At 42.8% G+C, this 139,164-nt stretch overlaps 1 protein-coding gene and 1 pseudogene across 2 annotated transcripts; both read left to right on the top strand.

The window, feature by feature from the left end:
• The first annotated feature begins 39,097 nt into the window (after nt 1-39,097).
• Nucleotides 39,098-39,690, top strand: LOC107969137 (large ribosomal subunit protein uL24-like; annotated as a pseudogene).
• A 6,535-nt stretch (nt 39,691-46,225) lies between these two features.
• Nucleotides 46,226-131,495, top strand: UCK2 (uridine-cytidine kinase 2). 2 transcript variants are annotated; one of them, XM_054655276.2, is made up of 8 exons: nt 104,579-104,641; nt 105,255-105,321; nt 110,118-110,277; nt 111,139-111,235; nt 116,085-116,227; nt 123,057-123,154; nt 125,801-125,849; nt 127,563-131,495. In XM_054655276.2, exons 2-8 carry the CDS (start codon nt 105,286-105,288, stop codon nt 127,700-127,702), a joined length of 723 nt encoding a protein of 240 aa, XP_054511251.1. In that variant the 5' UTR covers nt 104,579-104,641; nt 105,255-105,285; the 3' UTR covers nt 127,703-131,495. The 2 variants fall into 2 exon arrangements, with proteins under 2 accessions (XP_001174667.1, XP_054511251.1); XM_001174667.6 differs by lacking the exons at nt 104,579-104,641; nt 105,255-105,321 and adding an exon at nt 46,226-47,915.
• Nucleotides 131,496-139,164: the final 7,669 nt, after the last annotated feature.

Here is a 139,164-nt window from a genome sequence, read left to right as displayed (position 1 = left end):
TGGGGATGGCATTGAATCTATAAATTACCTTGGGCAGTATGGCCATTTTCATGATATTGATTCTTCCTACCCATGAGCATGGAATGTTCTTCATTTGTTTGTATCCTCTTTTATTTCATCGAGCAGTGATTTGTAGTTCTCCTTGAAGAGGTCCTTCACATCCCTTGTAAGTTGGATTCCTGGGTATTTTATTCTCTTTGAAGCAATTGTGAATGGGAGTTCACTCATGATTTGGCTCTCTGTTTGTCTGTTATTGGTGTATAAGAATGCTTGTGATTTTTGCACATTGATTTTGTATCCTGAGACTTTGCTGAAGTTGCCTATCAGCTTAAGGAGATTTTGGGCTGAGACGATGGGGTTTTCTAAATATACAATCATGTCATCTGCAAACAGGGACAATTTGACTTCCTCTTTTCCTAATTGAATACCCTTTATTTCCTTCTCCTGCCTGATTGCCCTGGCTAGAACTTCCAATACTATGTTGAATAGGAGTGGTGAGAGAGGACATCCCTGTCTTGTGCCAGTTTTCAAAGGGAATGCTTCCAGTTTTTGCCCATTCAGTATGATATTGGCTGTGGGTTTGTCATAGATAGCTCTTATTATTTTGAGATATGTCCCATCAATACCTAATTTATTGAGAGTTTTTAGCATGAAGAGTTGTTGAATTTTGTCAAAGGCCTTTTCTGCATCTATTGAGATAATCGTGTGGTTTTTGTCATTGGTTCTGTTTATATTATGGATTACATTTATTGATTTGCGTACATTGAACCAGTCTTGCATCCCAGGGATGAAGCCCACTTGATCATGGTGGATAAGCTTTTTGATGTGCTGCTGGATTCGGTTTGCCAGTATTTTATCGAGGACTTTTGCATCGATGTTCATCAGGGATATTGGTCTAAAATTCTCTTTTTTCATTGTGTCTCTGCCAGGCTTTGGTATCAGGATGATGCTGGCATCATACAATGAGTTAGGGAGGTTTCCCTCTTTTTCCATTGATTGGAATAGTTTCAGAAGGAATGGTACCAGCTCCTCCTTGTACCGCTGGTAGAATTCGGCTGTGAATCCATCTGGTCCTGGACTTTTTTTGGTTGGTAAGCTATTAATTATTGCCTCAATTTCAGAGCCTGTTATTGGTGTATTCAGAGATTCAACTTCTTCCTGGTTTAGTCTTGGGAGGGTGTATATGTCGAGGAATCTATCCATTTCTTCTAGATTTTCTAGTTGATTTGTGTAGAGGTGTTTATAATATTCTCTGATGGTAGTTTCTATTTCTGTGGGATCGGTGGTGATATCCCCTTTATCATTTTTTATTGCATCTATTTGATTCTTCTCTCTTTTCTTCTTTATTAGTCTTGCTGGTAGTCTATCAATTTTGTTGATCTTTTCAAAAAACCAGCTCCTGGATTGATTGGTTTTTTGAAGGGTTTTTTGTGTCTCTATTTCCTTCAGTTCTGCTCTGATCTTAGTTATTTCTTGCCTTCTGCTAGCTTTTGAATGTGTTTGCTCTTGCTTCTCTAGTTCTTTTAATTGTGATGTTAGGGTGTCAATTTTAGCTCTTTCCTGCTTTCTCTTGTGGGCATTTAGTGCTATAAATTTCCCTCTACACACTGCTTTGAATGTGTCCCAGAGATTCTAGTATGTTGTGTCTTTGTTCTTGTTGGTTTCAAAGAATATCTTTATTTCTGCCTTCATTTCGTTATGTACCCAGTAGTCATTCAGGAGCAGGTTGTTCAGTTTCCATGTAGTTGAGTGGTTTTGAGTGAGTTTCTTAATCCTGAGTTCTAGTTTGATTGCACTGTGGTCTGAGAGACAGTTTGTTATAATTTGTGTTCTTTTACATTTGCTGAGGAGTGCTTTACTTCCAACTATGTGGTCAATTTTGGAATAAGTATGGTGTGATGCTGAAAAGAATGTATATTCTGTTGATTTGGGGTGGAGAGTTCTGTAGATGTCTATTAGGTCTGCTTGGTGCAGAGCTGAGTTCAATTGCTGGATATCCTTGTTAACTTTCTGTCTCGTTGATCTGTCTAATGTTGACAGTGGGATGTTAAAGTCTCCCATTATTATTGTGTGGGAGTCTAAGCCTCTTTGTAGGTCTCTAAGGACTTGCTTTATGAATCTGGGTGATCCTGTATTGGGTGCATATATATTTAGGATAGTTAGCTCTTCTTGTTGAGTTGATCCCTTTACCATTATGTAATGGCCTTCTTTGTCTCTTTTGATCTTTGTTGATTTAAACTCTGTTTTATCAGAGACTAGGATTGCAACCACTGCCTTTTTTTGTTTTCCATTTGCTTGGTAGATCTTCCTCCATCCCTTTATTTTGAGCCTATATGTGTCTCTGCAGATGAGATGGGTCTCCTGAATACAGCACACTGATGGGTCTTGACTCTTTATCCAATTTGCCAGTCTGTGTTTTTTAATTGGAGCATTTAGCCCATTTACATTTAAGGTTAATATTGTTATGTGTGAATTTGATCCTGTCATTATGATGTTAGCTGGTTATTTTGCTCGTTAGTTGATGCAGTTTCTTCCTGGCCTCGATGGTCTTTACAATTTGACATGATTTTGCAGTGGCTGGTACTGGTTGTTCCTTTCCATGTTTAGTGCTTCCTTCAGGAGCCCTTTTAGGGCAGGCCTTGTGGTGACAAAATCTCTCAGCATTTGCTTGTCTGTAAAGGATTTTATTTCTCTTTCACTTATGAAGCTTAGTTTGGCTGGATATGAAATTCTGGGTTGAAAATTCTTTTCTTTAAGAATGTTGAATATTGGCCCCCACTCTCTTCTGGCTTGTAGAGTTTCTGCCAAGAGATCAGTTATTAGTCTGATGGGCTTCCCTTTGTGGGTAACCTGACCTTTCTCTCTGGCTGCCCTTAACATTTTTTCCTTTATTTCAACTTTGGTGAATCTGACAATTATGTGTCTGGGAGTTGCACTTCTCAAGGAGTATCTCTGTGGCGTTCTCTGTATTTCCTGAATCTGAATGTTGGCCTGCCTTGCTAGATTGGGGAAGTTCTCCTGGAGAATATCCTGCAGTGTTTTCCAACTTGGTTCCATTCTCCCTGTCACTTTCAGGTACACCAATCAGATGTAGATTTGGTCTTTTCACATAGTCCCATATTTCTTGGAGGCTTTGTTCATTTCTTTTTATTCTTTTTTCTCTAAACTTCTCTTCTTGCTTCATTTCATTCATTTCATCTTCCATCACTGATACCCTTTCTTCCAGTTGATCGAATCGGCTACTGAGGCTTGTACATTCATCATGTAGTTTTCTTGCCTTGGTTTTCAGCTCCATCAGGTCCTTTAAGGACTTCTCTGCATTGGTTATTCTAGTTAGCCATTCGTCTAATTTTTTTTCAAGGTTTTTAACTTCTTTGCCATGGGTTCGAACTTCCTCCTTTAGCTCAGAGTAGTTCAATTGTCTGAAGCCTTCTTCTCTCAACTCGTCAAAGTCATTCTCTGTCCAGCTTAGTTCCATTGCTGGTGAGGAGCTGCGTTCCTTTGGAGGAGGAGAGGCACTTTGATTTTTAGAGTTTCCAGTTTTTCTGCTGTTTTTTCCCCATCTTTGTGGTTTTATCGAGCTTTGGTCTTTGATGATGGTGACGTACAGATGGGGTTTTGGTGTGGATGCCCTTTCTGTTTGTTAGTTTTCCTTCTAAAAGTCAGGACCCTCAGCTGCAGGTATGTTGGAGTTTGCTGGAGGTCCATTCCAGACCCTGTTTGCCTGGGTATCAGTAGCAGGGGCTGCAGAACAGCAGATATTGGTGAACAGCAAATGTTGCTGCCTGATCGTTCCTCTGGAAGTTTTGTCTCAGAGGAGTACCCGGCCATGTGAGGTGTCAGTCTGCCTCTACTGGGGGATGCCTCCCAGTTAGGCTACTCGGCGGTCAGGGACTCACTTGAGGAGTCAGTCTGTCCATTCTCAGATCTTCAGCTGCATGCTGGGAGAACCACTACTCTCTTCAAAGCTGTCAGACAGGGACATTTAAGTCTGCAGAGGATTCTGCTGCCTTTTGTTTGGCTATGCCCTGCCCCCAGAGGTGGAGTCTACAGATGCAGGCAAGCCTCCTTGAGCTGCAGTGGGCTCCACCCAGTTCGAGCTTCCTGGCCACTTTATTTACCCACTCAAGCCTCGGCAATGGTGGGCACCCCTCCCCCAGCCTCGCTGCTGCCTTGCAGTTTGATCTTAGACTGCTGTGCTAGCAATGAGCAAGGCTCCACGGGCGTAGGACCCTCCGAGCCAGGCACGGGATATAATCTCCTGGTGTGCCGTTTGCTAAGACCATTGGAAAAGTGCAGTATTAGGGTGGGAGTGACCTGATTTTCCAGGTGCCATCTATCATCCCTTTCTTTGACTAGGAAAGGGAATTCCCTGACCCCTTGTGCTTCCTGGGTGAGGCGATGCCTTGCCCTGCTTTGGCTCGCGCTCGGTGCGCTGCACCCACTGTCCTGCACCCACTGTCCGACACTCCCCAGTGAGATGAACCCGGCACCTCAGTTGGAAATGCAGAAATCACCCATCTTCTGCGTTGCTCACGCTGGGAGCTGTAGACTGGAGCTGTTCCTATTTGGCCATCTTGGCTCCTCCTCATTTTAAAATGTTCTGATCAGCAGTTGGTTGAAAGAGTTATCAATGAGTGTCTGGGTTACAGTAAGAAGTTGTAGAGACCACGGTTTTATCATGCAGATGAAGCCTCCAGGTGGCAGGCTTCACAGAGTATAGACTGTAAATATTTCTTATCAGACTTTAAGAGTCTGTTCTGTCAGTAATTCCAAAAGAGAGGAGGGTATAATTAGGCATATCCAGCTCCCTGCTTCCATAATGACCTGAGCTAGTTTTTCAAGTTCACTTTGGAATGCCCTTGGCTGAGAGAAGGCTTCCATTCTGATAGTGCGGGTCGGGGGGAAGAGGGGATGGTGCTTATAATTTTATTTTTGGTTTAAACAGGTATCTAGAGTAGTCATATCCATCAGGACAAAAAATAGAATGATGGTTTCCTAGGCTGGAGGAGGGGAGAATTGAGAGATATTTTTAGATACAGATTTATTTTATTTTATTTTATTTTTTTGAGATGGTATCTCACTCTGTTGCCCAGGCTGGAGTGCAGTGGTGTAATCTCAGCTCACTGCAACCTCCACTTCCTAGGTTCAAACTATTGTCCCACCTCAGCTTCCCGAGTAGCTGGGATTACAGGCATGCACCACCACATCCAGCTAGTTTTTGTATTTTTAGTGGAGATGGGGTTTCACCATGTTGGCCAGGCTGGTCATGAACTGCCAACCTCTGATGATCTGCCCACCTCGGCCTCCCAAAATGTTGGGATTACAGGTGTGAGCCACTGCGCCCAGCCTAGATACAGAATTTCAGTTGAAGAAGATAAGTTCTGGAGATGGATGGTGGTAATGGTTGTACAGCAGTGTGCATGTACTGAATGTCTCTGAACTATATACTTAAAAATGTTTAAAATAGTAAACCTGATATATATATATGTTAAAGAAATGTTTAAAGTTGGCCCATATCTGGAGGATACAGATCATCAGAATATCTTAATCATTGCTGGTGGGAGTGTAAATTGGTATAGCCCTTTTGGAACAATTTGGCGTTATCCTGTAAAGATAAACATTTCCATGCCCTTTGACCTGCCATTTTGCTCCTAGGCATATACATAAAAGAAACTTTGTTTTTTTTTTTTTTTTGAGACAGAGTTTGCTCTGTTGTCCAGGCTCAAGTAAAGTGGCGCAATCACAGCTCACTGCATCCTTGATCTTCTGGCCTCCAGCTATCCTCCCACTTCACCCTGCTAGTAGCTGGGACTACAGGTGCATGCCACCACGCCCAGCGAATTTTTTTTTGTTTTTTTTGGTAGAGGCAGGGTTTCACTATTGTATTAGTTCATTTTTACGCTGCTGATAAAGACATAACTGAAACTAAAACCAAAAAGAGGTTTAATTGGACTTACAGTTCCACGTGGCTGGGGAGGCCTCAGAATCTTGGTGGGAGGCAAAAAGCACTTCTTTTTTTTTTTTTGAGACGGAGTCTCACTCTGTCACCAGGCTGGAGTGCAGTGGCGTGATCTCGGCTCACTGCAACCTCTGCCTCCTGGGTTCAAGCGATTCTTCTGCCTCAACCTTCCAAGTAGCTGGGACAACAGGCACATGCCATCATGCCCAGCTAATTTTTGTATTTTTAGTAGAGACGGGGTTTCACCATGATGGCCAGGCTGGTCTCCATCTCCTGACCTTGTGATCTGCCCACCTTGGCCTCCCAAAGTGCTGGGATTACAGGCCTGAGCCACCAGGCCTGGTCAAAGGCACTTCTTAATGGCAGTGGCAAGAGATAAATGAGGAAGAAGTAAAAGCGGAAACACCTGATAAAACCATCAGATCTCGTGAGATTTACTATCACGAGAATAGCACAGAAAAGACCAGCCCCCATGATTCAGTTACCTCCCCTTGGGTCCCTCCCACGACATGGGGGAATTCTGGGAGATACAATTCAAGTTGAGATTTGGGTGGGGACACAGCCAAACCATATCAACTATCTTGTCCAAGCTGGTCTTGAACTCCTGGGCTCAAGCGATCCTCCTGCCTCAGCCTCCCAAAGTGCTGGGATTACAGGAATGAGCCACTGCCCCCAGTTCAAAAAAACTTTTTAACGAGTATGAGGTCATGCACACAAGAGTGTTCATGTGAGCACTCTTTTTAATACCAAAACCTGAAAACAACCCAAATGCCCATTAACAGGCAAGGGAATAGACAAATTAATTAGAAGCTCCTGGAGGACAGGGACCACCTCTACAAAAAATAAAAAATCAGTACCTTCCCCATCTCACACAGTGTCCCAGGACCCTGCAGGGCAGTGGAGGTGCACCCATAAATAAATAAGGATATATTTATATCCACTCCAAGTGAATGTACCATAATTATATGCCATAATGTGGATTAATCCTAGCAATATAGTATTAAGTGAAAAGCATATGTCCTTAAAGATTACATATAAAGTTAATAACATCTAAACACTCCCTCCCCCCAAAAAAACCCCACTCTTTTTGAATATATTTACATGTGACATTAAAAGGGAAAACAATGATTTCAGTAGTGTTACCTTGGAATGGGGAAGAGGCTGGGTGATACAACTGAAGATCAAACAGGTGAATATGAATGGAAATTCATTTCCTAGTTTTCATGTTGGTGATAATGTCAAGTGTATTTGTTGTATTATTTTAAATGAATGAATGAATGAATGAAGGATTGAGGGTCTTGAATGCACCAACAATGAGAATGTGTCATGAGCCGAGAATAATGATGTATCTAATTCTATGCATCTGTGCATCTGAAGGGGCCTTAGAAAATGCATTCTGTATCTGTTTGATATAAATAAGGGGAAGATGGTGGGGGGGGGAGTGATGTTTTAAATTACTCAGCATCAAATAAAATGGATACTCTGGAAAAATGTGTCACATTTCTCCTGTAGTTTCTAGTACCCTCTGACCAATTGCCACTTTTGCCTGGGCATTTAAGCATCCCAATTTTAGGAGACTGGTGATAGTGGAAAGTCAGTGAAACATCTTAAGCTTGCATAAGAATTTTGCAAAACAAGCAGTGTTTCTTTTAAAAAAAAATTAGTCTGGAAGCCTTATATCAGATAGATTCATTTGGGAGAGAGATCACATTCAGGGAAACCAACTATTAGGCTGTCACTATAACACAATTTTTAGTGAGGAATCCCTTGACCAAGTAAGTAGTATCAGCAGAAATTAAGAAGAAAGAGCAAATCCAAGAGCATTGGTGGTTCATAGAATTAAAGATATTGTGGTTCTTAGAATTAAACAAGATGTGCCAGTTACAAACAAAATAATTAAAAGATGAGGTGAATAAGAGAATACATCAATAATTCTAAGGTTTCTATTGGGGCATTTCAAGATCTTATATGGCCTTATACAATTCTCTTTAGAAAAAGAATACATAATTATGACTCAAAATTAGGTACAAAAGTGAATATTTATTTAGAAGGGGCCAATGCAAATGAGCAGCCCACTCATTTGTTTAATTTTAACAAATGTCTGAAGTTTAATGTTATTAACTTCATGGTAAATTTGTCTCTGGATTTTAACCTGATATTGTGACAAGCCTGCCATAGAGTGGTTGGGAAGACCTCCTTCATTGGGAAAGGAAAATATAAAAACTTCAGTTTGACTAAACTTTTATGATCTTAGAGTCAGAAGGGGGCCTTAGAAAATGCATAAATACCTAAACAAATCCACATTCCTTTTCTCATGCATGAGTTGAGGCAGTCTTAATAGAAGCCTAAAATCTGAGGTGACCTTGCGCATTACAAATACACACTGTCATGCTTACTCAATATTCCCATGATACATTGTTGGCCAATAATCCATTTTTGCTCACTGTTTAAACTCTTACCCTTCACCTTAGTGATTTACTCTGCTGCCAAAAAAGACACTGATTTTATTCACACAGAAACATAAATACCATAAGCAATACTGTTGAATGTTCAGAGCTTCAGGTCCCTGACTCTAGGCCTTTTCAGGAGCTCCATCTCAAATTGACTTACACTTCTATCACAGGGCCTGTTCTATAATGGATACTCAAAAATAACTGTGAAAGAGATGAAATGTGTACTCTGTATACGAAAGCACAGGAGATCAGGAGCGGTGGCTCACGCCTGTGATCCCAACACTTCGGGAGGCTGAGGCAGGTGGATTACTTGAGGCCAGGAGTTTGAAACCAGCTTGAACAACAAGGTGAAACCTCACCTCTACTAAAAATACAAAAATTAGTGGGCATGGTGGTGGGCAACTGTAATCCCAGCTGCTTGGGAGGCTGAGAAACAAGAATCACTTGAACCCGGGAGGCAGAGGCTGCAGCGAACAAAGATCACGCCACTGCACTCCAGCCTGGGCAACAGAGCAAGACTGTCTTGTAAAAAAGAAGAAGAAAAAAAAAGCAAAAGGAATTTTTCACTTTCTCTTAGTGTGGTACAGATAACATGCTTTCCCAGTTAGAGGGAAATGACTCTAAAAGGCTAGCCAGACTTCTTTCATTCACTTCAACATGATTCTCTCATTTTTGTGTGGTCTGTTCTCAGTGTTCTCTCTTGAACCCCATGGGAATCATTTCTTTCATGTGTTCTGAACATGGGAAAGGTCAATTGGCTAATTCAGATAAAAACTCCTGAAGTGACTATACCATGATGATCTTACCTCTATGTGAGGCCTGATCTTCAACTTTGAAAGTTTAGAAAATTGATTATATGGGTTCATACGATAGTGATCAGCCTCCAAGGAATTTAATTGAAAGAAAGTGACTTTATCAATGACATTTAGACTAATGCTTACCACATAGTAGGTGCTCAGTAACTGTTGGTTAAGTTAATGACTGAAAGAAGAGACAATTAAATGAAAATTGGTTGGAGATAACAGATACTTTAGTACACATAGAGGACTTTTGAAAAGCTGGAAAAATAGGTCAAACTTTGAATTGCAGATAAACACAAATCCAAACTTGATTCAGAAGACAGTAGGAATGGGGCCTTTGAAGATTTTAGAGCCAAAAGAAGTGACACGATCAAAGTGGTGCCTTAGGAAAATTAATTTGGCAGTACAATTCAGGATGGATGGCAGGTTAGCAGACTATTATTGAAGTATAGGCATACAGAAAACAAGAGCCAGAACTGGGGTGTTATTGAAAAAAAAAAAGACGAATACAAGGAACTAGAAAAGTAATTCACAAGACTAATTTGACATGGTTTGGAGGATAGGAAAAGAAGAGAAATGATGAAAATTATTCGGTATTTCTAGAGTAGCAGATGGAAGAATGGATCTGTAACAACAACAAAAATATAAGCTCAGCTTGGTCTTGTATGCTCTTTGTCAATCTTTTTATTTGTCCCCTTCGTTAAATCCCTGTCCAATTCCCTTTTTGGAATCTTTCCTACCTCTCTCACATCATTTACCACATTGGAGGTCATCTCATTTTTATTCAATAACCACACTTCTTTCTTCTCAGAAATGTAATTTGTGGTAAATTCTCTCTTGCGCCTATGTTTCATTTTGGACATTTTCTGGTGTTTTCACTAATATATTGTTACTTTTATCCAGTGTATTTTTCACCTAAGAAATTGTAGTTTTCATTTCTAGGAGTTCAGTTTGGGCCTTTTTAATATCTTTCCTGTCTTTACTTAACCATATTTAGTCTTTCCTCTAGCTTTTTCACAATATGGAATGCAGTTATAATACTGTTTTATACTGTTTTTAACTACCTTCCTTTATCCAAAAATCTCAACTAACTCCAAGTAGGATATATATAATAAGAAAGCCATGTAAAGGCACATTATAATCAGATTGCTGACCACTACTAATGAAGAGAAAACTGAACAACAGTTAGAAGTAAAGATTAGCCAATCATGGTGGCTCATACTGTAATCCCAGCACTTTGGGAGGCTGAGGCAGGAGAATGGCTTGACCCCAGGAGTTCAAAACCAGCCTGGCAACATAGTGAGACCCTGTCTCTACAAAAAATTTAAAATTTTAATAATTAGCCAGGTGTGGTAGTCTCGGCTATTCAGGAGGCTGTGGCAGGAGGCTTGCTTGAGCCCAAGATTTTGAGGCCGCAGTGAGCTATGATCACACCACTGCACTCCAGCCTAGGTGACAGCAAGATACAGACTCTAAAAAAATTAAAATTATAAATAAACAAAAACATGTATATGCATTTGATTCAGAGCTTCAAAATATATTAAGGAAAAACTGACAGATCTGAAGGAAAAAATAGATAAATCCATATTTATACCTAGATTACAAGTAGACAGAAAATCAGTAAGGATATAAAAGACTTGAAAAATGTTATTAGCAAAATAGATTTTAGATCTAAATGTAAAAAAATGAAACCATATAAGCCCTAGGAAAAAACAGGATGAATTCCTTTAGAACTGGGAGAAGGGAAAATCTTTTCTTAATTATTACTCAAAATCAGAAGAAATCATAATAAAGGCTGACAATTTTAAAAACATAAGGATTAAAGTAAAAAACATTTGCATGGGTATAGAAAGACCATAAGCATAGCAAAAGACAAATGAAAAACAGAAGATAATTGCAGCTTGTACCACAGACAAAAGGCTGATTTGCCTTAAAAACTGAGAAGATTACTCTAAAAGTATGATAGGACAATGGATAAAATTCACAAATAGTTCACAAAAAAAGATAGCAAATGCTCCTTAAATATATGAAAAGATAATTGAGCTCACTCGTAGTAAGAGAAAGTTCATTGAAAGCAACACTAATACATTATTCCTTAGCTATCATTTTATCTCGACTATCAAATTGTCAGAAATCCAGAAATGTGACAGCACATTCTGTTAGCATGGCTGTGAATTATCAGACACTCTCATACATTACCAATGGCAATGCAAAATTATACAACCCCATAAAAGAGAATTAGCATTATCTAATTATATATGCCAATCAACTTTCAGGAAACTACCTTGAAGAGACATTTCCATATATAAAAATATATTTCAAAGATGTTTCATTGTAACGTAATTTGTAATAGCAATGGATTAGAAACAACCTAAATGTCCATCAGTATGGGATTATTGAATAAGCTCTAGTATTCACTATTTAACTCAGAGCTTGAATTTAGCATCACTAAACCTGACATTATGTGCCTTCTGGTAAGATGTATTATGAAATATATAGCATTACCTATAAATAATTCTTGTCAAGCTCATTTTCATCTGAATTTAATCAAGATTTTAGGCTTAACTCCTAGTTTTCAGGAAATACAGAGGGTACAGGGATTAGATAGTAACACCATGAAGAAATAATTAGACAAATCCAGAATGTGGTGCATGCCACAAGAAAATAGGTCTACTCTCTTCAAAAAAAAAAAAAAAAAACCAATGTTATGGAGAAAAAAATGTGAGGATATGCTCTAGATTTTACAAGTCTGAGAAGACAAAAAAGTGCTATGAGAGAAACTTCATTAGTTCTTGTTCATATTAAGCAGGTATAAGAGATATTTTGGGGACAGTTGGGGAAACTGGAATACAGATTGAAAGATTATTTTAGGGAATTCATATTGTGGTTATATAGGGGTATGTCCTTATCCTTACAACAGGCATATTATAGCATTTAGGGTGAAGTTTGATGTCTGCTGTTTATTTTAAAATGATTCCAAAAAAGTAAGAAAAAGCAGATATTGCAAAAAATGCTAGTAATTGTTGGATCTACATGATAGACACTTGTTCATTGTATTGCTCTCTCAACATTTCTGTTTGAATGTTTTTATTAAAATATTGAAATTTTTCACTATAATTAGTCTAAGTGGAGGTTTTTTCTTCTCTATATTGCAGGCACTTTGTGAAGCCTTTCAATCTGAGGACTTTCACCTTTCTTTAGTTCTAGGATATTCTTGTCATTTCTCCAGATATTCCCTCCCCTCCATTTTTTTCTGTCTTGGATTCATGTTGCATATATTGGTTTCAACATTACCATTTCCTGACTCCATATGGTTTTTCTTTCATATTTTACCTTAAAAAAATTTTTTTAAAAGATTCTTCTTAGCGTTTCCGACCTTATTTCCTAGCTCACAAGTTTGTTCTTTGGATTTACTCATTTTTCACATTACTCCTTTCATTGAGTGCTTTTCTTTCAGTCATTATATGTTTGAGTCCCAGCATAATTTTCTTGTTCTTTTTTCCTTTTCCCAATATCCTCTCTTAACTCTTTAAGGATATTTAATATGTTTGTTTTAAATTCTTGTTCTGTTTGGTCTATTAATTCTCTGTTAGAATGTTTCATTTTGTTTTTCCTGTACAATGCCTGTTCTCCTCAGATATTTGGACTGGACAATCTCCTATCATCTGCCCATCACCCCCACTTAACTTCTGTCGGGGAACTCTGCCCCTCATGGAGCTTGCTTCTCTGCTCTGCTCTCTCCTAAGAGCTGCCTTCTTGCATTCACTTGAGGTGAGGGGAGGTGGGGAAGGATCCAGAGGAAAAAAATGGAGCCAACTAGTCTGCCTGCACCTATAATTACCTCCTCCGGTTTCTTCTTCTTCTTTTTTTTTTTTGAGATGGAGTTTTGCTCTTGTTGCCCAGGGTGGAGTGCAATGGCACAATCTTGGCTGACTGCAACCTTTGCCTCCCGGGTTCAAGTGATTCTCCTGCCTCAGCCTCCTGAGTAGCTGGGATTACAGGCATGCATCACCATGCCTGGCTAATTTTGTATTTTTAGTAGAGACGATGTTTCTCCATGTTGGTCAGCCTGGTCTTGAACGCCTGACCTCAGGTGATCTGCCCATTTCGGCCTCCCAAAGTGCTGGGATTACAGGCGTGAGCCACCGTGCCCAGCCCTCCTCCTCCAGGTTCTAACACTGCTCCAATATTGCCTTGACACTAGCCTGATGGTGGTATTAGTGATATTTTTCTTCCACACAGTAGAGAAAGAGTAAGCAATGATGTGCCCAGTTCAATGTAGGGGAGAAAGAAAAAGACAAACCTAAGTAAATTCTCATCTGGAATATCTATTTTCATGACACTGGTGCTCTTAGTTGTTCAGACTGCCATTTCCTTCCATTCAGAAACTGACAGACTCTTTTTACTCCCAAAGGTTTCTTACAGTAAGCATCCTCACAGTTGGGTTGAAGGAGGAAGACATGGTAATTTTCCGTCTTGTTCCCAAAGGGTCATTTTTGAAAGATATTTTACTTTTTTTTTTTCCTCTCAGAGACAGAGCCTCACTCTGTTGCCCAGGCTGAAGTGTAGTGGTGCAATCATGGCTCACTGTAGCCTTGAATTCCTGAGCTCAAGCTATCCTCCCACCTCAGCCTCCTCAGTAGCTGGGAATACAGGCACACACCACCACCCCTGGCTAATTTTTAAATTTTTTTGTAGACACGAGGTCTCGCTATGTTGCCCTGGCTGGTCTCAAACTCCTGGGCTCGAGCAATCCTTCTGCCTTTGCCTCCCAAAGTGCTGGGATTACAGGCATGAGCCAGAGTGCCCAGCCTGGGAATCATGACAAACTGTACAGCCACTGCACTTGGCCTGATATTTTACTTTTGAATCCTTTTCCTTTCAAATCATTTTCTTGTGAAGTGTCAGTTTATGCCACCACTGTTGTTGATTTTCTCTTCTACAATTATTGTCTAGTTCCACAACATCCTTATTTTTGTCAGCAGCTTTGCTTATGATTTGAGCAGCTCTCAATTACTGTTTTCTCTGACTTTCCGAAAAATCCTACATCTTTTGCAAGAGATTTTCAATTTGACTTTTCAAAGAGTTTGGAATAAATTTGCAAATAGATGAATGGGGACAGAAAGATATATTATATAAGGAGGGATGCTTAAGAACTAATTTTACAAATGATTGGGTCGTTGGCAAATATATATTAGTTAACTTTTGCTTCTTAGTGCAATCTCTTAACTGTGGGGACTTTTCTAATGAGACCTTGACTATAAAGTACCCCCTACAGGCATTTAATAGGGCGATGGTGAGTCTTATATGAGCTAATGTCCATGAATCGCTTAGCATTTGTTCCTGGCACAAGTAGAGTTGGTTACTTAATGCTTTGCGTTGCTGCTGTGTACTGTAATACCACATCACACAGTATTATAATTGCTTAATTATTTATACACCTATATTTCCTAAGAATCTGTAATTCCTAAAAGGTAAAAATGATTTCTAATCAATCTTTGTACTCCTAATACCCAATAAAGTGCACTTCATATATGGTAGACATTCAAAACATATTGAGTCAGTAAATGAAGGAAGGAATGAATAGATATTTCCCTCATCTACTTACCCTCCCCCACTCAAAAGCTATTTCTTCTAGGCCCTGAAACAATTTTATTTTTTGCTTTTAATTTAAAAGGTTTTTGTTTGTTTGCTTGTTTGATTTGAGGCAGATTTGATTTTTTTGAGACAGGGTCTCACTCTGTCACCCAGGCTGGAGTGCAGTGGCCCAAGCATGGCTTACTACAGTCTTAACCTTCCAGGCTCAAGTGATCCTCTCATCTCAGCCTCCTGAGTAGCTGGGACCACAGGCGTGTGCCATCACTCCTAGCTAATTTTTATTTATTATTTGTAGAGACGCAATCTCCCTGTGTTGCTCAGGCTGATCTCGAACTCCTGGACTCAAATGGTCCTCTCGCCTCAACCTCCCAAAATGCTGAGAGAGTATAGGCAGGAGCCGCCATGCCCAGCTTTTTTTTTTTTTAATGAGGCAAATATCTGTATACTAATATGAAATATCCTCCAAGATATAGTAATTGTTTTTATTATTTATTTATTTATTTATTTATTTTTGAGACTGAGTGTCGCTCTATCACCCAGGCTGGAGTGCAGTGGCAGGATCTGCATTCACTGCAACCTCTGCCTCCCTGGGTCAAGTGATTCTCATGCCTCAGCTGCCCGAGAAACTGGGATTACAGGCACCCGCCACCATGCCCAGATAATTTTGGTATTTTTAGTAGAGACAGGGTTTCGCCATGTTGGCCAGGCTGGTCTTGAACTCCTGACTCAAGTGACCCACCCGCCTTGGCCTCCCAAAGTGCTGTGATTACAGGCATGAGCCACTGCGCCTAGCAGTAATTGTTTTTAAATGCAGAATAGTCTGTGGCATATGCTACTATTGTGTGTGTGTATGTGATATGCATAGACTATCTTAAGAAAACATGAGAAACCAGTAAGAGTGACTGCCTTTGGGGAGGAACAATGGAAGCCACATGGGAAAGATTTACTTTTTTCCTGTATACTCTTTAGTACTTTTTTTTTTTTTACCTTGTGCACATATTACCTATTCTGTCTATATGTATTTTTTAATTTTACTTTACAATTTTTCTTTGCCATTTCTGAGACCTAAAATAACTGGTAAATGGGAGGAGTGGGAAGATGTTGGAAGATGATAAATTTAGGTTAGAGAAGTATTTAAATATGGGTTACTTGCATATATAGAAACATATAAGAGTTTAAAAATGTTTGTTCTTGTCTTCATTTACCTAAAGGCTTACATGTTGCATATTTAAAATTGGCCTAACGATTACAGAGAACTAAAAATTAGATTGGACCTAACAGTTACGCTTTTGGTGTTTCTAAATGATTTCATACTTTTCATCACATAATGTGCCTTTTCTATGAACTTTGCACCTCTGGCCTCACCAGGTTTTGTTTCTGTGACTTTTCATTCCAACCAAGGTGTTGCTGTTACTCTTGCATATATAACCTATAAACATGCTGAAATATCCCAAATTTTAAAAACTATATATAATTTAAGATTTCTTCCTGAAACATGGTAGACCTTGTCAGTCCCCTGCCCGCCTTTGGGTCTATTGTATTTATGCTAGCAACTTCCAGGTGCTGAAGATCTTCTGACAACAGAAGCCTCTGCCCCTTTAGGGAGGCCAATCAGCAAATGAAGAGAATTAAGGTCTCTTGGGAACAGCCCTGAACCAATGACTGGCAGAGTTGGTTTATAAACACCCCAGCACCCTTCCCAGGTGGGATAACTCAGAAATACTTATCTTCACTGACTCCCAGAGTTCCATTTAACCACAGTGACAACTGGCTTCATAACTTGGTGGCCTTCCCTTCCCTTTTCAGTTTCCCACATTCTTCTACTGGTATTTTCTGGAATCTCCTCCAAAATAAACTATTTACATTCAAATCCTTATCTCAAGGTCTGTTTGTGGGGAATCTGAATTAACACATAAGGGCTGAAATCAGGTGAGATATACTATCCTAGATGCTTTTAGAGCTATCAAATACCAGAAGTGAAGGAGGCCTCAAGGATTATTTATTCTTTTTTTTCTTTTTGTTTGTAAATGATTTCATTACTTTCAACCCTGAGAAGCTAAGGAAGAGATTGTCTATTCTAATCAAACCACATTGCTCAATATGGGATGTCTGTAGGCCTGGCATGGAGGCTCATGCCAGTAATCCCAACACTTTGGGAAGCTGAAGCTTGAGGATCCCTTGAGGCTAAGAATTTTGAGACCAGCCTGGGCAACATAGGGAGCCCTCTCTTTACAAAAATTAATTAATTAATTAATTAAAATAAATTAAATGGAGGTTTGTAAAGTGATTTTCTATAAACAGATGCTTATTTTTAGTGCATTTGCATTGTAGTAGGAGAACTAACGTTTTGCCTATTAATTCAACAAATATGTATGGGTATGGGACTACTATACGTAGGGTGTCCTGTTAGGCTCTAGAATAGATACAAAGATTAAGAAAGTGACCTTGCCAGGCACGGTGGCTCACGCTTGTAATTCCAACACTGGGAGGCCAAGATGGGCAGATCGCTTGAGCACAGGAGTTCAAGACCAGCCTAGGCAACATGGCAAAACCCTGTCTCTATGAAATATACAAAAAGTAGTTGGGCATCATGGCGTGTGCTTGTGGTCCCAACTACTTGGGAGGCTGAGGCAGGAGGATGATTTGAGCCCCAGAGTCAGATGTTGTAGTGAGCCAAGATCATGCCACTACACTTTAGCCTGGGCAACAGAACCAGACCCTGTTCCCCCCATCCCCCTCACCCAAAAAAATGACCTCTTATCCTAAAGGCATTCATAGGCTAGTACTAGGGAAAAAATTCTGCAAGGCAGAATATTCAGAGCATGCAAAATGCTATAGGTGTTTTAAGGAAGAAAAAAATTCTATGCAGCTAGAGAGAATCACGAAGAAGGTGGCATATACATTTTAATTTCAATAGGTGTGATGAGAAGAAGGCCCTTTTGATGAGGGAAGACATTGGGTGTATTTAGGAAATGGTAAGCGTAGCCTCATTACTGGAGTGTTGGTATGTATAAGGAAAAAGCGAAAAATAAAACTGGAAAGGCTTGAATACCAGACTAAGGAATTTGGTCTTAATTTGCTAGGTTTTGAAGACCATCAGAGTTTACTTTTAAAGCAGGCATTAGAGGCCAGGCGTGGCAGCTCACACCTATAATCTCAGCACTTTGGGAGGCCAAAGCCGGTGGATCAGTTGAGGCCAGAAGCTTGAGACCAGCCTGGCCAACATGGTGAAAACCCATCTCTACTAAAAATACAAAAATTAGCCAGGTGTGGTGGTGCATACCTGTAATCCCAGCTACTCAGGAGGCTGAGGCACAAGAATCGCTTGAAACCGGGAGGTGGAGGTTGTAGTGAGCCAAGATTGCGCCACTGCATTCCAGCCTGGTGACAGAGCAAGACTCTGTTTCAAAAAAAAAAAAAAAAAAGAAGAAGAAGAAGGAGAAGGAGAAGAGAAGCATTACAGGGCCTGGCAGAATAGAAGAGAAAAGAAACTTGTAGAAACCAGTTAGAAGTTTCAAAAATAATAGAAGAAAAAGTGGGTATCAATGGAAGGCTTGAAATTCTCTATTCTTTCCTAATTGAAAGAACTCAGTCAACCCTCCTTAATTTGAATAGATATCTTCTGATATATTCTTCAGTGTCAATATGGATTTTGGGATCTGTAACGAAGTTTGCTTAAAGTAGAGCACTGAACAATAATCAAGGCAATGATTTAAGAAATAAACTGGGCACAGTGTGTATGCCTATAGTCCTAGCTACTCAGGAAGCTGCCGCAGGAGGATCACTTAAGCCCAGGAACTCGAGTCCTGCCTGGGCAACATAACAAGACCCTGTCTCTAAAAATAAATAGTAATACATTTTAAAAATAAATAAATAAGTAAGATTTAAAAAACAGTAACACTACAAGGAAAGAAAAAGGACCTTAAACACTTACACACTTCTGGTGAGAGCTGAAATTGGATTAAACATTTAAAAGCAATTTAGCAGGATGCAGCAGAGGCTTTAAAAACATGTATACCCTTTGGGATGGGTGCAGTGGCTCACACCTGTAATCTCAGCACTTTGGGTGGCTGACGTGGGAGGAGCACTTCAGTGCAGAACTTAGAGACCAGCTTGAGTAACAGGGAGACCCTGTCTCCACAAATAATCAAAAATTAGCCAGGCGTGTTGGTGCACACCTGTAGTCCCAGCTACTTGGGAGGCTGAGGCAGGAGAACTGCTTGAGCCCAGGAAGTTGAGGTTTCAGTGTGCTGTGATCATTCCACAGCACTCAGCTTGAGCAACAGAGACCCTGTCTGAAATAAACATGCACACCCTTTGATTCAATAAAAGAAAACAATCACGCAGATGGTCCAAGAAGCATGTTTAAGGGTGTTTTCACATTCTTACCTAATTAAAAAGGAAGAATATCTAAATTGTTTTTTAAAAAGCACTGGCCAGCCGGGCGCGGTGGCTCATGCCTGTAATCCCAGCACTTTGGGAGGCCAAGGCGGGCGGATCATGAGGTCAGGAATTCAAGACCAGCCTGACCAACATGGTGAACTCTCATCTCTACTAAAAATACAAAAATTAGCTGGGCATGATTGCACACGCCTGTAATCCCAGTTACTCAGGAGGCTGAGGCAGGAGACTTGCTTGAACCCGGGAGGTGGAGGTTGCAGTGAGCCGAGATCACGCTGCTGCACTTCAGCCTGGGTGACAGAGTAAGACTCCGTCTCAGAAAAAAAAAAGCACTGGCTAAATATAGTAAATTTACACAAGGGAATACTTTTCAGTATTAGTAATGATATAAATGCATATTAATTGCATTGAAAGTTCACCATACATTGTATAATCTTTGTTCATTGGTAAATATCTGTTAGGACAGCTTTTGCTTCTTAGTGCAATCTTGTAATTGTGGGGACTAAATTAATGAAACTTTGGCTTGAAAAGACCTTTTAACTCAAAATGATCTACATATGAAACAATCCCTATCAAAATTCCAATGGCATTTATTTTGCAGAAATAAAATAATTCATACAAAATCTCAAGGAATCTCAAATAGCCAAAACAATTTAAAAAAAAAAGAAGAGCAAGTTCAAAAGATTCAAACTTCAAAATCTTCAAAAGATTTCAAGGCATGTTTCAAAGCTACAGTAATTAAAACAGTGTGGTACTGACATAAGGATGTCAAGTAGACCAATGGAATAAGACAACCAAGAAATAAACCCTCCCATAGGTGGCCAAATAATCTTAAACAAGGGTGCTAAGAACACTCAATGGGGCAAAGACTCTCTTCAAATAGTGTTGGGAAAACTGAATCTTCACATGTCAAGGAATTATGTTGGGGTCAGGTGCTGTGTTTCATGCCTGTAATCCTAGCTCTTCGTATGGCCAAGGTAGGAGGATTGCTTGAAGCCAGGAATTCAAGACCAGCTTGAGCAACATAGGGAAACCCCATCTCTCCCAAAATAAAAAAAAATTAGCTGGGCATGGTGGCACACACCTGTAGTCTCAGCTACTCGAAAGGCTGAAGTGGGAGGACTGCTTGAGACTGGGAGGTCAAAGTGTCAGTAAGTGGTGATTATGCTACTGCATTCCAGCCTATTGGATAGAGTGAGACCCTGAAAAAAAAGACAGACAGAGGGAAGAGAAGAGAAGAGAAGAGAAGAGAAGAGAAGAGAAGAGAGGAGAAAAAGGACCTTATATTTAGGTCCTTACATTTAAGGACCTTACATTTAAGGATCTAAATATAAGACCTAAAATCAATAAACTCCTAGAAGAAAATGTGGGGGGAAAGCTTCATAACATTGGACTTGGCAATGATTTCTAGGATATAACACCAAAAGCACAGACAACAAAAGCAAAAATAGACAAATGGGACTACATCAAACTTAAAAACTTTTCTGTATCAAAGGACACGATTAACAGAGTGAAAAACGCAACCTACAGAATGGGAGAAAAAAATTTGCAAAACATATATTTGATAAGGTGTGTTAAAGCAAACTAAATATGGCCTGAGAAGGACTCCGTACTTCTATATTTGGGTCCTGGTAACCTAACTTAATAGGTGGACAAGATTGAAAACCTAACTTAGGAGTATGCACCTGTAACAATAGCTGAGTCTTGGCCAATCCCAGCAGCCATACTTCAACCACTCATACACTGCTGAATGTTCAAACTGTATTCAAATAAGGCAAATGCTGAGCTGTAACCAATCCAGTTGTTTCTGTACCTCACTTCTGATTCCTGTATGTCACTTCCCTTTCTTTGTCTATAAATTTGTTCTGACCACGAGGTATCCCTGAAGTCTCTCTGAATCTGCTGTGATTCTGGGGACTGCCCAATTTGCAAATTGTTAATTGCTCAATTAAACTCCTTTAAATTTAATTTGGCTGAAGTTTTTATTTTAATAGGTGTTAATTTCTAAAATATATAAAGTACTACTATAATTCAACAACAAAAAGTAATATTACCCCATTAGAGAATGGGCAAAGCAGTTTGGAGATTTCCCAAAGAACTGAGAACTACCATCTGACTCAGCAATCTCATTACTGGGTATATATCCAAAGGAATATAAATCATTCTACCATAAAGACACATGCACTTGTATGTTCATCATAGCACTATTCACAATAGCAAAGACATGGAATCAACCTAAGTGTCCATCAGTGGTGGACTGGATAAAGAAATGTGGTACACATATACCGTGGAATACTATGGAGCCATAAAAAAGAATGAGATTGGTGTGGCTGGCAAGATGGTCGAATAAGAACAGCTCTGGTCTGCAGCTCCCAGTGAGATCAACGCAGAAGGCGGGTGATTTCTGCATTTCCAACTGAGGTACCCGGCTCATCTCATAGGGATTGGTTAGACGTGGGCACAGCCCATGGACGGCGAGCCAAAGCAGGGTGGGGAATCACCTTACCCAGGAAGCGCAAGGGGTCAGGGAACTCCCTCCCTTAGCCAAGGGAAGTTGTGAGGGACTGCGCCTTAAGGAATGGTGCATTCTGGCCCAGATACTACACTTCCCCATGGTCTTCACACCCCGCAGACCAGGAGATTCCCTCGGGTGCCTAAACCACAAGAGCCCTGGTCTCAAGCAAAAAACTGGGCGGCCATTTGGGCAGACACCGAGCTAGCTACAGGAGTTTTTTTTTTTTTTTCATACCCCAGTGGCGCCTGCAAAGCCAGTGAGACAGAACCATTCGCTCCCCTGGAAAGGGGGCTGAAGCCTAGCAAGCTAAGATCTGCTGGCTTCAAATTCTGGCTGCCAGCGTAGCAATCTGAAGTTGACCTGGGATGCTTAAGCTTGGTAGGGGAAGGGGCGTCCGCCATTACTGAGGCTTGAGTAGGCCGTTTTCCCTTCACAGTGTAAACAAAGCCACTGGCAAGTTTGAAATGTTCATCGCAGCTAGCCCGACTAATAAAGAACTAATAAAGACTAATAAAGAAGAAAAGAGAGAAGAATCAAATAGACACAATGAAAAATGATAAAGAGGACATCATCACTGATCCCACAGAAATACAAACTACCATCAGAGAACACTATAAACACCTCTATGCAAATAAAGTAGAAAATCTAGAAGAAATGGCTAAATTCCTGGACACATACACCCTCCCAAGGTTAAACCAGGAAGAAGTTGAATCCCTGAAGAGACCAATAACAAGTTCTGAAATTGAGGCAGTAATTAATAGCCTATCAACCAAAAAAAGCCCAGGACCAGCTGGATTCATAGCCAAATTCTACCAGAGGTACAAAGAGGAGCTGGTACCATTCCTTCTGAAAGTATTCCAAACAATAGAAAAAGAGGGACTCCTTCCTAACTCATTTTATGAGGCCAGCATCATCCTCATACCAAAACCTGGGAGAGACACAACAAATAAAGAAAATTTCAGGCCAATATCCCTGATGAACATCGACGCGAAAATCCTCAATAAAATACAGGCAAACCGAATCCAGCAGCACATCAAAAAGCTTATCCACCATGATCAAGTTGGCTTCATCACTGAGATGCAAGGCTGGTTCAACATATGCAAATCAATAAACATAATCCATCACCTAAACAAAACCAAAGATAAAAACCATACAATTATCTCAATAGATGCAGAAAAGGCCTTCAATAAAATTCAACACCCCTTCATACTAAAAACTCTCAATAAACAAGGTATTGATGGAACATATCTCAAAATAATAAGAGCTATTTATGACAAACCCACAGCCAATATCATACTGAATGGGCAAAAGCTGGAAGCATTTCCTTTGAAAATTGGCACAAGATAAGGATGCTGTCTCTCAACACTGCCATTCAACATAGTATTGGAAGTTCTGGCCAGGGTAATCAGGCAAGAGAAAGAAATAAAGGGTATTCAAATAGGAAAAGAGGAAGTCAAATTGTCTCTGTTTGCAGATGACATGATTGTATATTTAGAAAACCCCGTCTCAGTCCCAAATCTCCTTAAGCTGATAAGCAACTTCAGCAAAGTCTTGGGATACAAAATCAATGTGCAAGCATTCCTATACACCAATAATAGACAAACAGAGAGCCAAATCATGAGTGAACTCTCATTCACAATTGCTACAAAGAGAATAAGATACCTAGGAATCCAACTTACAAGGGATATGAAGGACCTCTTCAAGGAGAACTACAAACCACTGCTTAAGGAAATAAGAGAGGACACAAACAAATGGAAAAACATTCCATGCCCATGGATAGGAAGAATCAATATCGTGAACATGGCCACACTGCCCAAAGTAATTTATAGATTCAATGCTATCCCCATCAAGCTACCATTGACTTTCTTCACAGAATTAGAAAAAACTACTTTAAACTTCATATGGAACCAAAAAAGAGCCCACATTGCCAAGACAATCCTCAGCCAAAAGAACAAAGCTGGAGGCATCCCACTACCTGACTTCAAACTACACTACAAGGCTACAGTAACCAAAACAGCATGGTACTGGTACCAAAACAGAGAGATAGACCAATGGAACAGAACAGAAGCCTCAGAAATAACACCACACATCTACAACCAACTGATCTTGGACAAACCTGACAAAAATAAGCAATGGGGAAAGTATTCCCTGTTTAATAAATGGTGTTGGGAAAACTGGCTAGCCATATGCAGAAAACTGAAATTGGACCCCTTCCTTACACCTTATACAAAAATTAATTCAAGATGGATTAAAGACTTAAACAAAAGACCTAAAACCATAAAAGCCCTAGAAGAAAACCTAGGCAATACCATTCAGGACATAAGCATTGGCAAAGACTTCATGACTAAAACACCAAAAGCAATGACAACAAAAGCCAAAATTGACAAGTGGGATCTAATTAAACTAAAGAGCTTCTGCACAGCAAAAGAAACTATCATCAGACTGAACAGACAACCTACAGAATGGGAGAAAATTTTTGTAATCTATCCATCTGACAAAGGGCTAATATCCAAAATCTACAAGGAACTTAAAAAAATTTACAAGAAAAAACAAACAAACAAAAAAACCCCATCAAAAAGTGGGTGAAGCATACAGACACTTCTCAAAAGAAGACATTTATGTGGCCAACAAACATATGAAAAAAAGCTCATTGTCATTGGTCATTAGAGAAATGCAAATCAAAACCACAATGAAATACCATCTCACAGCAGTTAGAATGGTGATCATTAAAAAGTCAGGAAACAGGCCGGGCACGGTGGCTCATGCCTGTAATCCCAGCACTTTGGGAGGCTGAGGCGGGCGGATTACGTGGTGAAGAGTTTGAGACCAGCCTGATCAACATGGTGAAACCCCGTCTCTACTAAAAATACAAAAATTAGCCAGGCGTGGTGATGCACACCTGTAATTCCAGCTACTCAGGAGGCTGAGGCAGGAGAATTGCTTGAACCAGGGAGGTGGAGGTTGCAGTGAGCCGAGATCGCGCCACTGCACTCCAGTCTGGGCGACAGAGCGAGACTCTGTCTCAAAAAAAAAAAAAAAGAAAAAAAAAAGTCAGGAAACAACAGGTGCTGGAAAGGATGTGGAGAAATAGGAATGCTTTTACACTGTTGGTGGGAGTGTAAATTAGTTCAACAATTGTGGAAGACAGTGTGGTGATTCCTTGAGGATCTAGAACTAGAAATACCATTTGACCCAGCAATCCCATTACTGGGTATATACCCAAAGGATTATAAATCATTCTACTACAAAGACACATGCACATGTTTGTTTACTGCAGCATTATTCACAATAGCAAAGACTTAGAACCAACCCAAATGCCCATCAGTGATAGACTGGATAAAGAAAATGTGGCACATATAAAACCGTGGAATACTATGCAGCCATAAAAAAGAATGAGTTCATGTCCTTTGCAGGGACATGGTTGAAGCTGGAAACCGTCATTCTCAGCAGACTAACACTGGAACAGAAAACCAAACACTGCATGTTCTCACTCTTAAGTGGGAGTTGAACAATGAGAACACATGGATATAGGGAGGGGAACATCACACACTGGGGCCTGTCTGGCGGTGGGGGACTGGGCAGGGGGATAGAATTAGGAGAAATACCTAATGTAGATGATGGGTTGATGGGTGCAGCAAACCACCATGGCATGTGTATATCTATGTAACAAACCTGCACATTCTGCAAGTGTATCCCAGAACTTAAAGTATAATAATAATAATAAAAAAAGAATGAGATCATTTCTTTTGCTAGAACATGGATGGAGCTGAAGGCCATTATCCTAGTCAAACTAACATAGAAAACCAAATACCACATGTTCTCACTTATAAGTGGGAGCTAAACATTGAGTACACATGGACACAAAGAAAGGAACAATAAATACAAGGGCCTACTTGAGGGTGAAAGGTGGCAAGAGGGTGAGGGTCTAAAAAACTACCTACTGAGTACTATGCTTATTACCTGGGTGAGGAAATAATCTATACACCAAACCCCCGCAACATGCAATTTATCCATGTAACAAACCTGCACATGTACGCCCGAACCTAAAATAAAAGTTGGAAAGAAAAAATAATAAATAAATAAAATCAGTGATAGGGAAACAGAAAAAAAAAGAATAGGCAGAAGACTTGAATAAACATTTCTCTGACGATGCTATACAAATGGCCAATAAGTATATGAAAAAATGCACAACATCACTAAATCAACAGAGAAATGCAAAACAACAACAAAACAAAACAAAACAAAACAAACCACAATGAAGGCTGGGCACAGTGGCTCACGCCTGTAATCCCAGCACTTTGGGGGGCTGAGGTGGGCGGATCACAAGGTAAGGAGATCAAGACCATCCTGGCTAACACGGTGAAACCCCATCTCTACTAAAAATACAAAAAATTAGTCGGGCGTGGTGGCGGGCACCTGTAGTCCCAGCTACTCGGGAGGCTGAGGCAGGAGAATGGCGTGAACCCGGGAGGCAGAGCTTGCAGTGAGTGGAGATCATGCCACTGCACTCCAGCCTGGGTGACAGAGTGAGACTCTGTCTCAAAACAAAACAAAAACCCACAATGAGATATCACCTTACATCCATTAGTATGGCTATCAAAAAACAAAAAATAACAAGTGTTAGTGAGGATGTGGAGAAATTTGAACCCTCCTTCACTGTTAGTGGTTTTGTAAAATGGTGCATCTGCTATGGGAAACAGATGGAAGTTCCTTAAAAAATTAAAAATAGAATGATCCAGCAATTGCACTACTGGGTATATATTCAAAAAGATTGAGGGAGAGGTCTTGAAGAGATATTTACACACCCATGTTTATAGCAGCACTCTACACTATTCCAGGAAGTGGAAGCAACCCAAATGTTCATTGATGTTGAGTAGAGGAACAAAATGTGGTACACACACACACACACAGAAATATTATTCAGCTTTAAAAAGGAAGACAATCTTACCACATGCTACAACATGGATGAATCTTGAGAACATCATACTAAGTGAAATAAGCCAGTAACAAAAACACAAATACTGTATGATTCCACTCATATATCTAAAGTAGTCAAATTTATAGAAACAGTAGAATGGTGGCTACCAGGGGCTGGGAAAAGGGTGAAAAAGTGAGTTGTTGTTTAATGGGTACGGAGTTTCAGAATTGCAAGATGAAAAAGTTTTACAGATCTGTTTTTCTGTTTTACAACAATGTAAAAAAAAACAACAGAACAGTACTGAATTGTAAAGTTAAAAAATGGTTACACTGGTAGATTTAATGTTTTATATATATAATATATAATATATAATAATATATACAAACATGGTGAAACCCTATCTCTACTAAAAAAATACAAATATATATATATATATAATATATAAATTTTACCACAATAAAAAAGAAAAAAATCAATTGACCATATATGTGAGGGTCTAATTCTCATCTCTCAAAAAGAAGACTTTGTTAAAAACAGTGTATACATGGCCGGGAGTGGTGGCTCACGCCTGTAATCCCAGCACTTTGGGAGGCTGAGGCAGGCGGATCACCTGAAGTCAGGAGTTGGAGACCAGCCAGGCCAACATGGTGAAACCCCGTCTCTACTAAAAAAATAGAAAAATTAGCTGGGCATGGTGGCGGGCGCCTGTAGTCCCAGCTACTCGGGAGGCTGACGCAGGAGAATTGCTTGAAGCCGGGAGGTGGAGGTTGCAGTGAACGGAGAGGAGACAGCGCCATTGCACTCCAGCCTGGGGGACAAGAGCGAGACTCTGTCTCAAAACAAAAACAAAAACAAAACAGTGTATACATTATACATAGAAAGACATCTAGAATACTGACAGTAACTTGTAATTTATTGCCAATATTCTGGATCTTACATAGGATGGCAGATGTTTATTAATTAAATAAATAAGAGGGTCAATGATGACAATGATTTACAAAATAAGGGTTACGTTTAGTTCAAAATCTGTGTGATTGAAGTCCATTAAAAGACTTTTAAAAAGAGGACTGGGCACAGTGGCTCACACCTGTAATTCCAGCACTTTGGGAGGGTGAGGTGGGAGAATCACTTGAGGTCAGGAGTTCAAGACCAGCCTGGGCAACATAGAAAGACCCTGTCAAGAAAAGAATAGAAAAGAAGCATAGAAAGAAAAGAAAAGAAAAGAAGGAAATGGAAAAACATATAGGTGGTTATACACTGAAGTGTTAGCTGTAGTTATCTCTAACTGGAGCCTTAAGATGATTGTATCTCTTTATTATATTTTAAATCAGATTTTCTAATTTGTCTTCAATTGTATATTATATAATGAGGAAATAATGAAAGTCAATATCATAAAATTTAAGATTAAAAAATACTCAACAATAATAACAGGAAAGCCTTACTCTCTTAAATAAACAAAAGACTTGCTGGCCAATTATGGTCCTTTGTAGTGCATTACACTGAGTCCATGTAGAATACAGCCAAAACATTTCTATGAACAATGGATAAATTATATTAGGTTTGACTCATTTCACCTATGCCAGGCCACTTTTGCACAATACTTAGAGAAAATGCCAAGTTGTTTCTCAAATATTTTCAAAAGGAAGGAAGCAGTTCCCCCAACTACTAGGAAATAAGTATTAAGCCATTTGGCAAATCTTTTTCTTGGTTGTAAGGTGTTATTTACATATAGAGGTATTTGAATGTACCTACTTTTTTAGGGAAAGAAGAATTTCTAGCTGTTATTACCTTATTTTAAATAAAGGAGAGCTGTGGACATAACCATAATAATTTAAAATTTCCAAATTTTGAATAACCAAGCTGAAAGCTTATTTAAAACACTGAAATTGCTCGGACACTTGTCTGTATTATCTCGTATTCCCTAGTATTTTCCCGAGCATTATATTTCCATGTCATTGCTTGCATCAATGGTTGTCCTTCTTTCCAGATTGTAAGCTCAGTAAGAGTACAGATGATATTCTTCTTACTGGCAAATAATAGGAAATTAATATTTAATGTCATAATGTATAAATAGAGCATAGCGAGACTCTGTCTCTACAAACAAATAAAAAAAAATAGATGGAGGCTAGACGTGGTGGCTCATGCCTGTAATCCCAGCACTTTGGGAGGCCAAGGCAGGTGGATCACTTGAGTCCAGGAGTTTGAGATCAGCCTGGGCAACATGGCAAAACACCATCTCAACAAAAAATACAAAAATTAACCAACCATGGTGGCACAGGCCTGTAGTCCCAGCTACTTCCAGAGCTGAGGTGGGAGGATCACTTGAGCCCAGGAGGCAGAGGTTGCAGTGAACCAAGATCACACCACTGCATTCCAGTCTGGGCAATAGAGCGAGAGCACATCTCTTAAAAAAAAAAAAAAGTGTATAAATGAATTAATGGATAGAGATCTCATTAAAGCTAGGAAATAAAGGGTAGGAGTCTTACATTTAAGACTGGAGGTTTAGAGTGAAATGTTTAAGTTTGCATTTGACACTAATCAGTTCCAGTAAATGAAATGCCAATCTAAGGATATACTACTAAAAGTTCCTATCAGATGCAAGAATGTCAAGAAAAGTGGCAGATAAGCTACAATGCTATAATCATAAAAATTCAGAGCTGGGAAGGATCTTAAAACATTGAAAAGTCAAATCCTTCATTTTGTAGATGAATAAATTGAAGGCAATATAATTTAAATAACTTATGAGATCACACAGTTGTTGGCAGAACTAGACCCTGAGCCAGGTCTCCCAACTTGCTGGTCAAGTTCTCTTTCCTCTAGACTCAAAAAAAAAGATTGGCTATTACTTACATCCATACAAAGAGGATCAGCATATTCTCTGAACATGTTGGTCCAGATTGCTTCCTCAGCCACAAAGACCAACAAAAATTTAGGATTATGAAGGGCATTTTAACACAAAAGGAAATAAGAGCCACATCTGGAACACTGTATATAGTTCTGTGTCCTTACCTGAGAAAGGATACACTGTAGCTAGAGGAGGGCTACAGGAGGAAAAGAAACTGATCTGAGAGTTGGAAGGATCCAGAATAGAATGAAAGCATTCTGCTGTTTCAGTCAGAGATGTTCAAAGAAAATGCAGTTGTTGGGTCTGCACCCAAACCTTTTGAAGTTGTCACCTAGAAGAACATCAGACCCTTCCACAAAATAGCCCTGGATGCCATTGTCAGATGTCCTACCATGAACCCATGACTCTTATAACTCACATGGCCTTATTTACAAATATCTTTGTCTCAACATTACAAAATACTGTGTCCCCAGAAGTACCACTAAAAGAGAGGGGGAAATGAAGTTGTTTTCACTGGTGACCATTAATGGTGCTGCAGGTGTCAACAGGATGACAATCGTCTGGAGACACTCCGTGTTGATCATTTCATTCCAAATCTTGGATTGGTAAGATGAGACACATCTCCCCCTCAATCACAACTATCAACTAATGATGCCGTTTATTCATTTTCTCCTTTTGGCATACATGGCAGTTTTATGCCTATGAATATTTTCCTGTTTAAGTATATCTTGATTTATAATAGCAATAGGGAAACTTTTTCTTATAATAGTGTTAGAGTATTCAAAGGATGTTTTGCGCATGCCAAAATAAAAAAATGAATTATGCCCTTGTTTCACATCTTTATTACATCCTAGCTCTTATTTGAAGTTATCAGATTTCAATCTTCAGCTTTCTTTTCCCTAGGTTTATTTCTTCTTTAATCTTCTCTTTTGTGTTTAGCTTTTTATATTCTTTTTCCAAAAATTTTTACATGCTAATATTTATTTTCACATTTATCTGCAAGCTTAAATGTTTTTACATGCTAATATTTATTTTCACATTTATCTGCAAGCTTAAATGTTTTTACATGATTAATATGTACACTTTTTGTTAGATAGTGAAAACTGACTCAACTCTTCTAGTAGTGAGCAGTTATTCTAAAACAACTCTGCAAATATGAAATGTTAAAAGCTAAGCTAACACTAACCTGCTCATAATGATGATCTCTAAGGGAGGGTATTAAAGGGAACTTTCTCATTCAATACAAAATGTTCTGGCCAGGCAGTGGCTCATGCTGTAATCCCAGCACTTTGGGAGGCCCAGGTGGGAGGATAGCTTGAAGCCAGGAGTTCGAGACCAGGCTGTTCAACATAGTGAGACCCCCATCCCCCACAAAAAAAGTTTAGCTGGGCATGACAGTGGGTACCTGTAGTCCCAACTACTTGGGAGGCTGAGGCAGGAGAATTGCCTGAGCCCAGGAGTTTGAAGTTGCAGTGAGGTATGATTATGCCGCTGCACTCCAGCCTGGATAATAAAGTGAGACCCTGTCTCAAAACAAGTTATGCATTATTTAGTTTTTTTTTAATACAGAACATCTATAACTTTTTATGCTAAAAAAATTATGATAAATTATTAGGGGTCTGCGTTTAACTTGGACTAGTGTAACTCCATGCAATAAACCGAAAAAAAATTATTAACTTAATATTAAACATGAGATGTTTATCAATAGAAAGCTAACATCAATAAATATGCTTCTCAATGTAAACAGGTCTCTTAGGATCTCTCCCAAGACAGCAGAATACCGTTTGTTTCCTTGTAAGAGATAATTTGCTAGACGAACACTAAGTTACTATAGGGAAGCATTTCTTAGGGTGAGATCCACAGAACATTAATTTTGCTGCTTGGTACTGGACATACCAGAAAAAAAGATTTTGTGGCTTGGTAAATTTGGTAAAACATGGTCTAAACAAAGATAAATATGCTTATTATTACTAACATTTGTAGTCTATTTAATGCACTAATACACATTGTGACTCTGAGAAGTTAAAGTGGGAATGGAGTGCAGTATGTAGGTTCTTCCAAACTCATTTGTTCCTAGTATCCTAGTATTCCTTTTCCTCCCAGGACCACTGTTCCAAGGAGCACATTTTGGGAAGCATTGCTTTAGGGAGTTCAGGAGAGAGTTCTTTGCATATTGAGGGGTATGCTTACTTATTACAGGATACTTATTACAGGATACTGCATACTGAGGGGTATTCTTTATTTAAGACTTTTTTTTTTTTTTTTTTTCGGAGACAGGGTCTCACTCTGTCGCCCAGGCTGGAGTACAGTGGGCAATCTCGAAATCTCGGCCCACTGCAACCTCCACTTCCTGGGCTCAAGTGATTCTCCTGCCTCAGCCTCCTGAGTAGCTGGGATTACAGGCACACGTTACCAAGCCCGGCTAATTTTTGTATTTTTAGTAGACATGGGGTTTCACCATGTTGGCCAGGCTGGTCTGGAACTTCTGACCTCAGGTGATCCACCCGCCTCGGCCTCCCAAAGTGCTGGGATTACAGGTGTGAGCCACCGTGCCTGGCTGGGTATTCTTACTTATTACAGGATTTATCCATATCTGGTCATTGCACATAGTTTTTGAGCCAGATCTAAATTAATTAAAGTATGGATTTTTCAAATATTAAACCTTACATTTTTTGAATATACAAAATTTGATAGTGATGATTTATCCTTTTTATGTATTGTGAGATTTGGTTTGTTAAAATTGTGTTCAGAATTTTTACATTTTGGCTGGGTGCAGTGGCTCACACCGGTAACCTTAGCACTTTGGGAGGCTGAGGTGGGAGGAATGCTTGAGTCCAGGAGTTTGAGATGAGCCTGGGCAACCTAATGAGACCCTTGTCTCTGAAAACTAAAATGAAATAAAACAAAAAGGGACCGGGCCATGGTGGCTCATGCCTGTAATCCCACCACTTTGGAAGGCCAAGGCAGGCGGATCACCTGAAGTCAGGAGTTCGAGACCAGCATGGCCAACATGGTGAAACCCCGTCTCTACTGAAAATACAAAAATTAGCTGGGCATGGTGGCAGGTGCCTGCAATCTCAGCTACTCAGGAGGCTGAGGCAGAAGAACTGTTTGAACCCAGGAGGTGGAGGTTGCAGTGAGCCGAGATGGCGTCACTGCACTCCAGCCTGGGTGACAGAGCAAGACTCCGTCTCAAAAAAATAAAAATAAAAATAAATAAAACAAGAATTTTTACATTTTATACTCATAGGAGAGATTGGCCTTTAATTTTCTATTCTTGTAATATGTTGTCAGGTTTTGGCATTAAAGTTATACTGGTCTCATAACTTGAGTTGTGAAATGTTTCATCTTCTCTCTGGTAGAGTCTGTATAATCTTGGCATTAACTCTCCTTTGAATGTTTGGTCGAATTCACTGGCAAAAGTATTAGGGCCTGGAATTTTATTTTGTTGTATTTTATTTCATTGGAAACTTTTCCATTTTGGAGTTCATTTCTGTGAAGGGAGTAAGACTCCATTCAGTATGAGGGGCAAAACCCCATAGTCTTGCCAGCAATAAATGGTGAACTTAGTTGGGTACAAATAGGAAAAATGCATAGCTCTGCCAGCTTGAGAATGAGGTTTTGTTCAAAGCAAGTGGTGGAGCATACCACTGTAGGGACACCAGCGGGTGCACACCAGAGATACAGATTCTGCCATTTAAATCTGGATACGTTATTAGCGAGGGAAAAACCCAACAACCATTAAAAATAGAAAACAGAATTCAGAGTTGCTGCAATATATCACCTAAAATGTTGTTTTTTTTACCAGAAATTACTAGACACGCAAAAAGCAGGAAAGTATCATCCATATACAGGGGGGAAAAGCACTTAGTAAAACTGACTCTGAGTGGGCCCAGATTTTAGTTTTTACAGGCAAACACTTCAAAGCAGCTATTATAAATATGTTCAAAAAAAATTTTTTTTTGAGACAGAGTCTCGCTCTGTCACCCAGGCTGGAGTTCAGTGGCATGATCTCGGCTCACTGCAACATCTGCCTCCTGGGTTCTGGCAATTCTCTTGCCTCAGCCTCCCAAGTAGCTGGATTACAGGCACGTGCCACCATGCCTGGCTAATTTTTCTATTTTTAGCAGAGATGGGGTTTCGCCATGTTAGCCAGGCTGGTCTCAAACTCCTGACCTCAAGTGATTCACCCGCCTCGGCCTCCCAAAGAGCTGGGATTATAGGCATGAGCCACGGTACCTGGCTGTTCAAATAATTTTAAAAATGCTAACAATAAATCAACAAAAAGGAAATCCAAATAGTGACATAGTATTAAAAAAAAAAACACCAAAAAACGGAGGCCAGGCGTGGTGGCTCACGCCTGTAATCCCAGCACTTTGGGAGGCCGAGGCAGGCAGATCACAAGGTCAGGAGTTCAAGACCAGCCTGACCAACATGGTGAAACCCCATCTCTACCAAAAATACAAAAATTAGCTGGGCATGCTGGTGAGCAACTGTAATCCCAGCTACTCAGGAAACTGAGGCAGGAGAATCACTTGAGCCCGGGAGGTGGAGGTTGCAGTGAGCCAAGATCATGCCACTGCACTCCAGCCTGGGTGACAGAGCGACTCTGTCTCAAAAAACAAAAAAAACAAAAAAAACAAAAAAAAAAAACCACACAAACCAAATGGAAATTCTATAGTTGAAAAGTACAATAACTCACATGACAAATTCATACAATGAGGTTAACAGCAAATTTGAGTTGACAGAAGAAATAATTACTGAATTTGAAGATAGACTAATAGAAATTATCCAATCCAAGGAGAGACCAAAAAAAATTGAAGGAAAAATACAGCCTGGAAGACCATGGAGTCAAGCATTTCAGCTTATGTATAATAATAATCTCAGAAGAAGAGACAGAAAGGAGTAGAAAAAATATTTGAAGAAACAATGGCTGAAAACTTCTCAATTTAATGAAAAACCTTAATTTACATATACAAAAAGCTTGATGAAACTTGAGTAGAATAAACAAAAAAGAACCACACCTAGACATATCATAGTCAAATTTCTGAAAGCCAGAGACAAAGAGAAAAATCTCTCTCTCTCTCTCTCTCTTTTTTTTTTCCTCAAGACAGAGTCTTGCTCTGTTGCCCAGGCTGGAATGCATTGGTGTAGTCTTGGCTCACTGCAACCTCCACCTCCCAGGTTCAAGTGATTTTCCTGCCTCAGCCTCCTGAGTAGCTGGGACTACAGGTGCATGCCACCATGCTGGGCTAATTTTTGTATTTTTAGTAGAAACAGGGTTTTGGCATGTTGGCCAGACTGGTCTTAAACTCCTGGCCTCAGGTGATCCACCTGCCTCAGCCTCCCAAAGTGCTGGGATTACAGGTGTGAGCCACCGCACCCAGCCAAAGAGAAAAATCTCTTAAAAGCAGCAAGAGAAAAATGACTCATCACATTTAGGGAAATGATACAGTTAACAGCCAACTTCTCATTAGAAGCAATGGAGGCCCGAAAGACATAGTCAAAGTGCTGGAAAAACAAAACAAAACAAAACAATCTTTCAACCAAGAATTATATATCCAACAAAACCATTATTTTAAAAAAAGGAAGTTAAAATAAAGACATTACCAGATAAGCAAAAACTGAGAGAATATGTTGCTAGCAGACCAATATACTGCTAACCGATCAATCACAGATTGTGAAACTATATCAAAAAGCAAGATGGCTGGGCACTGTTCTAAACCATAGCATCAGTAAGATTTTAAGAACCTTCTTTTCAGGCTGGGAAAGGTGGCTCGCGCCTGTAATCCCAGCACTTTGGGAGGCCAAGGCGGGTGGATCACCTGAGGTCAGGAGTTCGAGACCAGCCTGGCCAACATGGTGAAACCCTGTCTTTACTAAAAATACAAAATTAGCCGGGTGTGGTGGCACATTCCTATATCCCAGCTACTTGGGAGGCTAAGGCGGGAGAATCAATTGAATTTGGGAGGCGGAGGTTACAGTGAGCTGAGATCACGCCACTGCACTCCAGCCTGGGCAACAAGAGTGAAACTCTGTCTTAAAAAAAAAAAGCAAGATTCAATTATATACTGTCCACCAAAAGACATACTTTAGAGTTGTAGGCATAAATAGGTTAAAATTAAAAGACAGAAAATAATATACTATGCACACAGTAATCATAAGAGACCTGCAGTGGCTATTTTAATATCAGACAAAACAGGCTTTAGGACATATTAGAGACAAATAAGGACATTTCATTGTTAGAGACAAATAGAGACATTTCGTAATGAAAAAGGATCAACATATAAAAATAACAATTATAAATATATATGTACCTAACAAGCCCCAAAATACATGAAGCAAAAAACCTGACATAATTCAAAAGAAAAACAGACAATCCACTTCACCCTCAGTATCTGGTGGCCAGGAGACGTGCCTCAAAGACCTTCACTTACAAGGAACAACATAACTGACCAAGACCCCAACTTGTGTACTCTGAGATCAACTGCTTCATTTGCTTCTGGCCATGCTTCCCCTAGGTCACTATCAGCCAATGACTGCATGTAGCTGGAATGCTAAGGCAGCCTCATTCCCAGGAGATATGGGGCTCTTCGGATTATCAAGAACTTTGACTCGAGGACAACAGCTTTGCTGAAACTTTCTTATTCTGCATAGTAGTCTAGGGTGCTTCTACCCAACCTTGCTTCTCTCTCTCCTTCATTCAGATTTAGGCTTGTATTGTAGTCTCATGACTTCTCCAGTTCCTTCTCCAATTTTTCTCATGGTCACCTCCCCTAATAAAATCTTTGTATACTTAATGCCGTCTTGGTGTCTGCTTCTTAAAAGGTCCAGACTAACACAAATGGTTCCAGGAGTGATCTAAGAAAATAGGCAGTAAGATGGGGACTTGGCTCACTTAGGACTAGCTCACCTACTGCCCAGCAAATGAAAAGGATGCTGTTGTGGTTGTGAAGTGGGGCATGGCACAAGGTGGAGGCTCGGAGGCTGAAGATGTCACTAGTGGTAATGTGGGAAAATGCATCCCTAGAGGGGAATGCTGATGGAAGAGAATGCTGTAGCAGGTGCAATATCTCAAGCCTTTCAAAAATATGAAGAAACAATGCTTTCAAGGGCAGTAGAGCTGGAGTTGGCTGGTTGCTGCTAAGTCATAGTGATACAACTACATAAGGATAATGAGAGACTGAGGACACTTAACAATCAGCCAACATAGTGGCTCACCCCTGTAATCCCAGCACTTTGGGAGGCTGAAGCAGGCAGATCACTTGAGATCAGGAGTTTGAGACCAGCCTGGCCAACATGGTGAAACCCTGTCTCTACTGAAAACACACACACACAAAATTAGCCAGGCATCATGGCACGTGCCTATAATCCCAGCTACTCAGAAGGCTGAGGCAGGAGAATCTCTTGAACCCAGGAGGTGGAGAATGCAGTAAGCTGAGATCATGCTATTGCACTCCAGCCTGGGAGACACAGGGAGACTCCATCTCAAACAAACAAACAAACAAACAACCAAACAACCAATCAGTTAATGGTTAAGTGTGAGATTCAGAACCCGTGTGGTAGCTTACAAAGAGGCCCTTATCTCTTCTAGTAGAAGAACAGGCACATTTGAGCAGCAGGCTGAAGACTTAATATGTAGAGTCTTACAGCTCCATAGTTTTTGCATTGCTCAGTCAAAGCAGTAGTGAAGATCAGGGCTTGGTGATAAAAACCTGAGATCCTAAGAAGTGGGTGAGAAGGCTTTGAAGAGTCTGGCCTCTGCAACCACTGTGCCCCTGGACCCTCTGGGTTTACAGAGGTACCTTATCTTTCTTAATAAGAGCTAGCACTTTGGCTGTGCTGGAAATAGGTGCCCTCCTCTGATGCTGCCCTTACCCCCACCTCCTCTCCTGGCTACTAGGCTGATAACTGGGGCTGTGCTGGGCCTGATAAAGGAGAAAAGAGACTATGTACTTAAAAAAATGGCAAGGGCTGGGTGTGGTGGCTCAAGCCTGTAATCCCAGCACTTTAGGAGATCGAGGCAGGCGGATAACAAGGTCAGGAGATCGAGACGATCCTGGCTAACACAGTGAAACCCCGTCTGTACTAAAAATACAAAAAATTAGCCAGGCGTGGTGGCATGTGCCTGTAGTCCCAGCTACTCAGGAGGCTGAGGCAGGAGAATAGCTTGAACCCAGGAGGTGGAGGTTGCAGTGAGCCAAGATTGCACCACTGCACTCCAGCCTGGGAGACAGAGGGTGACTCCATCTAAAAAAAAAAAAAAAAAAAAAAAAAAAAAAAAGGCAAGACTTAGCAGGAGTCAGGGGATTATTCCTGGGATTAACATTTGAGGATGTTTAATCAAGGACGTCAGAATGGCAGACTGGATAAGCAAGAATTCACTGATGTGGGGGTACTTTCTCAGGACAAAAGATTTAATATTCTACTAGGAACTCCAGGAGATGGGACAAAGTTGCTGCAAGGATTTAAGAAGCCTGGAAAAAATAATGGCCAAATCTCAGAGAAGTGGAAATACCTGCCTTGCCCTGACAAACCGCAGAGGAAGGTGGGCATGCCGAAACTGATATGTAAGGCAAGAAGACCAGCTAGATAATTGTGTTCCATTGGAAGGCCTAGAGGACACACTGCTAAAGCCATCAGGAATGAGCTGAAAGAGGTACCACTGATCCTAAGAAATTTGGTGGTGGCTCTCCTCTGCAGGCCAGGGCTAATCTAAGAGAAGAGGTCACAGTGTTGGGTTTATTAACACCCATTGAAATGATGGTGCCCCAAAGTAGTAGAAGTATGTGTCTTAAGGAATGGAATGGCAAAATAAGGCTTTTTGTTGTTGTTGATTATGATAATTTCATTAAGTCAGGTAATTTGTTACATATTCCAAAAGTTGAATTAAAAATGAAATCTGGAGAGAAAAATAGGAATAATCTCTATAGGAGGTGTTTAACTTTTGACTAGAGCTGATTAACTTTTTTATTATTTATTTAAAAATAAGGGGTTCTTTTATCCTATTGTATTCTTATTATAATTTAATGTCATATTGAATTTATATTTTCTTGTATTCGACTTCATAAACTTCCAGCCTGGGACTAGGAAAAATGCTGCTGAATGATGTCCTAGAGCTTTTATTTAGAAGTTAATCAAGATGATTATGTTCTCTTGGCTAACATTGGTTAATAGCTTAACATTTAAAATGCTATATCCCTTTAAAAATTTTTTATCCCTTTAACCTCTTTTCTATCTTAAGATACAAAATATATATGTGTATATTTACAGATATAGATACACACCTATATACACATTTACATGTATACAAAATATGTATGTATGCATGTGTGTGTGTATATATATAGCACATTTGGGAGGATACACACACACACACACACACACACACATACACACACAGTACATAGGCCAGGCATGGTGGCTCACACCTGTGATCCCAGAGCTTTGGGAGGATCACTTGAGGCCAGGAGTTCAAAACCAGCCTGGGCAACATAGTGAAACCCTGTCTGTACAAAAAAAAAAAAAATTACCAAGCATGGTGGTGCATGCCTGTAGTCCTAGCTACTCAGGAGTCTGAGGCAGGAGGATTGCTTGGGGCCAGGAGTTTGAGGTTACCGTGAGCTATGATCACACCACTACACTTCAGTCTGGGTGACACAGCGGCCAAAATGAAGTTCAATCCCTTTGTGACTTCCAACCAAATCAAAAATCGCAAAAGGCATTTCAATGCACCTTCCCACATTCACAGGAAGATTATGTCTTCCCCTGTTTCCAAAGAGCTGAGACAGAAGTACAACGTGCAATCCATGCCCATCTGAAAGGATGATGAAGTTCAGGTTGTACGAGGACACTATAAAGGTCAGCAAATTGGTAAAGTAGTCCAGGTTTACAGGAAGAAATATGTCATCTACATTGAATGGGTGCAGCAGGAAAAGACTAATGGCACAACTGTCCACGCAGGCATTCACCCCAGAAAGGTGGCTATCACTAGGCTAAAACTGGGCAAAGATGGCAAAAAGATCCTTGAACGGAAAGCCAAATCTCGCCAAGTAGGAAAGGAAAAGGGCAAATACTAGGAAGAAACAATTGAGAAGATGCAGGAATAAAGTAATCTTATGTACAAGCTTTGATTAAAACTTGAAACAAACAACAAAAAAGAAAAGATACAGGCTGGGTACAGTGGCTAACATCTGTAATCTCTGCACTCTGGGAGGCTGAGGTGGACAGATTGCTAGAGTCTAGGGGTTCGAAGTCAGCTGGGCAACATGGCAAAACCCTGTCTCTATAAAAAATACAAAAATCAGCCCCGTGTGACGGCACTCAAATGTAGTCCCAACCACTTGCGACACTGAGACGGGAGGATCGCTTGAGCCCAGGAGGCAGAGGTTGCAGTGAGCTGACATTGCACTACTGCACTACTGCACCCCTGCCTGGGTGACATAGCAAGACCCTGTCTCAAAAAAAAAAGTATATATATATAAAAAATATATATAATACATATATAATATATATGCTATATATTATATAGTATATATAGTGTATATATCTCTACATTATATACATATCTACATTATATATAATATACATAGTATATATAGTATATATAGTACTATATATAGTATATATAGTACTATATAGTATACATATAGTATATATAGTATACTATATATACTATAGTATAGTATATACTATACATACTACACATACTATATATACTATACATACTATACATACTATATACTATATATACTATAGTATATATAGTATGTATACATATATAGTCTGAGGCAGGAGGATTGCTTGGGGCCAGGAGTTTGAGGTTACCGTGAGCTATGATCACACCACTACACTTCAGTCTGGGCGACAGAGTGGCCAAAAAAAGTATATATTATATATACTATATATATATACACTCTCTATATAGTATGTATATTATATATATACTATATATAGTATGTATATTATATATATACTGTATATAGTATGTATATTATATATACTGTATATAGTATGTATATTATGTATACTGTATATAGTATGTATATTATATATATACTGTATATAGTATGTATATTATATATATACTATATATAGTATGTATATTATATATATACACTATATATAGTATGTATATTATATACATACTATATATAGTATATATATTATATACATACTATATATAGTATGTATATTATATATAATGTGTATATATATATAATGTAGATATGTACATAGATGTAGATACAGATACACACATAATTTTTAAATCTTATTTTTCTAGTTCTGATGACCTAACCAGCTGAAGATCTTGCAAACTCTCTCAGGAGAGGTACCCAAGGATCAAACCAGTCTCCTCCACCACCCTGAAAGGAGAACTTGCTTAACTGACTTTCTCTCTTCAGTTCAAGGCCTTTCCAGTTACACCAGGGTTTCTTAATCAAGGATCTTTGGAGTTCTTCATGAATGGGTTTCTTGAGCTGTCTGAACCCTTTTGAGTTATCCTCAACATTCTATTTGTGTGTGTGCATACACAGTGTTTTCCTGGGGAGTCTGTTGCTTTTGTTTGTTTCTCAGCGTCTCTGACTAAAAATATTTCTGAAACACTAGCATTCATCACTTGAAGCCTTAGGCCTCCTTGCCACCAAGAACAGCTATAATTTCATTCTGAAGGAAAACCAAACTAATCTTCTCTCCTGATGACCTGGGGAGAGTTCACTTCAAGACACCAAAGTAGCTTTTAGTAACATACCATGAACACTGAGCAAAAACTAATCGATCTAACCTCATTTGGCTTCCAACATCACTTGGCACCTCAGCCCATCATCTTGAGGAAAGTCAAACCTGCCATCCTTGGCCACCAGTTCAAATACAAGCCACTAGACTAAATGTAACTACTTCTCTGACATTGATGCCATCAGCAGTACCATCCTCTGCTTCTCCTCTTGACAATCACCAGAGCTCTGAGACGAGGGTGAGGCAAAGTGGGTGCCTAGGGTATGAAGGAGCTGCTCCTTTCCCACCCTGCACTTGCGTTTGCTCAACCCAAGAGTCAGTGCCTCCTCACTTTTTGCACTCAAGGCACATCCCTTGTCTCACCCTAATCCCAGCTCTATATCACCAACTATAATGCATCCATTATGACCTGATGGAAAGAGCATCAGCCACAGGAGGAGGGAAGGGGTAGTAGTAGATTATCTGCAGAGACAGTAACCTAAGAACTAATTAGGGAAAATGAAAGAAGTCATTGCATAAAAGTGGGATAGCAATGATTAAGACTGGTGACAGGAAAAGAAGTAAAGGATCAGATATGGGTCTAGGTGAACAGGATGAAGCCAAACAGCTTAGAACATGGTGAATAAAACACGGATTCTGGGGCCTGCTCTTAACAGGTGCTGGTAGCTGGCTGGGCAAGACAATAGAACTCTTGACTTTATCTCAGCCTATTTTCAAAGAATCACATTAGAAAGTGTCCTGGTATGGGGAAGGGAGAGAAAAATCAGAAAATCTCTATAACATACAGAAATCTGTATATTAACTTTTTCAATTCTGTGAAGGCTTCTTCTTACGAGATTTCTGAAGTTGGGCCAACTAAAATTTAAGGACCCTTGAATGACTATTATCTTTGCTGAGAGAGGGTGTATGTTAAATTCAACAAAATTAATAACCTACATTTGTATAATGTCTTACAGGTTATGACATTCTCTGATGCTGTCTTTTTAAATCTCAGTCATTTCTCTTTGCTTTTGCCCATTTCTGTTCCCATTTCCTAAAACTCTTTCTTCTAGCCTTCTGGTTGACACCAATTTTTTTAAAACAGCTTTATTAAGATATAATTCACATACCATGCAATTCACCAATTTAAATTGTACAATTCAATGGCTTTTAGTATATTCAAAGTTGTGCAACCATCACGACAATTTTAAAACATTTCCTTCACCCCGAAAGAAATCCTAGACCCATTAGCAGTCTCTCTCCATTTCCCACACTAACCTCCCTAGCCATAGGCAACCACAAATCTACATAGGACGGGGCCCATTCTGGACATTAATTTTTAATTTTTATTTGAAAGTGCCCCTGTAATCCCAGCACTCTGGGAGGCCAAGGCGGGAAGATCACTTGAGCCCAGGAGTTAGGGACAAGCCTGGGCAACATGGCAAAACCCTGTCTCTACAAAAAATACAAAAATTAGCCGGGCGTGGTGGTGTGCACCTGTAGTCCCAGCTCCTTGGGAGGCTGAGGTGGGAGGATCACTTGGGCCTGGGGAGGTCAAGGTTGCAAGTGAGCTATGATCATGCCACTGCATTCCAGTCTGGGTAACAGAGTGAGACCCTATTTCAAAAAAAAAAAAAAAAAATACAGAAAGAAAGAAAGTGCCCTTGGGGATTAGGAATTCTTACTTTTGGAACTCCTGATCCCTAAATGGTGGACATCTGTGATAAATCAGAGAGCTGTGACAGAAATAGGGGGGGAAGGGGAAACAGTATTTATTTAACAACTACTATGTACTAATGTGTATCATTACTTTCATAACCATCCTGTGAGTGAGTTATCATTTAGCAGTTGAAGAAACTGAGGTTTATAGAAATTATGTAACCTGGCTTGGTGTGGTGGCTCATGCCTATAATCCCAGCACTTTGGGAAGCTGAGGTGGGCACATAGCTTGAGCTCAGGAGTTTGAGCCCAGCCTGGGCAACATGGTGAAACCCCACCTCTACCAAAAGTACAAAAATTAGCCGGGCGTGGTGGCTGGCGCCTGTAGTCCCAGCTACTTTGGGAGCTGAGGCAGGAGGACTGCTTGAGCCCAGGAGGCAGAGGTTGCAGTGAGCCAAAATAGCACCACTGCACTACAGCCTGGGCAACAGAGTAAGACTCTGTCTCAAAAAAAAAAAGAAAAAAAAAAGAAAAGAAAAATTATGTAACCTGTCAAAGGTTATAAAGTTAGTAACAAAGTAAGATGATAAATCTTTGTTTTCTGACTACAGCTTATTCATCTTCTTTGCACCAGAACAGTGGTTCTCGAACTTTGGTGGGCATGAGAATCACCTGGAAGGCTTATAAAACACAGACTATGGAGCTCCACACACGGAGTTTCTGATTTACTAGTTCTGGGGTGGTGCTTAAGCATTTGCATTCCCAGATGCTGCTGCTGCCAGTCTGAGACTGCACTATGTTGTGCTGCCTAACAGTACCTGAGAATGTAATTGATTAAGGTCACAGAGCTGGATGTGACTGATTAAGGTCAGAGAGCTTTAACGTCATCCAGCCATCTTTTCAGAACAGTACTTATGATCTGACAAAGCAACTGCTGATTGATAAAAGGTAGAAAGTAATTAGCAAGGTAATACAGAGAATGATAATACTTCGGATACATGATGAAGTGTGATAACATCTATTTTTTCTGGCTGGGGAATGAGATAAACAAATAGAGAATTGATCATGGTGCATGAAGCACCTAGAGTAAGAACATTTCAGTTGGGTGCAAAATGTAACGTTCCTTGTCTAGTTCAGAACTATGGCTACTCAAGGGGAGAAGGCAGGCAGACAAAGGACTGTCAACAGCAATGTCTCTTATTGTTCTTTGGCTACAGCTGCACTTGCATACTCATGCTGACTTCATGCCCAAATGTTAACTAGGCCAGAACTTGATCAGACTGAAATCTGTAAAAGAAAAAAAAAAATCATCACAGATACCAAGAAAATGTATTTCCTTGAATCTGTTCTAACTCTGAATTTTGTTAAAAAATTAGATTTTTTTTTTTTTTTAGTGGGAGGAAAAGGAGGACAGCTCAAAATCACTTAATTCAGAATCTGCAGTGTAATTGTTATGGTAGACTCAAATGTGATTTGAACATCCCTAGCTATGGGATTTGGTGACCAAGCTCCCAAGAGAGGATGACACAGCACAGGGAATAGCACAGGCAGCTTGCCTTGCTTTGTAGGGGGCAGAGATGTGAAAGTCCTTGTTGAGGTCAGTGGAGCTGAGAGTACTCTTCATAATTTAAATGGACACGGGTAATTTCCTTATATGTAGGCAAGCCAGCCCTAGGGATAGGAAGGAGAAAGAAAAACAGGGAGTACAGAGTGCAGATGGCTGCCCTCTGCTAATTAGGCCTTACCTTTATATAGAATGCTTTTGATTTTTTCAGACACTTTCAGGTATATTAACTCATGCACAGAGGTCAAATATTATTATTATTAAACAAAGTGCAGAGAAGTATTGAGAATTAGCTCAGTTAATGAATTAGCTCAACTAGGTAATAGATGCATTAAGATTAGATGGGGACAGTCACTCTGGAATGCCAGAAAACAAAACATTCAGAAATAAGTATAGTAATCACATTAATACAATCAAGGGAACAAGCCTTTCCTTCCAAAGTGACGGAAATTAAGTTTACTTGTTGGTGTCCTTACTTCCATATTCATTCATTTGTTCATTCATTTATCATGTATTAAATGCTTCCTACTTGCTCATCATTCTGCTCAGTGGGCCTGGGGGATGTAGAAATGAGACATTATCTCTTTTCATTTGTTGAGGCCCTACAAGGTGCCAGAACCGTTCCAGGCGTTGGGGATATAGTAATTAAAAACAAAACAAAACAAAACAAAACAAACAAGAAATGTATAAGCCAGTGTGCAGTAAGTCAATTAAAATTAACAAAGCAAAAGGAAGTAAGTCCCATAATAAAAATGCCTTGATGGATAGAGGGATGGGTAGATGACCGGTCATGTTTTAAAGCAAGTATATATATAGTACGATGTTAGTGATAGAGTCTAGGTGGTGGGTATACTGGTGTTTGCTGTAAAATCTTTCAACTGTGCTTGAAAATTTTTATGATAAAATATTATGGAATAAACACTATAGGAATGACAAGGAAGATGCAGATTTGAGAAAAGTTTATGAAAGACATGGCATTCTTTTTTTTTTTTTTTTTTAAGAGACAAGTCGATAGAGGAGTGCAATGGCATGATCACAGCTGCAACCTCGAACTCCTGGGCTCAAGTGATCCTCCTGCCTCAGCCTCTGGTGTAGCTGGGACTACAGGTGTGCACTACCATGCCCAGTTAATTTTTGTACTTTTTGTGGAGATGGGGGTCTCATTATGTTGCCCAGGCTGGTCTCAAACTCCTAGCCTCAAGTGATCCTCACTCTTCTGCCTCCCAAAATGTTGGGATTACAGGCATGAGCCACCCCACTGGCCTTTGGCATTCCGTTATCCTCCTCCTCTTCTCCTTAACTACCTAATATCCCCATGCTAACCCTTAGCTGTAGGTTCAACTTCCAAATTCCAATGGGCTATAAAGAGTTCTACAAAAGTCCATGACGACTAATAAATCTATCTAGTAGAGAAAAGACCTTTTGGAGAAGAGGCTAACTCTAGGACCACCTAAAACTCACCCACTCCATAGCTATTTGGTAAGGCACCCCTTTAGGAAACTTCACCCAAATGCCTGCTTCTGGGTACCACGTAGTGGCCACTCTCCCCATCTCTGTTTCCTGTCTGAGCTGCTACCGAGTTTGATGTTAGATGGTGACATAAAATACAGTAATTCCTAGATATATGCGGAGGGACTGGTCCCAGGACAGCCTACATGTAACCAAATCCACACATGAAGTCCCACAGTCAGTCCTGAGGAACCTGCACAAATATTGTATTTTCCATCTGCCCTTGGTTTAAAAAAAAAGCTGCATAAAAGTGAACCTCACAGTTTGAACCAGTGTTGTTCAAGTGTCAACTTTAATTTAAAAGTGAAAAATTTTGTTTTCTCTGGTATCCTTTTTTTTGTTTTGTTTTTTGTTTTTGTTTTTGTTTTTTGATACAGGCTCTGGCTCTGCTGACCACGCTGGAGTGCAGTGGGGAGATCATGGCTCACTGCAGCCTCGATTTCCCTGGCTTGAGAGAAAATTATTTTTTTCAAAATAATCTTCAATTTAAGGTAATTTACTAAGTTTCAAAAGATAATGCTATTGACGTAAATTCTGTTTTAGATTGTAGGCCCCGTCAGCTCATTGATACTAGTCCCAAGTTCACAGGAGAAGAGACTGGAAGTTACTAGGCTAGTCCTGCCTCTGTCAGGTGTGTCCCAGCAAAACTTTTCTTTCCAGTTTCAGCGCTTTAGAAACCTTTTCTCTTCAAACACCAATACAGGGCCTAGACTGTACCAGCACTGTTCTGAGAACTTTACATATATTAATTCATTTAATTCTCGCAAAAATCCTGGGATGTAATTGCCATTATTATTCCCATTTAACAGATAAGAACACTGAAGCACAGAGAGATTAAGTAACTTGCTCAGGGACCTGGATGTGAATGCAGAAATCTGGCTCCAGAGGTGGAGTCTGAAACTGCCTTTCTAAGTGACTGATTGCCAATCTCTGGAAAACCGGTTCAATTGAAGATATTAACGGATCAAAATGTCAGTATGTTTTCAGATACCCTAACTCCATAGGAAGCTCAGTGTATGGGATGAGATACTGTGGTTTAGAAGGGAATTGCTTTTCCAATGGAGGGCACCCTTCAGATAAGCCCCTCAAATTGCCCTTCTCTAGAGAGTCGCACGAGGACAGGCCTGCTAAAAAGGATGGCGCTGGGGGGTTTCCAAGACAGGAAATATCTAAAGCCAGCGGCTGACATATTATCTTGGCGAACGGGAGAAGGGAAAAAGAACCCTCATTTTTTGGAAACACAAGTTTTTAGCCTGGATAATGGGTAAATGACATTAACTCTTTGTTCCACACTAATCTTTCAAGCTTGTTCAGATTTTGCTTCTCAAACCTGGGCCATTCCTTCTTATCTAATCTGCCTATTATTTCCTTCAAGCTTTTTATCCCTTCTGAAAATAGGTGGTAGCATACCAAATTAAAATACAGAACAGCCTGTTTCTTTCCCCCAGGGTCCACTAGGGCGCGTCGGAGAAAGGGTTAACCGGGCGGGTGGGAGGGAAGGTCGGGCTCACACCTTTCGCAGAGACCTCGGGCGGCGGCGGGGCCCGGGAGGGGCGGAGGCTGGGGCCAGACGCCTCGCCGCCTCCGCCTCGGCGAATAGCAGCGTGCTGCCCGCCCGGATTGGAGCAGCAGCATCACGCTGACCTCTGCCTGGGATGTAAACCGGACCAGCCGCTGCGGGCAAAGGAAGGCTCTTGGCTCCTCCGGGAAACCCAGCCCCATCACCGGGCTCCGAGCGGCTCGCAGGCGAGCGACAGCGGCCTCAGCCCCAGCAGCGCCCAGCGGCGGCTGCGGAAAGCGGAGGGAGTCCGACGCGGGCGCGGGCGGGGAGCGTGCGTCCGTTCGCACAGGCAGCGGGAGGAGGGGCGGCGCGAACCATGGCCGGGGACAGCGAGCAGACCCTGCAGAACCACCAGCAGCCCAACGGCGGCGAGCCCTTCCTTATAGGCGTCAGCGGGGGAACAGCTAGCGGCAAGGTACGGCGGGGCCCGGAGCCGCGCTCCCTTCCCGGCTTCTGTCCCTGGGCGGCGCATGTGGCCGGCGGCCGCGGGCCGTGTCAGTTGCTGCAGCCACCGCGTGGCCCGCGCGCCTCCGCTCCCGGCCGCGCTCCAGCGCCGAGTGCGCCCCGTGCGGCCTGGGGGCGCTGCGGCGGGGGCGGGCGAAGACTCGGGCCTTGGGGGTTCCGGGGGTACGCGGCCAAGATCGCAGGGCGGGAGTGCTCCTCCGGCTTTTCTCCCCCCGCGTTAATAACTCGTGGCCGGGGTCCTATGGGGGAAGGGCAGGGAAGCGGATGCTTATTGTTTTGCAACTCCAGTGTCGGGGGAGAGGGCTTTCCGCAGGATCCCCCACTAACCCCCGATGGACCCCCTCAAGCCCCGGTCTGGCACAGACGTGCTCGCCCCGCGGCGCAGCCTGGTGCCGAGGGCGGAGCGAGCCGGGAAGCGCGGCCGAGAGGGCGAGGGTGGCGGGAACGCGCGAGGCGGCATCCCGGGGAAGGGGAGCCCAGTGTGGGGCTGCACGCAAGGGCTGGGGATTACAGGGGTTTCCGGGTAAAAGTCTGAGAGCCAAATAGGTGCCGTGACATCAATGAAACGATAATAGTAGGGGCTTCTGTTTTTTAAGGTTATAAGAGGAAACGTGGTCGGCTTCAATGAGAAAGTTGTACTGGCTCCATGCTCTTCGGTGTCCAGGACGTACGCGTCTTGGATCCACGGAAGGGGGTCATCGTATGGGGTGTCTGACCCTCTTAGGAGCCTGTTTCCTTTGTTTTATCAGCAAGGCAAGGAGAGACAAGGGAAATGACTTCCTAGCTTTACCCGGGGTTTTTTCTGCAGGTGGAGAAGGGTGGAGTCCTCCCAGATGGTTCTTTCTTTGCTCCCCTAACAGCCTTTAAGATGTGGCTACTTGTTTTTCCCACTGTTTAACACCCTCCAACTTCATTTGGAGCACGGGTTCCTCAAGGGATCCTGAGAGCTGGGTGCTGGGTGCTGGTTTGGAGAGGCAGGATGATGCTTCTCCCGGCTGGGGAGAGCAGAGCAGGAAGGCTGGTTGGCGCCATGAGGAAAGAGCCACGAGGTTTTAGCTCCCGAACCGACTCGTCAGTAGCCCCTCCTCCATGTTGGTTTTACATTTTTCCCTCCTGGTCTGGACTACTTTAGCGCAAGGAGCCCAGCCAGACACGGCGGCTGGCGCTGCTGGACTTCTTTATTGATGAAGTTGATCTAGTCCCTAGCTCCCGGGGTTAGGAATCGGCCTGCTTTAGGTCCTGAAGTTTTTTGTTCTGTGTGCTCCCTGGTTGAAGGCTTTTAAAAAAAATTTGTAATTTTTGAGTATGTTCTTTACTATGACTTATACTAGTAATTCAAAGCAAAACCAGAATGCTAGCCCTTCAGGAAGCTTTACCTGTTCTTTTAGAATTATTCTTGCTCTTCTGGCATATTCCTGTTGGATTGGGAGCATTTTTTGTTGTTGTTGTTCATGGCTGTTTTCCCAGCCCTCCTAGCACAATGCCTGCCTGGCATGTAGTGGGGTCCAAATTTTAAGCTGAAGTCCAGTCCTCCTAAAGTGGGGAGGAGGCTTAAACTTGCATATGAGCTTTTAGAAACAAAATGATCTTGGTAATCATCTGAATAATTTAGTTACCACGAGGGTGAAAACTGCGACCCTAAAAGGTGAATAACTTCTTCTTCTTCTTGTGTGTTTCTCAATCGTCACCTGTTCTAACTTGATAATCAAGCTTTTGGTGTTACTTAGGTAAAGTGAGGGATGGGATAGTGGTGAGCCAATGTGGGAGTAGCTAATTCTCTGCTATTTTTCATCCAGGAGGAAGAGTGTAGAAACTCCCAAGAAAGGAAGGGTCCGTTTTTCTGCAGTTTTCAAAGCATGTTGTACATTTTTATTTATTAATTTAATTTTTGAGACAAGGTCTCGCATTTCCACCTAGCCCAGAGTAAGTGGCGCTGTCGCAGCTCACTGCAGCCTCAGCCTCAACCTGGAGTAACTGGGACTACAGGCTGGCACTATCACGACTGGCTAATTTTTTTGTTTGTTTGATTTGTTTTGTTTTTGAGACAGGGTCTCACTCTTTTGCCCAGGCTGGAGTGCCGTGGTGAGATCTTGGCTTACTGTACCCTCCGACTGTTGGGCTCAAGTGATCCTCCCACTTCAGCCTCCAGAGTAGCTGAGACTACAGGCTTGTACCACACCATCATGCCCGACTAATTTTTTTTTTTTTTTTGTAGAGAAGGGGTTTTGCCATGTTGCCAGGCTGATCTCAAATGCCTAGACTTAAGTGATCCGCCCGCCTCTGCCTCCCAAAGTGCTGGGATTACAGGTGTGAGCCACTACCTGGGCTGGCTTTTTAATCTTTATTTTTATTATTATTTTTTTTTTTGAGACAGAGTCTTGCTGTGTTGCCCTGGCTGGAGTGTAGTGGCATGATCTCGGCTCACTGCAAGCTCTGCCTCCCGGGTTCATGCCATTCTTCTGCCTCAGCCTCCCAAGTAGCTGGGACTACAGGTGCCCGCCACCACACCTGTTCAATGTTTTTGTATTTTCAGTGAACACGGGGTTTCACTGTGTTAGCCAGGATGGTCTCAATCTCCTGACCTTGTGATCCGCCCGCCTCAGCCTCCCAAAGTGCTGGGATTACAGGTGTGCGCCACCGCGCCCGGCAATCTTTATTTTTTGTAGAGACTAGGTCACCATGTTGCCTAAGCTTGTTTGTACATTTTTGACATACGAATGATTGATAGTTTGTCATCCTTTAAGATTATTGATATTTTTGTTATTAAAAAAGTCCAAGACTGGGCCTGGTGGCTCACGCCTGTAATCCTAGCATTTTGGGAGGCAGAGACAGGAGGATTGCTTGAGCCCAGGAGTTTGAGGCCAGCCTGGGCAACATAGTGAGACCCCGTCTGTATAAAATGAAAATTGTGGTGGGTCGAGAAAGTTGTTTTGACCTATGTTTAAAACCAGATTCTCAGCTTGGGCAACATGGTGAGACTTGTTCTCTACAAATAATAAAATTATCCAGGTGTGGTGCTGCAGGTCTAGAGGCTGAGGTGGGAGGAATGCTTGAGTATGGGAGGTCGAGGCTGCAGTGAGCTGTGATTGTGCCACTACACTCCAGCCTGGGTGACAGAGCAAGACCTGTCTCGAACAAAAACCAAAAAAGGTTATGGCTGAGTACGGTGACTCACACGTCTAGTCCCAGCACTTTGGGAGGCCAAGGAAGGAGGATGGCTTCAAAACCAGCCTGGGCAACAGAGAGAGACCCCGTCTCTACGAAAAATTAAAAATTAGCCATGTATGGTGGTTTGTGCCACCAGCTTCTCAGGAGGCTGAGGCAGGAGGATGGCTTGAGCCTAGGACTTGGAGGCTGCAGTGAGCTTTGATGGTGCCACTGTACTCCAGACTGGGCAACGTAGCGAGACCCCATCTCAAAAGCAAACCAAACCAGATTTTCATATTTCCCCCTAAAGGACAGGTGTAATAACACTAAAAGGTGGAAAAAAACCCAGGGTAAACTTCTTTGCCTGCATACATATCTGTGACTTCTAGGTGTCATTCTGTTTCCTTTTCATCTTTGCCTGTTCCTTGTTCTGTGACCTCTTCATTGGACAACTAAAATAGCCTCTGAAACGAGAAAAATCTGCTCCATTACACTGCCATCAGAGTGGTCTTAGGAATAGCTCTGGATGTGCCATTTTCCTTTTTGGAAACCTTGGGTAACTCCCCACTGCTCAGTACAGGTCAAACACTTCAGTACAGTACAAATCCCCTTGGCCCCTGAATATGGTCCCAGGCTATTATTTTTATTTTTTATTTTATTTTTTATTGAGATGGAATCTCACTCTGTCACTCAGGCTGGAATGCAGTGGTGCCATCTTGGTTTACTGCAACCTCCACCTCCTGGGTTCAAGCAATTCTCCTGCCTCAGCCTCCTGAGTAGCTGGGATTATAGGCATGTGCCACCAGGCCTGGCTAGTTTTTTTGTATTTTTAATAGAGGTGGGGGTTTCACCATGTTGGCCGGGCTGGTCTCGAACTCCTGACCTCAGGTGATCTGCCTGCCTTGGCCTCCCGAAGCGTTGGGATTACATGCATGAGCCACCGTGCCCGGCCTTATTTTTCTACACAGCCAAATGCACACAGACCATCTTACTGAACTGCCTTCACTTACATTTTTGCTCAGTGGTCTTCTTTTTGTAATGGCCTTCAGTCTTTTTAAGGCTCAGCTCTGTTAATACTTTCTTGAGGGAGCTTTGTTACCCATTTCCTTAATGAGAATTATTTTTTCTCTCTTCTGCTTTCATAGACTTACCATATCTTTCTTGTCTTATGCTTATTTGTTGACTGCTTCCTCCTGTAGAGTATGTGTTCTGTGAGAGAATACTTTTTCTTACTTAACCTGTTTAAGTGCTTGGGATTGAGGGGAAATAAGGATTTAAGGAACCATGAGAGAAGGTCTCTGTCCTTAGCAGTTTACTGTTTATAAATTTCTTCCACTGTTTTTATCACCAAGTCACTTTATCATTAAAGCATTTGATTATCTATTCCCTTTGAAGTCAGGCATGTGTCTTCCCTACTGGTAGATGACAATGGAAGATGAGGTTAGGGGAACTTTTGACTTAGTGGTAGGACTGGGATTAGGATCTAGGGTTTTATTTTTTATTTTTTATTTATTTTTGGGACAGAGCTTTGCTCTGTCACCCAGGCTGGAGTGCAGGGGTGCGAACTCGGCTCACTACAACCCCTGCGATTCTCCTGCCTCGGCCTCCCGAGTAGCTGGGATTACAGGTGCCCACCACAATGTCTGGCTAATTTTTGTATTTTTAGTGGAGACGGGGTTTCACCGTGTTGGCCAGGCTGGTCTCATCTTCTGACCTCATGATCCGCCTCAGCCTCCCAAAGTGCTGAGATTACAGGCATGAGCCTCTGTGCCCGGCCGGTTTTTTTTCTTAAAATCTGTACCTGTTTTGAACTTTCTCCACAAGCAGTGGCCTCTTCGTGTAAATATTTTTAGGGAGGTTGGCCTGTGTGTGACCATTATAGGATAAGAGAGGAGATGCCGTCCCCTCTGAGGTGTGGACTGCCACCTCAGTGCAGCTTGGCCGTGAGTCAGCATCTGCTTTTGGAATGCTTCACAATGTGCTCTGGACCCGTGTCGGCGCCCACTGCCCTGTTCTGGAACCTTGGTCGCCATCCCCATCCAGCCAGATCACGTATTCCACACCTTCCTGTCAGGTGTTCCCAGGACTGTGGGGCTGGTTTGGTCCTTTTGCTGTTTTTCTCAGAGATGGCATTGTGTGTTTTCCGTCACCTCAAACTGCTGCCATGGCTGGGAAGGCCTGGTGTGATCTGGCCCTTTGGACCTTCTTCCCTTTCCCCCTTACTCTAGCTAGTCCAGCCAGACCCACTCTTGGCATGGCAGGCTTTGCCCCAGCCAAGGATGTCCGCATTTGCTGTCTGCTGTGCCTGAAACTCTCCTGCTTGTTCACTGAGCCATGCCTAGCACGATGTCTGGTAGAATGAAGAAGAAACCCTGGGTCCGGCTGCCTCCAGTAGTTCCTATCCTGCTGCCTTTCCTCAGGCTGTATTTCTTCTTTGTTCCTTGAGTGTCTTTGAAGTATGGTTTCTGATGCTCACTCTGTCTGTGGTCACCTACCAGTTCACTACATAGCATTTGCTTTCATGTCATTTCTTTGTCAAATCTTGCTTTTATGACATTCTGTGATGGAGACAGATTGTCTTTGGGAATTTCACTGCTGAAGACCTGACCTTTTTTGCTAGTGGGCTCTGTGATGGTGCTGTTGGAACTACTTACGGTCTGTAAATCTTAGACTTGTATTTCAGTATTTTAAAATCAATAAAAAAGGGTTGAGAGTATACTTTTATATGTGAGTGTGTATGCATATGTCTGTATGCTTTCATGTCCATTAAACCATTTCAGTCATTAAGCTGATTTGTCATGAAAGCATTTGATCTTTTCATCATATATATAAAATATATAAGCATAACCCATATATAATTATGACATACAAAGTAGGAATAAAAAATGAGAAAAAGGAAACATTTAGAAACATAATTTCTTTAATGGTATAAAATCTTTTGATACTAAAATATTTTTTATTTGTGACTGAAGATTGAAAGACGTTTTATTTTTAAAAATCTTGTTTAATACTTGGTGAGTCTTGGATGACCTTGGTGGTGTTAGTTTTGGTGGTCATTCAAGACTGAAGGTTTTGTTCTAAGTTTAGTTTTCTGAATTTTTATTTAATGATTAACATATTTGAAAAAGTTACCTCTAAAAAGATCCAAGTAGAGGAAAGTCATCATTTTGTAGTACTTACTAAATCATGATATTCCCATCCTGCAGTTATGCTATGGCTTTTCCTTAAAACGAGCTAGAAAATTTTCATCCTGTAGTCCCAGCTACTTGGGAGGCTCAAGTGGGAGGATTGCCAGAGCCCTGGGAGGTTGAGGCTGGAGTGAGCCTTAGTCCCACCATTGCAATCCAACCTGGGCAACAGAGCAAGACCCTATCTCAAAAAAACAAAAAAAGTACAATTAGTAGACAATTTAATAGAATAACCTGAAAAATATAAAGAACCATATAAAGCCCTCCAGCATCAGGTTTTCAGGTCTCATAAGCGGTAATTTGATTGGATGAGGGGGCAATGGTTCTAAATGTATGCCTGAGAATTATGAACAATGAGAGAAGGTGACAACTCTGAAAAATTCAGTTTGCTTTGCCAACTCGCTATTGGCAATACTCTTTCCATAACATGGGTTTTTTTCTTTCTTTTTTTGTTTTTTTTAAAGCGGTTGTTTTTACTTGGTTTCTCCCAGTGAAACTACAGGAAAAGTGTCAGTATTTCTGTGAATGCCCACACTTAACCTCAGTACCCTATGGGACAGGTGACCAGCAGGCAGTACTTTTTCTTCCTGTCCCATGTAGTGTTTGGTAAGAATTTTGCCTGGTACATACATGGCAGAAACAAAAATTTTGGTGGGTTGTAGAGTTGTGCTTCTTTATTTCTTTATTCAGCCCATAAGTATGCTATTTGGTCTGACATTTTTACCTTTTTTTTGGCTGACTAGCAGGGAGCAAGGGCTGTTTTGTCATCTCAGCTAGCATGCTCTGCTTTCCCTCGCCTGTCCTCTAGAAGTCCAAAGTTCTATGTTTCTGGGATTGCTTTTCCCTGGGAGTGGAGATGAGCACTGTCTTTGCCCTTCGCAGGCTTCTAGTCTCCTAGGCTGTCTAGAGAAAGCTTGTGATAGAATGGGCTGATAACAGTGCTGATTTTGGACTATGGTCTAAAAGACATTTTTGTATTCATAACCGCTAAGAGAATTTTGGAGAATTCTTCATCCCATTTTGCACATATAATATATACATTTTTATATGTTATAAAATATTATACATTTTATATGTTATAAAATATATATTTTTATATGTTGTAAAAATATGTATTTTTAAAATTAGTTATTATTATTATTATTATTTCAGAGACTGTGTCTCACTATGTTGCCCAGGCTGGCATGAACTCCTGGCCTCAAGCGGTCGTCCTGTCTTGGGCTCCCAAGGTGCTGGGACTACAGGCAAGAGCCACTGTACTGGGTCCCATCACATATTTTTGACATCAGTTTTTTTCATTATAAATAAAGAGTTGAAAAGGAAGTGATTTCTGATATATTGTAAATATACACTTAAAAACAACAATTGTTTCATTATTATTTTAAATGTATCTGATGGGCTCTAAATCTATAATAATTTGACCTACTGTCATACATTTTAAAACATGTAGATGAACAAGCTCTTATTTGAGTCAGAAATGTTTATTTTTCTTTTTTCCTCAATCATATTTCAGTTCCACTTCCCCTGCAAAATATTAATTTAATTTCATTTATTTTTATGCTTGAAAATATTTTATTGGTCATTCTATCACACGTGACAGAAGTATACATTAAAATTTTATTTCCTGTTCTCATGAATCTAAGTATTTATTTCTTTTCGATTGCATTACTACTGTACTTATTAGTATAAAATTCATCAAAACAAATGGATACTGCCGGGCGCAGTGGCTCATGCCTGTAATCCTAGCACTTTGAGAGGCCTAGGCAGGCAGATTACCTAAGGTCAGGAGTTCAAGACCAGCCTGGCCAACATGGGGAAACCCCGTCTCTACTAAAATACAAAAATTAGCTGGGCATGGTGGCTGGTGCCTGTAATCCCAGCTACTCCGGAGGCTGAGGCAGGAGAATCGCTTGAACCCAGGAAGCAGAGGTTGCAGTGAGCTGAGATTGCACCACTACACTCCAGCCTGGGCGACAAGAGCAAGACTCCGTCTCAAAAAAAAAACAAAAAACAAAAAACAAAAACAACCAAACGGATATGTTATACATTTTTTTTGAAGAAAACATCTTGATGACATAGAGCCTTCCACCCCCAATTATTTGATGATTCTGTGGATAATTACTATTTAATACTAGAATAAGATTTTTCATTTGTATAGATCTAAGCTTTAAGGAACCCTGTTGACATAAATAAGTAGATGGAAATGGACAGAATATTGTTATATGAAGGTCACTTAGACTCAGTTTTTACCTTTAAAATTATATGTCAAAATACAGTGGATTTTTTGAATCAACTAGCTTGCCATTCATCTCCTCTAATTTTGTAGAAAGCAGGAAAACTGGAAACCTCCAGACTTGTAAAAGGAATTGTTATTCAGTCATTAAGTCATTCATCTTCCAGTATCAGCTCGAGTATTTTAGATCACCTTTTTGCATGGATTCAGAATGGAGGGGTGATGGGCCTTTATTTTGTAAAGTGGGAGATGCCTGATTGTGAAAAAGTATGCTTGCTTTCATGTGGCTCAGGAAGTTTTCATGTACCCTAGTTTGAAGACAACTGATTTAGGTAGCTTGGTGTCTTAGTCTGTTTTGTACTGCTATAGCAGAATACCTGATAATGAACAGAAATTTATTTCTCACAGTTCTGGAGGCTAAGAAGTCCAAGATTGAGTGTCTGACACCTGGCCTTTTTGCTGTGTCATGGTCATCCCGTCCTGGAAGGCAGAAGGGCAGGAGGAGAGGAGGGGGAGGGAAGTGCGTGTCCTCGTGCACAAAAGTTTCAAACAAGAGGTTCCTTTTATAAGGAACCCACCCCTGTCATAACGAATCTGCTCCCACGATAATGGCATTAATCCAGTTCATGAGGGTGGTGCCTCCAAGATCCAAACACCTCCCATCAGGCCCCACTTCCCAACACTGCCACATTGGGCATCAAGTTTTCAACACGTGAACTTTGGAGGACACTTTCAAACCACAGCCCTTGTGTTCCAGCCCACTGTTGCCACTTACTTATTAAGTATCTGTATATTCATCTACAGAAGAGGGTCCTTACAAGCCCTTACATTTTCACAGTTCTGTAACTAGCCTTGAGTATCCTGTAATTGTTACCACTGGTCACACAAAGTACTTCTTGAATATGAACCTGTGTAAGTGGTAGTCATTTGTAAGCTTTCTTTGGTGGGGTTCTGAAAGACTGACATCCCCTGCCGTTTGCTAACATTCATCTCAACCGGATACCAGTTAGATTTCCTGAAGGTCCTGGGACCCTTCAGTATGCTTACTGTCACTTTCAAGCCTTTGCAGGTGTTGCTCTTTTGCTCTTTTTGGGGCCTCCTCTTCTATGTTGCTAAAGCATCCTAAACAGACCTCAGTTACAGAATTTTTTCCCCTTGCCCTGTGTGGTCCTTGCTTGTTTAGTCTATCTTCTCTAGACTGAGCTCTCAGGATCAGGGACTTCGTTTTACCTCACTATTGCCTGAAGCTAACAAGTGTCCAAAAACGGGAAGGATGAGGAGGTTCTCAAATGTTTGTAGAATAACCAAATATTAAGTATTTTTTTTTAAACTCCGTGTATCATAGGAATCTCAACATTTCCAATATTGAACTCCTCATCTCACCCCTTGAACATGCTCAGTCTTTAACCTCACCATCTTAGTTGATGACAGCTTCATCTTTCTAGTTGCTCAGGCCTAGAACCTCGGGGTTATCCTTGACTACTCTTTATTTCTTCTGTAGCCTCTCAGGCTGTCTAGAGAGAGCTTATGAAGAATGGGCTGGTAAGAGTGTTGACGTTGGACTGTAGTCTTCAAACATGTTTGCATTCATAATCGCTAAGTCACTTGGATCCATTCCCTTAGGAAATCCTGTTGGCCCTGCCTTCACAGCATATCTGCAGCCTGAGCACTTTTCCACTCCTTTGCTTCTACCCTGGTCCAGGTCGTCATCATCTGTCGGTTGCATCATTGCAGTTGTCTCCTGACCCATCTCCCTCTTCTTTGTTTGTGTACACATTCTGTTCTCATAACAGCCAGAGTGATCCCGTGAAAATGAAAGTTGGATAATTCCCTGCTCTGATACAACCCTGCAGTGGCTTCCCATTTTACTCCTAGTAAATTAAGTCTACAACAAGATCGGGAGGGCCCTAGAAATGCGTCCTTTGCACTGGCTGTTTATTCTGCCAGGGCATCTCTTGATATCAGTATCGTTAACCACCTTCCCTCCTTCAAGTGTTGCTCACGTGTCTCCTTCTCATGATCACTCTATTTAAAATTGTAAACATTAGACACTCAAATGTCTGTTGAATGGTTGAAGAATGAGTTACTTTGCTCAGTTACTGCTTCTAATACTAGTTTTAACATTAAACCTGTTCCTGGGGGATGTGGATAGCTGTCCCTTTGCTGTTCACATTTGTATTTCCTCTTGGGGTGCCATCACCTGGATAAGATGGCTGGCACATTGTCAGTCACTGAGCTTGGTCTTGTAAGTGTGCATGCTAGATGGCTTAGGTGCCTGTTTAGTGGTGCATTAAAAAAAAATCAGCCTGGGTGCAGTGGCTCGTGCATGTCATCGCAGCACTTTGGGAGGCCGGGATGGGCAGATCATCTGAGGTCAGGAGGTCGAGACCAGCCTGACCAATATGGTGAAATCCCATCTCTACTAAAAATACAAAAATTAGCTGGGCATGGTGGCGGGTGCCTGTAATCTCAGCTACGCGGGAGGCTGAGGCAGGAGAATCACTTGAACCAGGGAGGCGGAGATTTCAGTGAGCCAAGATCGTGCCAGTGCACTCCAGCCTGGGTGACAGAGCAAGACTTCGTCTCAAAAAAAAAAGAAAGAAAAAATCAGAGAGTGACTTTAACTTAAACTTTTAACTTTAAATTCGTATTGTCAAGCTCTTAAAGAACTGTCACCTATTTTGTTTAACTCAATGCTTTTTTTTTAAATTGAGGTAAGATATGCTTTTTTTATTAGTCAGTGGCTACATTTTTCTCTACCTCCTTTTGTAGAGAAAGTAAACATTTGAGAGCAGAAGGAATAGAATATTGAGTGATACATAGTGTTTGAACAAGAGAGGTAGTGAATACTCTTCAGGAAGGAAATGCAAGCTGAGCAAGCCCTCCTTGTCTGACTACAGAGGGATGACACAAGCTGAAGTGGGCATCAGATTGGCCATTTGATTTCTGGAGGAAGGGGTCAGGAGACATCCATTGTTAAGGTGGAAAAGCTTGTGTTTTGGACCTGCCTTCTGGGAAGAACTCAGTCCTAGCCTGCCATGAGGCTCTGCTTGCTGGGTCTTGGTGGAGTTTAAGGTGTTTTTTTGGTGTGATAGAATTGAAGCTTTATAATGTGTCCACTTCAAGTTAGGATTGAGAATCCCTGGTTTGTTCAGAAAATGCTTCCTTGTTGAGGTAAGCCCAGGAAGCTTGATGGAGTGGAGAACGTGCGTGGGTGTTGGAGTCAGCCAGGCTTGTGTTAACATCCCTATTTGGCCACTTTTAATCTGTTTCTTCTGAACCTATTCCCACATCTGTGAAAAGGAGATGATGTCTGGTTTGGAGAGGTGTTAGGGTTAAACGATAAAATGTATGCAGAGGTATATACATAGCAATGCTTCTGCAGTGGGCCGGTCACTTGCCGGTACCGTGATTCATGTTCTGTGCAGATGTGCTGTCAGAACAGGCTGGTTGGCCAGCCTTCCCCCACCCTGGCCCCCGCCCCAGACAGAGTCCTGCTGTGCTGCCCAGGCTGGAGTGTGGCGCGATCTCGGCCCACTGCAGCCTCTGCCGGGTTCAAGCAATTCTCCTGCCTCAGCCTCCCAAGTAGCTGGGACTACAGGCGTGTGCCACCATGCCCGGCTACTTGTTGTATTTTTAGTAGAGGCGGGGTTTCACCATGTTGGCCAGGCTGGTCTCGAATTCCCGACCTCAAGTTATCCCCCGGCGTTGGCCTCCCAAAGTGCTGGGAGTACAGGCGTGAGCCACCGTGCCCAGCCTGGTCAGCCTTTGAAAATGTTTTTAAATAGTTATTCATTGATTTTAATTGACAAATGAAAATATATTTATGGTGTGCACATTAATGTTTTAATGTATGTATACATTGTGGAATGGTTAAATCAGGCTAATTAGCGTATCTGTTACCTCAATTAGTCATTTTTTTGTGGTGAGAACAATTGAAGTCTACTCTCTTGTCAATTTTCAAGTATACAATACATTGCCATTGACCATAGTCAGCATGTGGTGCAATCGATCCCTTGAACTTGTCCCTCCAGTGTATCTTTGGTCAGTCTTGCTGTCCAGTTCTAGCCAGCACTGCTCCCTGGCATCTGTGCCTGACATCTGTGCCTGACAGGGTCCAGGAATGGAGGCATTGATAGTGATAAGGAGCCTTTATAGTTTGAGTCCCACTGACTAATGTGAGTTATTACTTCTTTGCTGATAAGACCCATAGCTAGTCAGATATTGGGCACCCTCTTCCTGGGTCGACCTTTCAAGTTTCTTATTCTTGTGTTACCAGCTTTCTGTAGGCCTTAGCGATCCTTTCCTGTAGTTAAGTTGTGCCTTTTTCCTAAAGGAGTTAAGGTCTCTTGTTTTGTAGTAGGTAGTTAGGGGGAGAAAAACAGTTTATTAGCATCTTTTTAAAAAAACCTTTTAATTACTAATAGAACACCTAGCAAAATGTATAAATTCTAAGTGCACGGTTCAATGAATTATCATATGGTGAACATAGATTATTCCCAGCACCACAGAAAGCCCTCCCATTGCTACCTCTCCTATCAACTGTTTCTTGATAACCTGCTAGAGGCAAGGTAGTGTTCGACCAATATCTGTGTGACTCTAGTAACTTAGCCTTGTACAGGAGATATATATTTGTGTGTGCACATGTATGTGTGTGTATATATATATATAAAATGAATATAAAAATCTCCATGAGCCTAGCAAAATCCTACTGCTGCTGCTGCTGCTTTTTTTTTTTTGAGATGGAGTTTTGCTCTTGTCACCCAGGCTGGAGTGCAATGGCACGATCTCGGCTCACTGTATCCTCCGCCTCCTAGGTTCAAGCAGTTCTCGTGCCTAAGCCTCCTGAGTAGCTGGGATTACAGGTGCCCGCCACCACACCCAGCTAATTTTTGTATTTTTAGTAAAGACGGGGTTTCACTATGTTGGCTAGGCTGTTCTCAAACTCCTGACCTCAGGTGATCCACCCCCAATCAGCCTCCCAAAGTGCTGGGATTACAGGCGTGAGCCACCGCGCCTGGCCCTTACTACTTCTTTAATCCAGGTCACAAATTGCAGTTTTTGAAGCTTCCACCCCTTCCTGCTCCTGAAAGAAAAGGTCCATGTCTTCGTTCATTCAGCCATTCATTCAGTAAATATGTGTTGATTACTTATAGTGTGTCAGACACTTGTGAGGTGCTGGGAACACAGCAGTGCATTAGAGAAAGGCCCTGACCTCAGGGAGCTTGTATGTTTAGGTCTGACTCATCTGTGCTAACCCAGTGCCCAGTGTCATGGTTGGTGTTTTAAGCATCTGCCAAACTGAATTAAGTAGTACTCTCTTTACTGGTTTCCTGTAGCAGTCATTCTCTTGTGTCGTGGTTAGCTGTTTACATCTCTAGATTCCAGAATCCTGGAGTGTCAGTTATCCCTCTTGTGTCCCCAGTCTTGTGCACAGGGAGGGCTTCAGTCTGATTGTTGAAAGTATGCTAAATACCAAGTAAATGCTACAGTCATAAAGTGCTGTCGCAGGTGGAGAGGAGTCAGAAAGTGTTAATGACTATGCTAAAGCTTTTCTTGCCAAAGTCACCAGTAATCACCTAGTCTCTAAATCCCGTTCGAGCTGTAGATTCTTTACCTTGACTTTTCTGTAACTCTTGACAGTGCCCTTGTCCTCTGGGAAACTTTTCTTGGTTTCACTGCTCTTGGCTGGTTGGCTTTCTTCACTCTCACCATTCTTCTCAGTCATCTCTGGGCCCTTTTCTGCCTATGGCTGTGTCATGCCTCAGAATCCCCTTCTTGATTCACTGTTTTTTCCCCCTCCATGTTCTGTATTCTCCATTTGTCAGTGATTTGCAGATTGGGTATTTCCTGCCTTGAGTCCTTTCCTGGGCTTCTTTCTCATTTATTCAGCTGTCACTGGGCATTTCCACATCATGTTCTTCACCAATGATTATCCAGAATGAGACCCCTAACAATACCCTGCCTCCTGTTCCTAGCCACAGACCTGCTGCTCTACCTGTATTTTCTCTCCACACAGATGTACAAGACAGAAACCTTACAGTCATCTCTGTCACTCCACTCCTGCACTTCCACATTCTCCCACATCCATCCTGTCTCCTGGTGCAGTCAATCTTGCTTTCTGAATTTCTCTTGAAATAATTTCTGCTCCCAATCCATATCCATATTTCTTGCCTGGGTAACTCTCCACTGACTGATTTCCCAGCTGCCAATCTGGACCACCTCCAAAACATTTTCCACATTGCTGCTGGAGTGATCTTTTAAAAATGCAACTCCGATGTTGCCTGTCCGTCGGGTACATTCTTCAATAGCTCTTCTTTGCCTTCAGTCTTGCTGTCATCCTGTTCTCCCAGCTAAGCCACAGGAGGCTTAGTCCCTCCAGCCTTGCTTCCTGTCACTCCCTCTTTGCCTTATCGGTCCTCCCCCACCCTGAGTTGTCAGCACTTCCAGTTCCCAGCTCTTGATAGCTCACCTCCACACTAGTGCACGTGTTGATGCTGCTGCTTCTGATGTGCCTCTTTTGTGTGGTCACTTTTACTCATCCTTCAAAGACCTCTTCAGCTGTCACTTCCCCTAGGAAGTGTTCTGTCAGTTGACTGCAATCTGAATTGAGGTTTGCATCCTGTGTTTTTCTTTCTCTGACACCACCCCATACTGTTGTCTTCTCAGTAGGCTGAGTTTAAGGTCACTGTCTTTATCTCTGTCCATTGTGCCTAGAATATTGTAGCTGCTCAAACGTACTTGAGTGAATGTACTCAAGTCCTTTTTTTTTAAAACCATGATTGTGAGATTGGATTACCTGGGAGTTCATCTGGGTCTTTTTTGTTTCTCATTCTCATGTCAGAATTTAAGATTTGAAAACTTAATTTCACATGTATAGTTTTGAGGAAAGTCATCTTTAAATGAACCCTACATTTATGGCAAAAATTAGGGACATGACTGAGTTTCAAGAAGTCGTTAGGCCACAGGTTTTTTGAGGGATGGCACAGGCTTTTAACTTACTAAAAAGGACAACTTTGGCTGGGTTTGATGACTCAATGCCTGTGATCCCAGCACTTTGGGAGGTCAAGGCAGGAGGATCACTTGAGGCCAGGAGTTTGATACCAGCCTGTCAACATAGTAGAACCCCCCATCTCTACAAAAAATAAGTAATGAGCCAGGTGCAGTGGCATGCACCTGTAGTACGAGCTACTCAAGAGGCTGAGGTAGGAGGATCTGTGGAGGCCAGGAGTTTGAGGGTGACAGATGGAGAGACCCTATCTCTAAAAAAGAGGAGAGCAACCTTTATCATGTTTTGCCACTTTTTATTCTTAATCAGAAGTAACACATGTTCTTGTAAAATGTTGATTTAATACTAATGGAGTGCCTACTGCAACTCTTGATTCCACTGCCTTATTTTTTTCTTATATCACTAATACCATTTGAAATAATTTTGCATGTGTTTATTGTTTATCTCTTTTCAATGTATTTCTTTTGGTAATAGCTAATACTTCCCGAGCACTAACTATATACTGAGTGCTATTCTAAGTGTTTTATTTGTATTAATGCCTTTATTTCCTCTCACAGCCCCTTCAGGTAAGGTACTATAATTATCCCCAATTTCAACATGGGAAGACTGTAGCACCAAGGAGTTAAGTACCCACTGTGTATAGAGTGCCAGGTGGGGCTGGCATTTAAACTCTTGGCTTCAGAGTCCAAAAAACCTACTCTGCTCTATTGAGTCTCAGTGCAAGCCTGAAAGGGCACGTATGCCTTCTCCTGCAGTGCCTGCACCTAGAACGGCTCCCTCCTCGTAGTTGACATTCAGTGTGGATGAACACGAGGTATTCCAAGTAAGAAGTAAAAATAAAATCCTTCAGCACCTGTGGTACTGTGATATAATAAGAAATATGTGTTTGGTCTCTGCCCCCTCATTCCTGGCACAGAGCTCCTAAAACCCTGTGGATAGGGGCACTAGGAGAACCTCTTGTTCTAATATGTTCCTGACACAGAGCCCCCCCAAACCTTTGTAATTTCCTGGGTGATAACAGAGCTCCTAAATCCCTTAGAATTTCCCAGGTGATAGGAGCATCTTTTGTTCTAACAAGATAACTGTGGTGGGCTCCTGGATAGCCAGGATGGTGGCTGGTTGCCAGGGGAACTAACCACGTGATTACGGTGTTAGAACTTTCAGCCCCATGCCCCTGACCTCTGGGGAGGTGAGAGGGAGAGGGGGGCTGAAGGTCGAGCTGATTACTAATGACAGCATTGTGATCAATGATGCGTATGTAATGAAGTTTTCATAAAAACCCAAAAGGACAGTGTTGGAATGAGCATCCAGATAGCAGAACAGGTGGGGGTTCCTGGAGGGTGACTGCCTCGAGAGGGTGTGGAAGCTTTGCACCCTTCCCACATGCCTCACCCTTTGCGTCTTTTTAATCTGGCTGTTCCTCTGTTTCCTTTATAATCTTTATAATAAATTGTTCCCTTTATAATAAATGGGTAAACATAAGTAAGTGTTTCTTTGAGCTCAGTGAGCCAAGCTAGCAAATTAATCGAACCTGAGGAGGGGTCATGAGAACCCTGATTTAAAAGCCTCTGTCAGAAGCACAGGTCACAACCTGGGACCTGCCATTGGCATCTGAAGTATGGGGCAGTCTTGGGGACTGAGCCCTCAGCCTGTGGGATCTGGCGCTCTCTCCAGGTAGATCGTGTCAGAATTGAATTACAGGACATCCAGCTGGTGTCTGCTGATGAATTGATTGGTTGCTGGTGGGGAGAAATCGCCATACGTTTTGGTGACCAGAGGTGAAATATTCTGTGCACAGTAGAGGGTAGGAAAGGCACTTTGGTTTTTTTCCTACGTCTTCTTGGCCCACTCTTCCTCAGAGGTTAGTTGCTGTAATTTGTTTTCCTCATAAAGCTTTTCCTTTTCAATTACAAATATATATTTATGCACAGATGTAGTACTTATAAAATGAATGTTACCTCTCTTGGGAAACAGACTTTTTTTCTTCGCAACTCTTTGGAGAACATGTCCCTTGATGTGTGACATTATTTTAGCTGTGTAACAATTAACTGGATCTGAGTTGTTTTACATCAGCTAAATATCAGTCTCCTTGAGATTTGGGAAATATTTAAGTCTCATCAGCAGTATTTTGGGGAAGGGGGTGCTCCTGCAGACAGCAGCTGCTGTTTTCTATTTGTTTGTTCATTGATTGATTGATTGAGACACAGTCTTGCTCTGTTGCCCAGACTGGAGTGCAGTGGCATGATCACTGCTCACTGCAGCCTCAACTTGCTGGACCCAAACAATCCTCCTGCCTCAGCCTCCTGAGTAGCTGGTACTATAGGAGTGTGCCACCATGCCCAGCTAATTTTAAAATTCTTTTTAGAGATGGAGTCTCACTTTTTTGCCCAGGCTGATCTCTAACTCTGCACTCCAGTGATCCTCCCGCCTCGGCCTCCGAAAGTGTTGGGGTTACAGGTATGAGCCACTGTGCCCAGCATTCTGTGCGTTCTCACTGGATGTCATGCCCTGCAAAGAAAGTTGACCAGGTGCAGTGGCTCATGCTTGTAATTCCAGTGCTTTGGGAGGCCGAGGTGGGATGATCACTTGAGCCCAGGAGTTCCAGACTAGCCTGAGCAACACAGTGAGACCTTGTCTCTACAGAAAATTAAAAAAGAAAGTAAAAAAAATTAGCTGAGTGTGGCACCTGTGGCCTAGCTAGCTACTCTAGAGACTGAGGTGGGAGGATCACTTGAGCCCAGTAGTTTGAGGTTACAGTCAGCTATGATTGTGCCACTGTGCTCCAACATTGGCAGTAGAGTGAGACTTTGTCTCTAAAAAACCACAACATTTTAAAACTTATTTAATGTCCCTGGATTCCTACAGGTATTGAATTCCTATGGGTATGGGATTTTGACTGTGGTCTTTTCCTAGTTTCCGTAACTGTGCTGATAAGAAAAAAGAGACTGCCCTTTTTTTAAAACAAAACAAAACATCTGGAAGTTGGTCAAGTCTTATCTTTCCTTCTGTTTCCCTCTGGTGGTAGCAGACAGTTTACCTGTAGGTCAAGAGTTTTTAGATTAGCCTGGGATCCATGGATAGGCGTCAGAAGGGCTATCTATCTTCTGAAACCACATGTAGAATTTTGTTAAGTGTGCATTTCACATTTCACTGGGGAGAGTGTTTCATGTCAGATCCCAGGATGAGGATAAGCACGAACCCTTTTTGATATAGGTGTATTCTCTGTCAAGTTGGCAACAAGGATCCTGGAAGCTGACTTGATTTAGGGATTAGAACATGTTTTTCCTTTTTATTCCTAGTCCCAGAAAATGATATCAGTGGGAATAAAATGAGAGAGGGCAGTTTGGACTGTTCCTCAGTGAAGAACAGGGGTTCGCACTCATCAGGTGGATGTATGCGCTTAGCCTGTATGCAGGGGCACCTGTTCATATTAAATCTCATGTTGTGGTGTGACAGCAATGTCATGACTGCCTTTGTCCCCTTGTGAGCCTTGTATCATGTAGAGTGGAGATAGCTCACACCCTCATTTAACTGGCCAGTTAATGAGGCTGCTGCTGCTGTGAAGTGTGTGTGTGCTTGTATATTGTTAAAAATTTAACATATAGGTTATTACTTTGGTAAAAGTAAAAAAAAAAAAGTATATGGTATAAAAAGACAAATCACACTGTCTCAGTGGTACCACTTCCTAGTGAAATGATCTTGGGCAAAGTTACTCGCTGTGTGTCAATTTTCCTCATCAATAAAATGGGTACCAAAGTAGTGCCTGCCTGTATTGTGAGGATTGTAAAGATTACATAAAATAATAAATAATTCAGAAAAGGCAATTGAAATGTTTTCTCGTATATGGAAAACTGACAATAATTATCTCTTATGATGGTGGTGGTATTGATAACAATAATGACACCTAGAAAGGCCTGTAACCAGAAGTTAGTAGTCCTTCTTTCTTTACCCCATCCCATTTTAAAGAAACAACCACTTTTAAATCCTCTGGGTATTTCTTTTATCTCCATATTTCAAAAAATTACATTTTCTTAATTTGCATCACTCCCTCAGCCTCGACTATGTTAAGCTTCTTTATTGACTTTCTCTTTTAGAAGATCAGATCAGGTTTTTATTTTTTTCTAGAGATAGGCTCTCACTATGTTGCCCAGGCTGGAGTGCAGTGGCTATTCACAGATACCATCATAGCACATTGCATCCTTGAACTCCTGACCTCAAGCGATCCTCCTGCCTCATCCTTCAGAGTAGCTAGGGCTACAGGGATATGCCACCATTCCCAGCTTGAAGATTAGGTTTTTTCTTTGTTTGTTTTTTGAGACCGAGTCTTGCTCTGTCACCCAGGCTGGAGTGCAGTGGCGTACTCTTGGCTGACTACCTCTGCCTTCTGGGTTTGGGGTTTCACTATGTTGGCCAGGCTGGTCTCGAACTCCTAACCTCAAGTGATCCGCCCACCTTGGCCTCCCAAAGTGCTGGGATTTACAGCCGTGAGCCACTGCACCCAGCCGAAGATTAGGTTTTAAGTGACACCTCCTGTTTCCCTACACTTTTCTTCATCTTCTGATGCAATTATATGAAGTTTTGGTTAAATTGGCATTTAGTGTTAACATAATGATCATATGAACGTTTTAACTGCTAACCTGAGTTGAAAAAGTTGGGTGAAATATTTTTTATTGACTTTAGTTATGAGTGAAGTTAAAGGTTGTTGTGTGGTTGTAGTTTATTTAGGTTTATTTTATGACTTGCTCATTTTTCTCCTCAGATGCTCAGTTTTACCTTACTGGTTTGTACAAGCAGTCTGGACTCTTAGAAAATATTGGTGGAGGTTGAACTTCTTGAAGAAACGTTGAGCTTTTGTCAGGTGTGGTGGCTTACGCCTGTAATCCCAGCACTTTGGGAGGCCAGTGCAGGAGGACTGCTTGAGGCCAGGAGTTCGACACCAGCCTGGCCAACGTGGTGAAAACCCATCTCTACAAAAAATACAAAAATTAGCCGGGTATGTTGGCGTGTGTCTGTAATCCCAGCTACTTGGGAGGCTGAGGCAGGAGAATCGCTTGAACCCGCCGAGGCGGAGGTTGTAGTGAGCTGAGATCGTGCTGCTGCACTCCAGCCTGGATGACAGAGCAAGACTTTTGTCTCCAAACAAAACACACACACACACACACACACACACACACCCCAAAAAACCCCCTGAGCTTTACATCCATAGATGAGGAGTTTGGAATACAAATAGATGACCTGTTATCTGTGTCAGCTTTTGATACTATCTGCCCTTCACGTCTTTATTCTTAGATTGTCATCTGTGGGTGGAAAACCTTAACTTTCTACCCATAGAAATAAGCCCACCATATTTCAGAAAACATGGTGGGTCATAGGAAAGCACTCAGATGGGACAACCTAGTTGGATTTGGTACAAAATGAGCCAGATGTGGGAAAAGGCAAATTAATATGATTATGAAAAGTAAGAATGATGGAGCTGGGTGCGGTGGCTCAGGCCTGTAATCCCAGTTTGGGAGGCTGAGGTGGGAGGGTTGCTTGAGGCCTGGAGTTTGAGATCAGCTTGGCCAACAAAGTGAAACGCCATTTCTTAAAAAATATGCTAGGGAAGAGCAGAGGTTTCTTAAGAGTGCACTCAACAAAAGGATTAGGCTGATCTAATAATTGGAATGTCAGTATTGATTTAGTTTTCCTTGGTACAGTCTACCCAGAGTGGGGGAAGGGGCAGAGCATAAGGATAAAGGGGGAGTTGTGGTTTTGTGGATCTCAGGTGTTTACCAATGAACTAGATGGAGGTGGTCAGGTGGTGGAGAGCTTCTGTTCTGAGAACCTGACCGAGAGGCAAAACATTGTCTCTATGTAGTGCTTGGCACAACCATGGGCTCCGATCTGGGAAAGAGTGGACTCGGGACCACAGCAGATTTCTCTATGGGGCTGCAGTCAATGAAATTGTCCTGAAGCAAGCCTAGGGCGTTCTGGCCTCTTAAGATTGAGAGGAATGGTGGGCAGGGCAGTGGGCCAGAAATGAAGTGAGATGAGGAAGGCCAAGCCTTTTTCTCCTGAGGAAGCCAGTGCTAGGGCACTAATTATAGTTTTACACAATGCCAGCTTCCAGCCTGCATAGAGAAACATGAAATTTCTGCTTAAAACAGAGTTCCTTTTTCCATTTTTGGCTCTAAACTTTTTGTGTTGGAAGTTAGGAACCAATTTTGGAGAGTGATTGTAGTGAGGGAATCTGGAAAACCTGCGAAAATGGAGAAGCTCATTTTAGACAGGAAAAATCTGTCTCTTGGAATGAGTAGCAGAGGGTTTTCTTGCTCAAGGTAGTTTTCTTTTCTGTCCTTGGTGTGGTGCCTGACTCCACATTTTTCACCCAGCTCTTAAACAGGTTTTGCTGAGTAGCTACAGGCAAGTCATCTTCTCTGTAAATTAGGTGTAGTTAATAACACCTGTTACTCAGAGAGTGACTGGATTAACAGGTAAGAGTTTGGACTGGAGTGACCCAGAAATGGTATGAAATAGCGAGAAGAACTTGAGATCGCTATGTGTCCCAGAGAAGACACCTTCCTTAGATCTAAGTTGAGGAGACTGAATTAAACAGCCTTTGTTCATTTAAAAAACTGTTTTTATTTTTATTTATTTATTTTGAGACAGAGTTTTGCTCTTGTTACCCAGGCTGGAGTGCATGTTGTGATCTTGGCTCACCACAGCCTCCACCTCCTGGGTTCAAGCGATTCTCCTGCCTTAGCCTCCCGAGAAGCTGGGATTACAGGCATGCCCAACCACGCCTGGCTAATTTTGTATTTTTAGTAGAGAGGGGGTTTCTCCATGTTGGTCAGGCTGGTCTCGGACTCTCGACCTCAAGTGTTCCATCTACCTCGGCCTCCCAAAGTGCTGGGATTTTAGGCGTGAGCCACCGTGCCCGGCCTTATTTTTTAATTTTTAGGTTTTTCTTAGAGACAAGGTCTTGCTCTGTTGCCCAGGCTGGAGTGCAGTGGCGTGATCACAGCTGTCTGCAGCCTTGAACTCCTGGGCTGAAACCATCTTCCTGCTTCAACCTCCCAAGTAGCTGGGACTACAGGTGCACATGCCACCACATGCGACTAATTTTTAAATTTTTTTTTTTTTTTTTTTGAGGTGGAGTCTGGTTCTGTTGCCCAGGCTAGAGTGCAGTTGCGAGATCTTGGCCCACTGCAAGCTCCGCCTCCCGTGTTCACGCCATTCTCCTGCCTCAGCCTCCCAAGTAGCTGGGACTACAGGCGCCCACCACCACACCCAGCTAATTTTTTTTTTTGTATTTTTAGTAGAGACGGGGTTTCACCATGTTAGCCAGGATGGTCTTGATCTCCTGACCTCGTGATCCGCCCACCTCGGCCTCCCAAAGTACTGGGATTACAGGCGTGAGCCACCAAGCCTGGCCTTTAAATTTTTTTTTTTTTTTTTTAATAGAGAATGGGTCTCGCTATGTTGCTTAGACTCCTGGGCTCAAGCAGTCCTCCCCCTTTGCCCTCCCAGAGTGCTGGGATTACAGGTGTGAGCCAGTGCACCCAGCTTAATCAGCCTGTGAAGTCCCCTCCAGGTCACACAGGGTGAATCTTGGGAAGGCAGAGTGGAGATTCTGCTCCCCCTGTTATCTCTGTCTTGTCTTTAGAGTTGGTCCAGTGCACCTGGGTGTGTCTGAGATCATGTGCCCCCAGGGGCAGCAGTAGTGAGAAAGACGGTTGTGAAAGGCACATTGTCATGATGGTTTTTCTTTCTGTGGTTTATCCTTATTTCCTGGCTTCGCCCACAAGCACAGATTCTCAGCTTCTTGCCTTTGTCTTACTTTCTTTTGAACATTTATTTGGAAGCCCTCATTTTGTGCCCATGTTTTTTTTTCCTGGATCTGGATGTGGTTAATAGGAGTGACCTCAGCCCAACCTGAGTACCTTGTATAGATAGTCTGGCTAATTTAACATTCTGAAAGACCTCCTTATAGCCTGATGAGAATCAAAGTCAAGCTGGTAAAGCTACTGTTGCTACTCTGTGCATGCCACTCCCCGACCCCTGCAATATTTATTAAAATGTAACCCTTTCAGGGCTCAAGGCTTGAAGCGGCTGATGGATTTTTTTTTTCTTCTAACACAAAGGAAAAAAATGGGATACATGTACAGAACGTGCGGGTTTGTTATATAGGTATACGTGTGCCATGGTGGTTTGCTGCACCTATTGACTCGTCCTCTAAGTTCCCTCCCCTCATCCCTACCCCCAGCAGGCCCTGGTGTGTGTTCCCCTCTCTGTGTCCATGGGTTCTCGTTGTTCAACTTGCACTTACGAGTGAGAATATGAAGCATTTGGTTTTCTGTTCCTGTGTTAGTTTGCTGAGGATGATGGCTTCCAGCTTCACCCATGTCCCTGCAAAGGACATGATCTTTATGGCTGCATAGTGTTGCATGGTGTATATGTACCACATTTTCTTTATCCATTCTATCATTGATGGGCATCTGGGTTGGTTCTAAGTCTTTGCTATTGTAAATAGTGCTGCAGTAAACATATGTGTACATGTGTCTTTATAGTAGAATGATTTATATTCCTTTGGGTACATACACAGTAATGGGATTGCTGGGTCAAATGGCATTTCTGGTTCAGCATCCTTTGAGGAATCACCATGCTGTCTTCCACAATGGTTGAACTAATTACAACAAAAGCCAAAATAGATAAATTGATAAAATTGATCTAATTAAACTAAAGAGCTTCTGCACAGCAAAAGAAACTATCATCAGAATGAACAGGCAACCTATAGAACGGGAGAAAATTTTTGCAATCTACCCATCTGACAAAGGTCTAATATCCAGAATTTACAAGGAACTTAAACAAATTTACAAGAAGAAAGCAACCCCATCAAAAAGTGGAGAAAGGATATGAACAGACACTTCTCGAAAGAAGACATTTATATGGCCAACAAACATGAGAAAAAGCTCAACATCACTGATCATCAGAGAAACACAAATCAAAACCACAATGAGATACCACCACACGCCAGTCAGAATGGCGATTATTAAAAAGTCAGGAGACAGTGGATGCTGACGAGACTGTGGAGAAATGGGAATGCTTGTACACTGTTGGTAGGAATGTAAATTAGTGCTTATGGTTTTTAAAAGGCTTCCAGAGCAGGGGACCCATATATTTAGTCCCATAGAACACATCCCTTAACCTGCCTCTTAGCATTTCATCTATCCTTCCTTATATAAGTTCTTTCTTCTGGAGTTGGGACAGGAGGTGTCTTGTTATTTGGGTAGAAAGGAGAAAGAATGGGTGGGTATGTGGACAAACGGTGCAGGGAAATAGATAGCATGGGAAGTGTTGCCACAGCTCTATGGAAACTACTTGGATATTATGATTAATGGATAGTCAAACATCTCTCAAATAAATATCAAAGAGTGATCTTCCCTTAAAGGTTATTGTTCCCAAGTTTATCCCTCTCTTGGTGCCCTGGCTCTGGTTTCTTTTCTTCTAAGTTGCCCCTTTGATTACTTGTCATGTGAATATCAAGGCCTGATCCTTCCTCTGTGTGAGTTCCAAGGGGCTGCCTTCCAGTGGAGCTTTGTGTCATAGAGAACAGGTTTTAATGCTGGGCTGCTGTTAGGCTTTAGCGCTAGTGCTGAGAGGCCCCCACAAAGAGCTGAACCTACTGATGAGGCCTCTCCCAAATCTAATCAGAGATGGGGGAAAATTTGGGTGCTGGGAAGAGCAGATCATCTCAGTGATTTTAAGGCCCACCTTTATTTGCAAAGTGAAAGGAGAAATATATTTCCCTATTGCATTTCCTACCCTTCACTTGTCAGGCATATTTGATATTTTTTTTTTGTTTTCATTTAAAAAAAATTCCAAAAAAACCATGTCAAATATGTCAAATATTTATTTTTTAAAAAGTAGGCCAAGTATTAATGTCTTTCTGCTAAATCTAGTGGGTTCTCTCTCACCCACCCCCGCTCCAACCAGGTGTTTGCAGAAAGGATCTTTTTTTTTTTTTTCCGGAAAGGATCTTTATCCAGAAAGGAATTTTAAACCTCAGAGTTAAGTTCTTCTTCACCTCAGTGCTTCCCTCACTAAACATCATCCTTACCCAGAATGTATTTCATAGAGTGTTCCTCCTTCCATCCTTTGATGCTTTATGACCCATGAAAATAATGAAAAGTATTTGTTTCGGGCCCCTAGTATTACCAGGTTTAGGTACTATTGCTATCCTGCATCTTTTTCATTCTTATCTCTGCGCTGTAATTCTATCTCCCTTCTTGAGTATTTCACAACTGGAGACAAGTGAGTTATCTTCCCTAGAACTCTTAACTTACCCTAAGTGTAAGGCTCTGGATAGACACTTAAGGGCTTTTGGAATGTCCACTCAAGGGAGCAGCTGTATTTTGTTGCTAGAATATAAAGACCTCATCTTTCAAAATTTCTTTCTTAACAGTTAACAGTTTTAGATTCTTGGATGCTGAATGTTCACCAGTTCTTTCAACTAGATCTGTGTAGTCAGAAGTCCATGCTCTTTGGGAAGTCTGAGAAACTTTAGGTGCCATTCCTATCTCCTCTCATTTTGGGGTTCAGATTTTGAGGCAGAATGCCTGTTGAGACTTTCTGAGCGCATAGGAAGCATTGGAGCAGTGGGATCTGGAGTGGCTTCACCAGGCACCTCAGAGCACAGTGGCAGGCTGAGAACGTCTGTGTGATCCCACACAAAAAGACTGTCTGGGAGTTGGAAACCACTCCTGCCTGTGTGTTACTTCCTGCTGCTGGACGTATGTGTGGTATTTGGTGTTGCCATACTAGGTGGGGGATGGAGAACAAATTATGTCTGCTCCTTGGATATTAGTTAACCTCATTCAGATGATTCTTGGGTGTCCCATGGGGAAGTAAACCGATTTCCCTGGTTTTGCTGTAGGACCTGATTAGTCACATACTGCAGAGAACCAACATGTAGCATAAGGCGCCATTGCCAGCCTGACCAGTGTAGTAGGGAACTGGGTCCCACTTCCGCAGCCCCCAGCCCTGTCTTCTAGAGTTAGACTGTACATTGCTAACTAGGCTTCCTTTTTTAAAAATAAATAAATAAATAAATAAATAAATAAGTGAGTGTGTCTTTTGGATCTCTTCAGATTAGAAAAAAATCTGTATTTGACTTTTCCTATGTTTGTTCTGATTTTGTTCAGTCCTTTACGCTGAAGCAGCTCCCCCACTCTTCCCACTTAACTCCTATCTTACTTCACCATATCTTTTCTAGTCCATAAATACTACCTTCCATACTTTATTCTGGTCCTCGAAATCTTTCCTTTATACTTCTGTTTTTCCTACCAATCCCCAACTCGTACAGAACCCTACTGTAGGAGAACATAACTGAGAAAAATTTAACTGGGTTTGAATAATTAAATAAATTCCCATACGAAGGTATAATAATTTTCTAGATACTTTGTACACATGACACTGAAAAGAGAGGGACATATTCTGTAAAGTAGCTCACTGGGGGAAAATTACCATTGCTACATTTTCAGCCTTAAATTGTAAGGAGTGCAGATGGTTAGCCAGCCTATGTTTCTCCCACCCACCTTCGTTTTAAACTATCCTACCCTGGAAAGATGGATGCTTATAAAATAAATGAAAAAGACTTTACCTTTAGAATGACATAGATTGTGATTGACAGGTCCAGGTAGCTCTTGTGTATGTGAAGGGGAGTTATATAATGTATTAGGCTTTCTTAATTCATTCCACAAACACCTATTCCTAGTTCTTGTCTGAATCTCCATTTATTTTGCAGCAAAGATGTCCCCAAATAAGGTGCTTATATATAGCAACAGATTCTACTTCCTTACATTTTGTTTCAGGACAGCTCACACAGTTTTTTTTAATACATTTCAATGGGCCCAGAATCCATTGTGGTAGGAAGTAAAACTGTTTTTACATATATATTCGGTCACTTCCCAGTTTTTTCTTTTCTTTTTTTTTTTTTTTTTTTCCTTGCAAGCTCCTTCTGTCTGGGCTGACTGAGACCCACATAACATCTCAGCCAGCTGAGTTGGACATTCCCGGGTTTCTGTTGGTGTCTGAATATGTGCAGAGCAGTAGAATATGTGCTACTTGAATCTTGCTGTGCATGAGCTGCTGGAAGTCGCTGTGTCTCACTAGTGTGTAGAAGCTGGGGCTACCTGTGATGGGGAACATGAATATTCGAGGAGTGCAGGTGGATGTGGGGTGGGGACATGGGGTGTGCATCGTCACAGAGCCAGCCTGGCCCTCTGGAGACTTGGAACCCTGTTTCCTTGTCCTGGCCAATGTGAAACCTTGGGAATAGTTGCAGAGTAGAGAAATCAAAATACACAATCTGTTCTCTGCTTGGCCTTTTTACGCCCTGGTGCAAATTGACTAACCTGTGGTTTTTGATCATCTCTGTCCAGTGGTTGGGAATCTGTGCTGTCTATAGCATCTGAGTGTTGTGAGAATAAAATGTGAAAATAGGTATGAAAATATATATAAACCATAAAGAATTTCCCCATGATAAAATGATGTGTGTCTTCCAGTGTAGAAGGTTTTATCTTTTCTATATCTGTATATATAAAAAACATTTATTACATATTATAAGATACATATGTCTGCATTCAGATGATAAAACTAAGGCCCGGAAATGAAAGTATCTTCCCAAGCTCACACAGCTAATCAATGGCCTAGCCAGTGCTTGAATCTTCTCTTTGAATTCTGATATCTAGTAAGCTGATTGGGGCCCATTGAAGCAGTAGCCAAATTATGGTACTAAGTACCGTCTGATACATTAATTTATTCAGCAAACATTAAGTGCCTGTTGTATCCCCAGCTCCTGGTATTTTGGGTATTAGGTGATTTTTTTTTTGTCATTAAAATTTCCTCCCCCCACCCCCACCCCACAAGTAACTTGTAATGAGCTTCAGAGGCATTTAGCTTTAAAAAAAAAAAATCTTCCTCCCTCTTTTTAACCACACTACCCTTGGTTCTTAGTTTAAAAATTTAGTTGACATTCCTGTGTGTTTTTATCTTGCAATTGGCCGGAGGGTTATTTATTAGGAAAAGAGATTTTGAATGATTTCAGTAAGTGAACTAGGAGTTGTGATACATGATTATATTAAATTGCTTATGGTTAGTTTTCCAGGAGGTGATTTAATTGTTCACCTTCCTAAGTCTTCAGTCTTAGGCTTATCCAGTGGGAGCTGGAAAGCTTTAATAGGTAAGTTTATTGGAACACACTTCCAGAGTCAAATGTCACTCTTGGCAGCTGCAGATGTCAACTGGGACAAGTATTCAGAGCCTGAGAATTAAGGATATGTGTTAAATATGGCCCTCATAGGCGGCCCCAGGGTTTTTTTTTTTTTTTTTTTTTTACTTTTGCGAACATGTTGACAGAGATGAGGCTCAGAAGGCAGGTATACATGTGCCTTGTCTTCATTCTCTGCAGAGAGAATGTTTTTAGGGGCTTGGGAAAGTATTTCAACTCGAAGAAAGGACTTATAGTTACTAGAATCTTCACATCGGCTTTCTCGAGTGACCTTGAGTCAACCACAGTCTTGTGGGGTAGATGGTATTATTCACCCCTCTTTTGTTACATATTAACATGACAAAACTAAGACTCGGAGAGGAAGTGCCTTCCCCAAGCACATGCAGCTAGCCAGTGGCACATCCAGTACTTGAACCCTTTTCTCTCTGAATCATGCTTTGTACTAAGCTGATCACGGTCCACTGTAGCAGTAGGTGACTTATGGTACTAAGTAACATCTGACACATTAATTTATTCAGCAAACATTGAGTGTCTGTTGTATCTCTAGTACCTGGCATTGCAAAGATGAGTAAGGCAGTAGACAGATAACTGACATAACCCATGACAGTGCAGTTGCGTAAGTGGCATGATCTGGAGTGCAGAGTACTGTGGGGACACCCATGAGGGAGCCACAATTGCCTGGGGTAGGGAGTTGGAGGAGGCAGATGACAGGAGGTAATGACTGAGCTGGAGCTGGAGGGATGAGCAGGAGTTAGGCAGATTGGAAAGGGGGTGCGGGCATGTGCTGGGTGGCATTTCCAGACAAAATCGGAGGGCTTGGAACAGCAGTGTGTGCTCACACCTGGTACGTAGCAGGAGTGAGAGGCAGGAACAGCAGTTTGAGGCTTGACAGCCCTGTGTGCGAAGCGAAGCATTTGAATGATGTCCCATTACCACTGTATACCACATGTCCTTCCCCTGCAGCTTTGTGTGACATCTGTCATTCTACCCTACTCCTGTTGGCCTTACTTTCTCCCTTTTACCCCTCTCAATGTTTGCTTTAGGCTGTCAGTGTTTACTGCACCCCATAAAAGGTTAGATCCTCCCACCAGGCCTGATCTGACTACTAGGAGAGACTGTCTGTATCTGCTGGAGGGATTGAGAGAATTGGTACAGAAGGAGTTTTGTGGATCATGACATCTAGAATTAGCACTCTGAGAAAGAGGGAGTAAGCATGGTATTAGGATTGGAAAAAGGTTTTTTTCCTTTCAGACCATTACAAAAACTCATGAGTTCAGGATGTATCAGATGTGTGAATAAGGTGGATGTTTGAAGACCCCACTAGCATGTGTTGAGTTTACAGCCACTGTGCAAGATGCATCTTAAAGATTGATAGTCTGTGCACTTTTATCCCGAGGTGTGAGGTACTGGACCTCTGTCATAGGGGAGAGAGTAGAGGCTCAGAGAGGTTAAATAACCTGCCTGAAGTTGCTCCACCAGTAAGATATGGAACCAAGGATTCACATGTGGGCTGGCCAACCTCTTCATGCCCTGTGCCTCCTATGTGTGTAGGTGGGTCTGTCACTACTGCCCTGGGTGTCCTGCAGAATGGCTGTGGTTCCCAGTCCACCCCCTTGGGAGCCTTGCCTACATTAGCTCGATTTGCTGACAGGTGAACAAACAAGCAACCAGCTGCTCTGATAGGCCTGGGAACTTGTCCCCAGAGAGAATGCCCAAGTCCAGGAAGGTTATGCCAGGTCATGAAGCAGAAGTGTCTGGACATGTCACACAGTCTGCTGAGCCAGCAATGCCCACTTCATAGCCCTTTCTGTAGGGCCCCTGTGTTGACTCCCTGTATGGTGCTCATCCCTTAGCCCAGGAGAGGCCCCATGGGAGGAGGGAGAGTTGCAGCAACTTCTGGACCCTGAGCCATAGGAACTTCACAGTGACCTGGCCAGGGTCATTGCAAGAAAGAAAATGGAATGCTGATGGGGCAAGGGTGACAGGGAAGCCAGGCATTCCAGCTGTCTTCAAAGCAGTGAGAATGACTGTGGGAGCGGGTCCTGTTTTATATATTCATCATTCTGAGGCCTTCAGGGACTATTTTGTTAGCTACATGAGTGTTGAAAGGGCTGCGTAAACCAGAAATCAAATTCTGTAGATTGGCATCTGCTGGATAAATCTTCTGCTGGGATTGCTACAACATGTTGAATAACCTTGTGCTTTGAAGAATGAAAAAGATAAGACAGTTCACTGAGTTGCAACGTTTATGACACAGGGAATGGAGGACTGTAATTAAATCTACATAAAAAGGCCATGTTTTCCAAGTGTACTTTGAACTTGGGGCAGGTGTTCTGAGTGGGTGCATCATCTCATTTCCCCCTGCGGAGGAGGCTGCTGGCAACCTGGGAATGGAGGTTAACACCATTTGTTACCCCTGAAGTTTCTGGATGTCTAGAGGAGGACCCCCTTCCCGCGCCCTGCCCCTCCATGCACCAGTCCAGAGCTGTGGTCTCCTTCCTGTGTTGGAGACTCATTGCTGGTCCTCCGCTGGTGTCTGAGTTGGTTAACCTTAACTGAACCCCTTAACTGAACTTTTCTTGTTATATGTATTCCAGCTCTCAGTGAAGTGACATTCTGCCCTCTGGGCCCAGATCCCTGAACCCTTCCCTGCATTTCAGACCTAAATAGCACCCTGTCAGAAAGATCAGTGGGGCTGGGAGCCGTGGCTCACGTCTGTAATCCTAGCACTTTGGGAGGCCAAGGTGGGTGGATCACTTTGAGCCCAGGGGTTTGAGAACATCCTAGGCAACATGGTAAAATTCTTGTCTCTACAAAAAAACCCACAAAAAATTAGCAGGGTGTGGTGGTGCATGCCTGTGGTCCTAGCTACTGGGTGGGGAGGAGTAGGGGGAAGCTGAGGTAGGAGAGAATCACTTGAGCCCAGGAGTTCAAGGCTGAACTAAGTCATGAGTGAGACCCTGTCTCAATAAGATCAATGGGTTGGAAGTGAAAGTCCCTTCCCAAACTCAACTCTGGGGAAGAAGCTCTTGCCTTCTCTGGCCCTCCCCTGCCCACCTTGTCCACCCTGCTTTGCCCATCACAGCAGGCCTCCCGTTCCACTGCAATAACCCTCCCCACTAGTCTCCTTGTGCGGGACCAGTCTTTACTCTTCTTTGGGTTGCTGTTTGCGTCAGGGCTCACAGCTTTGAAGGAGGTTCAAGCCACCATCATATTTTGCTATAGTCCAGACCGCTGGACATTGATCAGTCCTCTATCCCCACCTTAACCCTGTGCACGCAGTTGCACTGCGGGGCAGATTCAAGATGCTCACCCTGTGTCCCACTGCTTGTTTTCAGGCTGTGTTGATCACACCTGCCTGCTGCCTTTCAGGATCACCTTCTTAGTTCTTTGTATCCACCTTTGTCCCCACCCTCCACAGCCTTGTCTTGAAGGCCACATACCACACCTTTGAAGCTGCCCTCTTCCTGTTGAAGCCTTCCTTGCTTTTCCAATTGCTTTTCTACTGTTGACAAAAGTAGAGGGGACTGTGACCTAGGGTTATAATTCATCTCCCTGCAGTTGTGCATGATGTTTGTGCAGAGTGAATTCTTTTTTTTTTGAGACAGGGTCTCACTTTTTGAGACGGGCCTCACTCCAGTTGCCCAGGCGGGAGTGCAGTGGTGCAATTGCAGCTCACTGCAGCTTCGACCTCCCAGGCTCAGGTGATTCTCCCACCTCAGCCTCCCAAGTAGCTGGGACTACAGGTGCACACCACCACACCTGGCTAATTTTTTGTATTTTTAGTAGAGACAGGGTTTCAACATGTTGGTCAGGCTGGTCTGGAACTCCTGAGCTCAAGTAATTCATACGCCTCAGCCTCCCAAAATTCTGGGATTACAGGTGTGAGCCACAGCGCCCCGCCCCAGAGTGAATTCTTAACCTTATCTCATATCTATTCGCTATTCTTGACTCCCTTGTTTCTATTATAATCCTTAGAGCCGTGGTGGTCAACTCCAAGAGAGTAGGAACCAAGTCTGCATGATTTGCCTAAAATACTTGATACTTTACTGGGAGTAAGTATAATACTTGAAACTGCTTTGTTGAGAAACAGAAAAGAAAGCATCTGTCCAGTCTACTATAATAAAATAGCTTAGACTGGGTAATTTATAAACAACAGGAATTTATAGCTCACAATTCTGGAGTCTATGAGGCCCAAGTTCAAGGCACCAGTAGATTCAGTGTCTGGTGGGGGGCCCATTCTCTGCTTCATAGTTAGTGCCTTTTATGGTCTTCACTTGATGGAAAGGGCAAAAGGGCTCCCCCAAGTCTCTCTTAAAAGGGCGCTAATTCCATTCATGAGGGCTGAGCCTTCATGACCTAATCACCTCCCAGAGGTCCCACCTCTTAACGCTATTGATATGTGGATTAAGTTTCAACACAGGCATTTTAGGGGGACACAGGCATGCCAACCTTAGCAGCAACTTGTCATATAATTTGTATCCTAAAAACAGTAAAACTCAATAGCTCTAGTTTATTGACTGTTTATTACATGCCTGCTAAGATAGGCATTCCCTACCTGGCCATTTTACAGATGAAGGAACTCAGGTTAAAGGAGGTTAACAACCTTGTCCAAGGTCAGACAGCACATCTGGATTCAGACATCAGCTTGTGTGGCTTAAGCTTATTTTTCTCTTCACCATGCCAGTCCTGCCTCTAGCAAAATACACGCAGATTTCATGATACCACTTTTAATTTCAGCAAATTATGTTATCATTTTCAATTAACTGATAATTAGCTGGCAGTCCTTGGAAGGTAGAAGGAGTTCTGATGGAAGCCCTCATCATTTTTTATTCTTTCATGACTTCCACTTGAAGGTCCTTGCTTACTGAAATGGAAGCCATAAGTCCTCTCGTCACCCTTGGTAGAAGGGTGCTAAATCATCCTTGCTAAATACTTGACGGAAACCATTAGTCATCTGGTTTGGCTCTCATCAATCTCTTTGTTCATATGCACAGGCTCTTAATCTCTGTTTTCCCTTTCTTTAGAGTACCGTAGTCTCAGATGATAAACTTCTCTGAAGCTAATTTCTTCACTGCTGCCCTGGAGTGTCTCTTCATGCTGCATTCTAAACAAGTGAAGAGCAAAGTTGCTCTTGGTAAGGCAGCCAGGTTCAGGACAGTGCTGCTTCCAGATCAGAAAACATCCACAGGGTGTAGTCTGGCCCACGCTTGATGTAGGCACAAGGCAGAGGCGAATGGAGATCATGGGAGGTCCTTTGGTGTAAAAACTCCATCTGCCTGGAGCTTCAGGATTAGCAGTGTTTCACAGCCCGTCTGAAGTGCCAGCACTTGGGAAAACTTACAAGAGAGATGTTTGGGAAGTATTTCAAGCACTGCTTTGTGTCCTTAAGGAACAGTGAGTGAATGGCCCGCTGCAGGCTGAGTCTGATGTCAGTTTTTGACTTCCGTATAGTAGTACATCAGGTGGCAGCTGGCTGCAACCCAGCCTCCACTGACTTTAGAGCCAGCCAAGTGAGTTCTAGTTTCAGCCCACAGGTCTTATGTTGTTGCCGAGGGACCTTTACAAGACACTTAAACCCTTAGTTTCCTCTTGTAAATGAGAATTTTAAAAAGTTCCTGACACAGAGAGAGAGGCCATCAATAAATGTTGGATACCTTCCCTTTCACTTCCCTTTTTATGGTTTTTGAAATTTGGAAAAGAAGCTTGTCAGATCTGTGTGTAGAAATAATAAATAATAGGACTTCCCTGTGTAGAAAAGAAAAACTTTATTTTTTAGGGATTTTGTTAGGCATTTGCCTACTTAGAGATCGTTCTGATGGTCTCGTTCTCAACTGTCCCCAGCCAGATGGGGAACATAGGAAACATATTATGTGCGAGCCAATGGGTCCAGAGAATAGAGATAGACAGCTATTGTGATGTCTATCAGAGGACACTGTCTTCTCCGATGCCAGGTGCCAGGTGTGCTAAAGATCTACTTTGCAGATTGACCCCGTAAGGATTTATGCACTTGAGGGCTCATCTCTGGAGACACATGGAAAATTAGCAAGGCAGAAGTTTGGAGTAAAGATGTCTGCACAGAGTGGGCAGCTTGTGTGTTGGAGAACAAGCCATGTTGGCCATTTGTTGTGAATGGCGTGAGGAAAAATGCTTCAGAAACATAGACTTTTCTGGATCTGCAAGCACCAGCATTTTTGGTGTTCTTTTTTACTTCAGTTTTAGATTTGCAGCAGTATTATTGTTTCCTGATTTTGTTAAGCAGATCTTCAGTATTTCATCAGCAGTATGGGTTAAGTTGGCATTAGAAGCTATGCTGGGAACCTAATCCTCACCCGTTTGTCTGGGAAAATGTGTTTCCGTGTTGCACAGTGAGTGAACTTTTTGATGGCAGTGTGTTTGTAAGTTGGGGACTGCCTGTAGGGCATTTTGTAAAGAAGAGAACATTCTTTTCAAACCAAGGGCTTCTGAGAGATAAAGGGAGTTGTCATTGGAACCACATGCTAAAAAAGCATGCTTGAAATTAGTTTTGATTTTACCTTAGTACAGTTGAGCTGAAATAACCTCTAGCAGGGTGCTCTAGCAATACAGAATATTAGTAGTAGACTCATGGAGGTCATCTAGTGGTTTCTGATTGAGAGTTTACAGACTGATTTGGTTTGTGATGAAAATTACATTCTCTGAAATTTATATAGAAAGCATGTATTATATATCACTTATATAACGTATTTGTTAAATATGGCAGTCACCTTATGTGTTTTATAAAAAGTCATGTAGTTTTTTAGTAGTTCCTGCCTTATTTTTTTTCCTTCTTTTCTTTTAAGACAGAGTTTTGCTCTGCAATCTTGGCTCACTGTAACCTCCACCTCCCGTGTTCAAGTGATTCTTCTGCCTCAGCTTTCCAAGTAGCTGGGATTGCAGGCACCTGCCACCATGCCCGGCTAATTTTTGTATTTTTAGTAGAGACAGGCTTTCACCATGTTGGTCAGGCTGGTCTCGAACTGTTGACCTCAGGTGATCCACCCGCCTTGGCCTCCCAAATTGCTGGGATTACAGGCATGAGCCACCGCGCCCAGCCGGGTCCTGCCTTATTTTTCAATATCCAGGTACATGACTCCACCAGGTCCTAGGTCTGCCACCTCTTTGTGCCTTCTTTGGCTTTTGTGATGGTCACACCCAGGGTGCCAAGTGAGAACAGTTTTTTTAAAAATGATATTTCAGAAACAAATGTTTTATTAATTATTTTTATAGGTATCAGTATATTGTGTATGGGGTTTAGGATTTCACCTCATTATGCTTCAGCCTGATTATTGGGTATACAAAAAGTAATTAGAATAGAATAGTATAAAGAAGAAAAAACTTTCATGACCCAAACCTAACCATTAACTAATAGTTAACACTGTTACATTTCTTTCTAAACTTCTTAAAATATATGTATGGAACTTACATATATAAGTAAGGTTTTAGACAAAAAGGTTTTGGATAAAATTGAGATTTTAGTTTTATTTATTTTAATTTTTATTTTTTAGAGACACAGTCTTACTCTTTCACTCAGGCTGGAGTTCATTGGCATGATCATAGCTCACTGCAGCCCCGACCTCCTGGACTTAAGTGATCCTCCCACCTTAGCCTCCTGAGTGTCCAGGACTACAGGGGTGAGCCACCATGCCTGGCTAATTTTTATTTTTTCTACTTTTTATAGAGATGAGGGTCTCACTGTGTTGCCCAGGTTGGTCTTGAACTCCTGGCCTCAATTGAGCCTCCCATCCCAGCTCCCAAAGTATTGGGATTACAGGTGTTAGCCACTGTGTCTGGCCAAAATTGAGATTTTACACACACACACATACACACACACACTTTTGGTAACTTAATGTATACTGAACATCTCCCATATTACCAAATATTCTTTTCAAATGTCCTTTGGTAGCTGTACACATCACATCATATGTGTAGTGTACTAAAACTTAACAACCCCCATTATTGGTGACCATGTAGTTTGTTAATCCACTTTTGTGCAATGACGGGCATCTTCCTAAGTTAATTTTTTGTTGTTCTTTAATTATTTCCTTAGGATAAATTCCTAGAAGTGGAATTCATTGGTTAAAAGGCTAGACATTTGTTATACTCCTGCCAAACTGATGTGCAGAATTCTTGGTCCTTGCTGTTGGTAGCACTGTGAGTAGTTTCCCAGACGTAGTGTGTTGCAGGGGTGACAGTACTGAAAGGCCCTCCACCCCCTGCAAAGCATGGCAAGTGCAGCAGCAAGATCTGCGGTGGCAACCAGGAAGACAGTCATTCCCATCATCTTTTGACATTGCTTTTTTCCCCATTTTTTAGGGGGGACAATTGATGTTCTTTGTCAATTCAATCATATTCCTTTCTTTTTTTAATGTACGAAGATAGACTTCCTATATTATATTGCCTTTTTAAACGTCTTTCCCACACAAAAAAGAGAGCTACCGACAGACTGTCCATTCCGTTGCACTAGGACGCTCTTCAAACAAAGCCGGTACCATGAGGAGACAGTAAAGGAGGTCTGAAATGAACATGCCCCGATCACCAGCCAAGCACTCTGATGACAGAGCTTGGAAGCCAGGGTCTGGGGTAAGCTAACTAGGATAACCACAGTCGTAACGACCAATTACAGAAGAACACTCGCACAATGAGACTTTGCTTTCATCAACAGTGACAGAACTCAGGCCAGTTCTTTTGATTCTAAAAAGGTAGGAGATCAAACCCAATGCTTACCACCTGCTAAGCAGAAAGATCTGATCTGCTTTCCCAAACCAGTTATTTGGTGTGTGGCTGGAAACAGAAGAAGGGCTGCCTAAAACTGAGTGGTGGGCTAGGTAGTACGGGGAATAGGGAGAGGAAGAAAGGGAGGAGCAGGGAGCAAAGGTACTTTCAGGGAGCAGTATTTTAAGTCTTCCTGGAAGAGGAAGTTAACTGGGAGATTGGAGTATAGGCTGTGCTCTTAGCATATATACCGGGAAGTAAACACCTCTTAGGAGGCTGGCTTGAAGTTGACAGTTAGTAATGCAAGCTATTGATTTTTTTTTGAAAGTATTTGTTAAGAGTGAGTTGGTTGCTATAACTGTGAAAATGGCTGTAGGACAAGGTTTCCCCTGCCCAATTGTGGTTTCAGATGCTACTTTTCACCACTTTGAACCTGGAGGACATCTTGGTTTTAGAGACTCTACCTGAAAAATGTAACTTAGGTTCATTGTACTTTTATTGAGGGCTTGGCACAGGAATAAGTGTTCACAGATTGATAACATAAGATCCCTGCCCTTGATATATTCAGTTTAGTGGCAGTGAGAGGAATAATAATATAAATAGATAATTTTATTATTCTGGCAAAATATACATAACGTAAAATTTATTTTCAAGTTTACGGTTCTGTGACATGCTCATGTTGTTATACAACCATCACCACCATTTATTTCCAAAGCTGTTTCATCTTCTCTAACTTAAACTCTGTATCTGTTAAATAATAATTCTTCCTCATCCCCAGGCCCTGGCAACCACCATTCTACTTTCTGACTCAGAATTGGACTATTCTAGGTACTTTAGTTAAGTGGAATCACACAGCATTTGCCTTTTTGTGATTGGCTGATTTTACTTAATTCCTCAAGACTCATTGTACTGTATTGTATGTCAGAATTGTCTTTTTAAGGCTACGTATCATTGTATGTATATATCAATTTATTCATCAATAGGCACTGGGTTACTTTCACCTTTTGACTGTTGTGAATAATGCTGTTATGAACATGAGTGTACAAATATACACATACCTCGGAGATATTGTGGTTTCAGTTGCAGACCACGGCAATAAAGTGAATATCAAAGTGTCACACAATTTTTTTGTTTCTTTTCCAGTACACGTAAAAGTTATGTTTACACTATACTATAGTCAATTGAATATGCAGTAGCATTATGTCTAAAAAAATTGCAGAGACTTTAATTTTAAAATGCTTTATTACTAAAAATCATAGATACCTTAAGTTTAAAATGCTTTATTGCTAATGGTCATCTGAGCCTTCAGCAAGTTGTAATCTTTTTGCTGGTGGCGTGTCTTGCCTTGATAGTGATGCCTGAAGGCTAGGGTGGCTATTGCAATTTCTTAAAGTCAACAATGAAGTTTGCCATGTTGATTGACTCTTTCCTTCATGAAAGATTTCTCTGTTTTATGTGATGCTGTTTGATGGCATTTTGCCCATAGTCAAACTTCTTTCAAAGTGGGAGTCAATTTTACCTTTCGACCCAGCAATCAAAAAATAAAAAATTAAAAAAAAATTAAAGTCAGTCCTCTTAAACCTTGCCACTGCTTTATCAACTAAGCTTATGGAATATTCTAAATCCTTTGTTAGCATTTCAACAATGCCCACAGCATTTTCAGCATTAGATTCCATCTCAAGAAACTACTTTCGTAAGAAGAAACTTGTTCATCATAAGAAACTCCTTATTTGTTCACATTTTATTATGAGATTGCAACAATTCAGTCACATCTTCAGGTTCCACTTCTAATTCTAGTTCTCTTGCTGTTTCCACTACATCTGCAGTGACTTACTCCACTGAAGTCTTGAACCCCTCAACATCATGCATGAGGCTTGGAATCTACTTCTTCCAAACTCTTGTTAATGTTGATATTTTCACCTCCTCCAATGAATCACAAATGTTGTTAATGGCATCTAGAATGGTGAATCGTTTCTAGAAGGTTTTCAGTTTACTTTGCCCGGATCCACCAGAAGCATCACTATGGCAGCTGTAGCCTTACGAAATGTATTTCTTAAATAATAACTTGAAAGTCAAAATCACTCTGATCCATGGGCTGCAGAAGGGATGTTGTGTAGGCAGGCATGAGAATAACATTAATCTCCTTGTACATCTCCATCAGAGCTCTTGGGTGACTAGGTGCATTGCTGATGAGCAGTAATATTTTGAAAGGAATCTTTTTTTATGAGCAATAGGTCTCAACAGTGGGATTCAAATATTCAGTAAATCATGCTGTAATGAGATATGCTGCCATACTGGCTTTGTTGTTCCATTTACAGAGCACAGGCAGAGTAGATGGAGCATACAAGGGCCTTAGGATTTTTGGAATGGTAAATGAGCATTGACTTCAATTTAAAGTCACCAGTTGCATTAGCCTCTAACAAGAGAGTCATCCTGTCCTTTGAAGCTTTGAAGTCAGGCATTGACTTCTCTAGCTGCGAAAGTCTTAGATGGCATACTATTTTAATAGAAGGCTGTTTTTTCTGCATTGAAAAAATCTTTAGTGTAGCTACCTTCATCAGTTATTTTAGCTAGATCTTCTGGATAACTTGCTACAGCTTCTACATCAGCACTTGCCGCTTCATCTAGCACAATATGTTAGGGATATGGTTTCTTAACTTAAGCCCCATGATCCAGCCTCTGTTAGCTTCAAACTTTTCTTGTGTGGCTTCCTCATCTCTCTCAGCCTTCATAGGATTGAAGAGAGTTAGGGCCTTGCTCTGGATTAGGCTTTGGTTCAAGGGAATGTTATGGCTGGTTTGATATTCTATCCAGACCAAACTTTGTTCGTATCAGTAATAAGGCTGTTTTGCTTTCTTATCATTCATGTGTTCACTGGAGTGGTACTTTTAATTGCCGTCATGAACTTTTTCTTTGCATTCACATCTTGGCTGACTCCTTGGCATAAGAGGCCTAGCTTTTGACCTATCTTGGCTTTCGACATGCCTTCCTCACTAAGCTTAATTATTTCTATCCATTGATTTACAGTTAGAGATATGTGACTCTTTTACTTGAACACTTAGAGGCCATTGTAGGGTATTAATTAGCCTAACTTCAATATTGTTCTGTCGCAGGAAATCATAGGGAGGCCCAAGAAGAGGGAGAGAGACAGTGGAATGCCCCAGTCAGTGGAACAGTCAGAACATGTACATTAATGGATTCAATTTGCCATTTTATATGGGCGTGGTTGGTGGCACCCCGAAATAATTACAATAGTAATGTCAAAGATCACTGATCACAGATCACCATAACATATAATAAAATAATGAAAATGTTTGAGATATTGTGAGAATTACCAACATGTGACACAGAGATACAAAGTGAACACATGCTATTGGAAAAATGGTATTAACAAGACTTGCTTCACACAGTGTTGCCACAAACCTTCAATTTGTAAAAAAAAAACGTAGTATCTGTGAAGCACAATAAAATGAAGTATGCCTGTATCTACTTGAGTTTCAACTTTAAGTTCTTTTGGGTACATCCCCACAAATGGTATTGCTGGGTCATACGGTAATTCTATATTTAGTTTTTTGAGGAGTTCCTATACTGTTTTCTACAGTGGCTATACAAGTTCACATTCCTGCCAGCAGTGCACAAGAATTCCTTTTCCTCGCATGCTTGCTAACATTTGTTCTTTCTAGTTTCTTTCTTAAAAAAAAAATTGCCATCCTAATGGGTATGAAAGAGAATCTCATCATGGGCCTTTTTTTTTTTTTTTTTAAAGAGATGGGATCTTGCTCTGTCACTCACGCTGGAGTGCAGTGTGTCATGATCATAGCTCACTGCAGGCTCAAGCGATCCTCTGCTTCAGCCTTCCAAAGTGCTGGGATTATAGGCGTGAGCCACCACCAGCTAATTTTTAAAAACTTTTTTGTGGACGTCTTGCAGTGTTGCCCAGGCTATTCTTGAGCTCTCAGCCTCAAGCAATCTTCCCAAAGCACAGGAATTATGTTAATTATATTAATAGGTTGAGCCACTGTGCCTGGCAAAAGTTTTAAATTTTGATGAAGTCCATCTTACCTATTTTTTTCTTTTGTTGCCTGTGCTTTCAGTATTACATGTAAGAAATCATTGCCAAATCCAATGTCAAAGTGCTTTATTTTTATATTTTCTCCTAAGACTTACAGTTTTAGCCCTTAAGTTTAGGTATTTGATCTGTTTTGAGGTGGTGGTTTCTTTTGTTGTTGTTGTTTGTTTCTTTTTTTGTATGGTGTAAAGTAAGGAAAGGTCTAACTTCATTTTTTTTTTTTTTTGCATATGAATGTCCAGTTTTCCCAATACCATTAGCTGGACGATAATTTTAATATGTGAATGAAGATACTTTTGCTCACAGGAGTTTTTGAGCCTCAGTGTCTGGCTACAGGGTTCTCATTTGAATGTCCAGTTTTCCCAGTACCATTTGCTGGATGACAATTTTAATATGTGAATGAAGATACTTCTGCTCACAGGAGTTTTTGAGCCTCAGTGTCTGGCTACAGGGTTCTGCTTTAATATGTAGGAGGAAGAGATTCAAGCCTCTTGCTCCATTATGGGTAGACAGCACACTACAGGGAGCTTCCCTGAGGGAACTTTCTGTGTACTGTTTCCTAGAAATCTGTAGGAACCATTTCAAATGACATGGAAGGAGGTTATCAAGGTAGGATTAGAAACATGTATTTATTATGCTGCTTACTATCCAGTCTTCAGTTATATATGTGTTATTATTTTACAGAAGGCTTCATTGGACAAAAATTCCTTGTTAGTCTTTTTTTTCGAGAAGGAGTTTTGCTCTGTTGCCCCGGCTGGGGTGCAGTGGCACGATCTTGGCTCACTGCAACCTCCGCCGTCCAGGTTCAAGTTCAAGCCATTCTCCTGCCTCAGCCTCCCAAGTAGCTGGGATTACAGGCATGTGCCACCATGCTTGGCTAATTTTTGTATTTTTAGTAGAGGAGTTTCACCATGTTGGCCAGGCTGGTCTTGACCTCCTGACCTCAAGTGATCTGCCAGCGTTGCCCCTCCGAAAGTGCTGGGATTACAGGGGTGAGCCACCTCCCTGGCCCCTGTTAGTGTTTAGTATGGTTTCTTTTTGTGTAGGGGGAGTGAATTTTTTGTGTCTGCGTGTGCGTTTGCTTATTGTACCCATTTCTCATGGTATGGAAAAAAACAGGATTTCATACTCTTAACAGGAGACCCTGCACAAGGTGGGAAAATATACCTCGTGTTTTAAAGAAAAATAGTTTAACAAATGGCTTTCATCTGGGTTGTACTCCAGACTTGCTGCTGCTTCATGCTTTTCCAATTGTGCCACAGGCCTGATCCCTTAGCATGTGTGCAGCTGTGGGCTAGAGGGTTGAAAGCAGATCCTGTGTCTCTTTCCTGGTGAACTCCACAGGGACACAGCTGCAGGTCTTTTGTAACGCTCTGTATATGCACAGGAAGTCCCTTACAACCCACTCTGTTAGATCTCATTTCCTCTTCGGTTATTTGCCCTCTGTGGTCTCTGGGTGTCAGCCTGGCCTGCCTTTTCAGGGTTCAAGGAGCTGCTGGATTGGTGCCCTCTTGTGGTCTGCCTTTGATGTGGTTGGGATCTTGGGAGCTGAAGGCAAAGAAAGGACAAGTGAGCTATCGAGGAGTAAGGAAGACATGAAGTTGAGAAGATAACATAGGGAAGTTAAAAAAAAAAAATCTTTGGTTGAGGAAATTGTTTCTGAATATAACATGATAAAATCAGTTAAGGTTAATCAGTTTAACTGCATCAATAAAGAATTTCTTTGCAAAACACTACTTAAAAAGACAGTTAACTAGAAAGAATTTGTGATGCAAATGAGAAATGGCCAGTTTCCTTAATATATAAAGAGCTTTTATAAATCAATAAGAAATAAAAGACCAATAAATCAACAGAGAAGTGAGGACAGGATATCAACAAACCAGTTCCAGAAGAACAGAAGCCTTTTAGGCATATACATAGTCTTTTTTTTTTTCTCTTTTTGCCGGCTGCTCTAGCCAGTTTACTTATTTTTTATTTTTATTTCTTTGAGACAGGGTCTTGCTCTTGTCACACAGGCTGGATTACAGTGGTGCAATCTCAGCTCACTGCAAACACCACCTTCCAGGTTCAAGCGATTCTCCTGCCTCAGCCTCCGAAGTAGCTGGGATCATAGGTGTGTGCCACTATGCCCAGCTAATTTTTGTATTTTTAGTAGAGACGGGGTTTTGCCATGTTGGCCAGGCTGGTCTTGAACTCCTGATGTCAAGTGATCTGCCCGCCTTGGCCTCTCAAAGTGCTGGGATTACAGGTGTGAGCCACCATGCCTGGCCGTCTTTTAGGCATATAAAAGATGTTTACCCTCACTTAAAATAGGACAGCAAATTAAACAGACCAAAGGTTAGATATCATTAAGAGTGAGGGGGAAATAGTACATTATATATAAATTGTTGATGGTGGGGGCTAGCTGGGCATATATATGGAAATTTTTAAAAATGCAGATTCTTTGCCCTAGCAAATCCACTACTGGAAATCTATTCTACAAATATATATGTATATCCATACATTAAGTTCATTTTAGAAAAAGTTGAGACATAATTTATGTCTGTCAATGGAGGACTAGCTGCAGTTCCTTCATATAGTGGAATACCTTGAAGCCCTTAAAAAGGAGGCAGTCTTAAAAGTATTGACAGTATAATCTTTGAGATATATAAATGAACGAAGGTGCAGACAGCGTGTATTAGTGTCTGTGTTTGAAAAAAATCATTCACACATGGTTTTATATGTAGGGACTGCCTCTGAAGGGATGTACACGAAACTGAAAACAGTAGCTGCCAGAGAAGTGATCAGCAATCCGGCTGGGAGATAGAGTAGGAAGGAGACAGGCTTTGTGCCTTATACTATTTTGTACCCTGTGAATTTTGCATCACGTTGGAGATGCAAAAAGCAACTACCTTGAAAAGGGCAGTCGAGATCAAGTAGAGTAAGATGTTTATTGAGCGCAATGTTAATTATAAAAAGTAAAGTAAGTAGAAAGACCAGGGTAGGAACTACCAAAAAACAAACCAACGAACAGAAAAGAAAACCAAAAAAACCCCCAGAATTTCATGTCTGGTTTTAGGTTGCCACAATTTAATAATGAAGAAGGGACAGATTATAGAATTCTGAGATAGAGAATAGCGAGATACAATAAAATGTAGTTATCTTAAAAGAAGTCAGTATGCAATTGATTGAATAGACTTCACCCCTCACTGGAGGAATATCTTGCCCACATAGGGAGGGAAGAAACTGATGGCCACCGTCTTGGACACAAGCTACCATGCATGCATATAAACATGGAAAAATGCTTGCCAAAATGGTAGCTACATTTATTTCTAGCAGTAGGACTTAGCCAATCATTTCTGTCTTTGTTTTACCTACTTGTACTTTTTAGAAAAAGATTATTACGTTCATTTTTTAATAATGAGAAAAAGTGAAGCTTCCCATTTCTGTGTGATTCTTTATATCTTCCTGACCTTCTCTTTTTTCACTTCTTGCAGTGTGAAAACCCTTTCTCCCGTTGGGCTGTCGTAGTTCATCATCAGTAAAACCTCCATATTCTCAACCCTTTCTTTTGAGTGTCCTTTACCTTTTCTGTCAAAAACTTGCTCTTTCCTGATTTCCCTGTTTTTCCTGCCAGGCCTCAGGAGAAGCTTTTCCCACATGCTGCTTATCTTTGGGCCTTAGTGCCGAGACGTGGGGGGTGGTGCTTCCTTCTTACTTCCTATTTCTTTCAAACCATTCTCCCTCCCTCCCTCCTGCCTAAAACACCAGCTTTGGATCTCATATCACCAGAGCCACCCACTACTCCTGAGCTATTTCTCTGTGATTTTATCTCCTACCTTATTATCTCTTTCTTTCCAGTATCACTGCTTCCTTTAGTTCTTGGCAATTTCAGTGTAAACATAGGTAATGACTTTAGCCATTGTCTCCCTCTACCTTAGACCTTATCATTACCAGTAATTGCAGTCCTCCATAACCTTAATTTCATGCATCCCATCCTCTGAGGACAACCTTCTATTTTATGAATTTACTTCTCTACTACTTTTATTTTAAAAACAAAAGAGACGGGTAGGTGGGAACTTGATTCTGCCCTCATAAGCACTGATTCTCTGGGCTCCACAATCACCTGGGCCATTTCCTGGGCCACCCAGCCTGCTTCTTGAGGGAATGCTTTGTGATTTGATTGTTTATAGATGTTATGCTAGACCCCTGTTGACTCCAATAGGGATGACACCATGTTTGAGAGACTGAAGAAAAGACCCGGAGATATCAAATGAGACATAGGGTTTATTTGGGGGACTCACGTACAGAGCCGTCCAGTGGCAGCGGGCTTGGCAGGAAGCATGCTGCTACCTTTTGTAAAAGACATGTAGCTCATATAGCATTTTCATTTAGCATCCTCCCCCTGGCAGCCTCCCAAAACAAAGGTCTCCATCCCCTGCGTTAAAAGGGATAGGGCAGGGATTTGGATGTCTTTAACAGATAAAGACTGAATCTCCAGGTTGGCCACTCTCAGATTTCTTAGCCTGGAACTCCAAACCAACACTCTTCTCATTCTTAGGATATGCTTCAGTTATGGCTATCAGGTGCCTCTGCCATAAAACAGGAAGATTTTTTTTTTTTACGTAAGAACTCCTTTTCTTCCATCTATAGGTTGTTAAAATGGAAGATTTGTTTTACCGAGGACATGAAAGGCATTGCAGTTGCTTGGGCATTCTAGAAGAGGGTGCTGTCCTTTGCCCTGGTGTTTTCTTAGGTGGCTGTGGCAGGAACACTAACTCTAAGGAAATGGATGCTTTTTCTTTCTTGGTACATAATGTATGAACACTAGTGTGTTTTAATTGTGTAGTGTGGTTTAATAGTATGATAATGTAGTTTTGTGCCATTTTATAGACGTGAAGAAAATAAAACTAATGGGCATGAATTGACGAAGTTTTCAACTGAGTTACCAAAAAAAAAAAAAAAAGCTTCCTAATGGACTTTCTTGGAAAGATTTGTCTAAATGAAAATTTGGTGGATCTTAAAGAAGAGAATAATTTTTATTGAACATATAGTTTGTGCTAGCCACTATCTTAGGCATGTAGCTTATTAACACTTATGGCCCATTTGTGGAACAGATATGGTTACCTGCAGTTTAAAACAAGGATGCCAGTGTTCTAAGAGGTTGAGTTGCCCGAGATATCACTGGTATGTTAGAGTCAGGAATCAAGCCAGGTCCTGTGTGCCCTGCCCAGCCTGACTTTAAAGGACTATGTAGGGAAACTCTCTGAAACCACATTTTTCCTTTACTCTCACACCACAACAGTTAACACGGAAGACTTCTGTGACCGATTGTGGTGAGAGAGGGGGGATTTCCTCACACAGCAAGGCACAGACACCAGTTGAGTGTCCTCCAATTTACTTGCTACACTATTTACCTGGAGATAGTGTCAAATCCCACAGGTTGGAAACTCAAGTCTCTAAAACTGCCGCTGCCCCCTGCAGACATGCAAACCTGAGCCTCTGGAACTTCTGATTGATTGACTTCAAGTCGAGGTTCCCATAACCCCCTCTTTGGGTTTGATTAATTTGCTGGAGTGGCTCACAGAACTCAGGGAAACACTTATGTTTACTGGTTTATTATAAAGGATATTTTGCAAAGGACACAGATGAAGAGACGCACAGGGCAAGGCATGGGGAAAGAGGTGCGGAGTTTCCAACCCCTCCCTTGTGTGCCACCCTCCAGGAACCTCCAGGTGTTCAGCTATCCGGAAACTCCCTGTACCCAGCTTTCTTGGGTTTTTTGGAAGCGTTCCTTCCTACAGTGCTTAGCCCTCTCAGGGGAGGGTTTGAGACCCACAATCTGAAAGGTGGGGAAAGATTAGATTCCTGCCTGGGGCCAGGTGAAAGGAAGGCAGGAAAGAGATTCTGTTTCCTGACCCAACATTATCACAAAAGACTGTAACAAGGGCTGTGGGAGTTATGGACCAGGAACCTGGTTGAAAACCATTATAAATCATAACACCACAAGGACCTATATTTTGCTTTTTAGGACATTGTAGTAGGTGGGTAGTTTTCATCCTCTTGCTTTTTAAAATCTATCTTGCCCAGAAGTTTATTGGGCATTTCTATGGAAACACAACACCTCTCTTAAATGGCAGTTTCACACATCTGCAGCCTAGTAATTGCTACTCATTTTGAAGACCCTGAAGCACACCACTGGATCTGGAAGTGACGTCTTAGTCACCAAGGAAACAGTAGATTAAGTCCTGTGCTCAGTATAGTTTTACTTCTGAGTATTTAGTAAGTATGATAAATTATTAACCAGGATATTTGATTAGGTAGACATGCCTATATTCCAGATAGCAACAGTTTACCATTAGAGCAAACAGAAAACACCAGGAAAAATTCTGCAGGACAAGTTTGTAAAATGCAATGATACATCTTTATGACATATATCCTCTGTAAGGAGATAAAAACGATGTATGTACAGGAGTGTACATAAATAAAAGTTGAAGAAAGTACATCCTCTGTGATTTAAAAAAAGAAATTGAATATACCCATTAAAAAAGTGACAGGTGTATTAGTTTTCTATGGCTATAGTAACAAATTACTACAATCTTGATGACTTAAAATGACAGATTCATTCTCTTCTAGTGCTGGAGGCTGTAAGACTGAAATTTAGGTGTGGGCAGTGTTGGCCTCTTCTGGAAGATCTGAAGGAGACCCATGCCTCCATCCTGTCTCCCAGCTTCTGCTGCCATTTCTTGTATCACCCCAGTCTCTACTTTCACTTTTATATGGCTTTCCCTCATGTCTCCGTGTCTTCACCTTTTCTGTTTCTTAGAAGGACACATGTCATGGGGTTTAGGGCCCACCCTAATTCAGGATGATCTCATCTCAAGATATTTAACTTAATTACATGTGCAAAGACCTTTTTTCCAAATAAGGTCATATTTTGAGGTTGGGGGAGTTAGAATATGATCATAGATTTTGGGGGGCAACAATGTAACTCACTTATAAATGGTCCACTGACCCCCCCAAAATTTGTCCTGTGTGCAGAATGCATTCATCTCATCCCAATTAATTATTAACACTGCTTTGTGAGGAAAAATTAAGAATTTTGAAAAGTGAGAAGCTATACTTCTGGGATAAATAAAAAGACAAATGGCAGAAGATGGATAGTCGCTAATCTTTTTTTTAGATAAACATTTTGTTTTGAGATAGTTGTAGGTTCACAAACACATAAGAAATAATACAGAGAGATCCCATATTACAAAAGACAACGGGATGTTGACGTTGATACAGTGAAGATACAGAACACTTCCATCACTACTGCTGTTTTGCTGTTTATTACCTGCCCCGGATTTCCCGCCCCTCCACTGCTCCCTGTCCCTAACCGTGGTCCACCACTAATCGTTCCACAATTTTATACAAATATAACCATACTGTATGTAACCTTTTGGAATTGCCCTTTTTTACTCAGCACAATTCTCTGGAGATTCGTGCAGGTTGTTGTATCAGCAGTCATTCGTTTTTATTGCTGAGTAATAGTCCATTGTATGGATATACCGTAGTTTAACCATCGGCGTAATGAAGGCCATCTGGGTGGCTTCTAATTTTTGGCTCTAACAAAGCTTCTATGAACATTTGTGTATGTATTTTTGTGTGACTATGTTTTCATTTCTGTGGGATCAGTACAATTGCCTGATCATATGGTAGTTTAGTTGCATGTTTATTATCTTCTTTAATATGCTTTTTTTAAAGAGCAGTTTTAGGTTCCTAGCAAAATTGAGGAAAAGATAGAGATTTCTCTGATTCCCCTTGGCCCAACACATGCACAACCTCCCCTATTATCAACACCCCCCATCAGAGAGGTACATTGGTCACAGTCATGAACCTACATTGTCACATCCTTATCAACAAGTTAATAGTTGACATTAGGGTTCACTTTTGCTGTTGTACATTGAGTGGGTTTGGACAAATGTATGATAACATGTTATCCACCATTATAGCATCATACAGAATAGTTTCACTTCCCTAAAAAATCCCCTGTGCTCTGCCCATTCATCCCTGCCTTTCCCCTAACCCCTGGCAACCACTGATCTTTTTGTTGTCCTCATAGTTTTGCCTTTTTAAGAATGTCATATACTGTAGTTGAAATCATACATTATGTGACCTTTTCAGATTAGCTTCTTTCACTTAGCAATATGCATTTAAGGTTTCTCAGTGTCTTTTCATGGCTTGCCAGCTCATTTCTTTCTTTCTTTTTTTTTTTTGAGACAGAGTCTTGCTCTGTCACCTGGGCTGGAGTGCAATGGCGCAATCTCGGCTCAGTGTAGTCTCCACCTTCTGGGTTCAAGCGATTCTCCTGCCTCAGCCTCCTGAGTAACTGGGACTACAGCTGCGTGCCACCATGCCCAGCTAATTTTTGTATTTTTAGTGGAGACGGGTTTTGGTGAAACCCCCTCTGGCCATGTTGGCCAGAGTGGTCTTGATCTCCTAAACTCGTGATCTGCCCACCTTGGCCTCCCAAAGTGCTGGGATTACAGGCGTAAGCCACCGTGCCCGGCTGCCAGCTCATTTCTTTTTAGCACTGAATCACATTCCATTGTCTAGCTGTACCACAGTTTATTCATTCACCTACTTTAGTACATCTTGGTTGCTTGCTTCCAAGTTTTGGCAATTATGAATAAAGCTTCTATAAATACCATGCGCAAGTTTTTGTGTGAACATACATTTTAAACTCCTTTGGGTAAATACCAAGGAACATGGGTGCTGGATTGTATGGTAAGACTGTTTAGTTTCACAGGAAACTGCCAAATTGTCTTCCAAAGTGGCTATACCATTTTGCAGCCCTACCAGCAATGAGTGAGAGTTCCCGTTGCTCCACATCCTTCTTAGCACTTGGTGTTGTCAGTGTTCTACATTTTGGCCATTTTAATAGGTATGTAGTGGTACCTTGTTTTAATTTGCATTTCCCTGATGACAATAGATGTGGAACATCTTTCCATATGCTTATATGTCATCTATATGTCTTCTTTGGTGAAGTGTCTGTTAAGGTCTTTAGACCATTTTTTGTTAGGTTTGTTTCTTATTGTCGAATTTTAAGAGTTTTGTGTTTTTATTTTTTGTTATATTTTGGATAACAACCTCTTATCAGGCATGCCTTTTGCAAATGTATTCTCCCAGCCTGTATCTTGTTGTCATTCTCTTTTCAGGATCTTTTGCAGAGCAGACCACCATGCTTGGCTTGAGGTTCATTTTTTTGGTCGACGGATATCCATTCAGTTGCTTCAGCACCACTTCTTGAAAAGGCTGTCCTTCCTCCACTGAATTGCATTTGCATCTTTGTCATATCAGTTATTCATATTTGTGTGGGTCTGAAATAAGAGTTTGGCCCATATCTACTGATAGTTGTGCCAGTTTCACAAATTAATAAAAGAAAATCATTATATTCAAAGGATGTTTGCTTTTGTTATTATTATTATTATTATTATTATTTTGTCAGTAGTAGATTAGCCCTGAAAATTTATGATGACTTCCAGTGTGATGAACTTACTCCTCCTTATACAGTAACATGGTCTATGTGGCTTTGGGAGTTCTTTTCTCTTTTCTCTTTTTTGATTCTTGGAGTTTTGGGGCCCTGGAGATGGTAGTGATGAATGATGAATTCAGCAAAACTTAGAAGGGAACAGTCGAGGGAATTGAGACAGCCAATAGAGGACTTGAACCCCTTTCTTCAAATGCTATGAAGAATAAATAATAAGATTAGTTTTCAAAGATGTGAAAGAGACTCTGAAAAAGGAATGGAAGTGGCTGCTTGGCATTGCTTTCTCTTTCCTTCCCCTGTTGCTCTGTATTTGGGCATTAGATGTGGGTGCTGGAGGAGAAATTAAGAAGAAAATTTTAAAAATCTTGATAACTAGACAGTCTGATTTCTGATTTTCCAGTTTAGATAAGGATTACTGGATGGAGGAGTTAACTAAAATATACTTTGTACAACAAAGCACTGTTGTGCTGTTGCATCCACATTAAATGTTTACTCATGTGCGGCCTGCAATTTGGAAAGATTCGGCAGAGGATCCAACTGGCACATTGTGCTCTCTTGATCTATTCAGTTTTTTAAGAACGGAGGAAAGTCAGCTTTCGTTTTGTGTCTCATACCCAGAAGGACTTCAGTTCTTTCTTTCAGTCCATAATTTCTGTAATAAGCATATTATCTTTGCTCAGTAAACAGGTCCCTAGCAAGTGGGTGGGTTTTGGTGTGTCACCCAGGACAAGGGGCCCAGTTTGTTGTTTTTCACTATCCCAACTTGCCTCTTAACGCTCAAGTAAAAGGGGAAAGAAATAGACCCAGCCTCACTTGCACCCACAAGTCAGTAATAATTAATCTTCCAGCAGGTCTCCTCTTTGTTTCTGCTTCTTGGAGAGGGCATCATAAGCAGCAGTTCACCAAAGTTAGCAACAAGCCTAGATCCATTCAGTTTTTTTTGGGTGTGTGTGTGTGTGTGTGTGTGTGTGTGTGTGTGTGATGTCTTTTGTGTTTGTCCTGTGGGGACAAATACAAAGTAGGATCCATAGACTCCATATTCAGGCTTAGAATAAAGACTGAAATTAATCACTATTCTATATGGAATAATCTTAATTCAGTTGCGAGGGATACATTGCCCCTTGAATCTCAAGCATAGCCCTGTTTTGTCTTTGCTTGGTGGTAGCTGTTAACCAGGCTCTGGGTGAGCCTAGAACTTGGTCTCACATGAGCAGTGTAGATACCTCTCTGCCTTTTTGTTTAAGATGATGTAGCAGGCTGGGCGTGGTGGCTCATGCCTGTAATCCCAGCACTATGGGAGGCCGAGGCGTGTGGATCACTTTGGGTCAGGAGTTCGAGATCAGCCTGGCCAACATGTTGAAACCCCATCTCTACTAAAAATACAAAAAATTCGCTGGGTGTGGTGGTGCACACCTATAGTCCCAGCTACTCCTTAAGCTGAGGCAGACGAATTGTTTGAACCTGGGAGGCAGAGGTTGCAGTGAGCTGAGATCACGCCACTGTACTCCAGCCTGGGCGACAGAGTAAGACTCTGTCTCAATAAAACTTTAAAAAAAAAAAAAAAAAAAGATGATGTAGAAGAACCATAGTTCTCATTTTTGGCCAGTTTGCCTTCCAGATTTTCTCTGTCATGTTTACCTATATCTTTTACATGGTTATAGTCAGAGTATTTGTACTATATTCTCCCCTGTCCTCATATGTACTTACTCAGGGTTTTGTTTGTTTGTTTGTTTGTTTTCTATCTTGATCAATTTCACTGTAAGTTTGTTACTTGGCATGAGGGTAGAAATGTTGATTCTTACCCTACTGCTTTAAAATGGGTTTACCAGTTCACAGCACAACAGCCGGCATGAGTGTACCAGTTTTGATATGGTGAGGTTTTAAACAGTTGGTTTGCTCATTTCTGCTCCCAAAAGCACCTACGTAGGCTCATCTGTTTCCCAGAGGATTAATCCCAGCCCCCTTAAGCATGGACTTAGATACCATTTTCAACCAAAGAATGAGTTGTAGGGAATCAGAAGTGACTTACCTTTCTCTTTTCCTGATAAAATATTTATCAGAAAAATTAACTTCTAAGGAAGCCCAACAAACGTGCTTTGCAGAGCCCCCCAGGGAGTAAATTACGGAGCCTTGCTGAGAATGTTTTGCTCCTGGTGGTTCCAGTATATTCAGTATACACATGTTGGCACTACACTCCTGCTTGTAGGGTTATTGTGGCTCTTTTCTCACCAGAAGATTTCCATCCCCTTCTGATGGTGGCAAGACAAGTCAAAGCAGTTGTGTGGTGGCGAAGAGCATGCATCTTGAAGCCAGCCCATCTGACTTTGAAGACAGGCTCAACTGTTTTTCAGATGTTTGACTTTGGTCCGAGTCACTTAATCTGCTTCTCTGACTCAGTTTCTTCTTATGTAAAGTAAAATAGGGGTAATAAGAATACCCACTTCATAAAGTTGATTTGAGGATTAAATATAACCAAGTATATGCAAAGCCTTTAGAATAGTTCCTGACATATAGCATGTTCTATGTGTTAGCTATTATTATCATCACTCAGTTAATTTTGAACCACTTAATTTCCAAGTGCTGGTGAGTCTAAAGAGCAGAGCCAAACATGTAATTACATAAACCCAGAAGTGAATTTTTCAAATGTCTTTTCTAGTAATAGAGCTTAATGAGATTGGCACTTCAGGGAAAAGTCCTAGGAACTTGTTTATGTTGGTGACTGTTGATCAGCCAGAAGATCTCTCAGACGCAGTCTAACATCTGCATCTTTCTAGGCTGGACTACCTTTGTGGCACAAACAGATGGATCAGGAATTAAAACTGGGAGCTTCTGTTGTGGGGAATCTTTCATCTTCTACTGTTAATAGCCTTTTGGGTTTACCTCTCCTGGGTACTACTTTCTCTACGGAGAGCTTGGTCTGTGGCACAAACAGGTGCCGAAAGGGGGAAGAAACACCTCTGGGTAAATATCTGGAGGTCGGCAGGTGACAGAGCAGTGGTCTGGGGACACTGGTTCAGGTGTATGTTCATCACCCTACCCTTTAAAACTCACATGGAAATGACTCGGCTGATAAGTTACTTGTGGTTCCTGTGATAATTAAGGCAGCCTGTTGGACCAGGACAAAGGATTTCCTCAGCTTTCAAGAGAACGTTTCTACCAAGAGCCATATACTAAGGTGTGCTGGTTATGTGAGTGTTGACCTCAGTATTAGTATCACTTCTGTTGAAAGTGACAGAAAACCTCTAAAACAGGGTTTAAAGATAGTGTACCTCATTATTTCAGAATGTTTGTGCTGCTGTAACAAAATACCTGACACTGTGTAGATTCATGAAGAACAGAAATTTATTTCTCACAATTCCAGAGGCTGGGAAGTTCAACATCAAGGTACTGGCAGGGTTGGTGTCTGGTGAGGGCCGCTGTCTGCTTCCAAGGATGCACCTGGTTGCTGAATCCTCTAGAGGGGACTAATGCAGTGTCCTCACATGGCAGAAGAGCAGAAGAGAATGAATCCACTCCCTCAAGCCCTTTCATAAGGGCCCTCATCACCTCCTATAGGCCTACCTTCTAGTACAATCACATCAGCAGTTAAGTTTCAGCATTTCAGCGTGTGAATTTTGGGGGGACACATTCAGACCTTAACACTCACTCTTTTGTTTTTTTTTGAGACACAGTCTCGCTCTGTCACGAGGCTGGAGTGCAGTGGCATGATCTCAGCTCACTGTAACCTCTGCCTCCCGGGTTCAAGCGATCCTCCTGCCTCGGCCTCCCAAGTAGCTGGGACTACAGGCGCGTGCCACCACGCCCAGCTAATTTTTTGTATTTTTAGTAGAGACGGGGTTTCACCATGTTGGCCAGGATGGTCTTGATCTCTTGACCTCGTGATCTGCCTGACTCGGCCTCTCAAAGTGCTGGGATTACGGGTGTGAAGCACTCACTCTTAATGGCTCTTAGCTCTAATTATTTGAATCTTGGGCTTTTATTTAGCTGCTCTCCCATCCTTAGAATGATAGCAGTGCTGCAAGGTGGCTGCTTGAGCTTCAGCTATCAGGTCTTCATTTGAGTCAACAGGAAGGAATGTCAAAAGAGGGAACAGTTGCATAGTCATGAGGAACTGCAAAGGTGGCTGAAAAATGCAGTCTGTGTGCCCAGCTAAAATTCAAGGACTGATGGCTTGAGTCCAGGAGTTCGAGGCTGCAGTGAGCTAAGATGTTACGACTTCAAAAAAGACTTCTGATAAATTTTGACATTTCTATTTAACAGACATTTGGGAGACACACCCCCACCCCCCAGTCCAGGTGCCTGAGAATAAAAACTTAGTCACACTATTGGTCCTTGTGCTCCAAAAGCTCTTCAGTTATTTGATTGACCCATGGCTGCTTTTTGGTACTGGAGAGCCTTATTAGTAATTTAGTGAGTTTCTAATTTAGATCCTGTATGTGGTGGCATGGGTGGGTGGTGGTGATTGTATTGTAGCTAGGAGCTCCTAGTCAGCAATGCATGGACTCTGGGGCCATCCATGACTTCAAGAATAGATGGCCTAGGGCAACCCACTTGGGTCCCCTTCCATGCTGTGGAAGCTTTGTTCTTTCGTTCTTCACAATAAATCTTGCTGCTGAAAAAAAAAAAAAGAATAGATGGCTTTGCAGATATTCCAGGGAAGCATTTGAGTGACACCTCTCTATTGTGCCACTTAATCAGTTGGATTGGAAGTTGAGCCAGCAGGTTTGAACCTTGTTCTTAGTTTTAAACCAGGGCAAATTACTGGTGCTTTGGTTTTCTAATGCCTGTAAATTAGAGCTTCTGAGCCATGTGGGGAGCAACCCCTACCCGCAAAGGAGTGATGTAATGTCTGGGGGCTGCAATGGTTTTTTCCTTTGAGATGGATACCATATAAGCTAGTGGTGATACTTACTTTATGATAGTGACAGGGAAAGCTACTGCCAAGAGTAATTGATGTGACCCACACATAGTCCCAGAGCCAAGGAGCTAGATGGGATATTCCTGCCTGAGGAGGCCAAGCGTCTGGCCTTCAAGCATTCTTCTCTGCTGTGATGTTGTTTCCCGTCCTGAAAAGCAGGGAGGAAATGATCAATCAGTGTGCCTCAACCTGGAGCCGATTGGCTGTGGTTGCTAAGTTTTCTTCCCTCTGAGCAGCCCTCCCTGTGATTCTGAAGCAGCTCATCTGGAGTGTTACAACAGACATCTTGATGGGATTCAAAAATGTTGGGCAGCATGGTTATCTGGTCTTCTTCTGTAAGGATGACTGTGAGATGTGCCAGCCCATTCCCGTAGGGACACACCTAACCCGATGCCCTCCCAAGGGCTGAATTATTCTGAGCTGTCCAGGCTTGGGCTATGTCAGGTTCTGAGCACGGAAGTGTAGTGGAGGGTATATGACAAAGAGGCGACAGAGCTGATTGCCCTGCTTGTTTTCTTTTATTTATTCAGTGGTCTTGGAACTGGGCAAGAGGATTTTATGGATTAGATCCTGGAAGACACACACTAGAACTAACATGGTAAGATTGTGTTTAGGCTGTCAGAGCCACCTCCAGGGTGAGAATGATTTTAGAGAAATATCCTTTGTGTAGCAATACAGGAACCTATGCTGGCTCAACAGCTGCCCTTTTGGAAACTGCCAGCCGAAGGGGCCTGTTGATGAGCTGTTTACTGCCACTGGGGCTTCCCAAATGGGAAGTCTCTGCTAAAGGAGTTCATTGTTCAGCATGTCTAGTGGACCCTGGCTCCTAACAGCTGGATTCTTTTGAACATAATAAACATTTCTAGAACAGGTTTTCTTGGTGAGCTTTTAGCTTCCTTTTAATAGGCACATCACTTGCCTGCCTTTAGTTCTATGAAGTTCAACATAAATGTTGACTTTAGTGATGCAGTGGGACAAAACAGTATTATATTTCTCATCAGTTCCCTCCCTGTCTCCCTTCCCCTGTCATTGTTTTCCAGAGGTAAAGTACATTTATGGAGAACATCGGGGTGAATGCCAAAGCGGCTTATGTTCTAAAATAGTGAAAAGAATTGTGCAGTTGGAGTTAGACCTATGGTTTGAGACTCAGCTTTGGGACTGAGCAAATCATTTCACGTGATCAATTTTCTAAGCTTCAGTTTCCTCATTAGGAAAAAAGAAGACAAAGTAATACTTGTTGTAATGGAATTAAATGAGATAATGTCTTCAGAATGCCATGTAAGTAAAGAAATTGCGAATCACCTTCACTGATTTGTTCCATAGATTTTGTTTTTTCCTTTCTTAAAATACCTTGTATTGACCTTCACCTAACTTTGTATTTGGACAACACCCAACAGTCCTAGCAGACCTTTAACCCCCCCGACTCCAATTTCAGTAATGTGTTAGAAGTGGCAGGGACAGAATATATTCTGGATTCATTCACTAAATATAGAGATATTATACAAAATGAAGCTGAACTCACGCTCCAGTGGGCAGTGTCAGTTTGCCTGTGAGACAGCGCTATGCAGCTGCAGCCACTAAGTGTCTAGGCACTGGAGATGGACTGCTGGAGTGGGAATCCTGGCTCCATTCAACCTCTCTTTGCCTCTATGTTTGCCATCAGTGGTGTGGATATGATAATAATTCCCATCACATAAGCTTGTGGTATGCAAATGAGATCATTTTAAAGTGCTGAGCCCAGTACCTAGCATATAGAAAGAAATGGGGCTTTTATTATAGTGATAATAATTTTTAATTGTGGTAAAATACATATAACATAAAATTTACCATCGTAACCGTCTTTAAGTGTACATCTCAGTGGTGTTGAGTATATTCACATTATTGGATGACCAAATTCCAGAACCCTTTCATTATATAAAATCCATTCAACAACTCTTCATTTTCCCCTCCCCTCAGCCCCTGGCAACCACCATTTAACTTTCCGTTTCTATGAATTTGACTACTTTGCATAGTGAAATCCTATGGTATTTGTCTTTTTGTGACTATTAATATAATTGTTAAGTCTTAGCCCACTGTAACAGTTGTACCCTTTCCCATTTTAGATTTCTATAGGCTCAGGATTGCCTGCCTTCTCAAACCCTGGTTATTGGTGAATTATTTCTCTTTCTTTTCTTTTTTTCTCTCTTATTTTTTAGAGATAGAGTCTTGCTCTGTTGCCCAGGCTGGAGTGCAGTGGCATGATCATGGCTCACTGCAGCCTTGATCTCCTGGGCTCAAGCAGTCCTCCTGCCTTAGCCTGCCACACGTAGCTGGGACTACAGGCACAAACACCATGCCTAGATAATTTCTGAATTTGTGTAGAGGTGGGGTCTCACAGTGTTGCCCACCCTGGGCTTGAACTCCTGGGCTCAAGTGATCCTCCTGCCCTAGCTTCTCAAGTCACTGGGATTATAGGTGCACGCCACTGTGCCCAGCTGAATTATTCTTAAGGAACAAGATGACACCTCAGAGCTCCATTTCATCCTTTTGAAGAGAGGGGCAGGATTAGGCAAAAGGAGAACACAGAGATGATAGTGAAAGAGATACAGAGGTGAGCGTTAAGTAAGCGAAAGAGCATTTATTCAGGGCGGAGTAGAGTCTCTTTGTGGGACTCCTCCTTCCCTCCCTGCCTTCTTCCCTACCAGGTAAAAATTCAAACCTACACAACAATAGAGAGGATGATATAACCAAACCCTATGTACATGTCAGCCAGATTCAACAGTTATCTGGATTTTTTAGGGCCCATTTGTAACATGGCCCAGGAGGAAGAAAATGCCTGAACAATCTAGATTAACCTAGAGGCAGGTGTTTCTTTGCTTATTTGTGCAATTTTATTTATCTCCTTCCTGATAAAGGGCTTCTTCTGCCTTGGGACTTCTTACTATCTAAGGTTGAGGTAAAGAGCCAGGACTCTATGAAACCACATTACTTAACTTGGTTTCCTCATCCATGTAGGAGAGCACATGTGGCTTCTAAAGGTGGTCATAATGGAGTGTTTGGCACAGGGACTGCTGCCTAATAAGTAATCATTTACACTGTTAGCAGTGGTAGTGTGTTTGTGGAAGGGAAGGGTCACCAGCCAGGTCCTTGAAAACACAAGACTGAAACATGCAGCGGGGGATCAACACAATTAGTCATACTGTATCATTGATCAAGGGTTGGGATGAGCGCTGATTTTCTAGAATTGCACCTACTGTATGTTCATTATCCCATTTTACTGGCCATTGTACAGGTTCTGTCCTAGATTGTGCTGGGTTAAGGGAAACAGTAGTTTATCTGCAAAATTAGGTAGTATAACTTTTTAATATGCTTTTTTGATGGTGATGGGATTGCTATTTACATTAAAAACATTTTATGGGTTTTAAATATAAATAAAAATATCACAATTTGAATAACTAGATAATATACATTTGGCTTCGTGAATCACTTTTTTGTTTTTGTTCTTTGGAATTCTAGGAGGAATTCTATCTACTAATAAAGGCTGCAGACTTTATCTTCCTACAACCTTAGGACGTAAGAAACGTCCTAAGATAGATGCCTGGGAGGAAAAGGAAATTGAGGGCCTACAGGTGTTTAAAAACCTATAGTTTATAATTGCTTAGAGCCTTTGATTTCCCCCCCCCCCACCCATCCATCTGTAGCACCCACAGAGCCTTGGTTTTGTTGTAACATTTTCACTTTTGAATCTAGTTTATCATATGAAAGTTTTACTGTTCTGTGATATTTTGGGGCATGGGAGGATCTGTGGTCCTAAAGTCCAGAGTAGTTTTAAATGTTTTTCTGTGTTAATATGCAAAAGTATCATGAAGGCGAAATAAATTGTTTGCAAATAATTGAGTCAAAATATTATTGTTCCTCCAAAGATCCTTACTTAGTCGTGTGTCACAGCTTGTATAACAGGACGTATTTTGCAGAGCTGTTTAGTTTGCACTGACTTGTGCAACAGGAATGGCCAGTTTTCCTTACGCTCAGGGCAATCAAACACAACTTTATAAGAATTGTAACTTTAAAAGATTTCATGTTTTTGTTGTTGTTGTTGTTGTTAAAATCAGTTGATGAAATAAATTCAATAGTAAAACTTCTAAGATTTGAGTCATCAAACCTCTAAATATGCTGTTTTTCTGTTCTGTTCTTTTCTCTTTTTTCTTTTTTTTTGATGCAGTCTCACTCTGTTGCCCAGGTTGGAGTACATGGCACGATCTCAGCTGACTGCAACCTCTGTGTCTTGGGTTCAGGCGATTTTCCTGGCTCAGCCTCCCGAGTAGCTGGGACTACAGGCATGTGCCACCATGCCTGGCTAATTTTTGTATTTTTAGTAGAGGCAGGGTTTCACCATGTTGGCCAGGCTAGTCTCAAACTGACTTCAGGTGATCCACCCACCTTGGCCTCTTAAACTGTGGGATTATAGGTGTGAGCTACCCTGCCTGGCCTAAATATGCTGTTTTTCCTTTCTATTTATTCGGTTGACCAGTTTCTTTCCTCTCTTTTTTTTTTTTTTTTTTTTTGAGATGGGGTCTCACTGTGTTGCCCAGGCTGGTCTCAAATTCCTGACCTCAAGCAATCCACCCCCCTCAGCCTCCCAAAGTTATGGGATTACAGGCATGGGCCACCGTGCCCGGCAGGTCAATCAGTTTCATTAGAAGACTTGGGTTATGTCTCCTACAGCTTATGTAATACAGACATTTTTATTTTTACATTAGTCTTTGTATGAAATGAAAAAAGAAATCAGTTATTTGATAAATACAATCCTTCACTATCTCATTCTATTGAATGCACTTGTTTCATAATGTTCCTTTTACGAAGAGTATATTGAAGGGAAAAAGGGGCAGACACATGTATTACTGTTTTTCTTTTTTTTAAATTTTAGGATACATGTATTACTAACAACAACACACAAAGCATGTAGGTTTGAGTTCATCTGGAGTTGGCTTCTCCACTCTTGTTTGGGATACCCCTAAGTTGTTTTAGATGTTGGTGGTGTTTGTGTTCCTTGTCACCCTGTCTGTAGTGACACACATTTGTGAAAAGGCCACCTGGTTTACTGCAGATGTGAAGTCATGGCTGTGGACTGGAGCAAAAGTAACCAACAGAAGTAGGATTAACGCTGTGAGCATAGCCTTCTTGCTAACTAGCTGAGCTTTCTGGCCATGGTTTTTGGTTCTGTTGATATAAAGAGATGTGCAGGGGCTGAGTGGCATTCCATGGATGTGCAGTCACCTTGTGATTCCAAGGCCCTGTAGCCCCTCAGCACATCATCACCATGCCCTCATTCTACTTTCTGCTGCCTTTTTTGTCTGTCTATACCAGGGCACAAGCAGACAGGATCAGGTAGACCTACCTTTATCAGTGGCTCTGGGAAAGGCTCTTCTGGAGGAGGAGGTGGTGTGTGCTGCCCTCCTTCCCCCACCATCACTGCAAGTACCTGACAGTAGTAAGCTGTGTTAAGGGAAGGGAGGAAGGAACTTTGGGGATCCTAAGACTTCTCTGTCACAGTCGTGTAAGGTGGACTCTTCTCCGTTAGCCTTTTTTTTTTTTTTTAAATTTAACTTTTAAGTTCAGGGGTTTGTTACATAGGTAAACTTGTGTCACAGGGGTTTGTTATACAGATTATTTCATCACCCAGGTATTAAGCCTAGTACCCATTAGTTATTTTTCCTTATCCTCTGCTTCCTCCCACCCGCCACCTCCAGCAGGCCCCAGTGTGTGTTGTTCCCCTCCCTGTGTCCATGCATTCTCATCATTTAGCTCCCACTTACAAGTGGGAACATGCAGTATTTGGTTTTCTGTTCCTGTGTTAGTTTGCTAAGGATAGTGTCCTCTAGCTCCATCCATGTTCCCACATGAGACGTGATCTTATTCTTTTTATGGCTGCATCCCTTAGCCCTTTAACTCATCATGCACTATAGCTGCCTTTGGATTCTTCCTTCCAGAGCCCCTTCTTGGAAGGTGTGCATCAGCTTGGTTACTCCCGGGACTTCCTCTGTACCACACGTGCCCTTTCTCTTATTCCTGGGTGCTCTCTTCTCTCCTCACAGTCTTCCGTGTGTGCTAAGATCGTGCAGCTCCTGGGGCAGAATGAGGTGGACTATCGCCAGAAGCAGGTGGTCATCCTGAGCCAGGATAGCTTCTACCGTGTCCTCACCTCGGAGCAGAAGGCCAAAGCCCTGAAGGGCCAGTTCAACTTTGACCACCCGGGTGAGTCGGGCATTGAAGGGGGTATGTATGTGTATTGGTGTGAGGGGGGGAATATTTTTATTTTGCTCATGAGGAAGTTGCTTAACCTCTCGGAATCTTGTTTCTATCTAGAACGTAGGGACTTGATAACTACCTTGCAGTGTTATTGTGGGGCTTATGTGAAAGAAGGAATTTTCAAATGCTTCAAGTAGTGCTTGGCTCATTAAATACTGATTGAATCTGTATCTGAACAAAGGTGATTTTGTATGAGCCTGGGACTCAAGATGGGCCAGACATGAGGTCGAACGTACAGAGCTAGTCCTGCTGCCTCTGATCTGAGGCAGCCCTCGTCAGACCCTCCTCCTCAGGTGTACATGTGTGTTCAACCCACTGTCTGGCAGAGAGGGAGAGGGAGGGGCAGGGTGGCTGCAGAGTGGTTTTTGCCCTACAGTCCTAGATCAGCACACTGCTCCTTTAGCTGGCTTGGGTTTCTTATAATTGTTAGAAGCAAACCTGGGCATGGTGCCTATTGTGTGTACTCCCCCAGTCATGGGTTTGCTTTCCAGGTTAGTTTAGCATGTGCCAATCCTAGGATGATAACAGCTAAACTTGGAGAGGGGAAAGACCTGTCTGAAGTCAGGGATGGAATGTCAAAGGAGAAAAAAAAGAAATCTATTTGTCAGAACTCATTTATACACCCTATTTTGAGATACAGGGAGCTTCCATTCTGCTTTGGGTAAAAATCCAGCTTTTTAGGGAGCAGTATGATTACCTTTAAAGTGTGATGTGCCCATATACATGTTTATGAGGATGCCTTGTGTATGATTATAGGAGATCCTATTTTAAAATTAAGAAACATTTTAACAATTTGGTATTTTTCAGATGCCTTTGACAATGAACTCATTCTCAAAACACTCAAAGAAATCACTGAAGGGAAAACAGTCCAGATCCCCGTGTATGACTTTGTCTCCCATTCCCGGTAAGTGAGCTGTTCTGGGCCAGGGATGGCACCCACTGCTCCGCAGAGCATCCCTGGTCTGCACTGAGACCTCTTTCCTTACCTCTCGCACTTCAGACCTCTGTCCTACCCCTGCCTAATGCCATTCCAGCCGGTCAGTGGAGTGGGTGGTGGCAGCAGTGTGTGCTGTGGGATTGCAGAGGTTGGGGAGTTCATCTGAGCACTTCCTGGAACAGTCCTGTTGTCACGATTCCTTAACTCTGAAGGATGGGATCGTGATTTCAGCTTGAGCGACTGCATGTGCGTTCTGATCCACATTCCAGTGCTGTTGTTCCTGGAACAAGATGTAAGGGGAGGGGTAGAGGAAGGGCAGGAAGAAGAGCAAAGAAAACTGTTTTTTCTGCTGTCCAGGTTTACTTGGGATTGGACAATGTGGAGAGGCATGAGGTCACCAGATCGTGATCTCAGAATTAACCAAGCCCTCCAGAAAGCTTCTCAGTGGAATCAAAGCAGTCCTTTCCAGTGAAGCCTCAATTTTAGTGCTCCTGATTAGGAATAGAGGAGTGGCCACACTTCCACCTCATCCTCCTTCCCTTGGAATGGGCTCCTAGAAGATTGCACTCCTGCTGGCCAGACCCCAAGCTCCTTCAGAGCGTCTCAGACCTGAATGTAGAACACACACATCTTCCCATGAGTCTGAACTAGAGAGCATGGTGACGATTTGGTTGCAGGAGGAAGATGAGAGAGAGAGAGAGAGAGAATGAGCATGCATGTGTGTGCGTTGAGGTGTAGAGGGGGCTGTTTTGGTGCTTACCTCCATGCCTCACCAGAATCTTCTGAAACACTTCCTTCTATGGGCCAGGTTCTTCTGTGTAGGAGAGAGGAGAGTGAAAGATCAGGATACCATCCTCACGCCTCCCGTGTCACTCTGTGTTCCTAACCCAACCACTGCAGATCATGGAGGAATGAATGAAGGCATTTAGTATAGGATTTGGAGCTTACACGAACATCAAGGCTGGGAGAGTGAAGTCCTGGAAGTTTATAGCCAGAGAATCAGACAAAATAGTCCCCACTGACTCTAGCCTGAGGCACTGGAGCAGAAGCTGGGGTTCATGGAAAAGTCCAAGAAACCACCATGTCTGGGTTTGCAGCCTCAATCTGGGAGCTTGTGGACTGTTTGCAAAGTTTCCCTGTCTCAGTATTATGATCTCCTGAATATTGTGGATTTTGCTTCACTCTCAACTTCTAAGTCTCTTGTTGGCGCAGTAACCTGGAAGCGTGTGGGGCAAGGGATTCTGAGAATTGTAGTTCTCCCTTAGGGGGAAGTGGTGGTGGTGTCACGTTGACAAGAGACATTCCAGCCCACCACTTCCCAAGTAAAGAATTAAAATGCAGCATGATGGCTAAGGCAAGGGCCTGCAGAAGAATGTAAAGGAGGGAGGAAGAGCAGGGGATTCAGAGCAGGTTGTATGGAGGAGGTGATATTTAAGCTTTAGATAGGAAAGGATAAGAAGTTGTTTGGGAAAGGGATTTCCAAGGTGCTGGGTGGGGAAGCATTTCAGAGCTAGGCATGGATCAGCTTGGTTGGGGCATGGCAGTGGAGAGGTGTGGAGGAATGGGAGTGGATGTGTGGGAAGGCAGGCAGACCTCAGGTCATGAAGGGCCATAGGCGGCAGGGCCAGGAGCACAGACATTTTGGCAATAGGGAGCTACAGACGGCTCTACTGTTGTAGTGGAAAGGTCATTGTGGTGGCAGGAGGAGAGAGGATCTGCAATGCCATTTGTGAAGAAGCCTTTGGAACAGCCCCAGTGAGAGTCTGATAAGGGCCTGAAAGAAAGCAGTGGAACTGAGTGTGGTTGACAGGAGCCAGGGCCTGACCAGTGCAGTCTAGGAGTGGAGGAGGGAAGTTGAAGACCTCGTGCATCATGAGTTCCATCAAGTTGATATGCCAGCAAAAGAAAATCCTGGTAGAATTCCCAGTGCAGACATGTTTCACGTTTCCTCCTGATTTATCTCATACCTTATGTTTTAAAACCTTATCCTTTAGTAGCTCAAAGCTCATGTCTTAGAAACTTTCACTGATCACCCTAGACCCATATCCACCCCTTTCCTACCTCCTTGTAAATCTTAAGGGCCACTTAATTGGACATCGAGCCATTCCGGGTTAACTGATTCCATCCCACCCATGGGCATTTGGTACAAACAAAAATTTGTTGGGCTAAAATGAAGAAGACATTTACTTGTTGCAATTACATTTCTCTGAGCATCCTTTTCCCCATAAGCCAAATGAGATGGTTAGACTGGGTTATCTCAGATGATCTAATTGGCTAGTTTCTTTCTGGGGCTTCCCAGCCAGACTCTAAATTCCTAAGTGGTATATTATGCCAGGTATGACTCCTTGCACATTCTGGGCTAGTAGTTGCTCAATAAATTTGTCGTTGTTTTTTAAAAACTCTGAGCTGTTATGACAGTTTTTAGACCTGCATTTGGACTTGGGAAATGATTAATTCTAACTTCTTAAGGCACCAACAACAAATTAGGCAGTTAATTTTCTCCTTCCGAAGGAAAACCACTTTTCCTTTTTAGTATTTATCAGTTAGGCATCCTAAAATGCTCTTAATATCTAGTGTCAGTACAGATTGAACATCCCTAATCTAAAAACCCAAAATGTGAAATGCTCCAAAATCTGAAACTTTTTGAGTGCCAATGTGATGTTCAAAGGAAATGCTCATTGGAGCATTTCAGATTTTGGATTTTCATGTTAGGGAGGCTCATTGTAGATCCTCTTTCCCCCTGCCATATTAGGGATGCCCTAAATATAATGCAGATATTCCAAAATCTGAAAAAAATCCAAAATTCAAAAATCCTAAACACCTAAGCATTTCATATAAGGGATACTTAACCTGGATATGTAAACTTAGTGCAGCCATTGTGTTCTCTGTTAGTGTGTTCAAGTGGACTCTCGCACATACATTCACTTTATTTTTGGACAGAGCCTTCCCACACTCTCCTTGGTGTAGGGGAGTTGCCTAGAGAGTGGCTCACTATTTCACTTACCCATTGGTTCTGTTTTCTGAACTTCTCTAGGTTGCCTTCTTATGCACAATGGGCACACCATTTTCTGGCAGCTGACATTCCTCTAGACTGGTGCTTCTCTACCCTGGCTGCATGTTAGAAATATCTTGGGAGCTTCTAAATAGTGTTGAAGTTCTAGCTCCACTTCAGACTCATTAAATCAGAGCTCCTTGGGGGTAGGATCCAGGTAGGGATATTTTTATAAGCTTCCCGGATGGTTCTGATATGCATCTCAGATACACCACAATTCTAGGGCATTTCCTAATCCTAGTCCTTTTCTCCCGTCTTCCCTGCCCCGTTCTGCCACTTGCTAGCTACCCTAGCAGTGCCTGCCTTAAAACTCAGACACAAGCCTGTTGGTCCAAGCTGAGAAGGCATCAGGGAGTGTTTATGGGAAGGAGTTCCAACGGCACCCTCTTGAGCTGGCCATTGATACTGACCTCCTTATGTTTGCACAGATGGAACTACTGTTTTAAGAGACTTTGTTTTATTTGGTTTGCCAGTGTGCTAGTCAGGGTGAGTGAAAACCTTGCAATGATGATTATTTCTCTATTTTCAGTGAATTTTGAGCAAGAGGCAGTTGGTGACATATAAGGTGGGCATAGGACAGAATCAAAAGACAAAACACAGTGAAAGCTGCAGCAAGGCAAAGCTGAGCACAAGCAAGGCCATCTGTGAAAGCCCGTCGCCTAACCGTTTAGCAATGTTTCACCCTTCTTGCTTTTTGAAAAGTCATGTTGGTTGGGCTTGGTAGCTCATGCCTGTAATCCTAGCACTTTGGGAGGCTGAGGTGGGTGGGTTGCATGAGTCCAGGAGTTATAGACTAGCCTGGACAATATGGTAAAACCCCGTTTCTACCAAAAATACAAAAATTAGCCTGGGGTGGTGGTGTGCATCTGTAGTCCTAGCCACTTAGGGGGCTGAGGCGGGAGGATCGCCTGAGCCTGGGAAGTTGAGGCTGCAGTGAGTCCAAGATTGCGCCACTGCACTCCAGCCTCCTGGGTGACAAAGTGAGACCCTGTCTCCAAAAACAAGAAAAAGAAAGAAAAGTCATGTTTACAATTAGTGCCTGCCCTAGGCTACCCAACCATGTGGGTTGGGTGGATGAGGTCATGCATATTTCTGCTTTATTGATAAGGAAGAGCAGCTCTAGGGAGCTCAGGATTGACCTGTGGCCACTTTGTTGGTTTGGGGTAGAGCCAGACCAGACAGACATCGGGATTCTGTACTTCCTCACAAATGCTTTCTCGTCTGTATCCTCTTTCCCAAAACTTTTCTTTATTTTCCCTCCTTCCCTTCCCCTTCTGTCCTTTCCCCCCTCCTTTCAATTGCCTCAGGACTGGCGGGGAGGGTGTGGAGTTGTTGAGAGAAAACTGTGAGTTTCTGTTTTTAAAGTTCAGAGTGTTAGGTTCCATAAATGCCAGGCCATGAGAGCATTCCTGGAGACGCCTTCAGAGAAAAAAAGAAATCACATCTGTTTTTGTCTGCCTTTATTCTTCATTCAACAGCAGGTTTTTTTAATTCCAAGGAGAAGGATGTCTGCCGTGTATTTCTGTTTCATGGTGAAAGCTCAGAAGTGGTCAAAGGAGACCTTTGTCCGGCCGTGATCACCCTTGGCTCTTTGGTGGTGGTCCAAGGGCTCTGTAAGACCATATTAGCCAAGTCTTTAGCCCCCGCTTGAAGTCTGTGGGGGCAGGGAACCCAGAACCCAGCCCAGCCAGATGTTCTGGCCCTTGTTCTCTGTCTTGCTAGCCCCTGCCTGGCTTGGCCCATTATCTGCTCTGTGCTTTGCAGGAAGGAGGAGACAGTTACTGTCTATCCCGCAGACGTGGTGCTCTTTGAAGGGATCCTGGCCTTCTACTCCCAGGAGGTACGAGACCTGTTCCAGATGAAGCTTTTTGTGGATACAGATGCGGACACCCGGCTCTCACGCAGAGGTGCGTTCTAAAAGCCTCAGGTGGCCCTGTTGGTGGCCACCTTGAGGGCGGGGGAGCTGGGAGCCTGTGACAGGACCCCACCCGCCTGAGTCTGAAGCCCATGCCTTCCCTGAGGCAGCTGTGTGTCGCATGGTCCAGCCCGGCTGCGTCAGTCCAGCCCCAGGATATCCTGCTGCCCAGACACTTGGTAACATTTGAGAAGGGATTAGTCACTTACTGTTTGGGATAACGAAAGGCTTGTGAGGTCACAGAGACTAAATAAGACATTGACATCTGGTTTTGCTGGGAAAAGTTTGATTAAATGCTTAGTTCCTTGCAATTTGTTTATAAGACATCAAAATGAAGATGCTCTGATTTGGGGAACTAACTGTAGGACCCCCGAGGATAGGATCCCCTGTGCCTGAAGTACTGGGCAGCTCATCCTGTTAGCCTGCTTCTCTAGCCCTTTATTTTCCAGCAGGCTTTATGGAGGCATTATCACTCTTTCCAGTCAGCTCAGGAGGGAAGTCAGCTGTGCCCTCCGCAGGCCCTACTGAGTGTGGGCCTGCCTGTGCTAAGTCCCTGTGCTTGTGTGCTGAAGGCACAGCAGTGCCCCTTGGTAGAGGAGCCCAGCCTGTGAACTGAGCTCTATAGGGTATTGAGCAGAGAGTTTGCTTCCACCAGGAGAGATTGGGAGGCTTCATGGAGGAAGAAGGGTTGGGACTTGGATGTGGTGGGGTAGGGTGACGCTGTAGGCAACCCATGAAGGTGCATGGCAGAGATGTACAGACAGTGGCTTGTTCCGAGAGTGGCAGGAACCTGGAGTGTACAGAGGGTTGTATGAAGAGACACTACAAAGTAGGTTGGGGTCTGGTTTTAGAGACTGAGATCTCTAGTCTGGTTCTCGGTGGGCAAGGGAGAGCTACTGTGAGGTTCTGAGCAAGGCAAGTGAAGTGGCCACTGTTCTGTGTTGGACACTGGTTCTGACAAAGGAAATGTAAGTGAAGCCTGTAGCTGGAGCAGCTCTTTGGAGACTGCTCTGCTGATCTAGACGAGAGGCAGGGCTGTGGTCCTTAGATGGGTGGGAGAGGGAGCAGAGTTGAGATGAGAAGAGTATTAGCAGAGTTAGAATCGACCAGGACCCAGCAAGGGCAGTGAGTGGAGGCGACTGAATAGAGGAATGAAAGGTGAGAAGGTTTGAGTCTCCATTGTGTGACAGAGGCAGGGAGACACAGGAAATGACGAGGTTAGCTCCTAGTCACAGGACACATTATTGACAGTTTCAGATTTTATAAGCTGTATCCCAGGGCCCTCTGACTTCAAAGTCTGGGTAATTTTCTCTTTTCGGTTCATGAAACAGATCTGTAGTTTATCCCATTTAGCACTGTAATTGTAAGAACTATTCATGAGACCAGTAGAACCTACAGAAACAAGTCCTGAGCTTTGCCCTTCTAAGTAGTAATAGATACACAGGCTATTAAGTCAGTGGGAGCTACATCTTGCTCCCAGGTGGGGTGAGGGACAGTTAGTTTTGTGTGATGGAAAAAAGAATGGAATGGGAGGAGACTTTTAGTTCTAGCAGAGCCCTTCCCAGCTAGCTTTGTGGCTAGGCTCTTGCGACACCCCGGCTTGGGTTTCTTTATGGATAATACAGGGGAGACAGGCCTGCTTTTAGTGTCACGACTCTGGCTGGGTAAGAGTTGCATGGTCATTTTGGATAGATAATTGAACTCTGAGCCTGACAACCCCTCATGCTTCTGCCCCAGGGCCTGGCTTGTCACCTTAATCCACAAACTCCGGCCCTGCTTTGGTTGATCTGCTCAGTGTCCCTGTCAGCTTGTCAAATTAGAGAGGCAGCGTGATACACAGGGACAGATAAATTTTAGAGTCCAGTGAATTGGGCTGAGATCCTGGTTTTACCACTTACTAGATGTGTGACCTTGGGCAAATTGTGTTTTAACTTTTTTGTATCTCATTTTCCTATTAGAATGTGGTCTTATGATTGGTACTTCTGGGATAGTTGTGAAGATGAGAGGTAATGCAGGTAAAATGCCTGGTGGTGCATTAGTCAATAAATATCTATGTGGCAGATCAGAAATCTGCTTCTGCTGAAGGGGTCGGTGCTGTTCGTTTTCTGAATTTTCTGACAAGACTGGTTAGGTCCTCCAAGGGGATCTGCTCTGGTCACATCCTCAGGAGCTAGTGATGCCCAGACTGATGCCATCACTAGTCCAGCAGTGGTACTCAGTCTCAGGGATGCAGTGCTGCCGAGGGAGGCCTCGCAGCAGGGAGTGCAAGAACCAGCACAGGAGATTAGAACCAAGTTTTGAGCAGCAGCAAGACGCTGGAAATAAAGTGCATCCTAGTGTCTAATTCAAACAGATCATCACGGTGTGGGTTCAACAGAACATTTTCCCTTCCTTTCTTGCATGGGATTCTTATGTGAAATAGGAGCAATTCCTACAATGGTGCTGGCCCTCTGGGGGTTTCTTAGGGCCAGCTCTGCCTCTCCGCCTTCTCTGAACAGGCTGCCTGGGCAGGGCTCTGCTTTCTCATTTCAGATCTGCTAACTTCACATGTCACCTACTGCCGAGTCACTTTCCTGATGGACTCATGGGACTTTTCTGCATGCTATTTCTACAAATTCATTCTCTCTCCACGTAGGACAAAAAACATGCTTGGCATGTGCTTTGTGGAGTGCGGGGGTGCTGGGGTAGGGAGGCTGGTTAGTCAGAAGCAGCTGTTGAGTGAGCTTGAACATTCCTGGAGACTTGAGTTAGCTCCATGATTTTACCCATCTGTCACACCCTCCTGGGCATGTGACCTCCAGATTCTGAGTTGACCCTCATGTGGGAGAGAGATCTGTGTTTGAGTGAAGCAGCCCTGGAAACTACCTCCTTCCTGATGGAAACCCTTGATCTTCTCGGGATTGGTTTCTAGCCTCATTTGCCTTCATATTCCCTCTGTGCTCTTTACCACCACCGAGCCCTGAATACGGGGACAGGGAGGAAGTGGGGCAGGGAGATTCAGGATGGCTGACCCCTCATCTTCCTCATCCATCATTCTCTGGTTCTCATAGAATTAGGGCTGCACTGGGCCTTGGGGGATTCAGCCCGTTCTTTTACTATAGAGTAGCACATTTCCTCATCAGATTTTTAAAGTGATTGACTTCACCATTGAGGAATTATCTTTATTTTGGGTCCCTCTAAGTTTCTTTCTTGGCTTTTGGCTAACCAGAAAGAGCAAGTCTGGGTTTGGAAGGGCTGATGTGGAAGCCCAGCAGGGAATGTGGGCAGACTTGTAGCTTCCTGCCCTGTACCCTGTCCTCTGAAAAGGCCTGTCCTGGCCCAGCAAATGTGCTGGGGTCAGAGCAGTGATGGAGGGGCTGGTTTTGAGCCCCTGGGGTTTCCAGGTTGTGCCAAGACCTTGTTTGGACTCAGTCCTTGGCGCGGCCCTGTTTCCTGACTCTGCCTGAGGAGCAGGGCCTTTCAGTGCAGGGAACTGGCTGGCCCTCTGTTGTCCTTGGCTCAGGGAGGCACAGTCTGCCTGAGGTGATAGTTCTATCGGAGGTTCTTGGGGAGCAGAGGTGGGCAAGGCCTTATGATGTTGCGTGTTCCCAGTGTCTGGGCAACATTCTGACCCATTCCCTATTTGCTTTTCCAGTGTGGAAGCTGTAGTGAGACTATTCCCTGTCTTCCTTGCTTTTTTTCCTTCCTCACATATGTTGTCCTATGTGCTTGTGTCCTGCTCTCCCTTCCCGCGTGGCAACCTGCCTTTCCAGCTGCCCTGCAGGACTCCTTTTTCCCTTTGCTGCCCCCGCTCAGCTGGGTCTGACCTGCTTACCTGAATTCGAGGTTCCCGCGCTCCCACGGTGTTGAGCTGCTCTGTCAGGGAGGCACTGCCCTCCCAACGCGTCCTCAGGTTCTGTTGTGGTCGTAATCATCATAGAACACATGCTTATTGAACATGTGCTAAGGTGCCAGCTATGGTGCTGAAGAGTTTTATGCACATCTCTGTATTCCTGAATAGTAACTTTATGAGGAAGGTACCATTATTGTCCCTGTTTTATAGTTAAGGAACTTAAGATTCAAAGAGGTTAAAGTCACTTGTCGAAGTTCACAGAGGTAGGAGTTATTGGGGTCAGGATTCAGGTCCAGGGCAGTTTTCCCCCCAGAGCCCATAGAGGTAGAACAAGAAGCAGCTTTTGGGCTACAGAGCAGCTTCACTGTGATTTACCTCCTCCTCCTACTTTCTGCACGACCAGTTTCCTCTCTCCAGTGACAAAACAGCTGAAGCCACCAGGTCTACAGAAGGAAGGGGGCTGAAGGCCCAGGCTGAGGGCAGTAGGAGGACTACGTGACAGGGTGTGGACGTGCACTGTGTGTGCGTGCGTGCGTTTGTGTGCATGTGTGTTTGTGTGTGTGCACGTGTGTGTGTGTGTGTGTGTGCTGGGAGAAGGACAAAGCTTCCTCCAGTGCTAAGGCCTTCAGCAATTGTATGAAAAGCATGTGTTGCAAAACAATCCAGCATCAGGCGTTTGCAGGGCTTTAAGTAAAAGCTGCCCAAGCACGGGTGTGTTTGTTTTTTCCCTAGCTCTGATACCCTTTTGATCTGGTTTCCTTTTTTCTTTGGGCTTTATCTGGAGACGTGTGAAGAATTGGAGGCCGTGCTGGCTGTGTGTTTTGGCGGTGCTACTCTGGTTAGCCACGTGTGCCGGAGCTCTGGGTACTTCTGGGGGGTGAGCCACGTGGCAGCTCCTTAGGGCTCCTTCTTGGCGAGTCTCCCAGCAGATCTGCCAGAGCAGCAGGTCGGCAGCAGGAGCCCAGGTCCAGCATTGCAGGGGTGGGGAAAACCATTTCCTGGCTGGAGAAGGCTGCTGCTGGGCTGGGTGGGCAAGTCCTGACACATTAGCGACCAACCAACTGTTTTATTACCAGGTCTCCCATGGAGAAAACACTTCGTAAATCGAGGAGCTGTTACAAAAGTCGAATGGCAGCATCATTAGTGCCCGGCTTTCTGGAAATGTGGATTTCCTGACAATTTTCTCACCTTCTCATCTTATAGATGTCCTGTCAGCCTGGATCATAGCCGTGACAGCCTCCCCGTTCCCTGTCCTCTCTGTGCATGCACCTGTGCATGTGTGTATAAAGACAGAATTATTTAGACAAATGGCTTTCAGAAGTTCCGTCACAGATATACCCCGTGTTCGTTTACAGTGAGTTTCACCCAACATTTGAGTCTATTCACTGAGAAATGGTTGGGAAGGAGCTGAAGAGCCACTGCAAATGATTGTAGATGGATGTGGTAACTTTTTGGGGTGAAAGATTTAGCAGCTCAGATGATAAGGTTAGATTAAGATAGCATTTAAAATGACATCTGCAAAGAGAGGCAGTTTTAATTAAGAGAATCTACTTCCAAACTCCCTACTCATGGGGAAACTAAGTCTCATGTACAGCGGCAGAACGAGGGTGATCAGTCTTCTTTCTATTTATTGACAGAAGACTCTATTTAATAAAGAGTGTATGGGCTGCCTATAATTCCAGCACTTTGGGAGGCCGAGGCAGAAGGATCACTTGAGCCCAAGAATTCAAGACTAGCCTGGGCAACAAAGCAAGACCCTGTGTCTACCCCCCAAAAAAAAAAAAAAAAAAAGGCTCACACCTGTAATTCCCAGCACTTTGGGAGGCTGAGGCGGGTGGATCAGGAGGTCAGGAGATCGAGACCATCCTGGCTAACACGGTGAAACCCCCATCTCTACTAAAAATACAAAAAATTAGCCAGGCGTGGTGGCAGGTGCCTGTAGTCTCAGCTACTCGGAGGGCTGAGGCAGGAGAATCGCTTGAACCCCAGAGGCAGAGGTTGTAGTGAGCTGAGATCGCGCCACTGCACTCCAGCCTGGGTGACAGAGTGATGAGACTCTGTCTCAAAAACAAACAAACAAAAAATTAGTCCATTGAGGTGGTGTGTGCCTGTAGTCCCAGCTACTTGGGAAGTTGAGGTGGGAGGATCACTTGCTCAAGCCCAGGAAGTTGAGGCTGTAGTGAGCTATGACTGTGCTACTGCACTACAACCTGTGTGACAGAGCAAGACACCTTGTATTAAAAGAAAAAAAAAAAAAAGAATGGTAAAAGCCCCTGGATAAAACTGACCGGGGGAAGAAGGTAGAAGACAGAAGATGGTGAGTTTGTTGTCAATTTGGGCTTCATCTCAGCCCCAGCCCACCATTCTCTAGACCATGGTTTTCTTATCTTTCACTGAGTGATTTTTTTTTTTTTTTTTTTTTTTTTTTGGCAAACCTCTGTGCATGAGGTAGGTGGAAATGGTTAACCATGGCTGGGCCCTCAGCCTGGCCTGGGCTCCATGCTGCAGAGGGGGCATGGGTGGGAGCTGGGAGCAGTGAGCTGATGCCTGATCAGTGGGTCGCTGGACTTCTGAACGCAGGTAAGTGCATGCAAGGAGGCAGCGTGCAGCCCAGCCCTCTCGGGGCCCAGATTGCTTCTTGTTAACAGTGAGCTCTCCAGGAGTGCCCTGCTTTTTTAAAAAATTCACACTGAAATTTTGTTTGGAGCAAATGTTGCTTGAAACAAGAAGGCTGTTGGCCTCCATGGACAGCCTTTTGTTTCAAAGAGCATGTGTCATTGCCAAGTTTGACCATTGTAAGATGTCAGAATGTAACTTGTCTTTTCCGAAGCCACTGCTGATCTGCTCTTGGTCAAGCCTCTCAGGATTCCAGCTTGAGAATCATCTAGAGTAATTGTGGAGCCTGTGGGAGCTAGGTCCACCCCATGAAGGGCGGGTGTGTGCTGGCTCCTACACCGTTTTTTGATTCTTGTTTTCCCTTCTCTTACAGTATTAAGGGACATCAGCGAGAGAGGCAGGGATCTTGAGCAGATTTTATCTCAGTACATTACGTTCGTCAAGCCTGCCTTTGAGGAATTCTGCTTGCCAGTGAGTTGTGTTCTTGGTTTGTTTTTGTTGAATGTAGAATTTAAAATTTGATGATATAAACGAAGGTGTGCAAGTTTGTGGAGCTCCCCTGCCTGAATCTCACTCCTCTCTCTGAGTGATCCTCTGTCCTGAAGTCCTAAGAGAGGGCAGCCCTTGGTCCTTGTGTCCTCTGTGTTCTCCAGGAGCCCTGTCCTGCTGTTCTTTCTTTGGGTAGCCCTGTAGGGTCCTGCCAGTCCTTAGGCAGGTCATTTAATTCCCAGCTAGTTCTAGGTTTCTTGCTTGGTGGGGTCATGGTGTGAGACCCTTTACTGAGGGTGTATCATATCCAAGGAGAGTCCTCAGCCATTTGGATCTCTGAAGGGTCTGCAATGGGTGACGTATGGATGCACTGGGTGCTGTGCCCTGAGATGTTCCCTTCTGAGCCTCTCCTGCCATCACCAGTGAGCCCTGCTTTGAGCTTGTCTTTAGCTCCCATTTGGAGACTGTCATGCCTTACTGGAATAAGCTTCCTTCCCTTCACCCTTGCAGACTCACCAGTCCTTCCTGTGGTAGCTAGGAATTCTCTAGTGAGGTGGCTTTCAGAGAAGGAAGAACACAGAGAGTTGGCCCTCAGCCCAGGAAAGACAGGAAGGGGCATGTTGAGGGAAGGCTACCAGAGACAAGAGGTGTGGTGTGCTGGGGCTGCCGAAGGAGAAGTATTTAACTCAGGAGAATCCTACTGAGTCAATGAGTCTTCTCCAGCTTGGCCAAACCATGGTCTGGCTCCTGAATTATTTATAGTTAAGCTCTGAGACCGGGAGGAAGGGAAGGAAGAGGTTGAGACTTAACCTGGTCTTGGTTGAGATACACTGGGAAGGCTGGAATCTCTGAAGACATTGAAGATTTAGAGTAAGGATGGGTATTGGAATTTCCCTATTTATTCTAACAATAAACTTCATTCTTTTTCTTCTGGGAAAATATCTCAAACTGTCTTTGTTTCTTTAAGGATGTTAGTAGCTTTTACAGCAACCCATACTTGACTTTGGTTTAAATGCGGGACAGGTGGACTTTTTGAGCCAACGGAGTAACATTGATGCCCTATCCATTGCCCTGGAGACTATTGGGTTACAAGAGTAGGTTACTGGAAAGAGACCAGAGGGGGCTGAGGAGCTGTGAACTTCTTTCCACCCAGTTATCTATCTGAGGACCTCTCCTGTTATTTTTGACTTAATAAGAACACAAAATGAATTTATTATTGGATATCAGTCATAGTTAACTGTCAGTTTTCTACGTTTAACTTAGTTGTAACAAAGCTAAAAATTCTGCAGACGTTTTCTGGGTTATTTCTGCTTGCTTCCACTGTCCAGCCACTCTTTGCTCAGGGAAGATCAGCTCATTCCCCTGTAAGCCAGGAACTTGGACCTGATAAATGTCTGCTCAGTTCAAGTTGGGTTTGGGGCTGACACCGTTGCCTTTCAGCAATCCTAGGGCAGAGGCTGCACAGAGTAAGATGCCCACACGCTTGAGGTGTGGTTTATGTGTTCTTATGCTAGACTTAGTTTGTATGCCAGGATGCAGTTACTTGTAGAATGGTCTACAAAATCTCAGTAAATTTGGACCAACAAAAAAGAAAAAGAAAAAAGAAATATGCCTCTTTGTGGCCTGACTTTCTTTCTTTAAAAATTGGGTAATAATAGAACCTATGAACTGGTCATCAGTGAAGAATACTTTTTCTGGTTTTACCCTGTGCTAGGAGTGAACAGTGTCATGTTTCAGACTATGTGTAAAAGTCCAAGGTGAACCAGTCCCCTGGAAAGTTTGGGTTTTTCTAGTTCATATTTGTCCTAGTGGAATAGAGGCAATTAAGTGTTTGGCTTCAAAGACCATGTTCTCTGCATAGGTCATAAGCTGAAACAGTGTTCAGCGTTAGAAATGAGAACTTGGTTGGGTGCGGTGGCTCACGCCTGTAATCCTGGGACTTTGGGAGGCCCAGGTGGGTGGATCGCTTGAGCCCAGGAGTTTGAGACCAGCCTGGGCAACATGGCGATACCCCCTCTCTATAAAAAATAACAAAAATTAGCTGGGTGTGGTGGCGGGTGCCTGTAGTCCCAGCTACTCAGGAGGCTGAGGTGGGATGATCTCCCCAACTCAGGAAGTCAAGGCTGCAGTGAGCTGTGATGATGCTGCTGCACTCCAGCCTGGGTGACAGAGTGAGACGCTGTCTTAAAAAAATGAAAAAAGAGAGAGTGAGAGAGAACTTGAATAAAAGCTAAATTCTTGTAATGTAGATAAAGTGGATAAAAATCCATGGTAGATAGTTATCAATCGAATTATGAACTGGTTTTGGATTAACCACTCAGTCTGGACCATTTTCCCTCACTGATACATGAAAGTCTTCAATCCTTCTTTCTCATTTTCCTCATTCCCTGCTTATCTTCTTTCATTCACATTTCAGCTAAACAAGGCACTTCCTTAGGTTTCCCCAAATTTCTATTAATAGATGCATTCACTGTGAAGTTGTAAACAATATTATATTTGAAGCCTTAAAAGGTGCTCTTCTGGGCTCGCTAGTATGAATGCTGCCCTTTCCCCATATTCCCTTGGAGAGGGTCTCGGGCCAGTTGTCTCTTAACTGTGTTAATGCATATTAACTGTCTTTCTCCACAGACAAAGAAGTATGCTGATGTGATCATCCCTAGAGGTGCAGATAATCTGGGTGAGTCCCTGCAGAGTGTCATCCTGGAGTATAATGTCTGCCCTTTGTCAGTCATAATTTGGGGCAGGATGTGGTGACCCTACAGGGCTCTGCAGACATAGCTGCCCTGCTTGTCTGTGATTGTGAGCCAGCAGAACCTTTCCACCTACACGTCTGGCCTCAGGAACAGGTCCCTGGGTGTAGGCACCCATGTGTTACGGGGACAGACATGCACTTGTGCTTCTCTGGCAGAATAGAGGGCTGTAGATTACCTTTTACTATCACTTCCCAATGATGACACTTGGGTACTTTGCTTCTGAGGCCACCTTTTAGCAAAAGCAGATTCCCTCCTTGATCTAATTTAGAATGACCTGCCATCACGGTAGCCCTTTCTAAAGGGAGCTCGTTGCTACCGTTATTGTACTTATTTTTCATTTTATTTTATTTTACTTTAGAGACGAGGTCTTGCTCTGTCACCAAGATGGAAGTGCAGTAGCACAGTCACAGCTCATTTGCAGCCTCCAATTCCTGGGCCCAGCCTCCCGGTAGCTGGGACTACAGGCTTGCACCACCACGGTCCACTAATTTTAAAAAAGTGTTTTTGTAGAGATGGTTTCATTATGTTGCCTAAGCTGGTCTAAAACTCCTACCTCAAGCGACCCTTCCATCTCAGCCTCCCAAAGTGTTAGGATTACAGGCGTGAGCCATAGCACCTGGCCCCGTTGTTTTATTTATTTTTTTGGCCTGTCTAGGAAGTATGAATGTCTCTGGACTAGGCGTAGTGAGGCAAAGTTGATCTGTAAAATAGGACCTGGTTTCTTCATTCTCTTTAGAATTTATTTAATTTTCCCTCCATTTAAAAAGATTATTTCTTGAGCTGTTTGGGAGTAAGTTATAGCAATAAATATTTAACCCTGTATTTTTTAAGAACAAAGGCATTCTTATTCATCAGCACAATGCAGTCATTAAATTCAAGACATTTACCATTGATATGACCTCTTTTAACCTGGAGATGTTCCCTATCTTTTGTTTTTTAAGACATTTTTGAGGCGTACAGGCCCATTGTTTGGTAGAATGGTCTTCAATTTGGGTTTGTCTTTTGTTTTCTTATGATTGGTTTCATGAGCTTATACAGTCTGAAGGAATTATCCCAGGAGAGATGTGGCGTGGTCCTCTTTGTGTATCACATCAGAAAGCATTTGATGTGTATTCCATTTTTGGTGATGTTAAATTGACCTCTTGGTTGAGGTATATAATTTATTTCTAATGCTAATAAAAGATAGCTCTCTGCATTATGTTTTTTGGAGGGAAAGAGGGCCTTCCATAGGGATGCTCTGTCTTAGGATGGAAAACTGGAAGGTTCCCTGGTGGAAAGGTCTCATAGCTAATTGATGTGTCAGAACCATGGCTGGTTACCACGTCTGCAGACTTTGGCCCGAGTGCTTCATCCAGTGGTGACTGATCATCTCCTGATAAGAAGCCCATTCTTAAGGGCTTACTCTGTGGTAGGCATTGTCTATCTTACTCCTTAGAGCCCTCCTGTGAAGGAGGAGGATCGTATTCGCTCAGGCAGAGCCACTGGGAAGTTGGATGACTTGCCTGCAAGTGGCAGAGCCACTTCCCTGGAAGTCTTTCTACTGTGGTTCCTGCATGCCCTTCCCCCAGACAGACTCCCACACTCACCCCTGCACCCATGCCTGCACCCGTAACGCTCTGCTGGTCTCTGCCCCACAGTGGCCATCAACCTCATCGTGCAGCACATCCAGGACATCCTGAATGGAGGGCCCTCCAAACGGCAGACCAATGGCTGTCTCAACGGCTACACCCCTTCACGCAAGAGGCAGGCATCGGAGTCCAGCAGCAGGCCGCATTGACCCGTCTCCATCGGACCCCAGCCCCTATCTCCAAGAGACAGAGGAGGGGTCAGGAGGCACTGCTCATCTGTACATACTGTTTCCTATGACATTACTGTATTTAAGAAAACACCATGGAGATGAAATGCCTTTGATTTTTTTTTTCTTTTTGTACTTTGGAACGACAAAATGAAACAGAACTTGACCCTGAGCTTAAATAACAAAACTGTGCCAACTACTACTGGTGATGCCTAATTATGAATCCAACGTGTAACCAGTTATAAATACATATATATATAAAAAAGGATCTATTTTTGTGTAAATGTACAAATACTGTAAAGCTGTTTGCCATAAGTATTTTGCAGAAGGGTCTGTACTTGAGTGTTTTAGGACTGGAGCTGGAATTTCACCAAGGGGAAATTGCCTGTTGTGTCCCAGGGTGGGGAGGCTCGGGCATCTGTGAGAGACAGGGAGGGTGGCTAAGGTCCAGTTGCTTTTGAGTGCCCCGTGGAACTTGATGGGAATGGGGTTGGAAAACCTTGATTGCCTCCTCTGTCACATGCCACTCTTGGAGCTGGAGCTTAGTGATATGTCAATGAGAGATACTCTTGTCTTTTTTTTTTTTTTCTTTTCTTTTTTTTTGAGTTGAAATTAGGTAAAATCTCAACTCAAAAATCAAACTCAGGGAAGAGGCCCACTGAGGAGAACAAGTCTTCTGCATTTTCTTCCTGCCCTGCTCCCACCTTCTCGCCTCTGGCTGCTTGGATAGCTTGGTGACTCCTTCCTCACCCTCCTGCTTCTCTGTCTCTCCAAGAAGCCAGAGCTGCCTCTTTCCTTCCCTGGAAGAGATTTTATGGGATCGCTTCCTGATAGAAGATGGGAAGGAGAGGGCAGAACTTTGCCTGCTGTCATATCTGAAGAATCACTGGTTCTTTCTGCATCCCAGGGGCGTAACTGATCTGACTCCTTGGGCTTTTTCCTGTATTGTGGAATATAGAGTGGACCATTGCAGGCTGGGTGTGGGTGAGGGCTTCGGTAACTGATGCCGGCAGCAGCGCCTCATGGAGTGGCAGGGGAGCTCTGTCTGTGGAGGGGTAGTAGTTTCTGTTTCCTGGAGGTTTGCAGTGAGGTGAGGAGAGTAACTTGGTCAGGGATTCTCACTAGCAGCATCATGGCCAGGATGATTTACTTATTTGCAATACCACCTAGTGGATATGGCAACTGCAGAGCATAAAAGGGGCTCGGAAAAGCAGTTTTTAAAAAGTATTTAAAAGGAGAGTATTTAAATCATAGGTACCTAAGTTGGAGTCTGAGGTTGAAATATTTGGGGTGGAGATTTCTAGCTTTCCTGAGAGCCGCTGCTTGGTGGTAGTGTTTTCTCTGGAAGTACAGATTCCTGACATTCTGGGTGGAGAGGAGCCCAAGTGAGCCTGAAGGAGTTCTGGTTATAGAGTCCCGAGCCTCAGTTTCTGACCGCAGAAGAGCCAGAGATGTTCATTTCATTGTTGACCACCCTAGTGCTTGGTGGACTGTGCCCTTAGCTATCCCACTGTGGCTGCCATTGCCAGAAACATTTTGGAGAACCTTTTCTTCCCATTGCTCTCAGAGCCTGTTCGAGCCATTCAGGTAAATTGGTCTCCATTATTACCTGGTCACACCAGATTTTCCCCCAGACTCAGCACCATCCAGTCTGATTCCCCGTTTCTGGGCTCAGTTTGACTCTAAATCTGTTTTGCTATTTTAAAAAGTCAAACCTGGTCCCCAACAGAGCTTGCCACCCGGAGACTTTCAGGAGACCATGCAGGCTCTGAAGGGAGCTCCCAGTCACAGCAGCTGCCTACTTGGAGCAACGGAAGGCTCCTAAGATGCCTCCTTTGAAAGCCGGTGCTCACCAAGATCAGTTCAGGATCAATCATTATCCTTGTAGTCATGCCTTGATCAGTTCTGAGATGAAGCAGGGAATGCAGGCCTGGGTTAGCATCCTGAGGACACAGGGCCCCTGGCCTTGATGGCACTGGGCCGTGCTCAGGTGAAGCCCACCCGTGTCTGGGAGAGCCTTGGCTTTTCAGTGGGCAGCATGCTCAACTTTACTTGAAGCTCCCAGGTGCCAAACCATTTAGTGCCTTGGCTGTTTATCCCACTGCCTTGGAAGATGGACTCGTCTCATCTCTGAGCCTTTACCTAGCTGCTTCCTCATCTACCTGTGGTGTTGGGACCAAGCCTCCAATATCTCTGAATAGCCCACTCCTAGCTTGGAAACAGCTATAAGGGCTGCCCTGCCCCTTGTCAAATGATCACCAATTCTTGGTGGCTTGGCTGGGGACAATGAACAGTGTCTGCTGGGGTCTGTGACACACTGTTTCTGGAACAAGGAAGGGATGGAAGGCTCTACCCCTCCGTGGCAGCCCAGCATTTGGCCAACTCTGTATCTGAACTTGAGCTTTCTATGGAACAAACAATGGTCTTAGTTTTTTAAGAGCCTCTGGGTCTCTGATTCCATGGAGAGTCCGGAGTAGAATTAGTGGACCAGAAACCATGACATTTGCCATCTAGGTACTCTGCTGTTCAGGGTGGAGGCACAGATGAGCAGAGTGGGGTGATGTTGGTTGTATGTGCATAGAAGTCCCCTGGCTCCAGAGCCATCCAGTGGTGCTTGGTTCTCTCTTCCTGCCCAGGTATTGTGTGTGGACCAAGTGTTTAGGAAACAAGCATAGAAGCATTATGTCACAGGAAGGCCTGGCCTCTCACTCCTTCACACTAATGAGCCTTCTACTGACCCAAGTTTCTTTTTCTCGGGCAGCCTGGGACCACTATGAGCAGAGAGATGGGAGTCTGTGTAAGAAGGATGCAAGTATCCTTTGATTTGGAGTGGACAGAGCAGGTCCTTGCAAAGGCAGTGGGTTAAACAACGGGATGTCTGTGGGACAGGCCAGGGAAGGAGGGCAGAGACAGGGTCTCCAGTTCACCTTGCCGCAGAACTAACCCAATCGTCCCTGCTTCTGGTCTTGGCCACTTGGCAATCATGGGGAAGTTGACTCCCCGCCTCACTTGGGCTTGGAGCTGGATACTCGTGGCCACGCCCAGGATAGGTTGCCAGAGTTTCATTAGGCTGCTGGGTCCGGCTGGAGGCTTGTGTACACCTCGGAGCAGTCGGGCAGCAGGAGGGCCGGAAGCCTGGTTGGTTTGTATATGACCTCTCTTGCCCTTGTGCACTTTCCTTGATTTAGCAACCTTGACCTGCACTGGCCCTCACAGCTGTTGGAGGGAAGTAGCCTCTTGCAGGGAAATATTTTCCTCTGCCCTGGAATCTCCTATGTGCCTGTTAAAGATTCCAGGGCCAAGAACTGGGCAGGCTGAGGAGCAGCTAGGTAGGTGGGTTATGCGGTTCAGGACTGCTTCTGGAAGGGACTGCCTGTACTTCTGTACCACCGCTGCCCTTTACACTTTGCTCAGGGCGGGGTGGGGGAAGCATTCAAACAAAACAAGGAAGGGAACTGTCTGGCAAAGCATAAGTGGATGCATCCAGAGCTCAGTCCCCTTTAATCTTTTGTCTCTGGGCGTTCTGCTGCCCTCCTCATACCGGGGACTGGCATTCCAGGTCAGCTTGGCTGTGGTCTTAGAGGCAGGGAGTGCCTACCCAGTCCTGCCTCAGGAGCAGGGTGAGTAGCTAAATACAGACTTAGGCTTTTTTTCCCCCCCTTTTAAGATGCTTGCTCCTCTCCCTTTTCTTTTTACCACCCTACCTTTATTGTTAGTGGTTACAAAGTGACCACATATTATGTACTTTGCTGTAAATAAAGACAGACAAAAAGGCTCTCGCCTTCTGTGTGATGCTTGGCCCAGAGCAGCGACCGAATCCTGGCTGTGAGGCCCAAGTGGCTCAGGAAGGGCCATGCTGTGCATGTGTGGTGTAGATGTCACTGGGCCTGCTGTCATGAAGCCTCATGATCCTGGGGTGTATGTGGGGCAGACCCCAGGCCTCACCTGGGCTCAGATACTGGTTCAGGTTAGTGGACTTGCAGTTCTTGTCAAGTGGGAAGCCCGGGCCAGGGTTTCTGGGAGCCTTTGGTTCTTAGGACAACCTGGCGCTATGTTCCCCTGATTCCATCCAGTTTACCTGGCCTCTGCCCCATTGCCTTCCTTAGGCTGGTGACCCAGCCCCTTCCTTGCTCAAACCCTTTTAAAGTAAACTTTTTTGAGGGAGGTGGGTGGAAGATGAGGAAAGTTTACATTATAACAACACAAACAGTTGCATGTTGTCCACACGCAGTGAATGTATGTATGTGTGTGTCTATCCCTGTTTTTCAAAGACCTAGGCTACCCACCAAAGATAGATGATTGGCTTTTGTCAGGGTGTGGTGGCTCATGCCTATAATCCCAGCACTTTGAGAGGCCAGGGCAGGAGGACTGCTTGAGGCCAGGAGTTTGAGACCAGCCTGGGCAAGAGGGTGAAACCCCATCTCTACTAAACAAAAATTAGCTAGGTGTGGTGGCACATGCCTGTAATCCTAGCTACTCGGGAAGCTGAAGCACGAGAATCACTTGAACGCAGGAGGCAGAAATTGCAGTGAGCTGAGATCACACCGCTGCACACCACTGCAACAGAGCAAGACTGTCTCAAAAAAAAAAGGAAAAAAATACGGCTTCTCTGTTGTTTGTGGTGCCCTATCCCCTATCAGCTTGCCACCTTTCTTAGCTTCTCATTCAACTCTTCTACCACTGCCTACCAGGCACCCAATGACTGTCATTGATGAGCAGAGCCATTTTCTTTCTAGCCACTCACTCCACTCTGACAGGTGCAACCCCATCTGTGAATTTAGCAGGTTTTTAACAGGATCTGCCCTCAAAAGGTGGCTATTTTAAACAACATGCAGGTGCCCCTGCAAGAGCTAATGTAAGCATTGTCAACTTCTGGCAGGTGAAGACATCGTGTGTCACAGTGAGTGGCTTGCCTGGTGTCACACAGGCGGTGGTCGTGCAAGCCGGTGCTTAGCTGTGGTTCAGTTTCCCTCTGCACTGCTCGCAGTCTCACCTGTCCCAAGCCGACCACCTCTGGACTTTGATGCTTTGCTTGGGATGCCAGTTGGTTCTCACAGTGTGTTTCTGCACCTTTGTTGTAGTTAGAGGGGACCGTGGTGCAGGCCAGTAATGCCCCAGAGTTGATTTTTTATTTTTGTCTCCCCACCCTTGTGTCACAACATCCTCTGAGCCATCCTCCAGCTCCACAGCTAGGAGGAGACGCCTGTTTGACTAGTGCTGCTTTAATCAAACCCTAATTGGGGCAGATTAAAAGAAACTTGTTAGGACCTGCTGAAAGGTTTTAAATAAGGGGTGGAGAAGGAGACTTGGGATGTGGGAAAGTGCTTTGAGAGGATGGAACCAGAGATGGATTTCTGTTATTTGGTGCTGGGGGGATGTTTAGATTTCTTTTTTTTTTTTTTTTTTTTTTTTTTTTGAGACAGAGTCTTGCTTTGTTGCCCAGGCTGGAGTGCAGTGGCGCGATCTCGGCTTACTGCAAACTCTGTCTCCCAGGCTCATGCCATTCTCCTGCCTCAGCCTCCCAAGTAGCTGGGACTACAAGCGCCCACCACGACTCCTGGCTAATTTTTTTTTTTTTTTTTTGTATTTTTAGTAGAGACGGGGTTTCACCATGTTAGCCAGGATGGTCTCAATCTCCTGACCTCGTGATCCACCTGCCTCGGCCTCCCAAAGTGCTGGGATTACAGGCGTGAGCCACTGCGCCCAGCCTTTAGATTTCTATTTTAAAGCAGACTGTAATCAGATCACTTCCTAAACCCAGAATGAAGTAAAGCTACTTGCTAGATTTTGGATTGTGTGTGTGTGTGTGTGCGCGCGTGTGTATATATATATATAAACACACACACACATATGCTTATAATTTTTTCATGAACTAAAATAACAAAATACCAAGTAAAAAAATGTGAGTTAGGACTAAACCAAGATATATGTTCTCAATTAAATGAATGGAGGTGAGGGGCAGGAGAATATGAAGTTGTGCCTTATACACACTCCCTTTTCATACAGTCAAATCCACGCTTAGCATTGCCTTTTCATATTAGGATGTGTTTGGACTAGATCCAATGGTGCCTATGACATGGTGCCCAGAATGAAAACAGTGCAGGGTTTAATGCAGTGTTCACTGAATTCTGACTGTTCTGGTCCAGGGAAAGCCACCATGGCCTCTGCCTAAATAGCTCACATGTGATGGTGGAATTCTATGCTGAAAAGCCCAGGAGTTTTTCACCCAAGATAATTGTAGTTGTGGATGTTCTCAAGATTTCTCTTTATAATGGCATGTACTTTCTCTTCTGTTTCTGAAATTTCCAGTTTGCATTGTAATGTTCATATTCACCTTTTCCAGCTCTCGTTACACTTTTCATTTTATCCTTAAAACAGTCCTGCGAAATATATAAGGAATGTGGTCATGCTCCAGTTTTACTGAGAAGGAAACTTGATTTAAACCCAAAGCAACTGCTGGGAAGTAGGACAGGCTGTATAGTCAGGTTGTCTGATGTGTGCCTGCCATCTAATGGTGGGATTCAGATTGCAACAGGAAGGTTGTTTCGGTTGCTGAACTTGGCATATGCTTGGCTACCATGGTTTATGAGAGTTGTTGGAATGTCCCTAGAAGTCTCTTTTTTTTCTGGAAAAAAAATTTTTTTAAGCGATGGGGCAGGTCTTGCTGTTCCCCAGGTGGGTCTTGAACTCCTGGGCTGAAGGGATGGATCCTCCTGCCTCAGCCTTCTGAGTAGCTGGGACTATAGGCATGCACCACAGCACCTGGCTTTTGGAAAATCTTTTATTAAAGTCTTCACTAGGGGAGATGGAAGCTGACCCTCTTAATTTCTCTATTGCTACCATCTGTTGTAGTGGTTCCACAAGATGGCCATCATAATCAGTGGGTGGGCTTGTTTAAAAACTTTAGTGGGATCCATTCCTGAGAATTCCAGGGAGGGAATTTTTTTTTTTTTTTGATAGGGTCTTGCTGTTGCCCAGGCTGGAGTGCAGTGGCATGGTCATGGCTCATTGCAACCCCAGATTCCTGGCCTCAAGCGATCCTCCCACCTTAACCTTCTGAGTAGCTGTGACTACAGGTGTGCACCACCATGCCCAACTATTTTTTTATTTTTGTAGAGATGGGGTTTTGCCATGTTGGGGAGGGAATCTTTTATAACAAACTGTACAGATGAATCAGATGAACAGGCGGGGTTGGAAATGAGGGGCCTTGTGTATTTAACCATATAGACCATTAAAATCTATAGTGTTCATTGTGTTGGGGATCCCATTTCTCCCAGAAATGTCCTATGTGTTGCTTAAGGAGCTCCCCTGCCTGCATGGAGACTGGAAAGAGGGTTTCGAGGCTGCCCCCAAGCCCATTCAAAGCCAGCACTGTTCTCTAAGGTTGTCAGACCCCAGGAGGTTCTAGGCTGGAATTTTCCTGGGAATGTTCCTTAGGATGTCTGCTAGAACTGGGGTGCTTTTAGAAGTTAGCGAGCCCAGTGGCCTTCAAACATGTTTTGGCTATGGATCCCTTCAGGAAATCTTACCTGAAGTTTCAACATGCAAATCAGAGGAAAGCAAAGCTGTGTGGTTGAAACTGGCAAGGGGTGTCTGGAGCCTCCCCTTAGCCTCTCCCTTGAGCTTGGAAACCATTTAAACCCAGGCTTCTCACTTCACAGATGACGAAATAGACCCAGAAGCAAAGTGACCGGGTCAAGAGCCCATTGTTCGGCTGTAGGTCTGCAGTGGATTGGATTAGGGCTTTACAGAGAACTGAACACTGTTTACAAGTTATGTTTGGTTAGTTGATATCCGCTGAGTTCTGTAAAAGGGACTCCACCTTCTCCTCAAGGACCTCAGTGTTGGCTGGCCTCAACCAAGTGGGGAGGTGGCTTGTTTGGGGAAATATCTCTGGAGTTAAACAGACCTGGATTAAAAACTTGGCTCCCTCACTTAATAGCTGGTCTTGGGGAAGCTGTTTGGCTTCAGTGTCAACATCCATAACCCAGGGCTAACCTCCTTGTTTTGCCTAGAGTATTGAATGAGACTTTACAGGTAGAGTGGCAGGACAGTGTTGGCACAAGAGCTGCCCAGTGAGTGGTGGCTGATTTTGTGCTTCTAGTCTGTCCCTGGTGCTTGGGTTGTGGGTGAGGCTGTGTTGTCCAGAGATCTGGGAGTGGCTGGCTGGCTTGGGAAAGAATACCTAAACTAGACTTCTCAGCAGCCACTGCTAGAGCCCTGCCCCTAGGCTAAACTCAGCTGTTGCAGAGAAGGGTTTAGTAAAACCAAAGCAGGATATTTTGATCAGACATCAAATGGGTTTTAGAGCTTGGCCTACCCCTGGAGCTCTGTGCCTCGCAGGCTGAGACACACCCATTTCTGGGCCCTTTGCCAATCCCGATGCCCACTTTGGGGTGAGGTTGTGATATGGAAGTTTGGTTCGGGGATGGCGTAAGGAAGGATATCTGTTGCACATATTATTTAGTAATTTTAAAGGGATCCTACAATTTAATGGTGTGTGTTTCACCATTTCTTCAAAATAGTGAAAATCAAAAAGTCCTGGCATCAAAACGAAAGGGTCTAATATTGTGTCCTCTGATTCTTCAGCTAAAGGGGCTGCCTAGGGGGTCAGACAAGCTGAGGGACACTTGGCATCTTTAGTGAGACAGTCTACATCGTGCCTGGAACCCCTTTAGGCCCAGTGTCCGCCTCTACTCAGGGTGTTCCAGTACCCTGGCTGATGAAAATACCCCATCTTTGTCAGTTGGGGTTTATATACATATATTTCATGGGGGAGTGCCATGAACCCCTCTAGCAGGCTACAGAAGGACCCCTTCTCAGAATGTTTTTACATACATGAAATAACACCCCACAAATATCAAAGGAAATAAATTGCAATACAGTTACCAAAACATAAAGACAAATCTGGGATATGGTAAGGTATGTGTTGCTTTAGTAACACATCAAATAACAAGATCCAGCAGCAGGTCTAATATCTACCAAAATTGTGTGGTAGTGATGCACCTGAGTGATATTTTGCAATTCTGTAACAACAATAATGTGTTATGAAAATAACTGATTTCTGTTGCTGACAAACAAATACAGCCAATATTTCTATGATGCCTACAAATTGCCTTCATAATGGAAGCAATTGCTAACTTTCAGTTAGAGGATAGTGAAAAGATAGATGTCATTTTTCAAGTTCATGGATTACCTGAATTCTGCTCAGTGCTTTATCCTCAGGTTATGAACCCCTGTCCAGATCCAAATCATCCTAGTCACCTGGAGACTAAGGCAGACCGAAGATTTTCCTCTTTACCCTGCCTGTGGAATGAGCTGAGCCTCAGTCAGTGGTGCTAGGCTTCTTGTGAGATAATTGTACTGGCTCTGGTCAGTAGAAACAATTTTAAAACATTCTTGGAACCACTTTTAAAAGAGTAAAAGGCAGGACTGGGTGCAGTGGCTCGTGCCTGTAATCAGTGCTTTGGGAGGTCAAGGTGGGAGGATGGTTTGAGGCCAGGAGTTTGAGACCAGCTTGGGCAACATAGTAAGACTCCTGGCATCGTGGTGCGTACCTAGAGTCCTACTTGGGTGGCTGATGTGGGACGATCACTTGAGCTTGAGAGTTTGAGACTGCAGGAGCTGTGATCACACCACTGCACTCCTGCCTTGGTGACAGAGTGAGACCCTGTCACACACACACAAAAACAAAACAAAAAACTCAAAACAGGTGAAATTTATTTTTGCATTATATTTTATTCATATAAACTATCCAAAATATTATTTTAATATGTAATTAATATAAAATTATTCATGAGATTTTTGCATGCTTTTTTTGTACAGAGTCTTTGGTGTGTCTATTTTGCATTCATGGCACATCTCAATTTGGACTAACCACATGTCAAGGGGCTCAATGGCCACATGCCTAGTGGCCATGTCACTGGGCAGCACCGGTCAATATAGTTAGAATTATGTCAGGGCTGGGCAAGGCTGCAGTTGAATCCTATTGTTTTACCTAAGGGGAAATTGGGGTTCAGAGAAAGAAGGTGATTTGTCCAAGGTCATGGTTAGCTAGTTAGAGAGCAAGGCTTTGGTTAGGCCCTGGTCTAGTGGATGTTCTACCATCACACTGCCTTTTGGTAAAGGTTATGTTTTCCTAGCCCTAAGTCTGATGGAAGGCAGGAGAAACTCAGGCTTTGGGGGTTCCGCCTCTGAAAGCCCAGTGATGAGTGATGCCAGGAGGACAGCTAACCAGAGCCGAGGAGAGGAAGGCCTGGAACATGAAGGCTTCAGAGGATATAGTGATGGGAGATGGGGTCACCTCATAGCAGGAAGAGTAAATGTTTTAAGGAATGGATGAAGAGAAAGTGAATCTCTCTCAAAGAAATCCAGGGTGGAGAGAAGTAAACAGTAAGTTGCCAAAAAGAAATATGATAAACTGGCAAAATATTTGCAATGATATTGAATAGATGGGAACACATTAAAGTCCATTTATTCCACAGAGGTTAAGAGGAGATGACTGGAATGAATGGAAGGTGGAAATGACTGGTAATCAAAGGAAAAGAGGAGGAAATAGTAGAATGCTCTAGTTCTTACCTAAAAACAGATAAGGGAAGACACCAGGGAATTGTCCTTTTCCTTGCACCTCCATCATCTACCCCGAGATGCCACCCTGACAGCTTGCTTGTCCATGGCACTGTGGGTGTGTATGGCGAGTGGCCTCTTCTGCACTGGTGGCTCCTTGAGAGCCCGGAGCATGTCTGGCTCCTCTTAGTGTCCCCAACACGTGGGATGGCAGGTTCCTGCTGCAGAGCAGGTGCTTGGCAAGCATTTGAAAAACAAATGGGAATAAAGGAGTGAGTGACTGAGGGAGAGCTGTTCTGCAGCACAGGACAGGCACAGAGTCGGGGCCCTCGCTGTACTCTCAATGCCCCACTCTTTCCTGGGGACATTTGTAGATTGCTCGCTTCTGTCAGTCCTCTTCATCTGAGAGATGAGAGTGTCATCTCTGCCCTCCTCAATTTAGTGGTTTAGAAGACCATGTGAAATAATCGATATAACATGAATTGGAAGCAAAAAAAAAAAAAAAACTATAACACAAACATATACTGTGTTACTTATTTTCAGTACAAAGTGCAACTGGGCCAAAGTGGTATTAAGAATTGATCGAGTTCAGCCCTGACCAATGTATTTGTAAGGAAAATAAGATGTCCACACAAAGCCAGAAAGCAGATTAGAGCAGATGAAAACAGCAAAGTGGATTCAGGGAATCAAAGCCTGTGTCAGCCAGGCTTGGGGCAATGTCTGTGAGCTAGCAGGGAGCATGAAGACAATGTTCACTCAAGGTGTCAACTTGTCATAAGACCTAAGTACCCCACTACCAGAGAGTTAGCCCCACCATACTGAACATCACTGAGGGAGGCTCTTTCAGTGAGGACTAGGTTCAATGGCACATAATAGAA

This window comes from Pan troglodytes, chromosome 1, assembly GCF_028858775.2.
Source record: "Pan troglodytes isolate AG18354 chromosome 1, NHGRI_mPanTro3-v2.0_pri, whole genome shotgun sequence".
Lineage (NCBI taxonomy): Eukaryota > Metazoa > Chordata > Mammalia > Primates > Hominidae > Pan > Pan troglodytes.
The sequence above is the reverse complement of the archived record's forward strand: the minus strand, read 5'-3'. Positions and strand labels throughout refer to the sequence as shown.

Bases quoted from the DNA above. Each gene is read 5' to 3' on its own strand.
- UCK2 (XM_001174667.6), top strand. From the start codon at position 47,817: ATGGCCGGGGACAGCGAGCAGACCCTGCAGAACCACCAGCAGCCCAAC. The intron at 116,228-123,056 runs GTGCGTTCTAAA...CTTCTCTTACAG, and splicing joins CACCCGGCTCTCACGCAGAG to TATTAAGGGACATCAGCGAG. The intron at 123,155-125,800 runs GTGAGTTGTGTT...CTTTCTCCACAG, and splicing joins TTGAGGAATTCTGCTTGCCA to ACAAAGAAGTATGCTGATGT.